Genomic DNA, 126,566 nt, shown 5'->3' on the forward strand with positions numbered 1-126,566 from the left:
GGCAGCCAACAGGATCAGCAATCTCTGGCTGGATCTGCCAGCGTCAGCAAATCCATACGTTCCACCATTGCCGCCGGCCAGAACAACATGTCTGCCAATGAGCTGTACAACAAGTACCTAACCGTCTATCCTGAGGTAGTCGACGTGGTTGGCGGTGCCAGTAGAGCGGAGAGCGGCACCATTAGCGGTCTCGATAGCAGCAGCAGATGCCAGCAGATGTCAAGCACTTCGGGAGCCGGAACCAGCAGTGGCACAACGGCAGGTGCAACGCGTACGGGTCATTTGTCACGCAAGTGTTCGGAGGTGTTCAGTAGACGGCATCGACGCCGACTGGAGCGGCAGAGCAGCCTGGATGCGGGCGGTGCTGCGGACTCGACATTTAACGCCAAACTCATGCGCAATCAGTCGGATACCATTGCCACAACGACAACGGCGACGACGGCGGCGCCAAGCTTTCTGCACACGAAGGCGGTACGGCCGCAGGCCAATGCTCGCCAGCATTTCATAGCCAGCGCTCAGGCGGGCGCCGGTTCGACTGCAGCCAGTGAAACTGCCACCACCTCCTCCTCAGCTGTCATTGTTATGGCCCAGCCAAATACACGTTCCTCACGCCTGCAACGTCATCGCAGTTCCGAAACGCACGACGAGCGAGTGATGCAGATGTGCCGCGCCGGCCTCCTTCAGTGCATGCAACAGCAGCACCATCAGCATCATCATCTCCAGCAGCAGCCGCATGGCCAGCATCAAAATGCCAGCAGCATTGGCAGCGGCGTCAACGATGTGGAGGACATGGAACTGGGCATGGGCCTCAACCGCAGCGCTGCCAATGATGCCTGCAATCGTGCACTGCAATCCTGGATACTCGGTAAGTAAACCTTCTTAATTCCCCCTGGAATCAATTATTATATTGAAATGATTCCTTTCCAGATTCCTCATCGGATGTGTATCTGGAGGATGACAGTTATACCAAATCAGATTTGGGCATTGAGCAGCAGGCACCGTTTCGAGCCCAGCATCACCATCACCACCATCATCACCAGCTGCATCACAATCATCTGCATCCTCATTTGGGTGGCGCAATTGTACGCAAGGATCCCAACAGCACAATGTCCGCACTGCAGCTGTGCGCCTCCACCAGCTCCTGTACGGGTCGCGCCGAATCCGGCCCGGCAACCGAGACGACCAGCGGCTGCCCAGGCAGCAGTCGCAACGGCACCACTGCCGCCATGAAGCGACGACGACATTCCAATGCGACCAGCTATCACAAGCACAGCAACGGCCAAGGCGTCTCCAAGTCAACGCTGCTGTCCAGCGGTCAACATGGTAGTGGTGGTAATGGTGGTGGTGGTGCTGGTGCTGCTAGCGGTGGCGGTGGTGTTCGTCGCATCAAAAGCGCCGCTCTCGAGGTGCTCTGCCCGCAGCCGTCTGTATCCAATCTAAGCCCGCATCCGAACAGCGTTGAGGCCATCAGCGGACAGCAACAGATGCGCAATCCGCTGCCGCCGCCCAGCAAAAGTCTTGTGCGGAATCAGCATCTGAATCTGTATTCGCCACGAATGGTCGATCAGAACTACACGGAGAGCTCTGCTGGCGGTGGTGGTGGTGGTGGCAGCAGCTGCAGCAGCGTCATTTTTGGCAGCTCAAGCGTCTGCGGCTCCACAACGGCGCTAATCGAGCCGCCAGTCTATCCTATTGTGGAGCATCTCGATGAGAAGAACAGCGAACAGGAGTCGGCCAGCTGCAGCGTACAGCTGGATGACACCGATCAGATCAATGGCAATCAAAACGTGGACGACGATGATGAACTGGACGATGTGCCGCTGCGAAGGCGAACTCGTGCTCTGGGCTGCAGTCAGACTCACCACAGCGCCGAATCGGATGTGGGCGGCATTTTGGCCGATGATGATGACGATGTCTTTAAGGATTTCGATGATAACCTCGAGCACATACTCAGCGAACTGCAGCAGACGCATAGCCAATTGGACGATGTACTCAAAAGCCGTGAGATGAGCATGAGCACAGCCGCTGCACCAGGTACTGCTGCTATTGCTGCTGCAGCAGCTGTCGCAGTAGCTGCCTCCGATGATGAGGAGACGGACAACAATACGGGCTCACGTTCGCCGCTGCTCAGCAATCGACAGCAGCAGCAGCAGAGCGCTCGCGAACTGGCTGCGGAGCAGGCGCTGCGCGAGGAACTGTCACAGCCAGCGCTGCAGCAACAGTTGCTACTCCATCATCAACAGCAGCAGCCAGCGGTGGCAGCGGCGGCGGCGGTGGCAGCTCAGAGTCGTAGTCAGTTGATACGGAGCGAGGCGGATTCGGGTTGTCCATCCAGTGATTGTGAGCAAATAAGTGCCAGTTCCAAGGATCAGCTGCTGGCCGGCATGGATCAACAGCCGGCCAACCAATCGCAACAGCCGGACGATGAGGAACAGCCGAGCACATCGCGCATGGCAGCCCGCAGTCTCGGCGCCATACCCAAAGTGGTTAAGTATCGCGAGGTGGACGAACTGCGTCGGCGGCGTCTTGCTGCCGACAGCAACAGCAGCACTCAATTGGACAGCAGTAACAATGAGCTGGCGCTGGTCAAACGGCAGCCGCAAACCAAGCTCGCCATGCTGCCTGCGTCCGCCTCGCGCAACTCATCCTCCTCAAATTCGACGCACAGCATCAGCCTGACCGAGAGCCTCACCGCGGACATACACAAGATGCTCTGGTTGATGCATGGCGGTGCCGTTGATGAGCGCGGTCGACCCATCGCTGGCATACTGCCGGATGGCACGCCGGTGCCGGCCAATCCCAGCATTGTGCCGCCGAACATGTCCAGTGCGCATTTCCAGTTCTATCAGGACGCCATACAGGCGCTGCAGGGCAGCTATCCCGCCAGCAGTTCCGTGGAGCACATGACGCACATCGAGCGCGCCCTCGCTCGCGACAAACTGCACCTGGACGCCAAACTGGTGTGTGAGCAGTTGGCTAATGCAGCGGCTGCTGCCGAGGCGGCTGCCACACAATCGCACCAGGGTGTGCCGCAACCACCACTACCGCCAGCAGCCGCCGCCTCGCTGGGCATGCTCATGAGCAGCTCGGCGCGCGGCGGTGTCGGCAACCCAACTGCAACAGCAACTGCGGCCAGTGGAGCATCAGGCGGTGTATCAGCCGTATCGGGAGCTGGCCAACGATCGCTTCATGGCATGTTCAATGTGCTGCGCAGCGAATTGCAGGCGACCCGCAATGATGTGCTGCAACAGCAGCTGAATGATGCGGCGGCTGCAACGGCTAGCGGCACGGTTGCCATCAATGCCGATGCCGCCGTTTCGGCGGCCATTGCAGCGGCAGCGGCAAGCCGACAGCAGCAGCAGCAACACCAGCTCAGCCAGCCAATGCTCAATGTGGATGGACACTTTGCGCCTTATTGCGACTATTGGCGACCCGCATGCCTGCTGGCCGCCGAGAAGAAGGTGGCGCCAAAGAGTTTCTACAAGTATCGATTCAAATGGTGCGGCCACGAGCATGAGTACAAAATAGCCATGGATCGTCTGGAGCTGTTGGCGCTCTTTGATCGGGACCTGCACTGGCTGCATGTGTTGCTGGCGAGTGTGCTTTGCACACTGGTTGCCATATTGGGCGCGGCGATACTCCAACACAATCACTACAAGGATCTCTGTGTGCTGCTCTTCTGTGCGGTCATTGCGGGTGCCCAATACTCGCTGGTGAAGAGCGTTCAGCCGGATGCCGCCTCGCCGGTGCATGGCTTTAACAAAACGGTGGCATATTCCCGTGCCATCTATTTTTGTCTGTGCGGTGGCCTGCTGCTGCTGCTGAAGCGTCTCGATGCGGATTATGCGGAACAGCCGCCGGCTGAGTTGGTTTTCTTTGGCATGCACTATTCACCGGCGCACGTGGTATCGCTGCTGTTGCAGTCGCTGTATGTCCTCCTCCTCTGTTTTCCCATCATCTTCTCGGTGGGCCTCTGCCCGCAGATCAACACGTTTCTCATGTACCTGCTCGAGCAGCTCGATATGCATCTCTTTGGCGGCAATGCAGCCAGCAGTCTCTTGGGTAAGTTTGTCATTTTGCTTCTCCTCGATGCAAAGCCAACAGTTCCAACAGGCTACTGATGTCATTGGTAATACTCTCCACCTATTTGCAGGCTCATTTCTTTGCCTGGTGCGATCGGTGCTGGCCGTGCTGCTGCTGTATGGTCCGCTGTATGCGGCGCTGGACGAGCATCGGGGCACTCAGTATATACTCTTCTCAATATTCTGCGCAATGCTGATACCCCTGGGCTACCATCTGTCGCGCTCCGCTAGCGATTTCAGTCACCTATGGCGCCTAATCAAAACCTGCATTGTGAGCACCTATCGCGACGACGAGGACGAACCTAATCATGCGCACAGGTGCCACAAGGGTCACACACACCGGCATAGCCAAGTGGGACAGGGGCATGGCCAGGGACAGGGCCAGGGTCAGGGACAACAGCAGTTGAGCCGCAGCAAGAGGCAATCGTCGGAGCAGACGTCGACAGCGCAACCAACGCCGGTGACAAGCAGGACACGTCAGCAAGATCTGGTGTTGAGTTCAACGGCCAACAGCAATGAGCACATAGAACTTAGCTCTCTAGAAAAACTGGCCATAAGCGAGGAACAAAAGCCGCCGCAGCAGCATCACAACCACAACCACCATCACCATCACCATCAAGATATCCAGCAAACTGAGGAGGAGCCAGATGAGGAACCGGAAGCGGAGCAAGAAACACAGCTGGAATATCAGCTCGTTCACAATAAGCACAGCAAATCGAAGGCATCCTCGCTGGGCAGCAGTCAAACGCTGGGCAAGACCCTAAGCAGCAGCAAACGTGCGATTACCGCCTCCAGTTCCTTTGCCTCCATTGGCGGCGAAGCTGGCGAGGATGAACCGCACGCAGAGCTCTCCAGCAGTGAGCTGGCCAAGGTGACGACCAGTCAGGTGAACGTATTCGAGGCAAGTGCAAATGAATCAAAGACTGCGCCCGAGCTGTTAGCCGGCGTCCATGATGTTCAGGATGATAAAATCTCCAGTTCGTCAACCACAAATCCTGGCGATGTGTCTACGCTGACCGCTGGCGCCGGCACCGCCACAACGGACGTGGATGCCGCACCCACTGATGCCGAACCGGATGCGGACAATCGAACCGCAACACACTTGGACAACGCAAACGGCGAACCGGACAACGAGTTGCCCGATCCGCTGCCGCGCAAGCTGCAGGCGACTGTGACGACACGTCTGAAAAACGATCTCGTTGTGATGACACTGCTCGCTGTCAGCGTCCTGGTCCTGCACTGCAGCACCGTCTTTACGGTCCTGCAACCGGATCTGAATGTGGTGCTATATGTGTTCATCGGCACCCTCGGCCTGCTGCTCCACTATGCGGTGCCCCAGATGAGAAAGCACATGCCCTGGCTCTGTTTCGCCCGACCGCTGCTGCGCCAAAAGGAATTTGGCCAATTCGAGGTGCTGAATGCGCCCCAAATAATGTGGTTCGAGAAGTTCTACATCTATTTGAGTTTGCTCGAGCGGAATGTGCTCTTCCCGTTGCTGGCCATCTCATCGCTGACCGCTGACTCGCAGCTGATTGCTGATAAGTTTGGAGTGCCTTGGGGCACTCTCATCGTCGCCGTCTGTGCGCTCAAATGTGAGTCTCTCCTTGCATATATATATGTATCACTCTCCTCTCTCTCTCGCTCTCTGTCTGTGTATCTCTCTTGCTCCTCTATTTGATGAGGTTATACGGAATATAGGAAAGTGTTTTCGACTCCTTCTGTGCGGCATATTTAAGATCCGCTTTACTTATTGATTAGGTTCTCCTCCTCCTCGTCTCTGCAGCTTCTGCTGAATGAATTGTGGGGTGCTTTGAGCCTCTTGGCATAAATACCCACTAACCAGTGTCCGGTTATTGCACGAATAATGTGCGACTATTTAAATTGGGCCAGGTTTGGCATGCTATTCGACCACAGTTGGCATTTAGCCATTTGTCATTTTGACCTGGTCCTATTCTTTTCCCTGATTTTTCTCCTCCGATAGGAGGGGCAAAAGAGACTCCGCCAATCCGATTTCCGACCTTTGAACCATCTGTATAGAAGGCCACGGTTGCTGGTGCGGACCGAGCGTTCCCTGAGTCCATTCCTCCCTCAGAGGGAAGAGAGAGAGAGTGTACTAAAGAGTGTATTAAGTTGTACTACTGGCACACAGTAGTCCGCTTTTGTGGGAATCATTGCAATTCCCACTAGAATCGAGGCATGGCCCACGTTCTGAGTGACTCATACTGCGGATTCTCTCAGTCTTATCGCCGAGGGTGTTGCCTGTTGCTTGTTCAACGTCTCGGCTTATTGATTACTTTCAACTTAAGTCTGCTGATTGTTGCTTCTAAGAATAATTATCATGTTTCTTTCCCATTTTCCCACTTTCTATAGTTGTGCGCAATGCGTATTCGGATCCAACGAATCAATATCTGATCATTATATTTACCGTCCTTCTGTTTCGCGTTGACTTCGCAATGGCAACGGAGAGCTTCATCATTGACTATTTCTTCGTATCGCTCGCATTCCGCAAATGCTGCGACTTTCTGCTTAAGGTAAGCATTTCCAAAACTGATGCGCAACTAATCATTGCTAATTGTTTGGCCTTTCTCCAATTCCAAATTCCAGTTGCAGTTCATTGTGACGTACATTGCACCGTGGCAGATCACTTGGGGCTCTGCGTTCCATGCATTTGCCCAGCCCTTCAGTGTGCCGCACTCGGCGATGCTGTTCCTGCAGGCGGGCATCTCGGCTCTGCTATCGACGCCACTCAATCCATTCCTGGGTAGCGCCATCTTTCTCACCTCGTACGTGCGACCGGTGAAGTTTTGGGAACGGGACTACAACACGCGTCGCATCGATCACTCGAATACGCGTCTCAGCTCACAGCTGGAACGCGACCTGGGCGCCGACGACAACAATCTGAATAGCATATTCTATGAGCATCTGACGCGCTCCCTGCAACATTCGTTGTGCGGCGATTTACTCATGGGTCGTTGGGGCAATGTCAACCAGGGCGACTGCTTCGGTAAGTTTGCAGCTTTAGAACACACACCTTTCCCAACGAACTAATGTAACTAATGTTCGCTCTGGTTTCGATTTAGTGCTCGCCTCGGATGATCTGAATTGCCTGGTGCACATCATTGAGTTGGGCAACGGGCTGTGCACGTTCCAGATGCGCGGCTTGGAGTTTCGAGGCACCTACTGCCAGCAACGTGAGGTGGAGGCCATCACCGAGGATGTGGAGGACAATGATGGCTGCTGTTGCTGTGATCCCGGCCATTTGCCGCGACTGCTCAGCGCCAATGCAATGTTCTCGACACGCTGGCTGGCATGGCAGGTGGTTGCCGCCCAATACGTCATCGAGGGCTACTCCATATCCGATAATCTGGCCAGCGCCACCCTGCAGGTTTTCGAGTACCGCAAAGTGCTCATCACATACTATATAAAGGTAGAGCATTTCATCCAACATTTAATGCAAGCTTTTCACACAACTGCTTCTCGCCCATTTCACCCATAGAGCATCATATATTATGTGGTCAAGAATCCAAAGCTGGAGCAGTGGCTAGCCTCGGGACCCATACAGGAGGCACTGCAGCATACGCTGAACCGTCAATTTGTTGATCTCGATCCCATATTTAATTTCAATCTGGATGAGGATTTCGATTTTCGTGCCGTTGGCATAACACGATCCAGCTTCTGCTACGTGTACCTCAAGTGGATCAACTATTGTGTGGACAAGCGCAAGGATGGGCAAAGCGCCAAGGAGCCACCGCCACCAGCGACAGCAGCAGCAGCAGCAGCTTCAGCAACAGGCACAACAGGAGCAACAGCGACACCCGCCACATCCAATTCGGCTGCAGTGCCCACTGCGGTCAACTCAACCACAACAGGAGCGGCAAGCAATGGCCATAGCATTGTCGGTGCAGCAGCAGCCATCGGTGGCAGCAGCAGCACCACGACCACCCCAGCTGCCGCGCAGACCAGCAGCACGAACACGACTACGGCGAATAATACGCCAGCTCACAATGACTCGAAGAGCACACCAAATCTGTCGTCGCATGGCGGCAGCAGCGCCCCGCAATCCAAGTCGCAATCGCAGCAACAGCTGCGCAGTGTGCGGCCCCAGAAGAGCGCCACGATGAGCGGCAGTGGCTGCGTCGGCACGGTGCCAGGTGTCGGTGGCGTTCAGGACGGTGGCAGCAGTGTGCTGGGCGGCGTCGATCAGCTGAGCAGCTCGCACAGCTTTGCCAACATATCGCGTCAGACGTCGGAGAGTGCACCCGGTCTGGGCAACTATGTGACCTACATGGATCAGAATGTCTTTGTCAAGCTGTCCAAGCCGGTGCCGGGCAAAGCGCTGCGCAAAGAGGACTCGCCACGGACGCAGCCCACAGTTAATCAGCAGGAGGGCAATCCGGGCAACAACATGTTGCCGCCAACGCTGCCGACGTCACTGCAAAATGCTCAGCGACCGGCGCTCAAGCTGAAAGTGGCAAGCGTTGCCAAGGATGCGCCGCTGGTGTCGCTGTGCCTGGCGCTGGGTCTGCTCGCGCGTCGCTCGCTGGCCACCGCCTCGCATAGTTCGCTGACGGGCGTGGAGTACTTCCTCCATGGCCTGCATGCGCTGTTTAAGGGCGATTTTCGGATAACGTCGCCGCGCGATGAGTGGGTCTTTGCGGACATGGAGCTGCTGCATTCGGTGGTGGCGCCAGCTGTTAAAATGGCACTCAAATTGCAACAGGATCACATTACGAATCCGGATGAGTTTCTCGATCCGCACGCTCTCTATGAGGCGATCGATAGCTGCTCCAAGGAGCTGGTCATCTCCCATGAGGCGGATCCCGTTTGGCGCAGCGCCGTCTTACGCGGTGCGCCCAATTTGCTTGCGCTGCGCCACGTCATGGAGGATGGCTCCGATGAGTATCGCATCATAAGGCTGACGAAGCGTTTCCTCAGCTTTCGCGTCATCAAACTGAATCGGGAATGCGTGCGCGGTCTGTGGGCCGGCCAGCAGCAGGAGCTCATCTATCTGCGCAATCGCAATCCGGAGCGGGGCAGCATACAGAATGCCAAGCAGGCGCTGCGCAACATCATCAATTCCAGCTGCGATCAGCCGATTGGTTATCCCATTTATGTTTCACCGTTGACCACATCGTATGCGGACACCAATTCCCAGTTGTGTCAGGTCATTGGCGGCGCCATTACTCTGGACACGATTCGGCAGACGGTGCTCGATTGGTGGCATCGCATACGAGAGCGTTGCCGCCAGGGCTGCAGTTCCGGCTCCGCCATGGAGGCATCCATACAGCTGGGCACCTGCAATTTTGGCAGCGGCGGCAGCGTCATTGGCACCGCCACTGGATCCACAGCTGGTACGGCACCCGGTGCCGGCACAGTTGTCTCTGCCGGCATTACTGGCGCCGGTGCGGGCAGTGCGCCGGGCACCGCCAGCAGCACTGGCGGCGAATCAACGGATCTGGCGCCAGTGTTCATCTCGGCGCCGCTCTACAACACGCTCACCGTCAACAGCTACTACGGCGTTCGGTCCGCCAATGTGCCGGGTATGAGCGGCATGGCGGGCAGCCTGGGTGGCAGCTATGTCAGCGATACACTGGCGGTGGTGCGCGGTGGTTTGGCCGTAATGCCCGTTAAGCCCACCTCGACAACACTCATCGCCGGCCTCTTGAATCGCGAACGGGATCAGGAGGCCGCTTCGGGCTCCACGTTGCGCGCCAGCAGCAGTGGGCAGCGTGCCAGAAGCGGTGGTCAGTTACAGGCCAGCGCCAGACGGGCCACGTTGCCCATTGCCAGCGGTGGCGTCGAATCGCTGCCCTCCAAGGATCCAATCAATGCACGCCCCGAACTGGCCGAGAACGAACCAAGTCCACGCTCCAACAAGCTGTCCTCCTCATCGGGTAGCCTGGGTGTCGGAATGGGCGTTGGCACCATTATAACCACGCCCGGTGACTATCCCCGCAAGACCAAAGGACCCATCTGTCTCATGGCCAACGAGACGGCGCCGGGCAGCACATCTGGTGCACTACTCACAACGGTCGCATCGACGTCAACAACAGTAGCAGTTGGAACGCCACGCAAACCACGCATTGACATCTACAGGAAGGTGATCATTGTGGATGATTCTGGGGTACGTTCGTTGAATCCTTAAATCTCTGATTAAGTCTGAAAGAGACTAATGACTTGCAAATCGCTTACAGATCTATGACTGTCTGGACATCATCGATGCTGTCATGTGGCCAACGGAACATATGCGCGCCAATGGCGGTCGGCTGAGCTGGAAGGATTGGGAGCCGACCGCCGGCATGGTTGGGCATGTGATGCACGTATGGATACCCAATCACAAGGATTTGCTCTTTCGCTCCCACGTCAATCACTGCGTCTATCTCATCGAGATTGGCGAGCACTATGTGCCCGTCGAGGAGCCCGGTTTGCGTGAGTATAATCAAATAATGACCAGCAGCAACGAGGAGCTGGCCAATTCGCGACGCAGCTCGATGCAGCGCGACTACGAGTACAGCATGCAGCTAAAACTGGCCAGAGTCACGCCCATTATGGGCGGGCCCAGTGGCAGCAAAGCGCACAGGCCGAAAATGCGAGCCGTGAGCAGCAGCAGCTCCGAGGATGACGATGTGGCATCGAATATGGCTGCTAATCCCAATGCCAATGCCGTTGCGGACGCTGCAGTGGTACGGCATCCGGGTGCTGTGCCACCCGGCATCGATCTGATGAGCTTCAACACGCTGCTCAGCATGTGGAAACTGATTGCGGACAAGAAGAAGCAGGTGAACAATATCGACACGTCGGAATCGTTTGCCACGTTCGATTATACGGGTGAGATGCCACCAGAGCTGTTCCTGCAGCTGCAGGAGAATATGGTGCAGCTGGCGCTGCTCGAGGAGCAGCACGGGGATGAGCTGCGCAAGCAACGGCACAAAATGGAGCAGGTGACGCCACCCTGCGAGCCCATCACGCCGCCCTGCACAGTCGAGAAGCTATCGCCAGTGGCAAGTGGTGCGAACACACCGACACCCGCACCCAGAGACAAGCCACAAGCGACAAGAGCAACTTCGCCGCTGGCCACAGACGTGGGGGAGCTGCAGACGCAACCTGTGCCGCTGGCCGAGAAGGATGACGCGGAAGGAGCGAAGGAGCAGCAACAGAATACAGAAACAACGAAACCGCCTGAAATCGAAGAAGAAGAAGAAAACGACGACGAAGATGAAGACAAAGAGGAGCAGCAACAGGACAAAAGTTCACATGATGACAATGAAAGCGATGAGAATGGGACAACAGTTTAAAGCTGTTTATATCATATATATACATATATATATATATATATATATAACCATGATATATTATAGCCCAGCGTTAGAACCCAACTAAAACGAATTCGGATCTAAGAAAACCGCAACAAACAACAAACCACAAACCACAAACAACAACAAAATACTTCCAAGTAATCAATGCAGTGTTTTTAAAACGACTGCGTCTAGTTTGTACAGCAAAATGGATTATTGTAAATACTAAAGAAATGTATTTGTATAACTAAACATGCATACAATATGCCACACATATATACATATATAATACCGATTATGGCTAGCTGTAGATTTGTTATATTGTCGCGTGTGTATATAGAAACCGAGAAATCAGTAAAGAAAAGAAGATCATGAAACGGTTGGATTAGCTTTTTCACTAAAATCGTAGTATAGTTGAAAACCTATAATAAAATATATATATACACTCATATATATTTACATATATGTAGTATAGTTACTAACTTAGCTATGCTTGCTATATACATAATATACATTCATATAAATATATCGGCAACAAAAATTTACAACAAATTATAATTTTTCGTTAGTATTACAAATTGATAGATGTATATCATTTTATATATGTATATATATATACATATAGATATATAGGCATATGCATATATAAAACTTGTAAAAGATATAATGTTAAATCTAAAATAGAAAACTCAAAACCAAAATGCTTTTCATTACTTTTACGTAAATATTATACCTGCACCTAGACTCGGACTCGGAATTGGAGTTTGCCCTTGTCTTGGGTCATATTGTTTTAATCCCTATTCTTCTATAGCTACCTTTTATTGCTTTCCTAGCCAATATACAACAACAAAACAACAATTGATAAGAACTAACAAAGAATTTATATAAATTAATTAAAAACCACAACAAAAACAAAGCGAAACACAAAACATACCAAAATTTTATTGTTAATATTAATATATAAAGCAACAACAAAAAAAGAAAACCTATCACTAAATAAATAAATATATATATATATATATATATATATATATGCTATATACATTAATGTTCAAGTATTTAACTACAAACTAAGTTGGCAAATTAAAAACAAAAAATTCAACAACAAAACTACAATTTGTAATTTTAAGTAAATGTAAATTTAAATCAATTACAAAATTAATTAAGTGAAAGTCAAGAAAAATTGCTGACGACTACAATGTTAATGTTGATGAATGATAAATGTGTATATAATATATATATATAGACTTATATATTCAAATATATATTGATATATATATTGATATACTGACATTTTAAGGATGAGATAATGTTGATGAAATTGTAAAGCTCTCACGTTGCCTTAATACATTAGACTGATTTTTTCTACACACTCACACACACAAAACACACACACACACACATTCATACTTAAATATACAAAAACACAAACACACACACACACACACACAAACATACAGACACACACATAAATATTATATAGATATATGAATGTGTACTTGTATATATATTATTATTATATGAACATATACATGAGTACACACGTATATCGCTAGACATATGCATGAAGAGATATACAACTATATTGTACACGAAATCAAGAAAAACTGAACGAAAGAAAAGAAAAGAAAAAAAACACGTTAAAATCCCTAAAAACAATTCTGATTATGTATAATAATAATGGTTGCGAGTATTTACATAGCTAAAGGAATATATCATAGAAAAGAAAATCAAAAAAGATCAATAAATGAATACCCTGTAATATATGTATGAACAAGGTGCGATGTGCATGCGCTATAAATTAAAACAAAACAAAACACTAGAAAAATGCCCAAATAACTTTTCCAAATACACAAACTAAGCATATTGTAAAAACTAAACAGAAATACAGTTAAAAACAAAAAAATATTTATATATATATATCACAAGAGAAAAATGAAAAATGAAAAAAAAAAACAAGAAAAAGAACAGCACCCGAACAAAAAAAATGTTGCCAGCAATTGAATGTTTCTCCCTTCCTACCCAATGCATGTATAGTTAATTCCATATTCATTCAGCTGTATCTGAAACTCGTTGATCCATCGATTATCGAACGCAACGCAAACGAAACAAATACCTTTAAATGTTACAATACAGGCAAACAAATTGATTGTTAATGATATATGATATGATATGATGACGATGATTGATGATTGATGACGGTCTGTGTATGTGTAAAGGCACGCAATGCATAATCAGTTACAGACATACGTACATCCATACATACATCCATACATATACATACATACATATAACGAAGAAAAACAAAACAAAAAAATCAAAACATATATTGTATTGGAACAACTATCGAAACTTAGCTGTTAACAACATTTTAATTCCTCCCACTCGATTAATGTTTTTCTTTCTTCTGAAATTCTTTTTAGTTCCATTTAAACAAATTGAATACTTTATATATATATATAAAGTATATATGTATATACTACAAATAACATTTAAAATATAAATAAAAAATGAAACTTGTTATACAAATGCCAAGAATTGTTCATTTAATTGATAGTTCTTTTTATAACTGAACTTTTATAAATAGTGAAACCAATTTGATAGCCGTCCTTATTGAGGAGTAGATCTTCATTCAAGGATTATGGGTCTCATCCCTTGAATAAATATCACTTGCAGAGCAGAACCAATAGTTTTCAAACAATCCAAATTTGGCTTAAAACATTTAATTACATTTGACGACTTTCCAAGTCACGTGGCAGGGATAATTGACTGCTACGCTAAGGCAACTGGGTCTGGTTTATTAGGTGGCCAAATGGGTGTCAGTTCGCTAAGTGCCACATCGTACAGCAGATTCTGATACTCCTCGAGCAGAACTAAAATATGAAGAATATTCGGATTAATAATTATTCTATTTGTATTTATATATGTAATATATGCTTACAATTGGGATCCGTCTTCCACTGATCGAATAGGGATTGCCGCGTGTGAATCTGTTTGGTGGTCAGCGCCCACTTAAAGCGCTGCACCTTGTCATTGAGACTGGACCAGCTCTTGATCAGTGAGCCTGGCGTCGACTTCAGTTTGGGCTTGAAAGCAGCCAGTGGCGGACAAACGATCCCATCGAGCAGGAACATGCCAAAGTAGCTGCAATGGACGTCAAATGTATTAATGGATGGAGTTGTGTGCGGTTTCGTAAATGAACTCACCAGCAGGCCTTATCATTGAGCGGCATCTCCACCTCGCCAAGGGGCAGCTGCCAGCCAGCCTTGCCGAATGTGGCATCCACATAGCAATAGATTTGGCCCTTTATCGCATCGTAACGTGGCGCTGGATCGTCAAGCACCTGACGTATGTTGCACAGCATTGGCACATAGAGCAGCAGCCACTCGGGCTCGATGGCGGTGATGCCGCGTATGAACATCTTGTTGCTGTCGCCATGCATCAGCTCGTAGGCCTCCTGGTAGACGATCCAATCGGGCGACATTTGCCTCAGCACCGAGGTGGCATGTAGAAACGCTGGCTGCTCCATGTCTGCACAATTGTAGGCGTACTTTAGACGTCGCCGCTCCTCCTTATCGGTAATCTCGTCGAGCGGCACCTTGCGCGCCACCCGATCACCCATACCAGCTAGCAGTATCTGCCGGAGGAATCGGGCCTGTGCATTGCTGGGCGGCTTAAGTTGCGGATCGACGCATAGCTCCACGTCGCTGACATTCAGATTGATCTCGTTGGTTAGCTGGACGCGCAACTTGCGCACCTCATTGATGGCCTTGGGACGCAGCCCGTACGCCTCACAGAACTCGGCCAGATTGCCCCGGGTGCCGGCATATTCAGCTGCACCGACGGCACGAAGCAACACCATGGGATCACCAAGCAGCCTGTAGTTGCCACCGGCCGCCCAGCTCATGTTCCTCTGATGAAATTTACTGGAATGGGATGGCACATCGTCATCCCTCTGCACGCCCGTATCGATGAGCAGCTCCTGCACAGAGAGCGCCGCGACCAGGCACACAGTGTACGGCAGCAACTGTTGCTGATTGGACAGCGCCAGCATTTTGCCAAAACGTGGCGAGACAGGAAAATGGGAGATGACGTGACCCAGCTGGGTGACAGCTGGCGGCAGATCCGTTGTGACGCCGCTACTTATCGGCTTCAGGGCGCCCAGCACAGCCAATCTATGCTCGGCGGCCTGCAGCTGCAGCTGATCGGGTGGCGATGGAAAGGGAAAGTGCACCACACGATCAATGCCCATGCAACGCATCTGAAGCATCAAATCATCGACAGGCTTCTGCTGTATGTCCGGCTGATTAAAGTCGGCAAAGAGGTCGTTGTAAACGGCGCTGGAGTATAGGCGATAACAATGGCCCGCACTGATGCGTCCGGCACGACCCGTACGCTGATCGGCTGAAGCCTTGGATGTGTAGGTGACGACAAAGGCACTGACACCGGTCAGCTTGTCGTAGAGACGCGTCTTCTGTCTGCCGCTGTCGACAACGTACTTGATATGTGGTATGGTTAGCGATGTTTCTGCTACATTGGTGGACACAACGCACAGACGACACCCCTCGGGCACTGGCTGAAAGATGCGCTGCTGCTTCTCCGACGAGAGTAGCGAGTAGAGCGGCAGCACCCACAACGGTTGTTTGGTTGACGCAGTATCAGTCAGTTCGTTTAAGTGATCATCCTCCAGCAGATCATGCTCCTCCGGATCGGAGTCATCATCGGCAACTTCATGCATATCCGCCTCGGTATCATCGCCGGGCAACTTGTAGTCATCCAAATTGATTTTCGGCAACGAGATTTGATTGAGAAACTTTTTCTTGGACTTGCGCATATTGCGTATGGTGCGTTTGAGATCAAACTCCTTTTCTGGCTCTAGCTCCTCCTGCTGCTTGTGATCTTGCTGCTCCTTCTGCTCCTTCTGCTGCACCGTGTAGGGAAATGCGCGTCGTAGCTTGCGTACCAGTTGATTAACCTCCTGCTGTCCGGTCACAAAGATCAAAATGCCGCCCTCGGGCAGCTTGGCATGAATCTTGAGCGTCTTGCGATACGCCTCGGCCACATAGTCATCCGGTGTGCGCTTCTGAAAGTGTATGGTCACCGGATATTGTCGCGCTTCCACTTTGATCAATGGCGGCGGCACCTTAAAAAGTCGCGTATTCTCTGTAAAATCGCTGACGCGCAGCGTGGCGGACATGATGATCAGCTTCAGTGGATTGGAGCGCTTGTGGCGGAGTGGGACAATGCGCGACAACAAGCCCACCAATATATCCGTGTACACGCTACGCTCATGCGCCTCATCCAACACAATAACCGAATACTTGCTGAGCAGAAAATCAGTTTCAATCTCCTTGAGAAGGACGCCGTCGGTCATGAATTTAATGCGCGTCGCTGGCGTCACATTGCCCTCGAAGCGTATCAAATAGGACACCTCGCTGCTAGGCAGGTTCATCTCATGCGCCACACGCTTGGACATCGCTATGGCGGCCACGCGGCGCGGCTCCGTAATGCCAATCATCTTGTGCTGGGCATAGCCAGCCTCGTAGAGGAACTGTGGCACCTGTGTGGTTTTGCCGGAGCCCGTCTCACCGGCAACAATCACAATCGGATGCTCATTGATCAGCTCCATCACCTGCTGCTCTTCAGCGAGGATGGGCAGACGTAAACGCGCCGCCTGCACCTCATCCGTGCGATGCACGGGCACATAGACTGTCTGATGTGGTATAACTGGTGCCGTTGTTGCTGGAGATGTCTTTGGCTTTGGCTGAGGTTTCGGCTTGTCTGGCTGCTGCTGTTGTTCAATGGCCACCGCTTCAGGTTCAGATTTAGCTGGCGTTTCTGGTGCAGTTGGGCTGCTGTCGCTATCACTTTCACTGTCGCTCTCATCCGTGGAGTCGTCGGCATTTATTATATTTGGATTTTTGCGTTTGGCATCCAGCGCCTCCTGCTCTTCGATGAGCAATTTGCGCTTGCCAGCACCCTTGATGCCATTGACACGCCTGCCCTGCTTTTGGTGCTGTTCGACCAGCTGCTGTGATTGTCGCGCCTGCTTTTTCGCCAGCACTTCGTCAAGGGTCTGCAAACGCTTTAATCCCACTGTTTGCGCCTGGCTGATCGATGTGTATTGCAGCAGTTCGGCTGCGGGTATTTGCACTGCAGCCAAATCCGCCAGGAGTTGTGCGCGCTACAAACAGACATTTGTGTTAAGATGGGTGACGACGAAGGGATTACCCCACAAGCATTACTTACGCCCTCCTTCTTCTTCTTCTTGTCGACAATGGACTGCAAATGTTTACGCTGCTTCTTGGAGAGAATCTTGACATTCTGTCGCTTCTCGATTTGGATTTTGGTGGAGCGCTTCTGTGAAGGTAGGACGAGCGCGTTGGCCTCATCGTAACCAGTGGGAATGCCACTCCAGCTGTCTCCGACAACATCTTCAGTTATGATTTTGATCTGTTGTTGACGACATTGAAATAATGGTGTAACAGGTGTATACAGGCGATAATACTCTTAAACTATACTAACTCACATTCTTTACAGCCGAATTGTCGACAATGGTTTGTGGATTTTGCCGCGCCTTGGCATTATATACTTTTTTGCCCATGATTATTTTGAGGTAAACATTTGTTGCTGCTGTCTCTACTAATTCAACACACGTGTAGCCTGATCGGATGTGCTATCGATTGTGCTATGGATTCTGCTATCTATTGTGCTATCGATTGTGCTATCGAAAAATTAATTGAAATAGTGGGAAAAACAGCATCGCAGCTGTCGTTATCGTTAGTAGTCGCAATATCGATAGATTGGAATTGTCATCGCTAACTAAAAACAAGCACCGGCAAAATAACACAATTAATGGACATTTCCGTAATCGTAATCAATACATAAATATAGGTTGAAAGATAATCGTTGTGGATATGGCGCACACGCAATCCGCAGGTAATTATGAGTTGTCCGAATAAGTAGAAACAAATATAAACTTATGCATTACCGAACAACAGCAAAGCGCGCCAAGCTGGAGACGAAACACAAGCACTTATTGGAGGACGATGGTGAGAATAGCGAATAAACCTATATATATATACATAGAAGATATTTATGTTTACATGTATATTTTTGTATATATGCAGAGACGCCGTCCGTGTTCAATCCGAAGTATCGTGTCTGCCCGTATCTGGACACGATCAATCGCAATCTGCTCGACTTTGATTTTGAGAAATTGTGCTCGATTTCATTGACACGGATAAACGTTTACGCCTGTCTCGTCTGCGGCAAATATTTCCAGGGGCGTGGCAACAATACGCACGCCTACACACACTCGGTGGGCGAGGCGCATCATGTGTTCCTCAATTTGCATACGCTGCGCTTCTACTGCCTGCCGGACAACTATGAGATCATCGATTCGTCGCTGGACGACATCAAGTATGTGCTCAATCCGACATTTTTGCGCAACGAGATCAGCAAACTGGACCAGGTGCAGCCGAAGCATTCGCGCACAGTTGACGGCATCCTCTATCTGCCCGGAGTCGTAGGTCTGAACAACATCAAGGCGAACGACTATTGCAATGTGGTCCTCCATGCGTTGTCGCATGTCAGCCCGCTTCGCGATTACTTTCTCCGGGAGCAGAGCTATGCGACTATCAAGCGGCCGCCGGGTGATTCAATGTTTACGCTAGTGCAGCGTTTCGGCGAACTGATGCGCAAAATGTGGAATCCGCGCAATTTTAAGGCACACGTTTCACCGCACGAGATGCTGCAGGCGGTAGTGCTGTGGTCAAGCAAACGTTTCCAAATCACCGAACAGGGCGATCCCATTGATTTTCTATCCTGGTTCCTCAACACACTGCATCGCGCCCTCAAGGGCAATAAGCAGCCAAATTCATCGATATTGTATAAAATATTCTTGGGCGAAATGAAGATCTATACGCGTAAAATTCCGCCCGTTGAGCTGGACGATACAGCCAAGCAGCAGCTGCTCGGGACGGATGAGTACAAGGATCAGGTGGAGCAGACGAATTTTATTTATTTAACCTGTGATTTGCCGCCACCGCCACTTTTTACGGATGAGTTCCGGGAGAATATAATACCGCAGGTGAATCTGTATCAGCTGCTGGGCAAATTCAATGGCAGCGCCGAAAAGGAATACAAAACGTATAAGGATAATTTTATGAAGCGCTTCGAGATCACACGACTGCCACAATTTATAATCCTGTATATCAAGCGCTTCACAAAGAACACATTCTTTCTCGAAAAGAATCCAACAATTGTCAACTTTCCCATCAAGTAAGTGGACGTAAATTAACTTCATATTTCTGTCCATTAATTGTGTTTCCATTTGCAGAAATGTGGACTTTGGCGACATTTTGGGCATGAAGCAGCGGGATAAGGGGATCAAGGATACCAAATACAATCTGGTTGCGAACATTGTGCACGATGGTGATCCCAAGAAGGGCACATATCGCGTTCACATACTCCACAAGGCCAACGGGCAGTGGTATGAGATGCAGGATCTGCATGTCACCGAAATACTACCACAGATGATCACACTCACTGAATCCTACATTCAAATCTATGAGCGCTGTCCGGAGCCCTAGCATTAATTATACATCTATCTATATATATATACATATATGTATATGTATATCCAATTTGTATACAAATTGTAATATTAAAACAACTACCAGCTATATGTGTGTGGGCGTGTGGGTGTGTGTGAAATCAGCTGTATTTGTATTTTTTGTCATGGGGCCAAATTCCCAATCCCAGTTTCCACGAAGCGCATGCGTTGTGGCCCAGATGTTGTCTCAGCCATTGTCGCTCAAAAATCGATGTGAAAGTGTTTCTTTGTTGTTTGTTGATTAGTCAAATCGGGGCACAGCCACTAATCGCACGTCATGGCGGAGCATAACATGAGCTACGAGCAGGAATGCCAGAGAGCCGAACTGCTGGGACAAGAGCCGCCGGATCAGGCGGAATTTGAGCGACAACGCAGCGCACGCATCGAACAGCAAATGGCTGAAATGGAAGTCGCCGAGGCAACCGTAAGTCGATTTTCATCTTCATCATTTATTGCCTGCCAAGTTGATGCTGCATCAGCAGTTTTCATCAAGGATTGGGCAAAATGGAACATTGGCGATTGAGCCACAAACATCTTTGTTGCTTTCGTTGTTTTTGTAAATAATCGAACCGAGTCACTTTGCCAAGAGAGTTGTTACCAAGTATTTACAAGATAATTATGTGATGATTACAGATGCTGGAGGAGCAGGAGGAATCACTGCGTGGCGCTGGCGGCAAGCTGGACGAGCTAAATAGCATATTGAACAGTACGCAGCAGCGCTTAAATCGCTTCAAGCAGACCGCATGCGGCAGCCTCTCCAATCTATTTGCTCGTGGCGGCAGCATTAGTGGCGCCAGTGATGTACCTAACAACGGAGGTGGCGGCAGCGGCGGGGAGGAACCAACTAGGCAGCAACCCGTAGAACGGCAACCAAAGCCACAGCCGCTGGGACCGCCAACTGCCGCAGAAGTGGCGGCCGCCAAGGCAGCCAAGAGTCTGAGAATGGATACGCAGCTGGACAAGCTGGATGCGCTGATTAACAAGGCGGATAACGCGCAGTTGGCGATGGGCGAGCAGACAAAGCAGATGCGTCGCATGGCCAAGTAAAAATCATACTTAATAAAATAATAATAATCTTTATTCGTTCTGCTCCAAGGCACATAAATGTGAACACGTGCGTTGCCCTGAGTCACATAAATAAACGTTAAACATAAGTCGAAATTTTCAATCACAAAAGTTGCAAAGTTCGTCTTTGCGTTAAGTTCATAATATATATAATGAATAGATGTGATTATGTATATATGTATGTCTTACACTTAATACTTGTTGCTAAATATTAACCAAGTTAAAATCATAAAATCAAATAAAATAAAATCATCAAAAAATAAAATATAAAATTAGCATATTCCATATAAAACACAAAAACAAACATTTCTCGAATCATCAAACAAATAAAAAAAAACAATTATTCAGATTGTGATGGATCTGGCCGATCAGTTGGCTCCAGCGCCTGACTGCTGGGCTGGTGTTACTTCTGGTGCGGCCAGCGCTTGGCGAGATTCTTCTCATAGACCATAATCGGTGCGGATTTGTGCAGCAACATCGACCCCAGCTCGCTATCTGAGTGCTCATCATCGCTTTCATTATCCGCATCCTCTTCATCCAAGCTGGCAACCAGACCCGCATCAGTCTCATACTCTCCTAGCTTTGGTTGTGGCATTGGCTTTGAAGAAAAAAAAAACAACAAATCAAAATGAAATTCAGACAAATGTAAATCCAGCTGGGCTGGAAATAATGGCGTACCTTCATTGAACACGGCTGGTGCTGCTGCTGGCGATGCAGCAGCTCCTGTTCGTCGCTCTCGTAGAAGAAGTAGGTGAACTGCAGCTTCTCCTCGAAGTTATTGTACCGCAAGCGTTTGGGTATTAGGGACATATTGTCATCGAAACGCTTCAGCAGCTCCGCGTATAGGTACGGCGATATGGACAGCTTGGGTACGTATTGTTGCTGCTGCTCCTGTTGCTGCATCCATTGCTCCAGCCACTGTCGATCAAAGTGACAGCTGCCGTAGTCACGAAAGTATAGCTTGCAAGCGCGATGGAAGCAGCCCTTATCTAAATACTCATCATTTGGAATGCGGCGCAGTATGGCCAACTGTGTTTCGCGCACTTGGATGAGCATATAGTGATCATGGCCATCCGGCATTGTGGTGGTAAGTATAGCGCGTTTGCCATGTGGACTGAATTGTGTCCCTGCAAGCGGCCACAGACTGCTTAACAGACGGATCATCAAGTGTGTCACGGTCGCATGCTTGAACAGCAGGCGGGTCAACGCACTCGCACGGTCATTCCCATTCGCATTGAGGGATGACAACGGTAGCCAACGCAGTGCATCTGCCCACAGCTTAGCAGCAGCGCCCGATTCAATGCTGGAACCGAGCATCCGCATGCACCGCTTGCAGTACAGATTTCCAGAGATGTTGCTGATGCGATTCTGCACCACACACATGTTGAGCACAATGTAATTGAGGCCATAGTATATTTGGGTGGCTCTGGGCACCAGCACACTGGACGTTGGCTGTTCTTGGCCAGATGTGCCGTGACTGTGGCAGAAGAATTCACTTGCATCGAACAGGCCGCTGGGTAATTCCCTCAGGCGATTGTAATTGCAGCCGGGCGCCAGTTCATACAGACACTTGTTGCAGTGCAGCGTCAAGTGATCCTTCTTCTCCACAAAGCTCAGTTCCAACGGCATCAAGTGTGACACCTTCGGCCCGCTGCCTATCTTAAAGAGCTTGATAAGATCGATTTTGGTGTAATTGAAGCGAAAGGTGATATGACAGCCGCTCGCATTGAAAAGCGACAGCTGCGTAATGTCCATGTCCCAGCTGTCATGTCGCAAGACGAATTCACTGTTGCCGTTCTCCAAGAAAAACATGTCGCCATTATTGATGATAAGGCGTGTATTTTTGCAATTGCGTATGGGCTCATCGAATTGCAGGCATATCTGGCCGCAGCACAGATTTGGACGAAATTCAATTAGCACTGACTTTACCGGCATTTCTGGCGGTGATTCGAGTGTCCGCTAGAAATTATTAAGAAAAAGTGACGCCGAAATTATGTTATGCCGCGCGAATCTGCATCCAACTATCGATGCCCACGAAATATCGATGCTCGATGCTAGTTCAATTCAGCGATAGACAAGGCACTGCACACACCATGTCAACGGCTGTATAGCAGAAATCGATAAGCATTGTTGCACGCCTGTAATTGCCAATTGCCAGCGATAGTTGAACAATCACTAGTGCTAACGACAGGTGGCATCACTTGAGCTGCAGCTGTTTGGGCAACAGAAAAACATTGAGTATGTACATATGTACACAGGTATTTTTAGCGCAGAAGCAATTTAAATTTTGCTCAAGTATAAATGGTAATGTAGATGTCTAAGTCTTAATTGAATGGTCCACTAAGGCTAGGCACAAAGAAATTTGGTTTATTTTCTTATTTTTCCTTTAATAAAATTACTATTGGAGTACAATTAGCATCTGTGAATAATGATAAACGCATCTTATATCATCTGCTTGCAAAGTTTATTTTCAAAAATATTTCTAAGCCAAATGTTATGAAATTACCAGTGCCAGCATCATATTAAATATATACTGCGTTTCTTAAATTGAATTTAATTTAGAACGACATTCATGCTCGTAATATAACGATATGTATTGCAAAGTAAATTTTTCGTTAACAGTGCTCATCATGCGTTTAAATTTATTATTTTATTGGAAATAGTTCCTTAACTAAGACTATAAAAAAAAACAGTTAGCTTATTTTTTGGATTCAAATAATAGTGCTACGTGCTTTCTTTCTATCGAAATTTTTTTGATATGTTTAATCGGAGTAGAGATTGTACCCGCTACCGTGAGTGCCAGAGCTGGAAAAATATCGATGGAAACATCGATGAATTTATGGTTTTTTAAGTTGATTTCAAGCATCGAAGTTTTTTTCAAACATCGATCGTGTTTGCAACTCTACCAAGTATTGGCGCCAATAAGGAAGAGCGTCGCTGAAGCGTTGGATATTAATGAATTGTGATGTATTTGGATTTTGTATTAGAGAATCGTCACAAAACAACAATGTGGCAATCGTCGACCATGCAGACGGAACGAGAATGGAAAACAACACATTCCGCGACCATCGCTCATTATTTTAAATCGATAAGGCTCGATACAAATCGTTTATAAAAGTTAGTCGATATCTCGATGTTTTTTACATCACTAGTACGAACGCAAACGCGATTTTTGTGATGGATAAAAACAAAGTCCCGTACAGATTCATGAAAACTGTGTAAAAATGCAGCAATTGCATACTGAAATTAAACTAAATTCTGCATTGGTTAATAACTAGCAAATTTGAGTTCATTAGCTGTGTGACAAAGCAAAAATATTTCGAAACGGGGGAAAAAAAGGTTTTTTCAACGTTTTCTTTAACGCATTTCGTGCACACACATACACATTTGACCACACATACAGACATTGATATATGTATATCAATATATTGATGTTGTGCTGTTGTCGCTTCTGTGTATGAGTGTATGTGTGTGTGTGTGCGGGAGCGGTGCATTAGTGTATTTATGTATGTATCTAAGTATGTGTGTGCGTGCGTGCGTTCAGTATTTCCCGTCTGCCTGAACGGGCCAGTGCGACAAAGAAAGAAAGAGTGCGAGCTCGCGCGCAGGTTTCGCGACAGGGTATAAAGAAGGATGAAAGGAGCTGGCAGAGATGAGCAAAAAGCGTAAAAGTGAAAAATAATTAAAGGTTGCTTAAGGGACGCGCGCACGGCGCGACAACGGCTGCGACGACTTTAGCAGCAGCACCAGTAAAAACTACAGAGCAGCTGGTCCTGCTGCAGCTAAAACAGCAACAAAGCCACATACACATACACATTGCTACTTATGTATGTATGTATGATGTGTGTATGTGTATATACATAAAACTGTGTGACCAACAACAATTGGCCATTTTGGCGTTCTCTATTTTGGCAGTCACACACATCCACACAAACACACATACAAATACACAACACTAACTTACGCACACACATACACAATCGCAGTCACTGCTCCCCCAGTGTCTCTCTCTCTCACACTCTCTCGCTGCTGCTGCTGCTGTGGGAGGTACAAATTCACATAGCCGTGAAAAATAGCATGAAACACAACAACGACAGTAAACAATAGGCAGCATCAACGCAACGCAACGCGTTCAGTGTTCGCTTGCCTGTGTGTGCTTATTCTTCTTGCTAGTCCTCTTCGTGTCTTCGACTAAAGTTTCTTTCTTTTTTTTAAATATATATTTGGTTGGCATATTTGGGCATTCCACCGCACCCCACCGCAGCCCATCTCAGCTCAGCTTCATCCCGCCTCGATAACAGTCGCGCTCAGTCATCGGTCAGTTAAAAAGCTCGTGCGTATTGCAAGTAAATTACAATTACAGATGTGTCTTCGGCGTGACACGTTCTGAGCGCTCACAAAAACACACACAAAAAATGAATTAGAAAGAAGAAAACAGAAAGCAGAAACAAGGCGATTTTCGTGTTCATCAAACAAATTGAATCGGAATTCAGTTTACAAATAAAAAAACACAAATTGCTTTTGGAATAATTATTAAACTGTGTTTTTATAATGAGTGTGTAAAATTCGTGCAGTGTTGTGAGTCGAATTTTAAATTGCACGCACCCAAAACAGAGTTCAACAGCAGAAAAAATAAGGAATCAAAGCATTTGTCGTCTACATATATATATATATATATTTATATATACATATGTATATACGTACCTGTAAATAAATAGTTTTGAAATCAATTTAAACAGCACTTGACAACTGAAAAGAAAACAGTAACAAAAATAACAACAACAACAAGAAAAGAACACAAAGAATCCGCTCATCATTTCGCCTTTTACACGAAAACCTGAGCGTCCCAAGAAGTAAATTGCACTTTATCAACAACTGAGAGAGAGGAAAAAAACAAAACAGAAAGTCAAAAAAAAAAAAAAAGAAACGAAAACAAAAACATACAAAATATCCATCCAAAAAGGAACAGCCACAAAATCAACTGTGAAATCAAAATTGACAAAAAGCTCGCGAGACTTTTAAGAGCTCGGCTTCAACCTGGCGAATCGCAACGGCAGCAATAACAACAACAATAGAGCCGATGCCGCTGCTGGCGGCGCAGCCTCTGCCGCTGTAGCCGCCGCCGCTGGCCGTAACAACAACAACAACAATAATAATAATGCAGCTGCCGCCGGTGGTGGAGCAGGAGCAGGAGCTGCTGCAGGCGCTGGCGCCGATGCAAATGCTGCTGCTGCCGCCGGTGGCGGCAACGAGTGGATACCCGAGGAAATGGATCGCTTCAGTTTCGACGACTCCATACGATTCGAGGAGGATTCACTGTGTAGCTGGAGCTCCGAGGCGGAATCGTTGTGCAACAATTGGCGCGGCTGGAAGAAGCCATCGAATTGCTCCATAACAATGGGCCCAGGCAACAATGGTATTGGCCTCAATCCAGGCACTGGCGGCCCCGTTGCCCACGCAACCGGCAGCAGTGGAGGAGGCGCCACATACGGCAGTGCATCATTGGGTTACGGCGGTGCACCCAGCGGAACTGGCAGCAGCAATGGCGTTGCCAACAACTCCTCGGCCACAGTTACAGCCGGCGTTCATTGCGGCCGATATTTCGGTGAGTATATTTTTAATGATGCCTCTTCATTTTTGGAATGATTTACTAAAATGGCTCATACACCAATCCGATCCTATCATATCCAAGTCCTATATTCGAATTGAATTTGAAGTATCTAGCTCTTATAGTCTCTGAGATCTGCGTGTTCATACAGACGGACGGACATGGCTATATCGCCTCGACTGTTGACCCTGATCAAGAATATATAGACTTTATGGGGTCGAAGTTGCTTCCTTCTGCCTGTTACATACATTTGCACAAAACCATTATACCCTTTTTACCCACTTTTAATGTGTTCAGGGTATAATTAGCTAAGATCGAATTACTTTTACAAAAATCAAAGAGCGTTATGGAACTCTGCTGGCCTCAAATAAATACCATACGTAACGACATGAATTGGGTTGAGAATTAAAAAGAGTGTCCTACTCTGATCTTTTGTTCTTGTCTGGAACTATGCAAAACTGAAGATTTAAGTGTTCTGTGCTTATTGCAACCTAATCAGTTAGAAGCATTAATTCTTTGATGCATGTCCCAAATTCATTCGCATGTGTGTGTGTGTGTGTGTGTGTACTATAAATGTATGTAATTGTATATTGTACGTATGTAGATGTATATGCATATGCGAAATTGGCTTAAAGTGGCAGCTACAACAACAATAACAACAATTTCTGCCTGCGTCTCTCCTGTTTATCGCTAAAGTCAAAATCACGACTTTTGCGGCTTGCATTTTGCTGCTGCCTTTGTCCATTTGGGTCCGTTACCTTCCACCTCGCCTTTACCTTCTCATTCTGTCTGTGTCCCTCTGTGTTGTTTTTGAATACCCTCGTTTTATATATCTATCTATATATATATATATAAATGGTTGTGTGTGTGTTGAGTCTCGTTCCTCACATTTTTTTGTGTTCTACGTTCGCGTCCTGTGCTGTGCGCCGCCGCACCATATCAACATATAATCTCAGCAGCGCTGCGACTGCGCTGCATTTACTTTTCATTGCTCTTTGTTTTGTTGCTTTTGTTGCTGTTGCTGACTGTGTGTGTGTGTGTGTGTGTGCATGCATTGGTACGCTAGTTTTTTGTTGTTATTATTTTTATTTTTTTTGTTATTGGGGGCCACGCATCTTACTAGGTGAGCGAGCACAGCCAGCTGCATTTTGTGTATTGTATGTGTGCGTGTAACAGACACACATACATGCATATGTACATCATGTGGTTATAAACCTGTGTTGTTTGTGGACTGTGTCTGAGTTTAAAAAAAAGAAGAAAAACAAAACAACGCTTAAAAAAAGAAGAAAAAAACACGTCAATGTGATGTCGCTTTTGCAATTTGCTTGTGCTGTCGTTTGTGTCAAGGAACCTTTCAAGGATAATTCCCAAATAAGTGTGTGTAATTGTTTACATACACACACACATACATACTTATGTACATCGGTGGCAGCACCTGCTTTGCCCCAGGAGGAACGACTTAAAATACCCTTAGGGTAATGTAAACAACTATTATTGACAATATATGTTTGTGCGTATGTGTGTTTGGCGTTGCCACATGCTAAATTAAATAAATATCCCAATACGACATTTAATTGATGGCTGACAAGTGACCGCAGCGAATTACACATCACACATTACAGATTACACATACGCATAACGTTTGAACTAACTTATTTGTCCATTATATATATATGCAATTTGTGAGCATATCGGTTTCCATGCACATCCGGAAATACGAGCAAGCCACGAGAAACACACTTTTTCCAAGCTGCGGAATTTTGACCTCGTATTTATTTTTGTTTGTTTTGATAACCTGAACTCTGTCCTCGAAGCAATTTCATTTAAAGTGGCAACGCTAGCAACGACAACAACAACAATGCGACATTCGATTTGCAACAGAAGAGAGGGAGGGAAATGCGTGCAGTTGTTTTTTTTTTTGCTATTGCTCCTGCCTGCCTGCCTGCTACTGGTTGCAGAGTCAGCGAATGGTTAGCGCGAATACAAAGTGAAATAGGCATGAATAATAACTCTTGACGCTTGCGAAAAATGACTTTGGATAAAATGGTGCCAGAGTGTCTGAAATTAAGCGACAGCGAACAAGCCAACGAAGGAAAAAAAGCGTATGAACGAAAACAAACAAGCGATGCGCTGGCCGTATTTATGTATGTGTGTGTGTGTGTGTGTGTATTGACAGCCGACAAAAACTTACAAATCGATATCGAAAGAAGTACCACATTAGCAAACAGTCTTATTGATAGTGAAAGACAGCGAAACAGGTTTCCTTAAAAACTTAAATTCAGCTGTTTATATATATATATATGTATGTATATATGTGTGCATATATGCACATATGCACTGTGTAGGCGAACTTGAACTTTGTTTTCTTGTCGGCTGTGCGCGCGACCAACTTCGTTGTTGTTGTCAATGCTGCGTCAGTTGGTCGTTGGTCGTTGGTCGTGTTGAAGGCAAAAAGAAACAAAAATAAACTGAATAAACTCATCATTGTTTCTGCCTCTTTGTTTTACGCTCTAAAGCGGATGGACACGACCTTTATATTTTTGTATGTTTGTATGTTTGTATGTATGTATGTATGTATGTATGTATGTATATGTAGCTGTAATGTTGTTATTGCTTATGTTGATGTTGATGTGTTGCCTTTTTATCCATTTGTTTATTTGCATGTCAATTTGTTGGGTTTTGTTGTTTTGTTGTTTTGTTTATTTACAAGTCAATTGCGGTGCACGTTGATCCATAAATATGCATGTATTTGTGGTATGCAACAAACATTGAAATGAGCTCTTCAAACATCTCGAACAACTGAACTCGACTCGTGTTTACCTCTGCAGCGTCTGCTGCAACTCGGTGTTTCTTCATGTAATTTGGTTGTTGTTTAGATTATCCCTAACACAATGAAGGGAATATATTTATTTAAGGGAGTGTATCTATGCTGTAAGGTTGCCATATCAATTAAATAATCAGTTTGCCCATCGACTAGAATGTTCTTCCTTTTGTGTGCAGTGCTACTGCTAGGAATTTACTTACCATTTTTTAATATTCAACAACAAAATACCTCAATTTGCAGAGGTATCGTCGCTTGCCGAGCTCGCCGCGCGATGTGTCGCCTCGTATATACCATTCGAGCTGGTCGAACACGTTTATCCGCCCGTGCCGGAGCAGCTGCAGTTGCGCATCGCATTCTGGAGTTTCCCGGACAATGAGGATGACATACGGTTGTATTCGTGCTTGTCCAACAGCTCGGCGGATGAGTTCAATCGCGGCGACCAATTATTTCGCATGCGCGCCGTAAAGGATCCACTGCAGATTGGTAAGTGCAATACGATTACATATCTCTCTGTATATATTTAATGCAATTTATTGAATTCAACCAGGTTTTCATCTGTCTGCAAGCGTTGTTAGCCAAACGCCGCGCACATTTTTTAATGTCGCCGTCACATTCGATCGCCGCCGGATTTCGTCCTGCAACTGCACCTGTAGCTCATCCGCTTACTGGTGCTCCCATGTGGTTGCCGTCTGCTTGCATCGCATTCATTGTGTACGTACTCCTCCTCCAATTTGCAAATGCATTAATCAATGCATTACGTTTCTATCTTGCAATAACAATCCTCGCATCTTTTATTTCTTTGCTAATCTGTGTGATGTTTAGCCGCTGGAGGTCTGCCTTCGCGCACCCGTCTCCGAGTCGCTAACGCGCCTGCAGCGCGATCAGCTACAAAAGTTTGCCCAGTATCTGATCAGTGAGCTACCGCAGCAGATATTGCCAACAGCTCAGCGACTGCTGGATGAACTGCTCAGTGCCCAGCCGACGGCAATAAATACCGTCTGTGGGGCACCCGATCCGACGGCGGGGGCGTCGATAAATGACCAGACCAGCTGGTATCTGGACGAGAAAACGCTCCACAATAATATCAAGCGCATACTCATCAAATTTATTCTGCCGGCGCCGATTGTTTTCAGGTAAGAGGAGTCCCCTTTTTACTTGTTATCCAACAATTATTAGTTGGAACATTATCCATGAATATTACCTGTGATCTGTGATGTGTTATCGTTTTTAATATATATATTATATCTCGCATTTCACAGCGATGTCAACTATCTGACTAATTCGGCGCCACCTGCGGCAGCTGAATGGACATCGTTGTTGCGTCCACTGCGCGGTCGCGAACCAGAAGGCATGTGGAATCTGTTGTCCATTGTGCGTGAGATGTATCGACGATGCGATCGGAATGCGGTCCGGCTGCTCGAGATCATAACGGAGGAGTGCATGGCCTGCGATCAGATGCTGATCTGGTGGTTTCAAACCAAGCTGGCACTCATGATGGGCTCCCATGGCCACAGCGGTGGCAAGCACTCCAATACACATTCAAACTCGACGGCGCTGCAGCATGCGTGCAGTTCGTTGTGCGACGAGATTGTGGCACTGTGGCGTCTGGCCGCACTGAATCCGGGGTTGGCACCCGATGAGCGCGACATGCTGCACGCTCAGTTTACGGCTTGGCATCTAAAGATTCTGGATCGTGTGGTCAAGAGTCGTATGATGCCATCGTCGTACACAAACAAACATCAGCAGAATTCACGATCCGAAACGGAGCTGTTCATTGGCTTCAAGCCGGCAATTGAGGCGTGTTATTTGGACTGGGAGGATTACCCAATACCGGGCGTAACTTACACACATGACACAAATCCCATTTACTATTCGCCCTTCACGTGTTTCAAGCATACGGACCCCAAGGGCGAATCGTGCAGCGTGACGGGTGTCACCAGCCAGCTAAACGCCACCCAGGCACTGATAAGCAACAACAAGCACTACAACTACTTTAGTACATCCAACGATCATGGCCTGCATGCGAGCGCCTTCAAGCAGCGTCCGGAACGAAGTGGATATCGCGACCGTTTCGATGCTGGCGGTGCCGAGTTCTTTGGCTCACCCAACGAGTCATCGTCCTTAAATGCTGTCCTGTTGCTGGCCAGTGTTAATGCCGGCTGTGGCATGGGCGTTGACCGTGACGCCGCAATTGCATTGGCCGCCAATCCGACGCAACAGCAGCAGCAGCCCCAGCAGCAACAACAGCAGCATCAACAGCAGCAGCAGCAGATGCTGCCCCGAGCTGTCGTTACACCCAAAGTAAATGCAGGAACAACAGCATCAGGAAAAGTGGCATCTGTTGCTGCATCCGGTGCCGGTGGCGATGGCAATCGGTCTAGCGCCAGCAGCGAGGGCTTCTGCGAGAATGAAGACTTTGGCGGCGACAACAGCAGCAGTCACAACTATTGCACCGAACGCGGTCCGGTGGCTGGCCAGAATCAGAAATCGCTGACCGAATCCGATTCGCAAAGCAGTCTGGATGCTGTCTCAGCTGTTTCGCAACAGAGCAAGGATATGCCAATAGCAGCATTAGGAGCAGCAGGAGCAGCAGCTGTTGCTGTTGTTGTGCCTGGCACACCGGACTATAGGCAACAGGCGTGCTCCACATCAGACACCTCATCCGCATCGTCGGCTTCGTCGTCTGCGTCTACAGCCTCCGGCAGCAGCAATAGTTCCAGCTCATCAATGCTGAAAACCGCTCCCAATGCACAGCAGCAACAGCAACTTCAGCAGCAGCAGCAGGTGTCACGTCGCCTGTCCAAGGATGAGTCTTTTAGCAGCAGCAGCGATGAGTTTGCCCAGGTCGCAGCAACTTTTGCAGCAACAACAGCTGCAGCTGCAGCAGCAGCAGCACAAGCAACAGGAGCAACTGGCAGTGACTCGACGCCTGGGCCAAGCACTTCAGCAGCAGCCCGGGCCGCACTGGCAGCAACAGTAGCCAACAGCAACAGCAGCACTCCAGTCATGGACCAGGCACAAACATCTGCAGCACCACCAGCTGTGCCAGCAACTGCAGCAGCAGTGTCAGCAGCAGCGACTGCAACATCCACTTCAACAGCAGCAACAGTTGTCGGTGCCGCGAACAGCAGCCAGAACAACACGGGTGGACAACGTGCCGCATTAACTGGCGATAAGCCGCATATATTTTCAAATGTGCGGCCCTCGGAGGATGCCTGGGACATACTGTTGGCTCGCGCGGAGGGTCTGCACGCCCATGGACATGGCCGGGAGGCATGCATCCTGGCTGTGCGTCTGGCCGAACAGATGCTTGCCAATCCGCCCAATTTGCTAATGGAATTGCCGCCGGCGCCAAAGCGCAAAGGTAAAAAGCAGAACGTCAATCCCATCTCGCATCAGTTGACAGTGGTTGCCTCATCAACGCTCTCCAAGTGCGCATTCCTCTGCACTGTGCTCTACGAGAGTTGGGAACACTATCACCTTGGGTTTCGCATCTGTCTGTTTGCGTTGGAGATGCCGCGTCCGCCGGCGAGCACCAAGCCACTCGAGGTGAAATTGGCCAACCAGGAGGCGGACATACTGGCGCTGTTGAAACGTCTGCCAGTGTGCTCCGCCGAGTTGCAGGTGATCCGCGAACGTGCCGAACAGCTGCGCAACGGCACAATCAAGACGCGTGGCGAGGCTCTGCTTCCGATCAATTTGGCATCGTTCATATTCGATGCACTGGTGACGCCAGCCTCAAAGATGGCAACGGCCAATGCCATGCCTGATCTGGCTGGTGGCATGGTGCGCCGTCAAAATACGGCGACAATCTATAAGCAGCACAACGAGGAGAATATGGGCTTTGAGGCAGCAGTCGCAGCATTGGGCCTGAAGGCGAACGTCTCGGAAGCGGAGCATCCGCTGTTGTGCGAAGGCACACGTCGGCAACGGGGCGACTTGGCACTGGCGCTACTCTCACACTACAAGGATGAGCCGCGCAAGATAGCCAAGATAATGGAGAAGCTGCTGGATCGGGATATACACACGCTGCTCAAGTCGCCACTGTTGCCCGCCTACTACTCCAGCCATCCGCCGGTGCGTACGCCCAGCAGCCAACAGCCAATGCGACGCGATGAGCATGACTATGCAGCAAATAGTGGTGCTGGTAATGGTGGCGGTGGTAATGGTGGTGGTGGTGGTGGTGGTGTTGCTGGAATCATCAATCTATGTGAACAACTGATGCCCAACGATTATGGCAGCGTTGGTGGCAACAGTCGGCCGCATAGCTCGACCAGTGCCGAGCTGGAGCTAAGCATGTGTGCCCTGAGCATGGCCAGCAGCAGCAATCAATCGTGCAGCAGCAGCAATAACAATGGACAAGCCCAAAATCTAGTGGCGGCACAGCCGGGCGGCAGTTCCAGCAGCAGCAGCAGCAACAACAATGCTAATAATTCAGTTGCAGCAACAGCTGGCAGCGGTGCAGCAACAACGGCCAGCAATAATAATAACAATGGCAGCAGTAACAGCAACACTACCGGCGGCAACAATAACAATAACAGCAACAATAGCAACAACAACAATAATAATGGCAGCAGCAGCAGCAGCAGTCGCAGCAAGGAGAGCCGCTATAAAGGCAAACGCGCTTATCCGTCGATACCCAATCAGCCATCGGAGGCAAGCGCCCATTTCATGTTCGAGCTGGCCAAAAATGTGCTGACGAAAGCGGGTGGCAACAGCTCCACATCGCTGTTCACACAGGCCAGCACCAGCCAGAATCATCATGGTTCGCATCGGGCTCTGCATATGTGCGCCTTTCAGCTGGGCCTCTATGCGCTCGGACTGCACAATTGTGTCAGTCCCAATTGGTTGTCGCGCACCTACTCTTCGCACGTCTCCTGGATACTCGGCCAGGCGATGGAGATTGGGGCGCCAGCGATTAGTTTTCTAATCGATACGTGGGAGGCGCATCTGACGCCGCCCGAAGCGGCTGGCATGGCGGATCGTGCTTCCCGTGGCTGGGACAGCAATATGGTCTATCCGGCTGCAGAGCTGGCCCTATCCGTGCTGCCACATGCAGCGGCCCTAAATCCCAATGAGATACAGCGCGCCATACTGCAGTGCAAGGAGCAGAGCGATCTAATGCTAGAGCGTGCCTGTCTCACGGTCGAAACGGCCGCCAAGGGTGGTGGCGTCTATCCGGAGGTGCTCTTCCAGGTGGCACGCTACTGGTACGAGCTCTACACGCGCAACTCGCCCAACAGCAGCGGTGCGGATCATGAGCAGCATGACGACCAGATGGAGCATTCGGCGGTTAGTTTAAGTGCGCTCATCGAGTCTCAGCAGCAGCATGAATTGCAACAGCAACAGCAGCAGCAGCAGCAACAACAGCAGCAGCAGCAACAACAGCAGCAGCAGCAGCAGCAGCAACAACAACAGCAGCAACAACAGCAGCAACAACAGCAGCAACATCAGCAACAACAGCAGCAGCAGCAGCAGCTGCTTATGAACGCTGCTGCTGGTGGAGGAGGTCCGTTGGCGGGTCCGCCTGTGGTCAGTTCGGCGCCGCAGCCATTCCAGCCGGGTGTCGCCACATTGGCACCCATTGGTCTCGCGCCTTATGGGCCGTATACCTTCTGCCAGAGCATTTATGCACATCATCATAATCTCGGCTATCCGCCTGGCCAGATGCAGATGTATATATCAGCTGGTCCACCGCCACCGCCGCAGCCGCTTTACGCTGGCTACTCGCAACAGCAACCGCCACCGCCGTCCACACAACAGCAACACGTGCAACAGCAGCAGCAGCAGCAACAACAACAACAACAACAACAACAGCAGCAGCAACAGCAACAACAACAACAGTCGCTGGCACCACCCACAGCTGTGGTGCATGCAGCATCGGTGGGTCATCAGGCGCCGCCAGCGTTTCAGGCACCGCCTCCGGGCGCCTTTCAGCCGCTGCCACCGCAGGCATATCAGACACTGCAGCCGGGCCCGCCTGGTCCGCCCATGGGTCAAATGGCGCCAGCCTATTATGGACCACCGCCGCCACCGCCACCGAATGGTGGTGTGGGCGTACCGCTGCGTCAACATCCCGCTCAGCATCCAGCACAACATCCAGCCCAGCATGCCGTGTATCCGTTTATGCAGCAACAACCACCCCCACCGCCGCCACAGCATCAGCAGCCGCCATCGCAGCCGCCGGTGCGCCAGCGCCAGCCGCATCAGTTCACGTAAGTTTCTGATTAACTGACGATGTCGGATCGATCAAATAATTGACTTTGTTACATGTTCTTATCATCCTCTCTCCCTCTCTCTCTTTCTATCTCTCTCTAGATCGACTCAGCTGCGTTATTTGTTGGCTGCGTACAATGTTGGGATGCTGGCCATGGAGACGTTAGCGCGGCGCGTTCACGACGATCGACCGCAGGCAAAGTACGCCCGGAATCCGCCGTATGGCGAGGATGTGAAATGGCTGTTGCGTATTAGCAAGAGGCTGGGCACACAGTATCTGCATCAGTTTTGCATTTGTGCGGTCAATTCGATTGTGAGTCCGTTTGTGCTGCATGATGTGGCCATCGAATCGGCCCATTATCTGGGCAGGAACAATCATCAGCTGGTCATGCAGCATCTGCGGTCGGCCCTAACGCCCTTGGTGCAGAAGTGCCAGCAAATGTGAGTTGTGATGCGATATATATTCTTGTTGTGTTGGCCACTGATTAACTGATGACTGATGATTTTGTGTTTTGCAGGTACATTCAGTGCATACACCAGAAGCTATATCATCTGACTCAGAGCGATTATGAGGAATTTGCGAGCATTGTGGTTGCAGCACGAGCTGCCTTTCAAATCACACCCGAAGGCAGTGCACAATTCAAGGATTGGCTGCAGTCCATCAAGCGGTCAGTTTGCTATCGCATTCCATATGCATTAAGTTCGTTTCTCTGATCCTTCACTGAGAATATCAAGTCAAGGCTAGGACCAAAGTGGTTGACATGTGCCATATAATATAACAAGAACTACATACAAATATGCTGATGTATCTGAATTAATTATATAATATATGGACTTGTCAACAATACTTTTTATATTACTAGCATTTTGTTGCTGTTCTGTTGCTGTTCTTAAGCCAGTGTTGCAATCTCAGCAATATGTTTTAATTTGTTGTTTGGTATTTTAATTTTTTGCAGCTCGAAGTCGTGCAAAAAGGAGCTGTGGACACAGATCAATGCGGCACTACAAAGCAATTCCAAATGACAAAGACTTGACTCCTGCAATATGATGACGGCGACGACAACGGCGGCAACAATTGCAGGCGTCGCCACAGTTGGCGCCAGCAGCGAAAAATCTTCGCCGCCGCCGCCAGCAGCAGCGCTGGTTAAATCAAGGACACTGGGCACAACGTCCACGATGCCTGGCAATGTCAATAACAACATCATCAGCAGCGTCACAATCAGCAATAATTCCAGCCACAACAGCAACGGCAATCGCGGCCTCAGCAACATCAGCAGCAGCAACCACAGCATCAAGAGCATCAACAGCAACAATGCTAGCAATGTTAATAGCAACAACGATCCGACATCTGCACAGGCACAGGCACATCATCATCATCACCATCATCATCATCGACATCATCATTTGCTGGAGACGCCCACAAGCAATGCAGCAGTTGTCGCTGCCGTCGCTGCAGCTACAGCCGCCGCAGCAGCAGCAACAACAACAACAGCTGCAGCTGCAGCAACAACAATAGCAATGCCATTACCATCCACTGGCCAAGATTGCGATCGCTCATTTCGTCCCAGTCACCTGGTGACGCACGCTGTGGAACAGCAGCGACCATCGCTGTCGACGGCTCAACAGCGTTCAGTGGTTGCGACGCCGCCGATGGCAACATCAGCGATTCACCAGCCATTGCCGGCACATGCTTATCAGACGCTGCCGCCCACTGCTGGATATTATCAGGCTGCAGCGCGACAATTGCCGCATTCTGCGCATGCGCAGTCTCATTCGCATCAGCATCAACATCAGCATCAACATCAACATTCACATCCGCATACGCATCAGCATCAGCATTCGCACGTGCATCCGCATGCGGCATACCACCAGCTGCAACCGCTGAGCCATTACCATCAGCAGCTTTAACAACGTATCGCTGATGCTGCCCGTGGCTGCTTTGCGCCTGGCTCGTTTCATGCTCAGGCTGGAAGAGCAACAACAACAACAGCAACTAAAACAGCGCCAGCAGCAGCAGCACCAGCACCAGCAGCAACAACGACAACATCAAGCAGATTGTGCTGTAGCTTTGCCGATGCTGCCTTTGGGGGCTGCTGCCTTATTGGCTGTGCAACTGCATCGACAAAGACGGCGACGTCTTTGCACCTTTGAGGTGGGGCATCTATTGCTTTTGCTGCTGTTCGTATTGGCCCTGGGCATTGGTATGGCATTCTGGCTGCTGTTGCAGTCGACACCTCAGTCGTTGTCGCTGTCGCTGTCGCCTTCGCCATCGTTGGCCATGCAGCAGGACGCAAATGCAGTGCGATCTCAGCGCTACGCCACGCATTCTCTTGACACCCACACACACCACCGCACTTAGTTCATGTTATAGTTTATCTGTTGCACTATATACATACATATACATATATACACACACACACACACATATATATATATATATGTATAATTTCTTTTATTAACTAATTATTATTTTTGATTTAAATCTATAGCGAAAAAAAGCCAACAACAACAGCAATGACTACTTCATTTGATGTGTGTGCATTTTTAGACTGAGATTTCTGCCAACACCACAAGTAAACACTTAACACACACAGTCACACACACACACACACACACACACATACACACACACAGACACACACACACAGACACACACACACAGACACACACAGTAATCAGCAAAACTCACTTCAAAATGTGTTCAGTTAAACTAACGTTATTTTAGACACCTACTTATCAAATAGTTATACAAATATGCATATATATTATATAGCTATATACATATGTATATATACATATATAAATAATATATATATATATATTTTTTTTTTCATATGTCTATTATTTGTATTTAACTACTTATAAAAATTGCACGCGTTTTTCCCCTCTTAGGTTTATATTTTTCTTATAATTTAAGGCAGATATTTATATATATTCTCTTATATATATAAACATATTCAAATGTAGCTAAGCAATTTTTAGGATTTTCAAATTTCTTCAATAAGTTAGACACTCACCGATCAATTTAAAGCGTAACGAAAGGAAAAAACAAAGCAAGGAGCAGAACCCTAAAAACAACATATTGTGGTCTGGTCTGGTCTGGTATATATATATATATATATCTATATATATATATATATATATATATATATGTATATTCATCACAAGCGATTTGTTGAGAAAATGATTATGATTTCAAGTGAACAAGATTCTAATATTGCCAAGCTTTGAGCATCATTTGACAAGCAGGAATGAATGAACTCCTGTACGAAGGCGCCCTTTCTTTATTGCTTAACTTAGCTTATCAAATTGTATGTTTACCATGAACTTTTTCAAATATTTCGCAATAGACAAAAAGAAATCACATTTCAAGCAAGAACACAGGCCACATTCAAGCAATTCAAAATTCATACATAAGTTTACATCAATTGTAATTATTTTGCTATTTTAATTAAACACACACACACACACAAGCGAACCAAGCCAGATGAAGGAGCCCGCTGAGAGAAATCTTGGGCTTTACGCAGAATTATGTTTATGTTTGTTAGAAAAAGAGTTTACACAAAAATACACACACACACACAAATATAAGAACGACATAACACATACATCCTTGTATTTGATATATATATATATATATATGTATATATATATATATATTTACACACAGTTATACTTGTAAAAAGAACGAAGTGCGACAAAAATTAGCAATTGTTTATTTTTGATTGAGTTTTATTTAGTATGCTTTATCTTACACATAAATCATTATACCTTAATGCAAAAATTATTTTTTAATTTATACATATATATTTTCTTGCAAAAGAAAGAAAAATGCAAAAAAAAAAAAACGGAAAACAATTTTTTTATATTTCATACAAAACAAATCAAATGCAGTTTTGAATAAATATGGTTTTTTGGATTTATTTCAAAACGCAGCTAAAAAAAAAAAAACAAAAAAAAAAAAACGAAAGAAACCGAGAAAAAACGCAAGACACAAAAACTTACAAGTTTGTTTTATTTAGTTTGCCAATTTATTTATATTTTATTATATGTTTCAAGGTTTTAAGCTTAGAGTTTTCTTTGCTTACAGCGTGGCAGCCTCCATTATAATTTGATAATTTTATTATTATTACGTATACGTTTGAGCTGGTTGAAGAGCTTGCTGAGATCGCAGACTGCGGCGGAAGAGTAACAGTGAGTGACATGATCTCTGCATAGATAGATATGTACATATTAATCTGGTGATCGATGGCTGTAGATTGGGCCAAAGCAGATACAGATACAGATACAGATACAGATACAGAAATACATGGATACATACATACATGCATACATACAAACATACTTCGAAGCTTACAATAAGTGCGACATAAAATATATAATGTGAAACTGCCACTTTCTGTTAGTAGCTATTAAAGCAAGCATGTTATACACACATACACACATACATACATACATACATACGTATATATATGTATGTATTTGTAAATGTAGTTATGTACATTGGGTAGATTGGTACATGTGTAAATGTGTACATATTTAAGCCCAGGCCATGCCATGCGAACTGCGAGCTGGTTGCACCACGATCAGGAGCCAGTAGTTAGCTGTGGAGCAGCTGCCACTCACTGTGCTCCTGTGGATGTGCCACAGAACGCATTTAGGCAACGTTGACACGATACACTGTAAATATGAAATATGAAATATGAATATGAATATGAATATGAATATGAATGAAACAAGTCGCTCGGCGCATTTTACGTTATTCTTATATAAATATTGTAACTCTTTTTGTGTTTTTATATACATACATAAGTGCATGTGTACCACTTATTTATGATGTCAACAAATACATATGAATCTATATATGTATGTAGAAACACACATGAAATCGAAATTCTGCAAGCAATCGCGTAAGTTGTACATTTTTAGTGGACAGTTTTATACAATCGAAAACCGAAGCAAATCGAAAATAGAACTTTACATGCAGCTCGAAAACACTGTAAAAACAAAACAAAACAAAAAACAAAGCAAAACAAAAGAAACCAAAAAAAAGTTAGCAAAACCCGTTTTTAAATTAGAATGCAATGAACCATTTGTATCTATATACAAACTTACAATACAGTACATACATATTATGGAATAGATATATTATATATATATATATATACATAAATAAATATTTATAGAGCTACATATATACATACGTACATATATATATATATATATATATATATATATATATATATATATATATATATATATATATTTGTGTATATATGCATATAGTTGACTTTTTTCCATGAAAAAAATAACAAAAGCAGAGGAGAGCATCCTTGTGTGAGAAGAATAAGGAACTGTAACAACGCTTGTTCAGCATTACACATACGTATATATACAAATACTTATATTATATATTACTAAATATTTGTACATTACTTACATACATATATGCATACATACCCACATTCCCACATACCTACATACATCCAGTGCACCACAGGCCAGAGCATAGTTAAATCAATTACTTACACAGGCACGATTACTTTCACATACATACAAACAACATCTGTCTCTGACTATTACGATCTTACAATCGCATGTCTTCTTCTTCTATCTCCAGCGATTCTTCCACAAGCCAAGGGAACAAATTTCTCTCAAAATATTACCTTCGCTGAACAACTGTCGATTTGATGAGAGCTTGTTTCTTGTATTTGAGTTTCCATAGCATACTTTTAAGCGCCTGGGCATTTCACACATTCCATTTGAGTGCACACTTTAGTGTGGGAAAGATTTCTTAAATGCATTTAAAAAAAAGCGTGAAGAACACAACTTTAAAGTAAAAAATGCTGCCATATAAACCCGCCTGCCGATCGGCGTCTCAAACCACCAACGAAAGGTTGAAAAGCAATCATCTGTTAATTGACAAATTATTATTATATTTTTGCAAACTGGTTTAGTTATAGTTTATTATTCTTTCTGTTTTATCCTCCATCTGCTGTTAATCTCAATATGTATTACGAATTTTATATCCAAACTTCAAATATTACATAAATATAGCAAACGTTTTTTTGGTGACAATCTCATATAAAACTTGACTTGACTTGTGTTATAAAAATATGCAGTTGTGAAATTGTATATAACATTCTGCTATTTGTTCTTTATTAATGGTTTGTTGCGGATAAATCTAGGGAACATGTCAATGTGAGCGTAACCATTTAGCTTAAGTTCATTTTGTTCATACAAACATATATATATATATATATGTGCATGTTCAGCAGACATCGATTATATGCAACCATTACAATTGAGGGAAAAGTATCAAATAGAATCAAACTCACTTCCAGACTAACTAAACTGCGCGCACACTCTTGAACTTCCTTATCAAATTACAAATAAATATAATCGAAAATCATTTCTTTTAGAGGAGTGAGCCTTTGCATTTACCAAAACTTAAGGTACATATTTGTAATAAAATATTCCATTCGCTATGCTATAAGCTAAATTCAAAATTTAAGCTATTTATTAATGATTTTTGCTTAACTTTTATTTAGAGTCGCGAAGTTGTTGTTGATTTTAATATTGTTTTTGTTTGTTGTTTAGATTCTTTGGGAATCTTCATTTCTCTTAACTCTTCTGTAAGTTCAAGAAAGGGCCTCACACACACACACCCAAACCCACAAACACACACACACACATATACTGCAATATTGTTAAGTTACATGGGCAGCCACGTCAACCTTAAATAACTAAATGCAAATTTGAATAGAAGCAAATTGAATAAGCATAAACTTAAAAACATAAAAGCTAAACAATATATAAATACATATTTAGCTCTTTACAAGTGTATGTGGACAGTCTCCAGGCAGTTGCTCCCAAAGAGCGATCGCTTTTGAGTCAGACCCAGGCTCATCTACAGTTATGTACTTACATACATACGCGTATGTATGCCTTATATATGGATACATATATATATATATATATATATATAAATATATAAATATATTACTTGGGGCGCTTGCACACAGATCGAACGATATGCCAACATAACAATATACATATATAAAGAAATATATATCCATTCATACATACACATGTAAATTTGATATGGCAAATGTGTTCATTTCCGTTTCGCTCTGTCTGCTTGGCGGCCCCATAGTTATAGTTAAGTCGAAATAAAACATTACCTCATACTTTAAATACTTATGATAACAGTTAAACGTAGAACTCCAAACGTATAGTACGAGTATAGGCATCATACATATACATGCATACATATATATATATGTATATATATATATATATACATACACACACACATATATATATGTATATATATATATATATATGTATATATATATATAGATTTTTTTTGGTAGCAATCGTCAACGGAATAGACGGTTTGAATTAAGTTAAACATTTTAAACGAATTGTTTGTTGTGAAGCGAGAAATGAAAGAAATGTATCTCAAGTTGAGCAAATCAGTTGCCGAAGTTGAATGCCCCTCCATGCGAAAAGTGAAGCATTGAAATAACTAAAAAGATGAAAATGAAACAGAAAAAAGGAAAATTAAAAATTAAAAATCGAAAATTGAAAATTGAAAAAGAAGAACGTCTGTCCAACGATCGGCATATAACTCAAGTATCCCCAACATCTGGAGCTCATCTCTCAGCAACTTGTGTGCAGAGGCATTGGCAACTTTATATATATTATATATATACAAAAATAAGAATCTATATATAAATATATACAACTAAATATTATTTAGATTTTTTGTTTAAGTTACTCATTGCTATTTGTACATTTGCGCACTGTAAAAAACAAAAAAAAAAAAAAAAAATAAGAAATAAGAAACAAAAAATACAAATAACAACAGCTTGCTAAATGAAGTTATGAAAACCGCGCAAAAATAACAAATAATTCATATATGTATACTTATATACATATATGTATATATATATATATATAAATATATACATGTATATATATATACATATATATATATATATCCTTATGTATATATTTAGAATGAAGCGACGTTATTTATACATATATATGGAAATATGCGAAGAAGAAACTATTATATACAAAAAATGTACATATGCATGTGCATATATAAATATACATATGTATATACTTATATGTATATGCATATTATATACAATACTTATTTACATTGCATATTTAAGCGTTTTATTCGAAAAGAAAAAAGGAAGACGAAATGGAAATGGAAATTAAACGAAAACCGAATAAAACCCAACGTAGAAGTGAGGTAAACGCTAAGGAAAGTGTTCTTTTTAACTAAACAACAACCAAAAAAAAAATCAATAAAAAAAACCAAAAAAAAAAACATAAAAAAAACAATATTTATACACAGAACAAGTATATGCATTGGGCATGTTGAAAGTTAATACAAATATATTATTAACAATAAATATGCGCATTAAGCATTTTTTTTACACCGCTGTAAATGTCAAGCAAATCGTAGAAAAATACCCACAATTTTAAACTAATTCATTTCATTACAACTTCATTTGATTCTATCGTTGTGTTAATGTTTTATTTCTTTATTTTCGGTGTGCCTTTTCCATTATTCCTGCCCTGCACTTTCTTTCCACAAAACGAACAAAGCTTTAAGATTTCAATCCAAATAACACACACGTACTGACACTCACACACACACGCACACACACACACTCACACTCACACAGACACAGACTCTTTCTACTCTTTTTTTACACTGCTACAAGAATTGCTACAATTTTTTACAGCTTTTTGTAAAACATAAGAAACACAAGAACTCTGCCAAAAAAAAAAATGCTAAAATCTATATAAAAAAATATATATATATACCAAAAACTTAACACACAATTCTTTTTTGAAAATAACAACAAATTGTAAACAAAACTTTAACGAAACCCATATTAAATATGACTAACTAAATATACATACAAAATTTAAAAAGAAAGAATTGATAACGCAAAGGAAAAAAATACATCACAGAAATGCTTATTTTATATATTTAAACATACAACAATAAACAAAATGACCATTAAAAGTTAATAAATAATATACATAATATAAAAACCAATTATCAGATATAAACATTATATATATGATTTTTAATCGTGTTAAAATACCAACAACAACAAAACACAACCAAAAAGAACACACACCCAAAATTGAGCAGACGAGACAATTTTTCAAATTTTAATAGTTTTCAATGGAGGCGGCTGAGAGAGCTAGAAATGCGCATTATTATTAACTAATTTAATATACAATATATACAATATGTATATATATATATACATATATATGTATATACATATATATATATATATATTTATATATATATATATATATATATCAACTATATTACAGAAACAAATGAAACGGAAACTTAATACACACAGTAAAAAAAGAAAACCAACAAAAAAGAACAAGCGAAATACATTTTAAAACAATGAAATGAAAAAAAAAAACAACAACAAAAAAAAACTCGAATAAAAAGAAAGAAAAACCAAAAAAAAACATATATTCAACAGTTGTTTTAATGATATTTGTGCTGATTTGTGGTAAGTAGTCTTAACTGAACATTTTGCTTACTCCGAATACAGAATGTATATTTTGAGGCTTAAAAAATTGCAAATCGGGATTTTTGTCCCTTTCCAATCCATTTCCGGTTTCACAATCCTGGGAAACATCGTTCATTTTCTGTCCTGATAAACTCCAGACTGAAAGGATATGCCTACAATACAATAATATATAGAAGAGTATATGGAAATATCTGGATTTTTATTGGTAAGCTCAACAAACTCAAACAAAGCACTTAAATTAAGTTTCTAATTATTTGTATTATGTGTGAACATTATTTTGGATCACTGCTATTGATGATAGAAACACATTTGTATATTAAATAGTTGGTTATACATCTAAAACAGGCAACAACAATTTGATTGTTTTTCTCTTGGCTTTTATCTATTATATTATTGTACTTATTGTTTAAGGTAAAGTGTACTTTGTACTTGGTGTGGTGAAACTGAAAGATGATTTTCAAAACAATTCATTGAAACGCAGGAAAATGTGAAGAATAAAACCTTTTCTTTTTGTATACGACGCATACAGTAAAAAATGGTTGTAAATGTATGTATTCATGTATATATGTATATATTTGGGTTTTCTGTAAAAAAAATACACACACACACACACAAATATAAAAAAATTATAATATTTGGTGTGCATAATTTCTACATTTCTAGATACTAGAAGTAGAGCTAATCAAATATATATTGCTTAATAGCTGGCTAAAAACTGAAGCCAGCTGGTAAATAAAAAAAAAAAAAAAACAAAAAAAAATATATGAATTAACTTAGGTAAATTTAAATATTTAAATGTTGTGCGTTTGTGTTTGTGTGTGGGTGTGGGTGTTAACTAAAAACTAGGACATGCCCAGTGTTAGGGATGCCGCGGGATGCCGCACTCAGACAGACTTGATGAGGCGATCCTGCCGCTCGAACATTTTCGTCTTGTTCGCCAACGTTTCGGCTGCGGTGGCACCGTTTGTGGCAAGGCTCGATGATGTCGCCACCGTTGCTGCTGCCTGCAATTGATCCTGCATGAGGCTGGTGAGGCACTCGCGAAACGCTAGCAAAAACTCATCGGCATTCTCATGGCTAAAGCACATGGGCGGCTTTAGCTTGATGACATTGTCGTTGGGCCCATCGCTGGAGACGAGCACCTTGTGCATCTGCTTCATCCGATTGACCACCCATCGGGCTGACTTGGTATCGGGGGTACGTGACTCGCGATCGACAACGAGCTCAATGCCCACAAACAGGCCCATGCCGCGCACATCGCCAACGGAATCGAACTCCTGCTTCAGCTGGCTGCACTCACTCATCAGATAATCGCCCAGCTGTTGGGCATTCTGCTGCAGACCCTCCTCGTCGATGACGCGCATCACTGCATTGGCAATGGCACAGGACACCGGATTGCCGCCATACGTATTGAAATAGGCAACGCCCGTGTCACAGAAGGCTTGTGCGATTTCCGGTGTGGTCACCACAGCGCCCACCGGATGACCATTGCCCATTGGCTTGGCCACGGCCACTATGTCCGGTACAACGTGCTGCGTCTCGAATGCCCAATAGTGACTGCCAACACGTCCAAATCCCACCTGCACCTCATCGGCAATGCAGAGGCCGCCAGTGCTGTGAACTGCATCGTAGGCAGCCTGGAAGTAGCCAGCGGGTGGCAAGATCTGACCGCCGCAGCTCTGCAGGCTCTCCGCGATGAAGGCAGCGATGCCGTGTCCCTTTGCCAGTTGACGCTGGCAGATGTCCGCAATGGGCTGGGCGTAGAGGGCGCCAAGATCGGCATTCGGATACAACTTATCGGTAAACTGGCCGCCATAGATGTCCGGGCAGGGTGCGACGTGGACATAGTCGGGCTTCTGCTCGCCACCGGGCTGATTGAACTTGTACGGCGAGATCTCCATCACGGCCTGCAGATGACCGTGATAAGCGCTGCAAATGAAAAGATTCAAGAAACATTAACTCCAAACCAACTCGAAACTCGCATCGATCAATCGCACTGAGTGTGACTTACTGGTCGAGTGTGATGACATCCTTGCGCTTGGTGTAGTTGCGAGCGAGGCGCAGGGCCAAATCGTTGGCCTCTGAGCCGGAGTTGACAAAGAAGCAAACAGAGAGCGGTGCCGGCATCTTGCTGGTCAGCGTCCGGGCGCACTGCACCAGCTCATCGTGCAGGAATCGATTGTTCGTCGAGATGGTCGCCATCTGCAGAGCACCAGCTCGCACCACCTCCGGATGGCAGTGGCCAACTGTAAGTTGTAAGAATATCATTTCATTTAACTATGGTCAAATATATGCGAATCCTTAAGCAAAATACAGATAAAACAAATAAAACGCAATAAAAAGAATTTGTTTCTTATGTTTCAAATGAATTATTTTCCCACTTCTGCCAAAATGTCAATTGCGATTTTCCTCTAAGTTCATTTCTGTCTTTGCTAATTAATATTATTTTATTTATTTCTTTAAATAAATTTATTGCTTTGATTTTGTTTGTTGTTTGGGGATTATCGAGTTGTAGTTCTACTATATACGATATACAAACATATATATTTGTTGTTTTGTCCTACATTTATGTTAATCACTAAGTCAGCAAGATATTTCTATTATGTCTGTTTGAATGTCTGCAATTAAGGCCGTTGCAACTGGTTATTCACTTGCTGTTACCCAACTTGTCTTCAGTTTGTCTGCGCACTGGTTTGGTTTAATCAGCGCGCGTGGAAATCCCCGGCAGCACACAACACACACACATATCTATCTACATGGACATATGTCTGTGTGCGAGTGGAAGTCAACGGGCAGTCCAAGACGGATTGAAGGGGACAACGGGGCGACGGACATCGCGTGTGCTTCACGTGATTCTCGAGGCGGCCAGCTAAAACTGGTGAAGTTGAAGTCGAGTCGAGGCCATCGCAGCGAGTGCTGACCAAACACGATTAACTGGGGGCTGTAATCAGTCGACGTCATCATACCCGCAATCCGGTACCCGCAATCCGGCCCGGGGCCTGAATATCTTGGACCAGGGCCTGTTCGTCGATCTCGACTTGAGCAGATGATGCGCAAAACATTTGATAAGCCAAAAGGAAAATGCTTTCGACTTCATAGCAGATTGTAAACAATCATTTGAATAATATTTCGTCATTGATATAATTAATTATTTTGAAAAGCACAACATTATCGCAAAGTGTATTTTTTAACGAAATTACCAAATACGAAAGATGAATCAATTAATTAGTTGGCTGGAGTCGATAATGCTGATAATGATTAATATTAGTGCTTGAATTTACTTGCAAGAGCCATTCGCTAATTATTCAACATATTTATCATCTACTTTAGATATCTATGATTTAAGTATAAATGTGAAAAATCAACAATTTATCAACAAATATATATGTATTTTTTTTTAAATATTTTAAATAGATTAAAGGAAAAAAGCTGTGGTTTGTAATAATTTGCCAAGTGCTGTTTTAATTTTACGCAACGTAATATTAAGAATTATCTATGATTTTTCTTTAGCCGCTTTTGACCGCATTTTCTAGTATGCCAAGAGACTCACACACACACACACACACACACACATATTTTGTTTATATATGTGTGTGTGCTTAAAGTGATTTTCACATTATCTTGCACAGAATTTTCCACTCGCAACGGACGCCACAGCTGATTGCTCAGCTCAGTTTGTTAGGCTCGAACAAATATTGATTGTGGACGGTTGGGCACACACAGACAGACGGACAGACAGACAGACAGACAGACGGACAGACGGATTGACAGCCAGCTGGCCGGACAATCAGGCATAGTGCGTTATAGTTGCAGTTGCAGTTGCAGTTGCATTCACTGTTGCTGTTGCTGGTGCTGTTATTGTTGTTATCTCAAGTAGATTTCCACTCGGCACGAGACGTTCACATGTTGCCTGAACAGCCCAGTTTCAGGGCAGCGATCCGTCGCCACTCAGTTCCACACATACATACATACATACATGTGCACCAGTTGATAAGCCAGCCCAACCACTGCGAGCAGTTACAGTCATTGTAGAAAAGTAGCACGAGATCACACAACAGCGTAACGATTGAAGTTTCCTAATCAACAATAACAAGTTCTTGCCAGTTGTTGTTGTCAGCACGTTTTTGAAAAAAATAGTTTTATTATTGTTTTTCTTTTTTCATTGACACTTGTTGTTGTTGAGTGATATAGCAGCAAAGACGCATTGGAATCGAAATCACGTTTACGACTTGTGCACAGAAATAGCCTTCGTATGATGATTGTATTTGCCAAAGCACTTTGAAGATAACAATAATGCCAAAGGAGTTTTGAGTATTGCGATCGTTTCGGATTGATAATTGATGATTGATATACTCAATAGACGCAATTATAATGGAAATTGAAATTGAACTCAAAAGCTATAGAAGCGATCAATTTATTATTAGCAAGTTGATTAAGGCACGAGTTTAGTTTACTCGATTCAGTCACTGATTAAAAACAATAATAATAATAATACTAATAATAATAATACGCATTTACAGCATGCTATTTAAAAACATATTGTTTTTGTATTATCACTGTTCAAAATGGTTCAAGGCAATGTGTTTAGCCTGACAAAATTATCTATAAATAATTAGCGTCATCTTTGCAATCGACCTTATCGCATTACATTGGGTAGAACGAATTACGTATGTGAATACATTGGTTATTTTTAAGTCGGCAGCAGGAGCAGCATTTGTGGCGCTTATCGGCATGGCAACGTTATGCTTTTTATTTGCGAGCACCCACAGCACCAGCAATTAGTGAAATTGATAAAAACGAAAGTTGCGCACAGCTGTTAAGCTTTAACAGTGCGGATGTGGCACTTACGTAACGTAACCGTAACAGTTACAGTAACAGTAACAGCTACGTTGTGACCACAGCAAATTGAGATGAAATGTTCCCCTTTTCAAATAGGAACTATCAAATCTGGGATAAGAGTGCGCCAATTTCGACAATTTCAGTTATTTAATTCGCAAATTGAGCTCACGTCAGTCATAGTTGAATGTTGTTATTATTATTATTAGTATTTTTTTTTAGTGTAAAACCGAAATAAAGCGGGCAGCATCTGAATATTCGTTGACCGGCCCCATTCCGGCCCCAAGCGACGAATCAGAAGCAGCGATAAGGTTGACTTAATATTCTTGCGTCATTCGTACGGCATCAGATCCAGCCACACAAAGCCCCTCAATCGGGGCCTGAACATGCCGCCCGCTAATGCTCGGCGATCGGCTGTCGGTCAGACATAAACTTGAACTTGCCAGCAGCAGCTGCTGCTGCTGCTGCTAATGAGGGAATGGATGGGAACCAGCACTTACTTTGCCAGCACGCACTAACCAATGCGACTAATGTTTGCTCTGGTTGCTGTTGCTGCTGCTGCTGCTGCTGTTAGATTCACATAAATTTCAAATCGCAATTTGGCGATTGTCACGTTGACCTGAGGTCGGCCATTGCCGTATTTCTTATACGTCGTTTATATATTTATATTCATATGCGATTTATAGCTAACGTTTGCCAATTTGTTTTAGTTGTGATGGGATAGTCCTGGAATTGTTGAGATAGTTAGTTAAGTTAGTTCACTTACCATGTGCCACGTTGTTAATGCAGTCCAGATAGCGTGTGCCCTCCTCATCGAACATATATTGACCCTTTCCGCGAACGATCTTCAACGGATCGGAGCGATAGAAGAGTTGACAGGCTTGACTGACCATATTTGACGATATTTGATCATTTTGGTGCAAATTGGTTGTTTAAGTGCATTGCAAAGATAAGTGAAAATTGTTGTTTTGGTTGTTGTTGTGTTTGTACAAAATTCAATTATAAATAGCCTTAGCATTGGCTAACAATGCTGATTGGAGGTGAACTCATCTACTTATACCCATAAATATTCTATATACATATATAAATGTTAAGCGATTGCCACTCGACTTGTTTGATATGCCTTCACCCATTCGCCGATTCGACTATTCCGATTAATACAGTCGGGGCCTGTGCCAAAGTACGAAAAATCGTCATCTATTGTTCGCCCACTGATAATCATAGGTGTTAACGAAAGCCATCTAGCTAAACTGCGGATAATAATCATTTTATTTGGTCTTTGTTTAGGCTTATTGTTTTTGTTTAACAGCCAATCAAATTGCCGGTCTGATGCCAATCTAAATATATATATATATATATAAATATATGTATATATTAAATATTGTCAAAGACGCGAGCTGTTTAGAAAATCGATAAAGACCAAAAATAAATGCGGCTACTTTCGGCCAATTGTGCGGCGGGCAACAGCCAAAAAACTGTTTTGTTAGCATTTCCCAGTTGGCACGCGGCACAGAAACGCACACACAGACACATATACAAACACAAAGACTGCAGCAACGAATACGACAAGAACATTACGTTGATGACTGTGTCGTGATGGGGATGCCGCTTGTTGACCTTGACAGCGAAAGCGCCTGACGGAAGGTCATCTAACATGCACATAACATAAGTGCGAACAGGGCATTTAACATAACGTAAACGCAAGGCTGTATTTGGATGTGTGTGTGTGTGTATGTAATTGTTTAGTGTTAAAATTGCACTTAGTTAACACCTATCTTCTAAAGTTCTTAAGTAATTTATTAATAATTGATTTGTACTAACCCGATGTGTTTGTTACGCAGCTTGATTGTGTCCGATTTGGACAGCTGCTGGCTGGCCACCGATTGTATTTGTTCACTTGCGAAAGGCATTTTTTTAAATTTTGAGAAAGGATTCAAGGTTTTTATTTAAATATTCAGGTTTATTTATTTATTTTTTTTTAAAGCGCGCACACTTTTTAAGTTGAACTGTTGCGGCAAGGAGTGCAAGTCAACTAACGTTAAAGGCTCTGAATTTGTGACTGTGAATGTGACTGTTAAGCTGACGCGGCAGGCACGGTACGCCTTAAATGTCTTTGAATGCTTAGAAATTGTCGCCGAATGACAAATTCAATGTGAGAGTAGAGCTATTTTATAATAGAGGCCGTCGCGACGGCGGCCACCACCAGCCCTCTATAGCCAGTCAGCCAGCCATACATATGTAAATAAACAAATATGTGTGTGTTGCTGTTGCTATTGTTGTTGTTGTTGTTGCCTATTGCCTTTTGGTACTGCTGCTGTTGCTGCTGCTGTTTGATGCTACAGCTACAGACGCTGTTAGTGGTCGACGAGCGCTCTGTTACGTTACTGTTAAGCGACGCGTCATATATGTGTGCATGTGTGTGTTGTGTAATGTATCGTCAGTGACTATTACACGTGACTATAACACACTGTTGATGTCGCTCTCTCTTTCTATGCTGCTAACCGGATTGTATGTGTGTGTGCTGTTGTGATAACAGCCAGTGGTGAGCATAGCGCAATGAATGCAATACAACAGCAACAATTTCAATGGAAACAACAACAGCTAAGCTGCGCATTAGCCAACCGGCAACGTCGCTGCTGCTAGAGATGCAATCGTGAGGCACGATCTACGCCTTTTGGAGGATATCTTTTTCGTGAATGCGACAGTTTCGTAAATTTTGTTCTTAGCAACAACAGTAACAAGCCTTGTCTAATAAATAATATTACGTTTTTTCTTTATATCATTTTTAGGCGGCACGCATTCATCTCGGACACCATCAAGTATATATATTCTTAATCACCATCAAATGATTTCCAATTCGATGGAAAAGCCGAAAACATCCGGGGAAATGTGACAATTCAAGGTAATAATGCCATGGTGCCATGGGTTGAATGATCAGTTCATTTAAGAGGTGCTTAAGTATATCTCATAAGTCGAGGCTTATGGAATACATATTAATATAATAATCAAATGCGGCACACTGCTTAGAAAATCCTAGATTTTAAAGCATACTTTTAGGATGCAATATACAATCTAAATAACTTCTTTGAATCCATAGCATAGTCTTAGGACGCAGAATAAAATCTGTGATGCGTGCCAATGTCAGAACATGAAATGATAAAAAGAACTGACACTTTCCTTTGATAACAATATGACTATATACATGGACGCCACTGCATTATGAAGAATTAAAGAAGACGGTTGTTTGAATTGTGCTTTGATACTGATTGATTATAATTACGATTACAATTGCTTGGCGCTGCCCCTAAATTACTAAAGTACATGTTAAATAAATAGACAAAGCAAAAATATAATTAATACAAAATACAAAAATTAACTACAACGTTAAACAGGTGCACATAGATTAGGATTAGATTGATCACTTATGGTACAAGTCGTGCATGCACATCATCACTTGGGTAATCTCCCCCGTAGCGTTCGGCTGCGGCGGCATCATCGTCAGGCCCTGATACCAGGATGATCGGCGTTCCCCAATTTCTCCGTTCGCCGACCAGCGACTGTATTTCGCTCGACTGTTGACAGATAAAACGATAAACGTTAATAATTGAATAAAAGCAGTTTGAAATTGATTTAAAAAGGTGTTGAAAGTGTTATCGACCATCTAAAATGAACTTAATCTGTCCAGCGTATATATATATATTTATGCTGGAGAGATCAAGTTAATTTTACCTTGCACCGATTTTCAAATTGATTTCTATTTCTGTTTGTCCATTTCATTAGGGAACCTTCTCTTACGGGGTATAATGCGAGCTGATCGTACTTACTCCTCTGTTTTCGAGCGGAACCTCTGCAGTAAAGTCGCCGCCGCTTTTCGCTTGCCTGCGACGCAGTAATGTTTGCAGGATATTGGATATCCCAAATTGATTCGTTCCCCCTTCGTCGGGTGTGAAGTATCCGGCTGTGCTGGTCGTGCTGATCCCCGGGCTGTTGTTGTCTTCGCTGTGGTGGTCGATCTCTGCGATCGATTTGCCGTCCAGCATTGCCAGCGGATTCTGGAAATGCATAGTAACGTTGAGATCGCGATGACCGCGCTGCCGATGCTGATAGTACATGTACCCAAAGCCGGCGGCAACCACGCCAATCACACAGAGCATGGCCAGCAGCCAAATGGTACCAGCTCCGCTGCTGTTGTCCACCGATAGTTGATCGCTGCCGCCGGGGTGTAGCGTGCTCAGGTCGAGCACATTGGTGGTGCCGAGCGGACAGGGTTGCGATTCGAGAACGACAACATTGCCGCACATGCACTCGTACCCATAATCGGCCAGGACGCACATGCCAGAGCAGCGGGCGTGCTGGCAGGGATTGGTTGCAGCTCTCGGCTGACGCGACAAGCCGGCAACAACAATATCCTGCGCATTGAGCACATTCAAATTGATGGCCTTGCAGCTCCGGTGGCCATACAGCTGGCAGCGCACTGTCTCCTTGGCTCCCAAATTCACAATGTATGCATGGTTCTCATAGATGCTTAGTCCGGTTGGACGCAGCAGCGCATTGCTCTTCTGGATGAGGACAATCGGATAGCGTTGCTTGCCAGTGCCACGTGTCTTGTAGCTAATCATCTCCAGCGTGCGACTGTGCAGATCCACAAAGTAGAGCTGCTGCTGGTGCGGATCCGTTGCGATGGCTGTCACATAGCTGCGCTGTTTGCGCAACAGCAACTCCCGCCGGCTGCCATCGAGTCGCCCCATATGGATCTGGGTGGTCGGCTGGCCGAAGCTCTCGGTGCGTATGGCCGCATAGAACAGTCGCCCCATATGCGCATCCACAGCCAATGCCTTCAGGCTGAAGCGTGGCGTCATCTGGAATATGATGCCGCACATCTTGGCCTCAAAACTACAGACACTGATCTGTTGCGGCGCTGCACTGCCGCTAATCACATAAACATTGCCCGTCATCCACTCGACAGCCATTTTGGTGGGGGAGCGCAGAGCGAGAGCCGCGATGCGACTGTGATCATCCATGTCCCGGCGATAGATGGCATTCTGCTCCTCGCTGCTAAAGTAGCCCAGCTGCCGTTGCATGTCCACATCGAAGCCAGTGATGCGTGAATCATTCACTGACCAGGCCACGGACAGCATCACCGGCTGTTCGCTCAGATTTCGCACCTGGTTGTAGCTACTGAAGAGCAGTGTGGCGCCACCATGAATGCTCTTACAGCTGCTGCGATCCTGACGAAGCATAAAATCGGCATGACACTGGCACTGGTAGCTGCCCGGCATATTCTCGCACAGTTGTGCACATGGCTGTGCAGCACCACCGCTCGCCACACACTCATCGATGTCCACGCAGCTGCGATGATCACCATCCAGCCGATAGCCCTCGTTGCAGGTGCACACAGCACCGGCGGGCGTCGCCTGGCAATTGTGCTGGCAGAGCTGTTTGCGACACGCGCTCGCACACTGCGGTCCCTCATCGTTGCCATTGGTGCAGTCGGTGAAGCCGTTGCACACCCGCGACATGTCCACGCACTCGCCATCGTGACAGTCGAAGAGATGCGGCTTGCAAGCACGCCTGCCACTTGCCGGATCACCAGCCGCTGAGGGGCTGTAGCCGAGCTGTGTCTCATTGTGTTTGTCGCAGTGTTCCTCGTCGCTGCCGTCGGCACAGTCGCGCTCCTTGTCGCAACGGAACTCGAGGCGTATGCATTGCTTGCTGCTGTCGCCGCACTGGAACTCATAGATGCTGCACATCTCGCCGCAGTCGGCCTCGTCCTCGCCGCGCGGACACTCAGCGCTGCCATTGCAGCGCACCGCCAAATCCAAGCACATCTGCAGATTGCTGGCGCACTGATATCGCGGCAAGTCGACGGTGCCGCAGCTAATATTGACTGCGGCAGTGCCAGTGGGGCTGTTGCCACAGTTGAGCTCGTCGGAAAGATCGCCGCAATCGTTGTGACCGTCGCAGACGAAACGCTCGTCGAGGCACTGGCCGAGCAGGCAGCGATGCATCTTCTCTGGACACTGTCGCTGGTTGCATTTGTTGTGCTCATCGGAGGCATCGCTGCAATCGATGCGGCCATCGCACTCCCAGCTGCTGGCAATGCACGATCCGCTGCTGCACTGGAACATGCCACGTTCGCAGCTCGCCGCCGACTTGCAGCGCAACTCATCCGAATTGTCGCCACAATCGTTGGTGCCGTCACACACCAGACTGTAATCCACACACTTGCCATTGTCGCAAGCGTGCTGATGGGTGTGGCACAGCTTCGTCTTATCTGGTTAATAAAATGAATTCAGTTCAGTTCAATTAAGTTCAACTTTAAGGTGGACCTACCGAAATGGGAGCAGTGCAGCTCATCGGAGTAATCCTGGCAGTCCTTATGTCCGTCGCAGCGCTTGCTCTTCTCCAGGCACTGCTGACCGTCGTGGCAGGTGAACTCGGCCATGCCGCACTTGACTTTGGTGTTGGACTTGTGCGGATCGCCGCAGTCCGACTCGTCGGAGCTGTCCGCACAGTCCTGATGCCCATTGCAGCGATGCGCCATGGTCAGGCACTCGCCCGAGGATCGGCAACGGAACTCACAGTCCAAGGCTTCGGTGCAGCTGCGATTGTTGGCATCGCGATAGACATAGCCGGCTGGGCAGAGGCAGGCGCTGCCAAACTGTCCAGCACTTACGCACACATGGGAGCAGCCGCCATTGGCATGCTGGCAGGGATGCGACGAAGGCGAAGTCGCAGACGACACTCGCACAGTGCCCGCCAGCGGTATGCGAACGGGCAGCGTGCTGTGGATGGAAAATGCGGCAGCAGCCGGAACAACAGCATCCGGACTCAAATGGGGATTCGTTTCGATCTCGATGCGCTTGTTGGCACCCATGTTGCTCTTGTGCGTCCAGTAGATGGCTGCTGAGCCCAGTTCGCTCCAGAACACATCCTGATTGACCAGGGCCAGGGCATAGGGTCGCCGAAACTTGCCGCGAAACAATTGCGCGTGCGTCTGCCGATAGTTGCTGAAGCTAATCCGGTTCGTATCGCTGTCCGACCAGTACAACGTTTGCGTCTCGTGGTCGACAACAAACCGGATATCATCGTCGCCCAAATCATCCTCGAAGACGTGCGTCTGGCTGCCGGCTCCGCTCAATGCAAGCCGATCGATGTGCGTGTGCCGGCGTGCCTTGAGTGCGACAAACATGAAACCGTCTGCTGGCATCACACTCAGTCCAATGGGTATCTCATCGCCGGCAAAGAAGTGCACAAGCGCCCGATGGCCGGTGCGCAGCGAGAGCAGCTCGATGACACTCCGCTCCATGTCCGCCCAATACAGATTGTGGGCTAGATGATCGAAGGCCAGTCCACTCACATTGCCCAGATTGCGATAGATCAAGGCGGTCAGCCGCGGCTCGCTCTCCTGCGGCGTATACTCAAACAGTGCCCGCTGCAGATTGTCGGCGATGAACAATGTGCCGTTGACGCTGTTGTAGACCAGGTCGCTGATGTGGCAGTGCAGGTGGTGTGTCGCACTCACTACATGCCGGCCGAAGGACGTGTGCTCGATCTCGAGCAGCACTTGGCGCAGACCGATGTACAAGCGTTGCTTCTTTTCAGTTTGTCGGCAGCGTCGTCCATCCGGCGACAGCTGCATACCATCCGGACAGGCGCACGTGTGGCCGCCCGACTCCGGTTCAGCTAGCAGGCAGAGATGCGAACAGTGCGCCGAATCGCACGAATGCGCCACTTGCGGATGCTTGGCCGGATGATAGACGTGGATGGCGTAAATGGTGCGATCTCGCGCCAGGATGCGATGCTGCTTGCCGGAGTACTTATGGCAGGCGTGCACACTCTTCGTGCCCCAATCCGACCAGTACAGCTGATCCTCGAACACGGCCAGGCCATACGGATGCTTCAGTATGCCATCGAGGACAGTACGACGAGAGCTGCCATCGGGTCGCACGCTTTGCACACTGCCCAGCTTGGCGTCCACCCAGTAGATTCGCTCCTCGTGCATGTCGAGCGCAATGCCATTGGGCCAGTGAATTTTGTCGCTGACCAGCGGCCGGGATCGACTGCCGTCCATCGAAGCACGTGCTATCATCGGCTTATCGCCCCAATCTGTCCAGAACATTTGGCCACGCTGTGGCCACAGTGCCAGGCCGCGCGGCTGATGCACATCGTGGGTGACAAGCACCACACAGCTCATGCCATCGTTCGAGCAAACCGCAATGTGTCGCATTATATTATCGGAAAAGTAAATGTTATGCGTCAGCCAATCGACGGCCAAATCCTCGGGTGCATCCAGTCCCGAGGTGAGTAAGATTTCCGCCATCGAACCATCGGAACGGGCTCGGACAATGCTCTCCGCCTCGTTCTGTATGTTCGTCCAGTAGATGTGCTCTTCGTCGTACGCAACACCAATGACCTTGGTCAGATTGGTCGCCACAGTGAATATGTGATTGCGCTCCTGCGGCTGCTGCTTCAGATGCATTCCCATCACAGCCACCTGGGTGGTGTAAAGCAGCAGTGCTTGCTGTCTCTCGCCGGATACACTGTTGGTGGCGTGGCAGGTGTGATTGTTGCTGGTATCCAGCACGTAGCCGGCGTCGCAGGTGCAGCGATAGCCGCCGGATGTGTTTTCGCATCGCTGACTGCACAAATCATCACGCTCTTCGCACTCATTGATATCCTCGCACTTCTCCTTGAACTTGAGCAGGCGAAATCCCTCGGGGCACAAGCATTCCGCACCGCTCGTCGGCATCATGTGGCAGGTGGCGCCTGGCGGACATTGTTTCGCGCCGCAATCGGGCTTCGATTTGCAGGCCTCGCTCTCATCGCTGCCGTCCGAGCAGTGGGCTTGACCATCGCAGACCTGGGCCAGTGGCAGGCAGCTGCCACGATTGCGGCACATAAACTTTCCCATCGACGGCAGGCAGAAGTTCTCTGCCAAGTCAAAGTGGATATCGATGTAATTATTTATTTATTATTTCTATCAAATTATTACTTATTTTTGAACTTACCACAGTTGCGCTCATCGCTGCCATCGCCGCAATCATCGACGCCGTCGCAGACCCACTGCTTGCGTTGCAGGCAGCGTCCGTTGGCGCAAAGGTGGCCGGTGGTGCAGGTGGTGGCTGACTGCTTGCAGCCGGCTGTCTCGTCGGAGCCATCGGCACAGTCCGTCTTGCCGTCGCACATAAAGTCGAGAGGTATGCAGCTATGATCCTGGCACATGTACTCGTACTGGCTGCAGTTCCGCCTGCCCAAGCTGACCAGGCGGCGCGGACAGTGGAGCTCATCGTCGCCGCCGAGGCAATTGTCGACGCCGTTGCATATTAGTTCCGCTGCCAGGCAGGCTCCGTGTGGCTGAGCACACGGGAACCAATGCGGCTGCCGACACAGCTTGTAGTCTGCACAGAGAGAGAGATAAAGATAGAGAGAGAGATAGAGAGGTAGAGAGAGAGAGATAGAGAGGTAGAGAGAGAGATAGAGAGGTAGAGAGAGAGATAGAGAGGTAGAGAGAGAGATAGAGAGGTAGAGAGAGAGATAGAGAGGTAGATAGAGAGAAAGAGAGGTAGATAGAGAGAAAGAGAGATAGAGAGGTAGATAGAAAGAAAGAGAGAAAGACATAGAGAGAGATGGAGAGAAAATAGAGAGAGAGATGGAGAGAAAATAGAGAGAGAGATGGAGAGAAAAGAGAGAGAGATGGAGAGAAAAGAGAGAGAGATGGAGAGAAAAGAGAGAGATGGAGAGAAAAGAGAGAGAGTAATTTGGAGGTTAGATACTGATTAATTGAGGTTAGGTGTGTTTTTTTTTTGGCACTTGCCGCATTCCAATTCATCCGAGTTGTCTGTGCAATCTCTACGTCCGTCGCACATCTTCGCCTGTAAGATGCATACTCCGTTCCTGCACTGGAATTGATCTGCATGGCACCGCGTGTCCGCTGATCCCGTCGTGGCGGCAGCAGTCGCACAGCAAACGAGCAGCAGCATTGCAAACGAGCACAGAGGCCAGCAGTAAGATTGCCGTCGGGCGATGCTGCTCGCCCTCCTCCACTGGCTCCGTCCGCATGGCACATGGCACTCTTTTGTTCGTCGCACATGATTCCCCAGAAGAGTTGTGGCCCTGTAAAAGATTGACAAAATAAAAAAAAATCAACCACCACGTGTACATTTGAGGTTATGGTGCACAGATTAAGCTGGAGTGCAACTCACATTTGATTTGTGCTTGAAGATCGGCGACTTATGGTATTTCAATCAACGTGCACTTTTTCATACGTTAAATATTAAACAAAACACAGAATAAACGAAACGTTCCACACTAATAAACGAAACGAAAACACGCAAATCGATCTCGAGAGTTGAGTAGCGAAAAGCGAACTGAACGAAGTCCAATTGCATCGCAATTCAATTGGCCATTCGCAATTTCGACATTCGGTCAGAAGCCGTTATACTAAGTGTGACCGATTTCCGTCATCGATAAAATACCCGAAATGATGCGAATATTAGCACTAAGCAGACAACAGACGGCTGTTCGAACAAACAATTTCGTAAGTCGAGACAATGATATCCCTTTTAAGATTTCTGCTAGACAATGTCGTTAGAAATCGGACCTAAAAATTAAAATTTTAGCTTAACAAATATGAAAGTAGATTTTTTCGCATGAATTCTTAATATATGCAAGTCTATAACAGGGTATCATTGTCTCGAAATGCGAAATTGTTTGTTCAAACAGCCGTCTGCGTACTGTGACACGATCCCGTTGGAACCCATCTTTGTATGTATGCGTGTATGTGTACCCATCGAATAAATGCTGTATGTCTAGACAATTTGACCTTGTTTTACATTTGCCTATACAATGTCGTTAGAAAACAGATTGTAGTAATTTTTTTCCATTATAGTGTTGCTGTAAGCGAATTTATTTTCCTTAGTTGATCAATCGTTATAATTATTTATTTGTCAACCTGTTGAAGCATATTATCGATGTGTCTTTGAAATATGACAGTGCCTTCGTCACTGGGCACATCCATAATGCTGTCCAGCAGCTGCCAGGTAATCAACGGCTGAATCAAATTCTGCTTGCACACCGCTCCCCTCACTTTCAGATCGAAGCTGGTGCTCTTCCAGTGACGCCTCAAGGGCGGAACGTTGATGCGATAGGCGACCTCCTCATTGTCATCGAGAGTGTTCACCTCCACATATTCCGCATCAACGTCAGGCGTTGGCATATGCTGTTTGGCGCTGTAGTTTTGCAGCCACTTCTTATTGAGTTTGGATAGCATCACATGCTCCTTTTTAGTGAGACTGTTTTCTCGAAGATTCGACAAGGTATCCTTGATTACATCCGTAAAGAAAGTGTGCGATTCACGAATCCAGCTTTTGTGAATTGTCTGCTCAACAGTCTTGCGTGGAACATTGCTTTGCGTTTATAAATTCTGCAATGTGTGTCTGCAAATGTGCATGGGCAGGATCAGTGTGCCCATCTCAGAGAATTGGGCAGGCCAACAGGTTAACTGGCAACTCTATAACTTCAAAGTTGCCACATGGATGGATGGTTAACATTTGAAATGTTTCGGCAACGCATTTAGCAAAAGAGCAAAACAATATATTTATGTACCCTTTGTGTATATTCAACACAACACATGGGCCGCAGTGTGCTCAAGTCACAATTAATAACGGTTAGATTTATGAGTGGCGACTCATATAAGACCAAAGCCTTAAAGCGGCGACCGCCAAATGTCATAAAACAGCAACAACAACAAGGGCACTTAACACAAAACAATAACCCGAGCTAGATTTAAGAAATATAAATTGTATAATTAAAGAGACGATGTACCCTCCAAAAAATTACTTAGCGACGTTTCACATGTCTCATCAACACGGAAACAGTGAGTTAGAGAGAGATAGAGAGAGGGAGATAGACGGAGAAAGAGAAAGAGGTGGGTGAGGGCGTGACTGGGTCATAAAGCAAAAAACAAAGATAAAAACAACAGTAACCACAAAACAGAAACTACCAAAATGCATTTGGTGTTCGTCACAATTAGTGAGTCGTGGAATCGTGGGATCCGCAAAAAAAAAAATGAAATAAAAATCTAAAAAAAAACCAACATCCAAACATGTCGTTGAACATCTTCTAAGCGGTTCAGGTTCAGTTTCAGTTTCAGTTTCATTTTTTTTTGGCTTGAGTAATGAGCATTGTCCATCGACATGTTCGTCGCAGCGCGAGGTTGAGGCGTTAAAATTAGTTGTAAAATGTGTCCGCATAATATTTGTATGTATTCCATTTAAAAAACAGTTAAAAAATGTTGTTTAGAAAAGTATAAAATGCCCCGCCGATGCCGAAATGATCAACAGTCATTCGACAGCATCGACCCAGTGAATAACTCATCTTTCACACTCAACACAAAGACCCTACAATCCTAAATATGGCAAGTATTTCAGATATAAACAACATCCAATTAAATATTGTTAGTAAGTTGCACTGAATGCTTGATATTAAGATGATTTTAATTTTCTTTTTTATTTGTATTATTTGGCTTTTTACACTTGAACAATTTAAAGAGCCTTAAAGAGCAGATCCGACGGACATAAAATAAGAAATAATAATAAAATATATGATAGGAATCGAAATGTGACATCATAATTAAAAGTATAATTCGAAAGCAGTGCAGTTAACCTTAACTTCAAAGTTTCTCAAACATTTCAATATGCATATATACCAAGTCTTACCAAATCTTACCCATCTATTTTCTTTTTTTATTTAGCACACTAGTACCGCTATCGCTTTGATCGCCTCTCTGGCATTTTGTGCTGCGGACGTCTCTCATTTGTCGCTCTCCCGTAACTATTTGCCACCGCAGAGCGGTGCAGGCGGTGCTGGCGGTGTTGGCGGTGCTGGCGGCTACTCGTATCCATCCACATATACGGGCAGCGGGGGCTACTCCAACGGGGGCTACTCAAATGGGGGCTACGGCAACGCTGGCTACTATTCAGGCTCTGGCCTTGGTTCCAGCTACTCCGGCCCATTGGTTGGCTCCGGCTACAACAACTATGCCTCCGGGCCGCAGTACAACAGCTATGCCACGCCGTCTAGCACCTATCTGCCAGCACAGAGGGGCTTTGGCAGCTCTGGCTTCGGCAGCCCTGGCTACAGTGGCCTGGACACCAAATATGCTGCCAATGGCGGTTATGTTTATTAGGATGACTACATCGCCAACAATGCCTGGACCACAATCAATTAAATAAACAATGCAACGATTGCTTACACAACACATATACATATACACACATCCATAACACACACACTATTTTTTTTTTGTTGTATATACATATTTAGAATTGCCATTTTGTTGTAACCTGTATTAATAAAGAGCTTCAATCATATATTTTGTTGATATTCACAATAATTCATCATGAGCTGATAAGTTTTCGACACGCAGAAAAAAGATCTACCTGAAATTTAGATTCAGTATTTGTTTTTAAAATTATTTCAAAATATAAAATATCATTTACTGTAAAAATTTGAAAGGCTTACCCTGAATCGACAATCCAAAATATATGTTTTATTTTTTATTTTTAGAAACGACTTTACGGATTCTTGGAAGATATTCTCTCCGAAATTAACACATGGTAATGAAATTAGCTCTCTCGACTGATATACGAGGTGTGTTCAAAAAGTATCGCGAATTTTGTGTTTTTTCAGATATTATTTATTTATTTATGAATATCTATTTTGTCCCCTTCAAAGTAATCCCCATGAGATATTATACACGTTTTTTCCAATCTTCGAAGCACTTCAAAAAATCATTTTTTTTTATCTTGTTCAGCTCCTCCTTCGATCCCGTCTTTATCTCGTCAAGCGTAGCGTAACGTCGTCCTTTCATGGGCCTCTTCAGTTTAGGGAACAAGAAAAAGTCACAGGGGCCAGATCTGGGGAATACGGTGGCTGCGGCATCATTAGTGTGTTGTTTTTGGCCAAAAAGTCGCGCACAAGCAACGATGTGTGAGCAGGCGCGTTATCGTGGTGCAAAAGCCAATTTTTGTTCTTCCACAAATCCGGGCGTTTCTGGCGGATTGCTTCGCGCAAATTGCGCATAACTTGCAGGTAATATTCCTTATTGACCGTTCTACCCTGTGGCAAGAACTCATGATGCACCACGCCCCTGCAATCGAAGAAAACTGTCAGCAAAACTTTCACATTCGACCGAACTTGGCGCGCTTTTTTCGGTCTTGGTTCGTGCGGCAGCTTCCATTGAGATGATTGAGCTTTGTTTTCACCGTCGTAACCATAAACCCACGATTCGTCACCAGTTATGACCCTCTGGAGCAAATTTGGGTCGTCGCGGACAGAGTCCAACATCTCATTAGCAATGTTCATGCGATGCTGTTTTTGGTCGCAATTGAGCAATTTTGGTACGAATTTCGCGGCGACCCGTCTCATGCCCAAATCATTGATAAAAATCGAATGGCATGAGCTAATCGATATGTCTAGCTCCTCAGCAACTTCTCTAACGGTGATTCGACGATTGGCCAATACCATTTTCTCCACTCCATTAATTTTTTCGTCTGTTGTTGAAGTGCTCGGGCGTCCGGCACGCTCTTCGTCGTTCACATCTTCTCGGCCTTCTGAGAACATTTTGTACCACCGATAAACGTTGCTTCGGTCCAAGGTAGCTTCTCCGTATGCCACAATCAACATTCGGAATGCATCCGCGCACTTAATTTCGTTTTTCACACAAAATTTGATACAGGTTCTTTGATCCATTTTTTTGAATAGGTAAAAATCGAAGACGATCCAAAACACGTGCAAGCAAAGCAGCTGTCAACAATTAAGTGAACATTCAAAATGGCCGAGCTTGTCGGCATAAGTGAGAGACATGAGTACCAACATAACGCTAAAAAAAAATCGAAATTCGAATATACGTAACCCGCGAAAATTCAAAATTCGCGATACTTTTTGAACACACCTCTTATTACAATTTACCCGTTTACAAATTGTTTGAAATGTATATGTGAAATTTTAAGATAAAAATGTTTAAGCAACAAGAAAGCTAATATATGAATTCTATGGTACACACCTAGAAAAACCACCGTGAGAATTAAACATAATTTTTCTAAATTTTTGAAAATCCACCTTGAAATTAAGAAGCGCTAATCCTCATTTTTTTCTGAGTGTATAAATAATATTCCGTATAATCCTCAGCTTTGCCAAATAACATTTGCAAAGCAACATTTGGCATTGACAAACAAGAAAAAAACTAGGCAGAGGCAACAGGTCTAACACAGATCAAATGTCTTTCAGTCACCCATACATAATTAGTTTTTATGACAATGCGGAGAAGACCACATCATATCGGATTGCGCCACCTTAGCCAGCAGAATATGCAGCAATTGAGGGAGAAATATCTTCAGCGCGAAAGACATAGAAACTTTCAAGCCGACGAATCTTCTTGAAATCGTTCAAAAATCAGGGCTGCTGGAGGAAGGGGACACAATAGATCAAACTAGATTACAGAACACAAAAAGGCTTTTATTAGTTCTTAGCTGATTTGGAAGAATAATATAAAAATGCTGACATGTTATCTTTATCAAGTGCACATTAAAAACTTTATTTTTTTCATACAATAAGGTGAAAAATGTTAAAAAAAAAAATATTTATATGAAATATTAAACCTTTTGCCCATTTTGATTGCATAGAGTAGAGATCAGTTTAATACTTATGACGGTAAGCATATCCACCATTGGAGGCATACCGAGTTCCACCTGTTGAGCTACTGTGGCCCGAAGTGAATCCCCCGAAGGCCTGCTGGGATCCTCCAAAGCTGTGGCCAACACTACGCCCCGAAGAGCCACCAAATCCAAGTCCACGAGAGGAGGCATAACGAGCTGGGGATGAATAACTAGTGTGGGAGACAGCAGGACCGGAATAACTTCTGTGTGAGACGGCAGGAGCTGAGTAGCTGCTGTGGGAGACGGCTGGAGCGGAGAAACTGCTGTGGGAGACGGCTGGAGCAGAGAAGCTGCTGTGGGAGACGGCTGGAGCGGAGAAACTGCTATGGGAGGCGGCTGGCGCCAGGTACTGCCGGGAAGGAGCTGCCACAGAAGCCGCAGATGAGTAGCTGCCATGGGATCTTGCTGGAGCAGAGTAGCTGCTGTGGGAGACGGCTGGGGCGGAAAAACTGCTGTGAGAGACGGCTGGAGCTGAGAAACTGCTGTGGGAGACGGCTGGAGCGGAGAAGCTGCTGTGGGAGACGGCTGGAGCGGAGAAACTGCTATGGGAAGCGGCTGGTGCCAGGTATTGCCGAGAAGGAGCTGCCACAGAAGCCGAAGATGAGTAGCTGCCATGAGATCTCGCTGGAGCGGAGAAGCTGCTGTGGGAGACGGCTGGAGCGGAGAAGCTGCTATGTGAGACGGCTGGAGCAGAGTACGTGCTGTGGGAGACGGCTGGAGCAGAGTAGCTGCTCTGGAAGGCACCTCCGGTCGAGTGGCTGCTGAGGGATGTGGTTGGAGCCAGATACTGGCTTGATGGTGCCGAGTAACTAGCTGCCGGGGCAAAGGAGCCGATACCTCCGCTGGAGCCGGCAGCGGAGCTGTAGCTGCTGTATGCATTGGATTTGGGCGGTAAGTAGGTGTTGCTCAAAGGACTGGCAACGCCTAGGGCGGCCAGGGCCAGCAGAGCGGAACAAATGGCGAATGAATGCTGAAAATAAGATTTAAGATTAGCGATTAATGATTAGTTATTTGTGATTTGAAGCTAGATAGTTTAACGGTGGTCGAGTGCGACTTACCATGTCGAGTTGGAGTTGGAGGTGGAGTTGCTTAGATGCTTACCAAGCGGTTACTGATGCCACTGTAGTTGCGAGGCAACACTTTTATAGCGGCCCCAAACAAAAGAACAGCGAGTACAAATCTTTTTTTTCATATGGAATCCAAACAGTTCAAGAACGTAACTCAATCCAATATCTAAACTAGTCAGCCGAAACTTAAGTCCAACACGATTAAAGATTTCGCACAACGTGCCACTTTTAATGCATATTAAATAATAATATTTTCTGGTGAGAATTCCAGTCTACCATTTAGCCAAGGGGCTGTGAAGAGGTGCCAAAATGCCTCGTCAACTGCGGAAGTTTGTGTTTTAGCCAATTACTTTTTAATTTCACGCTTGTTGGGTTGGTGCATATATATTCTATGGTTGGAGTAAAATCGTGTTTTTTGTTTTATTCATTTACCGTACATTTTGTGTCATATTTAAAACATAAAACTATAAAAATAGCTACACATACGTACATGAGCGATTCATAATTCCATGTTCATATCAATGCAAATTCTATCAGGCCGCCAGTTTTGTTGCACAGTGTAAGCGTAGAATTACGCGATTGTAGAGGATGCCGTGGAATTTAATAGATTGTTTATTTTTAGCTATGTCCATTTCGGAAGTCAACGGGCCAAACAAACACAAATATAAATGCAAATACCACGAAAGTGTAATTAATGATCCGATTTTTATTCTTTTTATTTTGTTCTTCATTAGTTGAATTGTTTTTTTCTTCGTTTTTCTTGGTTATTGACAGCTTGAAGCGAACGCGAGTTCAGTAAGCCAAAAGCACTTCGGATCCGATGAGATGGGTTTTGACAGAGTAGCATCGACTAGTGAAGCTGCGGGCCCACGAAACCTGACACATTACCTGGGCTATAATGTTTGTGGCGAGCTAATAGCTACGATTACTCATATTGGACATTAATTATAATAAGTACACCAAATGGTGTGCCAGTGATTTTTTTTTGTTCAAAACAAACTAAGAAAAAACAGAAACAGGAACATAAGAAACAACGAAGCTTAGTTTATGGGCGCCAACTTGAATAATGCTCGCAGCTTTGCAGATCGTTATCTCAATTCCGACATTTCAGTTGGTCGTCAAAGGCCCATGTGAACTGAAGTAACGATTCCGATACGAAACGGCGGCTGCTTGACGAAAAGTGAAGTTGATCAACAACTACAGAGAATATAGTTTACCAATCTTATCAAATTGGTTCTTTTTTTTATTAGTTTCTCTTGTCCAAGCTTTGATTTTTTTTTATTTATTTTTTTAAAACATCGAAATCCCGAATGTAGCATAAGAACACAAAGCAGTTGAAACTTGGAAGTTGTGCTAAAATTAATTGGAAAGCCAATGAAAATAGTAACCGTAACAAAAATGTATTAAGTTCTATGCAAATTTAGAACTCTAAATAAGTGTGCATTCTGGCTGCTCATGTCTCTGTTCATTAATTACTACTCTGGTTTAAAAAAAATCTTAATTGCTTATTATGCTATAATTTTTGATGATTTTTTTCTAATTTATTTAAACCTATTAATTCATTAACTCGATCTCGAACAAGAAATAACAGGTTAGTTAAGTGCAATCGTGAAAGAATAAATAAATAAAAAATCTTAAAACAAATCAACATTTTTTAATCAGATGTTTGTTAGAAATAACTGCAGGTTAAATCACCATAAGCTACTTTCACTATCTTAACTAAGGAAAAAAAAACGAAAACAACTTTTGAATGCAGGTTTTGATGATATAAGCAATTAAAGAATAAATATAAATAATATAATTAAGCATTTATTCAAAGTTTTGAATACAGCCCGAATTTCAAGGCATTTTGCAAACCTAATTCATCTTCTCACTCATGACAACCAATTAACAAATTTTTACGATCACAATAGATTATTTTTCAAAAATTTTCAGTCAATTTGTTGTCATTATCTATATTAATTGCAGCTAAGTAAGAATACGGTAGTCAAAACACACACGCGACTAGGAAATAAATAGCTTGAGCTGCTTGAGATCTATGAATATCTATGATCTTCATTGTTTGTAATTGTTTACTTAATATTTGTGGTACTAAATTAATGTCGCCGATTCGTGCACAGAGCATATAGCTCAATTTGATACATTCAATTAATGGCATAACTAACACAAATGAGCGAAAAGCTGATTATATCTATATTATATATGTATACATATACATACATGTATATATATGTATGTCACTACTAGTATTATACCTAACATGAAAATACACGCACCATCCGAGATATATTTATACACATACATATCCACATATATTGTATAAAACCTGAAACGACAAATTAAATTGGCAAAAATGGTTTATTTATTGTGTTGCGTAATTTTTTAAACCTTTTTTTTTTTTGTTGTTTTGCTGTATTTTTGTCTTCTTTGTATTCCTTTGCTGTTGCTGGAATGAGAGCGGTCCGAAAGTATTTATCCTACATTTGTGTATATGTGTGTGTAAATCGTGTATACTATTGAATATGTATATAATATATATACGCATAATTTTATTTTTTTGTATTAGTGCGAAATTGAAATCGGGTTAATGGTAATGGGACTTGAAAACTTGTTATGCCCGAATAACGGGCGACTTGCTCTGATCACTGCAAGAAGAAGGAAGAGGCAGTGAGAAGCGCATAGAAGGGCTTGCATTGAGAGAACGGTACTGCAGTCGGTGTGTGCGGTGCATTGCCCTGCTGCATCAGGATATAAGTTAGTATAAGAATGCTGCTGTCTGTCAGAACCAGACTCAGTGCATTGCCTGCATTCCACTGGTTGCGTTGTACCGTCAACAGCCTCGTTTCGCATCTCGCATCTCGCATTTCGTATCTCGTATCTTGTTCTTGTATCTTGAATCTCTTGCATCTGTTATAAAAGTTATGCAGCTTGTTTCATGGTGCTTGTTTTCGTTGGTCGGCAGTTTGCTGCTGGCTCACATATTGGCAATGCCACAAATGGTGAGCACAACGAAGCCAAAGCTGATTATGAGCAACGCTGAGACGGAGCCACACCCATCGATGGTGTATCACCTCATCACGGATAATCGGCCCTTAGCGATGGGGCACAACTACTACATCAAGCCCGGCCAATTGGTGGGCTCATTCAGTTTGGAATCGGGCACACTGAATGTGAAGCACGAAGATACCATGCGACCCATCAGCAGCAAGTTGAACATTCTGTTTGTGGCGACTCCCAACGAGGTGGAGGATACGTCGTCCATTCAAAACGAGCTTAATGAGTAGCGGATTTTGATTCCCTCACACACGATTTTTGTATACAGTCTTAAGTATATTTCGTTTTACAATAAATTACTGCCATTATCATTCACTTCAGATGACAAATATATGAAATATGTTTTACCAGAAAAGTTCTCAATTGTGCGAGATTATAGTTTGATCAGATCCATTTATAATACTCCCGTACCAATATAAGATCATCGAAGGCAGTATACAATAAATATGTATGCTTTTTAGTAAAACTTTTATAGGAACCATCGGTCTGTGTTTGTATATGTATATAAAAATATATATATATTCTTCCTTCATTTTGCCACAAAACTTGTTTGGTTAATTAGATATTTGTTTGTGGTTAAGTTGTTTGGAAATAAATAGATGTGGATTTTGGTGGATTAAGACATGTTTTTATTCTTCTTTGTCAAGCGTTAAAGTAAATGTTTAAAAAAAATTGAACAAAAAAAAAAAAGAAAAATTTGCATTGCATTGGTTTCGATTGATCAAATGGAATTAGTAGACGTATCCGCCGTTGGAACCGTAGGTCGTGTCAACTCCGGAGTTGCTCACCACTGGAGCACTGTAGCTGGCGGCAGCAACGGGAGCGGTGTAGGTAGAAACAGCAGCAGGAGCAACATAAGAGGTGCTCTGGTAGGAGGCAGCTGGGGCGACATACGACGAGCTGGTGTCGTAGGTGGCAGCTGGAGCCGAATATGTCTTGGTCGCAAACGAGGTCGCGGGAGCAGCATAAGTGGCGCTCTGGTAAGAGGCAGCTGGGGCAACATACGAATCGTCACTGGTGAAGCCGCTGGTAGCTGGAGCAGAGTACGTCTTGGTGGCAAACGAGGTAGCGGGAGCAGTATAGGTCTCGTGGTGGACGGAGGCAGCTGGGGCAACATAGGATGATCCACTGGTGAAGCTGGTAGCTGGAGCAGAATACGTCTTGGCGGCAAACGAGGTAGCGGGAGCAGTATAGGTCTCGTGATGGACGGAGGCTGCTGGGGCAACATAGGATGATCCACTGGTGAAGCTGGTAGCTGGAGCAGAATACGTCTTGGTGGCAAACGAGGTAGCGGGAGCAGTATAGGTTTCGTGTTGGACGGAGGCAGCTGGGGCAACATAGGATGATCCACTGGTGAAGCTGGTAGCTGGAGCAGAATACGTCTTGGTGGCAAACGAGGTAGCGGGAGCAGTATAGGTTTCGTGTTGGACGGAGGCAGCTGGGGCAACATAGGATGATCCACTGGTGAAGCTGGTAGCTGGAGCAGAATACGTCTTGGTGGCAAACGAGGTAGCGGGAGCAGTATAGGTTTCGTGGTGGACGGAGGCAGCTGGGGCAATATAGGACGAACCACTGGTGAAGCTGCTGGTAGCTGGGGCGGTGTAGCTGTGCACTACAGGTGCCTGGTAGCTGGCGGCGCCAACATGGTGGTTACTAGGTGGCAGATAGGTGTTGGACAGGTGGCTCACATCGGCGGCGGCCAGAGCCACAAGGGCGCACGAAACGATGGCGAAGAATTGCTAAAAGAGAGTAGTAGGTGAGTGTTGAGCGATTTGATTTACAGGATGCAAAGAGTGCACTCAAATCAAATCGAGCGGTTTTCCAATTGGAATCGGTGCTCACCATAGTGGACTGCGTGTTGCTGCGTTGACAAAGGTGGTCAAAGAACTAATTTGTTGCTAGCAGATCCTAACATATTTATAGTCGACAGCCTCAACGGATCTTGATACAAATGTCAAAGAGAACAAGAACTTATGGACGCTCATAAAATATCGTTCATTATAAGCTTTCTATGAATAAATAAATAAAATTTACGAAAAAGAAGCGAAAACCAACCAACATCTAAAAATACAAATGCAAACAATAACTAATAAAATCAAAGTTCAGAACAAGCTTAAGCCTGTATGGAGATCTTTAGTGACGTTCGCTTCTGATGATTGGTCGCTCGTTTGCGTTGATTAGCCACAGTACTCTACGAATTGGAAGTGAAACATGTTTTGGCCGCAGACGGACCACATACAGCTGGGCCATTTAATAGGCGAGTCATAAAGCACGTTATTGGAAACTCCATTCATAACGACAGACGTCGCGAATCGCGAATCTCAGATCTTGGATCGCGATTGCCAACGGGTTGAGTTCCATGCCCTGCAATCACTCAAAATGGACAATCAATCAAGACGAAAGCAACAGTGGAGCAAAGTTCCCTTGCGGCAAATGTTGAAAAACACTGCGGGATTTTTCAGACAGTTTGAAAAGACTGGCATTAATTAATCAACAGCAGCAGGTAGCTGCTGATGAGTAATTCTGAATTACAGTTTCAATAAAAACCAATTTCATTCCGAGAAATCAACAAAACAAAAAAAAAAACAGAAATAAAGTGCAATAATTTATCAGTCATAATTGATTGCATTTTAATAACAAATACCCGAATGAACCCAGACCCAGGACTTCTATTTTTAGGTTTTTCCAAAAACTCACATCCGAAATGAATTGTTGTAGTTGTTTTCTTACTTTCTCATAACATTGCTGGATCTAAAAACTAAAATTATTAGCATTACAAGTACTACTGAATTCGTTTTATTTATTTATGAAAAAAAAGCAGCTAAAGAGCTGGTTAACAAAACTAGGGCTATAATTTGGCTAGATGAAACAATCAATAAATGCAGATGCGAGTTCGGGCGTCTCTGGGGCTACCCGTTCAAACGCATCTAAGCCGTCTTCTAGTAGACATAGCCACCGTTGCTGGCATAGTTGGTGCCAATTTCCGAGATGGCCGGATTGTTGCTGATCACAGTGGTGGTTGCTGGAGCCGAGGGAGCTTGCACTACACCTCTTGTATTTTGCACATAGGACACCTGCTGCTGCTGCTGTTGGTGCTGCTGGATAAATGAGGGGGTGTGGCTATAAGTGGGCGTAAACTGGGTAAAGGGTGCAGCGACTGGTGCATTAATATGAACTGCACTGGGTGGGCGTGGCACAAGCGATTGCTGCAACTGTTGCACCGGAGCGGCAACCTGAATCTGAGCTTGAGTTCTGGTATAGCTCTGCTGTACTGGAGCGCCAATTGGAGCTGGTGCCTGATAGTTGTATCCAGTGTGCTGTGTCTGTTGGATGGCTGGAGAGAAATGGGTCTGCTGCACCACGGGAGCGGGTGCGGAGTAGGTCTGTTGCACCACTGGAGCAGGTGCCGCAGAATAAGCTTGCTGAACTACTGGTGCAGCAGCTTGAATAAAATGGCTCTCCTGTGCGCGAGCATAGCCTTGTTGCACAACTGGAGCAGAGTAGGTTGACTGGACCACTGGAGCTGGAGCAGAGTAAGTTAGCTGAGCCACTGGAGCTGGTGCAGAGTAAAACTGCTGAGCTACCCGTGGTGGAGCGGAATAGGTTTGTGGTACCACCGATTCAGGCGCAGAGTAAGTTTGTTGAACTATTGGAGCTGGAGCAGAGTACGTCTGCTGGACCACAGCAGCTGGAGCAGAATATGTCTGTTGAGCCACTGGAGCTGGAGCAGAATATGTTTGCTGTACAACCGGCTCAGGTGCAGAGTAGGTTTGTTGAACCACTGGAGCTGGAGCAGAATAGGTTTGCTGTACAACTGGCTCAGGTGCAGAGTAGGTTTGTTGAACCACTGGAGCTGGAGCAGAATAGGTTTGCTGTACAACCGGCTCAGGTGCAGAGTAGGTTTGTTGAACAACTGGAGCTGGAGCAGAGTGTGTCTGCTGAAGCACTGGAACTGGAGCGGAGTATGTTTGCTGTACCACCGGAGTTGGAGCAGAGTAGGTTTGCTGTACCACCGGAGCTGGAGCAGAGTATGTCTGTTGGACCCCAGCAGCTGGAGCAGAATATATCTGTTGAGCCACTGGAGCTGGAGCAGAATAGGTTTGCTGTACAACCGGCTCAGGTGCAGAGTAGGTTTGTTGAACAACTGGAGCTGGAGCAGAGTGTGTCTGCTGAAGCACTGGAACTGGAGCGGAGTATGTTTGCTGTACCACCGGAGTTGGAGCAGAGTAGGTTTGCTGTACCACCGGAGTTGGGGCAGAGAATGTTTGTTGAGCCACTGGAGCGACAACTGGTACATTGTGAGGTTGCTGCACTCCAGCAGCTGGCCCCTGAACCGCAATGGACGTCACTGGCGAGGCCGCTGGCACAAAGAGTTGAGTGGGAATCGCTTGTCCCCCATAGTTGTTGTTGACGGGCACCTCTGCGGCGGCTATGGATTGGCTGATGGCGGCCGTAGCCGGAGCCGGAGCAGCGGATGTCTGATACTGCTGATTGATGGCACCAAGCTGGCCATCACTTTGAATTGAGAAGCTGCCCAACGAGACGGATGGTTGGATGGATTCAATCTGAGCAATGGGCCGCTGCTGCTGCTGCGTAAAACTCTGGAAGCCCTGTTGCACGGGCAGAACTTGGCTGAATATATCCTTGACAGGTGCAGGTGGCAGATAACCATTAGATTCCGGACGGCCCTCAGCTAGGCCAAAGATGGCAACAGCAACAACAACGGAAATAATCACAATGCGTTTCTGACACGGAAACAAAAACAAATACAAAAAATAGATTGGTAAATCGACAGCGCAGAGCAAATGCAAAATGCAAAATGTAAAATGTAAAATTGATGATTGTGACACGTGGGTGCATCGCTTACCATCTTGCGTGGAGTGACAGCTGTGCGTGCTACACCGAACGAACGAAACCGTTAAACTGATGTCGGCCGGAGAGGTCCGATGGGCATTTATAGTTGAAAGCCAATGCGCTGAAGACGATGGTCAGATGATGGAGGCCTCAACATTGTCAACGTTTGTCTTTTGCGATGCCATAATTGGTTCAGCGTCACTACTGCTATATGTGAATATGTAAATGTCAAAAAATGTTGCTGTTAACAATAAAAGCGTGCAATTTGGCTGCTGCTTTTGGGCTGATTAATAAATGCCCAAAAAGACAAACAAAAACCAAACCAAACCAAAACAATGCCCCCAGCTCAACACGCAATGCCAAATCTCAAGTTCAAATACCAAGTCTCCCATCTAGTAGCCGACAACTTGGGGGTGTTGCACAAATTTGCTTTCTTTTCGCTTGACTGCCAGAAAATAAAAAGCAAAATACAACAAAAAAAAGAATACTTGCAAATTTCCCAGAGCCACACTCAAGATTTTGCCCACAGTGGCTAAATGTGTCATGTATACAATGGACATTTGCATTTTGGCCAACTTTGCATGCTCGCTGTTTGTCTTGGTTTGCCTTGTTTGCGGTAACGCCAATTGACGCCTTTCTGTAATGCTTAAAGTGCGTGCGTTGACTTCACACAAAGATTACGAAATCGAATTGCAGCGAACCAAGCTCCAAGAGCCCCCAGAGACAGTTGGCATTGAATCATTGAGCATCATTGGTGACACAACAACGAAGCCCAAGTTGCATGCCACAATTGGGTGTCAACGCTGGCTTCGATGGTACAACTTTGATATTTTCAGCAGTTATAATCGAGGTTCTGATTTTGAGCACTGACGAATACAGAAATTTTCAAATGGGTTTCTCACAACAAATTAGCAATGCATAGAATAAATAATAATAAACATAAAATCACAAATAAATATGTCAACTTGTTTATTCGCTACATATGCAAAGATAAATGTGAAAACATAGTTTTTTACTGCACATTATAAATATTCAGACGTCAAATTGACTCAATTGGGCGTAGCCCATTATTCAATATACATATGTATATGTATATGTTTATTCAGTTGAAGTATAAACATACGTAAAATACGCATATGGTGTGGGACACGTTTTGTGGGTGTGTTCAAATTTGTTAAGAGAATTACGCTTATTATTATGATAATGAAGACCAGGGGCAGCCAGTTAGTCAGCCAGATCGAATCCGATAATGAGTTATTTGAAAAAAAAATCAGTTTGACAATGCAACCAAAATGTTTGCACCTATTGTTTTTTACACGCTTCGATCGACTGTCAAGACCACATCGATGAAATGATGAAAACATACAAAACAAGATATAGCGCTATCTGAGGAACGCCGAAGATGACATACCCGCTCACATCAGATAGCTATACGGCTACTACTGGTTTGTATTGTTTGCAGACAAATAAACAATATATATATATATATATATATGTATATGTTAGGGCGCCGGAGAGGTCGCCTTGAATGCGTTAGAAATTTCATGACAATCATGTCAAGTTGAGTGTTGCATTAAGTACGTTTGACTAATTGGCAATACGAAGAGCCTTAACAAGCTGAATTACAAAGAAGAGCAATTTGAATGGCTTGGAATGATACTATGCATCATATTACATACATACATACAACACAAACACAAACCTATTGACAAGCCACTGAATAAAGTTGTTGAATAAAGTTGTATAAATCAATTAATTAGCAGATGCATTAATACAAAAGAAATTATTAAAGCAGTTAACACTTAAGTGTTCACTGTTCAAAAAGATACCCTGCATTTAGATACAGTAAGAAGAGCCTTATATGACATTGGAACACATTCGTTTTTTCAGTTACTGTAAATTGGAAATGTATCTAACACCAATCTATAATTTTCACTGTCTCCATCAAACCATTGTTTATTTTATGTGATACTAAAGGTAATTCAATTAACTCTCCAGAAAAAAATAAGCTTCTATGTGTAGCGGTCCCATAGGTAAAAAGAACAATAAAAAACAAAACACAAGAAAAAGTTATTAATTTCATTTTAAACACATATTTGGAAATATTTCGATTTTAACAAATATTTTTCTTATAACACTTGTTTCTCCTGTGCCTGTTAACTGAATATTACACATTTTTGGAGTTATACTTGATAGATGTTTATATAGCAAGTCTTATCAAGATATATTTTATGGGGTCGGGATCGTCTCGTTTGCAAGCTTGAAGACATATTCATAATACCCTCTACAAGGGAATAACCACTAAAAATACAACAATAGCATTTGTTATGTTTAGTTTTATGCTGTATGCCTAGTGGTATTATATTATTAATGTTTGGGCGCTAATACATATATATGTATATAGCCAACGATAAATATATACAAGTATCTACGTCCGCGATGCCGCCATCATCCTGTTTCACAAATTCACACTATTTTATGACCCCTTTTTTAAAACTATTTAATAGATACAATACAAACATAAAATGTAATAAAAATTTACGAATTGAAGAATAATAACAATAGTATTAAATTAAAAAAAAAAACAACCCATAGAAATGAACAACAAAACAGTCTCAAACAATCGTTAAAATAGTTTGGGATTTGGCCGTTGTCAAATGACTTTGCATATACGTAACATAAAAGCAAACTAGTTAAAAACTGTTGGATTTGTCACGTCAATATACGAACACGCATTTGTGTAGGCGTTTCACGGAAGAGTTGGTAAGTTTTCCAAAAAAAGAAACAAAATAAATAAATAAATAGAGCAGGTTTTTAAGCCCAACCCAAATTATTGGTATCTTGAGACTAATGAGATCCATTGCAAAAGAAGGAAAACCTTTGTTCATGAATTATGTAACGCATTGTCGAAGTACAACCATAAAGTAGTAATGCTTAGTTTATTAAGATGCGTTGTACCAAGAGACGGTCTATGTAATTGGATCAATCAAATAATTTAGACGGCCCAATCTTGAATCAAAGAAAATATCATAAAATATCATCAAATTGCATGAAGATTTATAACTGTATGCAAATATACCATGGAATCCAACGAAAGAAAAACGAGGTTTATTAATATATTAAACGTTGAATTTAATCACTTCTGTCTTTAATCTCTAATAGCAAATTGTCTAATTTTCACATTTTTAATACAAACACGTGCAGCTGTCCATTAACACTGATTTGAATACAAAAGTGATCAAGTTATCAACTTTGCTAAATGTGTAATAGCTTTGTAATCAAAATAAGTTAAGCTTAGCTCAAACATCATTTCTATTTATTTTTTATTGTTCCAATACGATTACCATAAGCAAAAAGCAATATTTCGTATTGGCTTGTGATTTACGGTCGTTAAAAACAAAACACAAACACAATCACAAAGTGATGAAGTTGTTTAGATAATCAAATATAAACAAAAAAGCGTGTTTAATAATTTATCCTTAGCTTTACGATAGCTATAAAATCACTGTAACTTATTTAGTACGCTTATTGATGTAACCGCCATTGGACGAATAGATGGTATCCTTTATCTGCGACTTGGCCACTGACTTGGCCGTTGACTTGGCCACTGACTTGACCAGTGACTTGGCCGAGCTGCTCTTTGGTTTCTCATTCGGTGCCAACTGCGGCTCGTCGGCGAATGGCTGCGGATAAAAGTGCTGTCCCGGTATGCCGAAGCTGGGCGAGAAGGGTTGACCCACATTAACCTGGTTCTGAAAGCCATATGTAGGCTGTTGCGGGCTACCGAAACCAGCTGGCATTCCAAACATCCCGCCGAGATTCTGCTGGAAGGCCAGTTGCATCGCCGCCCCGGGCAAGCCCTGTGTGGTTAAATAGTCTGGCATGAATGGAAATTGTCCAGCCTGTGGTGCAACGGGAAATGAGCCGGGTGGGGGTCCAACTGGGAACGAGCCAGGTTGGGGTCCAGTTGGGAAGGGACTGCCGGGAAATTGACCGCCTTGTTGTCCAGCTGGGAAGGGGCTGCCCTGAGGTCCACCTGGTAATGGGCCGCCCTGTTGTCCAGCTGGGAATGGGCCGCTCTGAGGTCCACCTGGGAATGGGCCGCCCTGAGGTCCACCTGGGAATGGGCCGATCTGTTGTCCAGCACCAGGAAATTGTCCAGCTTGTGATCCAACTGGGAAGGGTGCACCCTGGGGTCCAGCCGTGAACTGTCCACCTTGCGGCCCAATAGCAAAACCGCCAGCCTGTGGTCCAACTGGAAACTGTGCACCTTGTGGAGCACCTCCAACCGGGAAAGGCCCACCGGCTAGCTGCGCTTGATAGCCAGGCGACACTTGACCCGCACCCAATCCAAAGCCCTGCGCACCACCACCGCTGCCAAATCCGAAAAAGGGCGGGTAAATGGGCAGCGGAAAGTTGGGCGGCGTCATGGGCGCTGGTGGCAGATTACTTCCTGGAGGTATGGCGTAACCCGGGGGTAGCACCAGACCCGCCATCGGAGAGTAAACACCATCATTGGACTGTATCGTCTCCGTCTGAGGTTCCTCGTCCGCCAATATCTGATTACTGCTCGGCTTATCGTTGTCTGGCGGCAAATAGTTATTGGACAGCTGGTTGACGTCTGCGTTAATTTGTTGCAGGATCAGGACTAAGAGGAGGAGCAGCAGGGGCCCGTCGACCCATTTCCTTGTTAGCATCTTTCGGATTGGCATTACGGGTGGCACGCTGTCGTTAAGCGTTTAGGTTCAACCTCGAGCGGGCAGAGTGGAGTGTGGACTGTGCGGCGTTGGCAGTGGAAGTGGCCACTTATAAGACGATGCCACAGTTCGCCAGTTATATTGTCATCTAGCAATACTTACATAAATATGTATTTCATATCCGTATCTTTTCACTTTCGATTGCTTTGCATCATAATGGGGCGCGTCCGGAGATCCGTTGAGACGTCAAAACTGAACTATAAAAATTAATTAGGCAGGCAGGCAGACGGGCAAATTTATTAAACTGTCTCATGTTATCGAATGCCCAGTGATTTTGCATATAAGGTCTATTCAAAAGCATTTCTCTCAACTGGTTTGATTTGGTATTTAATAGTCCAGTTCCAGTTTTGGCATGGAGGAAAATAAACTCCAGTGATCACTATCTATGACATAATAATCAAATAGAGACATTCCAATAAGAAGAGACGTCATATTTTAATTATACGTTCTCGTATACCCTGCACAGATCAAGCTTATATCAATTTGTCGACAACTGCCCCAGTTCTGTGAATATCAACCAAAATCTCTAAATTTAAAGCAATCAGAGCCACAATTAATCTATATTATAACTTGATATATTATTGATGAACTGTATGGATTAAGTAAATAACACTCAAGTTATAGCCTGTGAATAAAAATATGTGAGCTCTATAAAGGGAAGTTTGGCAATATTTCGTAGTCGAGCTCACTCGACGACAGCATTCTTATTTGTTTCATTTTAAAATTGGTTCTTAGCTGAAACCAGAATTTATATATATTTGTATAATAGGCTCATATATTTGTTATGTCACTAAATATGTTACTTTGTTAAATAAGATTTTGAAATTCATAAATTACTATGATTCTAGTGTAGCTAATCGATTCGATACAAAATAATTCGAAGTATTAATTATTTAATTAATTGACTGTTGTGACTGATAGTTTCTGATTGTTTCGGAACTGCTGTTTTAATCTTTGTATATTGAAATATTTATTGCGCTTTGATAACTTTAAAATATAATCTCCAAGTCTGAGAATTCTGGCAATCGGCATAACCATATCACTTTACATTTAGTTAACAAGTAGTAGTAGTATATAGTTGATTTTAGTCTTTGTTACAAATAGAGCTTTTCTTCCTGGTTTTTAAGTATCAGTCGTATTTGAAAACAAAGTAACAAACTTAACATGTTAAATTTGAAAGCTATATTATTATAAAGGCAATTTATAAAAAAGAATACATTTTCATAGACATGGCGAAAAAGTTTTTGTTTTGTAAAATTGAAAACGCAACTTACCACTAAGGGTATCCGTTAGTCGTTTACCTATGACTGAAACCGAAATCGTTCCGTTCAAGCGAGCTTTGCTAGGAACAAATCAAAGCTGTGCAAAACAGAAAGCGTTCGTTGAGCTTTTAAGCCTCGGAGCTTAAAAGCGATGCAATATTTTATGTTAGCTTTGACTCCGTCATAAAAAGCACGGGGAGAGCTTTTGCCCACTCGAATGTGTGAATTGGCCCCAAATGTCATTCGCTCAATTCAACCAACCACATTCATTCATACTTGTGAATGTTTGTATGTAAATATAGTGCTAAAATTCGTACTAATTTTTAAATCTGGTTATACAATAATATGTGATATTAAAATGTTTGAAACGAGTTTTTTTTTGTCTTGGGTTTTATTTAATTATTATTTACACAAAGGGGGGTTGAAAAAAAAAAACAAATCATATAATAAATATTGTAAAAAACATGTCAGATGTCAATCACAATTATGTTGATTCGATTTGGTGAACAGTTTGCAGCATCTTACTTCTTCTTGTAGACATAGCCGCCGTTGGAGCCATACTGGGTACCAACATCACCACCGGAGTAGCTGGATCCAGTGCTGTAGCTCTGCTGGTAAGCTGGTGCGGAGTAGGTCTGTTGGAAAGCTGGAGCAGAGTAGCTCTGCTGGACAGCTGGGGCAGAGTAGCTCACAGCTGGGGCAGAGTAGACCTGCTGGACAGCTGGAGCGGAATAGGTCTGCTGCACGGGTGGCAAGTACTCGCTGGTGGGTGCACTGTAGCCGCCGGACGAGTATCCTCCACCGCCGCCGGAGTATGAGCCAATACCAGACGAGATTCCACCACCAAAGCCGGAGCCAAGACCGGACGAGTATCCACCACCGCCGCCGGAGTATGAGCCAATACCGGACGAGATTCCACCACCAAAGCCGGAGCCAAGACCGGACGAGTATCCTCCACCGCCGCCGGAGTATGAGCCAATACCGGACGAGATTCCACCACCAATGCCGGAGCCAAGACCAGACGAGTATCCTCCACCGCCGGACGAGTATGAGCCACCGCCTGACGAGTATGAGCCACCACCGGACGAGTATGAGCCACCACCAGACGAGTAGCCAACCGAGGGTGCGGCGTAGGAGACAGCTGGAGCGGAATAGGTCTGCTGCACGACCGGCGCACTGTATGTCTGCTGCACGGGTGGCAGGTACTCGTTGCTGGGGGCAGCATAGCTCTGGCTAGGTGGCAAATAGCTGGTCAGGTGGCTAACATCGGCCGCCACGCAGGCGCACAAAGCGAACACAATGAGGAATTTCTGCAATATGAACGAAACACTATTATTACACACGGAACAACACGGTACAACTAATTATAGCAGTAAAACACTTTGCACAGTTACAAAAAAATATTTAAAAAAAAAACATTAAAAATAATAATTGTGAACAGTTGAAACAGTTGATGGTCCAAGGGTGTGGTTGTACTAACCATGTTTGTATTGATAGCTACGACTACGACTGTACTGGACGAGCTAGACGCTGAAACTGATGCTGATCCCTAAAGCTTGCCGGCAATTTATAGCGAAAAAAATCACTCAACTTGCAGCATATTTCGAGAAGAAGCAGCTAGCAGTTCGTAGCGGTTTCGTCTGCAGCTTCCATTTAAAATACACAACGGGCAAAGAGATGAAGACAAAAAAAAAAAGAAAAAAGCCGAGGTAAGTGAATACAGAGATGTCAGAAAAAAAGAGACAAAAAAAAAAAATCACACACGTAAACAAGTTTTACGCATTTACAAAAAAGTTTTCCGCAACCAATTTTGGTTCAACTGTTGGACAACTTTGTGGGGGGCAGTGCGACAGTCATCATCCCAAAATCTAACCGGCTAATAAATATTTAAATACTTGTCTTTCAGCTAATTTTCATACGAATCATCAGCTTACATGACGTTCGACACAGAAAAGGCAAGTGAGCGAAAGAGAGCGAGAGAGTGGCAAGAGAGATGGGGCTAAAGGCTGCGCACGAGCAATTTGATTTGAAGGTCATGGGTTTTATGGGTCTGTGCGGACTGGGTTGTAGGTATCGAGCTGCGAAGCCACAAATTTGCAATCAATTTAAGTTATTAATTGAAGTTGGAGAAGAAAATAAATGGGTTATAAGCTCGACACAGGTAGACCACGGCCAGTTTATATTGGAAGGCCTTGGCCAGCGGCAAGCGATCAAATTGGCCCTCATCCCGCTTGGCCAAGAATGCAGTCGGTATGAGTCAGTGTGTGTAAGTGTGTGAGTGTGACTGTGGCCCAGTCCCGCTGTGTTGCATTACGAGGCACTTTCTAAAAATAAAAGAAGACAATCGGCCTTGAGAACTCACCCAACACACTCACAGCACACATAGAGGTTGCGAGAGTTTTACATAATCACATCGCTGTGGAAGCGCAGTGCGGGAGTCACAGATCAACTTTTACTTTGGCCAGCTTGTCAAAAGGTTCATGAACTCCAATATGCTTGCTTAACTAAGAAACAGGCTACAATACTAATATTTTAATTATTTTAATTACCCCCAAACAAAGCTGACGTTGAGAAAAGGATACTGAGTGATTCGTGGGCTGTAATTATGCTACGAGTCTCAATGGAAATTGTGCAACATTGTTGCGGGATTGGATAAGTTTGACCTAGCTAGAGTAGAATTGAATATGGAATACTCAATAACATAATCGTTAAAAAGCAATAACTTAAGAAAACCTTTTTTTTTTCTGACTGAACAGTCAATAGCCTCTCAGTCTCAATAGCATGTTAGAATTAACATGTATCAGCATTAAATTAACTTAGCGCGTCTTGCATAATCAATTCATCTCAAATTACCAATTTATTGTTTATTAAGATAATAGATTTGATATTTGATTTTCAAAATACACATTATGTATACGGATTTTAACGGATTTGAACTAGTTTTATTATTAGCATAGTGATATAGTTTACTAACATTCATTAAAAATACACATTAAACTAAATTTGGGTTATTTTTGTTTTAATGAAAGTGTGGTTGCGTAAATCTTTTATTCAAACGTATTTGCTTCCTTTATCCAAATATGTGATGTTGATTATTTTTTAGGATATTTTCGACAATAGAAGAATGTCAAAAACAAAATATAAAAAAACCAAACAAAACAAAAAACGAGTTATAGAAATATAAAAATAAATATAGTTATTTTGGCAAGATTATCCCATAATCGGCACAATAGAATATGTTTGTTACATCTTGCTAATGAATATTGATGCCCGTCGGAATATCTTTAGTTTGAGCGGAATATTAGTTTGACATTTGAAGTTAATGATGCTATAATTTCAAATGTCAAACTAATAAACAAACTCAAGATGCTATTTGAAAACACTTTCAAATGCTTTAGTTCGCTATGAAAGTACAAATGCTGCAAAACTGTAAAACTCTACAAAACAATTGAATATTGAAGGTGGGAATGTATTTTTTATTTTTTTTTGTTCACAATGCAAAAGTTTAGTAAACATAGCCGCCATTGGATCCGTATTGGGTGCCATGGCTAGAGCTGGCGCCGGAGCTGGAGGACGAGGAGGAGAAGGAGGAGGATGAGGCTCTCAAGGAGGCGCCGCTTGAGTATTTGGCCTGCAGATGAGCTGGTGTAATCGTGTCGCCTCCAATTGCAACGGGAACATGAGTTTCAGGGTTAAACTCCTCAATGCCATTCGATGTGGGCTCCTGGTAAAGGTGCGCTGGTGTAATGGTATTGGCACCAATCACAACTGGCGTATGCTCTTGGATTGAGGTGGCGTGAGCAATTCGATGCTCCTCGGGAATATACTGCTCCGGTGTCTGAGTATCCGCGCCCAGGTTAAACGACTCGGATACAGTTTCCGCATGATCTGCCTGGGGAATCAAATGGGCAGGTTGATAGCTGCTGGAATCGCTACCAGGAGCGACCCGAGTAGCGGCAGCAGATGTCGGCAAAGCAGCCGCGGCCTGCGAATGGATGTAGTTGTAGTGGGCAATGCGGTCAGCCTCAGGAATGAACTTCTCCGGTGTGTAGGTGTCAGCTCCAATGTTGAACGATTCCTGCACATCCACAGTCTCTTCATTAACGGCCTTCAGATGCTGGGGAATCAAATGCTCTGGCTGATAGCTGCTTGAATCGCCACCAGGAACGGCCTGAGCAGTCTTCAAATGTTGGGGAATCAGATGCTCTGGCTGATAGCTGCTTGAATCGCCACCAGGAACGGCCTGAGCAGTCTTCAAATGTTGGGGAATCAGATGCTCTGGCTGATAGCTGCTTGAATCGCCACCAGGAACGGCCTGAGCAGTCCTCAAATGCTCTGGCTGATGGCTGTTGGAATCGCCACCACGAATGACTTGAGCAGTCCTCAAATGCTGGGGAATCAGATGCTCTGGCTGATAGCTGCTGGAATCGCCACCAGGAACGGCCTGAGCAGTCTTCAAATGTTGGGGAATCAAATGCTCTGGCTGATAGCTGCTTGAATCGCCACCAGGAACGGCCTGAGCAGTCTTCAAATGTTGGGGAATCAGATGCTCTGGCTGATAGCTGCTTGAATCGCCACCAGGAACGGCCTGAGCAGTCCTCAAATGCTCTGGCTGATGGCTGTTGGAATCGCCACCACGAATGACTTGAGCAGTCCTCAAATGCTGGGGAATCAGATGCTCTGGCTGATAGCTGCTGGAATCGCCACCAGGAACGGCCTGAGCAGTCTTCAAATGTTGGGGAATCAAATGCTCTGGCTGATAGCTGCTTGAATCGCCACCAGGAACGGCCTGAGCAGTCTTCAAATGTTGGGGAATCAGATGCTCTGGCTGATAGCTGCTTGAATCGCCACCAGGAACGGCCTGAGCAGTCCTCAAATGCTCTGGCTGATGGCTGTTGGAATCGCCACCACGAATGACTTGAGCAGTCCTCAAATGCTGGGGAATCAGATGCTCTGGCTGATAGCTGCTGGAATCGCCACCAGGAACGGCCTGAGCAGTCTTCAAATGTTGGGGAATCAAATGCTCTGGCTGATAGCTGCTGGAATCGCCACCAGGAAGAGAGGCCGAGGCCGAGGAGGAGCCGAAAGATACGGATGGGACATCATAGTTATATCCCGAGGCTCCATGTTGCAGGTGACTAACATCAGCTGCGACCAGGCCGATTAGAGCCAATGTGATTACACAGAAATTCTGCGGATATATAAAAAAAATCAAAAAAAAATATTAAAAAAAACACACACACTTTAATATTAGGCGAAGGGCTGGAACTATATAAGGGAACTTCTTCTTCGAACTGACCATGTCTGTTCCTGTTGTTGATCTGTTGTTGGCGGCACTGTGGTTTCAAGTATTTATACAAAAACTTTCGAAAGAACACTAGGCTGTACCTCTATGCTAATTGGTGGCTTATCTATTTTTCTATGTTTTGTTTTAAATTTATTCAAACGCCTAAACCCAATAACAATTCCTGAGAGGTTTGTTTCATGGTCCGACGACTGCGCCAAAAAATCAAGTATCAAATTAAACACGCAAACCGAACTCTATCCAAAACTTTAAAATTAAACTCTCGAACTGAACGACCTCCACTAATAACGGGAAATTACGGCATCTTTTTTATATACTAATTAGTTAAGATCGCAAATTAGCGCAAAAAAATTTTTATTAATTTTTTTATTTACATATATTTATATATTTTGTAAGTTGTTGTTGGAGTGCTATAAGCGTCTTGCTGGAAACCTGTTTCCATATCTTCAATAAAGTCGAAGAACCGAATCTATATCTGTCTACTCAAAAAGCAATAATTGTCTTTAAAAGCCACATTAAAGATTTTTAAATAACTTTCAATCAATAATACTTCACAAAGCCGAATAATCAATTAAGTTGTTTACTTTTTCACAATTGTATACCCATTGAGATGCTATCAAATTGTAGCGAATAGTAGCAACTCCAACGCTTTAATGTTATTATTGAACAATCAGGCATGTTAATGTTTTGAGTGCCATCGGTTCGTGTGCCTGATCTTTTGTTTGTTTATCTCAAAGATTGACTTGAGATATCAACACCTAATTCATTATATAACCCTGTGCACATTCAAGCATCGATACAAACATATGAGACGAAGTTTACTTAAAGCTCGAATTAATTATCTACCTAATAGAAATACGTAAATTAAAATAAATAAATAAAATATACATTTTTCCTTCACGGCCCGTAATCAGAAGAGATTGCCTCTAGTTTCCATGGTAGTCCTGTATTCCTAACGAATTGCGCCCGAAACTTTTTGGACAGATATTAAATTTATCTATTCTCCTTTAATTCTAGATTTGTTTTCTGACTGGAAATTTGTAGCATTCATATGTATATATTTGTTTGTATTTGCTTCTTCTGAGCCCACTTGGCCCAGTCCCATCAGTTGATGTTTATAAACCTTACCCTTATGCTTAAAATAAGAATAAAATTCTATGCGTTGATCAGGGTGTAAATAAGTCAATTGCTGGCTACATCGATTTATGTTTTCTTCAATTTAATTTGATACATTGGCATTATAGAGATTTTGTTGTCTAGTTAGATTGGAATTACATAGATTTTTATATTCGGAATAAATTTCCAAAATTGTTGACTTTAGGAAAGTGTGATGTGTATATAGCGAAGATAGTAAGCTGAAAAATAAGTTGCACATAAAATATTCCATATATATGTATGCCACTTTATATATTATATATGTAAACACACAGGCAGCCAATGTACATGACCTTCTGTGAAATATTGCTATTTATTGCTATTTATTTAGCAATTTGCATCATTTATTTTGCGTGCAATTCATACATGGCACTTTTGAAATTGATATGAATATGTGCAATGCAAATGAGACTTGTAGTCACATATATCATTGGGGTCTTCTTTTCGGCTGAAAATAAAGAAATCAATAGTGTTGATTGTATTTGTATGCGATTATTATTTGTTTTGTTTTTGTTCACATATTTCTTTCTTAGCGCCAAATTAATAAGATTAGTTTATTTTTGACATTGCTTGAATATTGATTATATTCTTGATTATAGAAAACACTAACTTGTTTTCGGACCGTGGTTTAAGTGCCGTGTTACACAAATATGCAAATCGTATTGTTCAATCTTGTTATAAGCTCAATATAATATATATTTATATAAATATATATACAAATATATTTGTATTTATTTACAGACGCTTAACAAAGAGTCTCATTCAGCCACCTTTGTCTGACTCACGATTCTATCGCAAAAGTCCAGTTTTTCATTATAGTTGGTGGTTAATTATGAAACCTGATTTGATATAGCATCACAGACACCCAAACGGGTTCTTCCAATTTATATATTCTTGTTTCCATTTGTGTGAAATATACAATTGGGGTTTTTGAATATATTATGCAATTTTATTTGTTTTTTTTTATTATTCGATTTGTTATGGTAAATAATGTTCCTTCGCATTGGATGTCTTTTGAATTTGTAGATTTGCTAAACTAGCTGATGTTCATATTGTTCAATATGTTCACAGATGTAGTCTGAATACGTAAATACTTATGCTCTAAACAATTTTTCACAATGAATTAAAAATAATAATAATAATACCTATAAATATTTGCACTGAGCTAATAGTGAGCATAAAAAGAAACATAAAAATTCGCCACTTCTGTTTGTCACTCAATTTGCATAGTTAAGCAACTTGTTGTCATGATGAATGGATGCTTTTAAAACACATTATTTTATGAGTAACTTATGGTTTATAAATTAAAGCAGCAGTCATATGTCATCATCATCACATATTTCATTTCGTTGCATTAGTCGAAACTTAGCAGCTCACAAATATGGGTGGTTCAGCGCTTGTTTTAACCTGTTCTGCGGAGGAGTTCTATGTAAATCATTAGCATTGACACTCACAAATATAATAAATATTAAATCTTTTATCTATTATATTATAGCTAACAAACCAAAATAATATCTAAAAAGTGTTATGCAACTTTTTTACTTACATATAATTTATACGCTAAATTTGACTTAATTGGGTTTAGCATAGTTTTATTTTCAGTTTGATTGATTCAGTCTTAAGGTTGATAAATGATATAACAGTTAGTGGTACAAACAAGATTATTTAATGATCGTCATGTCATAGATAAGTCTTTTTCTTTATCTTTCATCATCAACAGTTCGCATTGGTTTGTGGAGCAGTCAACGGCAGGTGGGGGGAATCTCAGCTACACACAGCCAACAGCCAACAGCCACAGCTAAGGTAACCGGTAGCCGGCTTCAATGCTGTCTCTTGGCCAAATTTTCTCATTTTGGCCTGTCTTGTTTGTCTTTGACAAACACTGTCAAGCGCTGAGAAGGTCAAAGCTAACCGATGCTCAACGTGCACATAAACCAATTACGGAACAGCGACACATTAGTTGAACGCCGGCAATGAATAGTTGAACACAATTATTTTTCGAGGCTGACTTCATAAACTGCAAAGGGCATTCAGTTTTAAGTTCTAACTGATATGCACTTGGCTAAAATGGGATTTGTGGCCTCCCTCACATAAACATTGCAAACATTTCGATGAAGTGCAAATACAAATCACACGAATCTGTCAATAATTATTATAAAATGTCAGCGCTTCCACATGAATCAGTGAGCGTTTGCCCACACAAGATATGATTGCCCAATTATGTGCAGTCGAGTTTGTCGCTAAAACAGTCTTGTTTTCTATGCAAACATCAAATACCAAACAAGGAGTGAGTTATGTCTTTAAAATCGCAAAAATGTCGCAAAAAGAGGCGCGTTGTTTAACTTTTCGAGTGCGCTATTGCAATAAGCTTGCAGTAGCAAATATTGCAGCCAAGTGTGCAACTATCATGTAAACATGAAGAGCTCACCTCGCTTCCCCTGCCTTCCCTTGCCATACCTAGCCCTGAAGCGGCGACCTCTCAATATAAGTGGAATCGTAGCGGTGCTTTTGCTACTGGCCAGTTAGTTGCCGGTTTTCAACGATTAATTCAATGGGCAAACATTGAAACCGAAAGTTGGTCGTCAGCTTGCAGCCAATGAAGGGGCGCTGCTGTTTTATTTTATTTTATTTAATTAATTAACGCCGAGAGCATCTGGGGTATCTATGCGCATCTCAATCGGTGTGTAGCTGTTTGTATCTGCATCTGTTAATGCGTCAAAAACGATGCCGCCGAAGTATTTAAACCAATTGACGCCTTAAATCGTTGAATGATATTCGCCACTAATGATATCTGTCTGCTCCAAGGTTCAACAAATTGATTTCATTTGAAACCAAACTATAAGCAAACTCTTTGCCAACATTTATTTACGAAGTATAAAGTGTTATTATCATGAATGAGATGAACGTGCCTGCAAATCAAGAGCATTTTGTGGAGAAGGAAATCTTTGGCGCACTTTAATACAATATGATTTCCTTTCCTGTCTTTTAACACCCTCCAAAAAGAGATTTGCAGTTGTTACTAATTAAGTTAGCGGCCTTGGCAATATATATTTATGCCGGGTCATGGCTGCAACATATTAATTTAAGGATAGATCCACAACTGAAAAACGTGCCTGGGCAAATCAAAGACAAAAGAGAATTGGCTTAAATTCAATTTTTGCAATTGCCCCATGTTTATGCATAAATGTGAAAGGCGAAGCTGCAAATAACAACTTAATATGATTTGTGACCTACACGTCATTGCCGATTGTTAATTATGTAATGTTTTTTGTGAAGCCATTGGTTTATACGCTTTTCTTCATTTTCACTGGAACTGAACAGAGTATCTAGCAGTCGACCGCCAGCATTGCATCTTCTTCTTTTGATGTTATGGACAAAATTGACAGATATAGAGATCTGGCTCAATGCTTTTGGACATCTACCAAATCAAGCATAATAAATATTCTTATATTATTTTGTGCATTTGTTTTGCATAGCAAAATAAATTATTTTTATGCCATTCAGTAATATATTACGGCAACCAGCTATATTTGTAGCAAATGACTTCAATCGGAATGCCTTAAGTTGGATTCTGACGATATTCGAACGAATTAACGTAAATATATATATAATTGAAGACTTGGTTCTAAACATTTGCATAATAATGCCATCGAAATACAGTTGGCTGCCATATCGCTGACATCTTCAATAAATTAAGTGCATGGCGAGAGAAGGGAGGCGCTTTGGTTCCCCTCGAAACCAGTTTTGAATATCGTGGCATTTGCTGCCAATGAATGAACGCAACTTTGAGTTTACCAGAGTAAAATGTTTTTTTTTTTTTTGTTTACCGGCTCACAGCGTAATTTGCTAGCAATTACAGAATCAAGTTCCACATCAGGTTTCACATAGTTGCCATTACTCTTACTGTATGCGAGCTTGTGTGTGTGTGTGTGTGTGTGTGCAAAAGACACTTGTTAACTGCGGTGGCATTCAGATAAATTAATTGACAAACTCTGATTGGCATTATTAGCCACATCTCAAGTTGTTCTGCAAACGAGATGCCATCAATTTGTCAAATGATTTTATTATCATCGACAGAAGTGTACCTATTTGTTTCAGCGTGAGAAGATCATCTTCTTTGTTTAGAAATTCTATTTCTTTCTATTCTTATACATTTATCTAAAATTCATGTGTATAACTGTAATACCTTTTAGGGGGGAACCCCTCGATACTGCCTGGGGGCCACCAAATTTCCAAACACATCATTTGCATATATTTCGACAAATACGCATACTTATTTGAATGATTAATTGATTTAATGACTCAATTTTATAAACAGAAATATTGAGTATTTCAACGCTCTTGCTCAGTCACTCAAGCTTTGAATTATATTTATATATAGGGTTAAGGCTACTTCAATTTTAGTTTAAGTAGTACACGATATATCGAACCTTGTGTTTAACATTACTTATGTTATCAACTCTCCAAAATAGCCAACTGTTGCATATAGTATGACATGCCGAGCCCCTGCCAGGCTAGGCTGATAAGCCTGCAAATACTTCAACAACTTGTTGATTTGCACCCATTTAGCAAGTTCCACTTCTGGATCGGCATCATGCATCCAATTCCGGTGTTTGTGAAATGGAATGGAAATAGTCAGATTATTGGCATTTTGCAACTTGTCATACATCCGCATAATACGATGCTCAGACTTTGCCAGGTCGCCCGTAAATGGGTGGCCTCTGCTCCTGGTTTGAGCAGAATGCAAATGTTTAGCTTAACTTATGATAATCAGATATTAGCCATAAACGAATACGATTAATTCATGTTATTTGCATATCAAAACTTAACGCGTTCTGAATCAGTCTTATTTATGAATTCTAGATGCCTTCGTTAAACATTTCGACCTATTGTCATATATTTAGATGACCATTTTGGACTGCAGTTCGATAGAGTTGATCTTTGTGATTCTAACGCATCGTCAGAAGTCTATCAAAAATCCGGAAATGGACCATCGAATGAATATTTTTTCAAAAATAACAAAAAGGGGTAAGACAGTAAAAATTATAAAGATCGAATAATCGCAATTAACATGGACATTTTACTAGGACTGTCTGGGTAGTAGTTATTAGCCTGCCGATACAGAAATATCAATGAAAAGGATAAATGTTTATCAAACAATAGAAACAAATTGTTTGAGAAATACAAAATTACTTATTGATTTTCTATTCGGCTATGTGCTGTACGTGTTTATTGATATTAGTTTAGCTAAAGGTTGGCTAACACACGTTGGCAATATGGTCGAATATTCGCCAATATAAACAACAGTCGACGTGGCAACTTGCGTGTCAACACAACACCAGCCAATTTGAATGACAAGCTGCTGGCCACGCTCTCACCAGGAAATATAGATTTAGCAAATTTTAAGCTAAAAATGAAAATATCACAAGATTCTGCTAATTGAGCTGCTTAATTAGCATTATTAGACTGTGTGAACCCCTATTGTCAGCTTGGCCCTAGGTAGGAATGTTGCCACCAGATGTTGGCCTTATTATTTTAATTATCAGCATGCTAGGTTTGGCAGGCCCGTGGATTTGCGATAGCGTTAAGCCTGTAAGTATGCAATTGCTTATAAATCACATGGATGTTCAACAGCCTGCTTATGCGTACTTCCATCGACTCGATCGATCGGTAATGAGTATGAGTAGTATATATAAAAATCACTTAATAATAAGCTTATGGCTGGGATAGCATTTAGTTTATTTGTACAGTTTATATTTGTATATATAATATATATAATATTTCACTATGCATAGTAGAAACAGGCTAATAAGCTAATTGCAATGATCTGCTAAGATGTTGTTGTTGCAATTGCAATTCTTGTTGTCTTAATGATTCAGCCTTTTGCTCTGCTGTTTCTTTGTGCTACGGAATTCCCGACAAGCACTTGCAGCAATAGCTTCTCTGTCTATATTTTAGCCACTTTAATTAGCCCAAGTGGCAGGCAGTCGTAAAAGCTGCAAAAGGCGTTGCCTACTTTCAGGCGGCCATTAAAAATTAAATGTATATCAAAGAAATAACTGTCGGGCAGGGACAGCACCGGAAAAGAGCGACAGCAGGCAGCAGGCGCAGGAAGTGGCACAGGAACAGGAACAGGAACAGGTCCAGGATTAAGTAAATGACACTAAAATATTACGTGCACATATGCCAAGACAAATGATGAGCAACAGCAGCAAAAGCACCCGAAGCCACAAGGGCAGACGGTGGGCGTGTCTGGCTTGGTGAAGAGCGAGGGATGGAGAGATGGGGAGAGTGGTCTAAAGAGGCTGAGTGTCCTGGCAGCCAAGCCAAGCAATCAAGCAAAATGAGGTGCATTTTTCAGCAGTTGTCGGTTTTGGCATCAAATAATTCCCAAAAAATAATCACAAGGCGACAGAATGTTGCACATAATGCGGCTGCTTAGACAGGCAGTGGCAGACAGCGGGCGGTGGTTGGATCTGGTACGATGCTGCCTTGAGGCAGATGCAAGACGTGCCATGGCGGACTGATGGGTCCTGGCAAGGATGTTTGCCTCGGCTCGTGTTAATTATTTTTGCTAAAATATCAACAGCAACAACAATAACAACGATAACAACAGCAGCGAAATTTGACAAAATTTGATGTGCGCCCCAAAAAACTGAAATGAAAAATCGCAATTTCCTGCGCTCCGATAACCGCCGGCTACATATATATATATTTGTACATATATATATATATATATATATATATACATAAGATAAATATACTACATAGATGCATTTTTGTGTGTAGATATTAAGGATTTATAACAATAGACAAACGGACGACAGACTCAGGCGGCTTAATGAGTGACGGCTGGTCATATTAGATCCGATGCATGAACTCCTCCCCATCCCTCATCCTCCCTCCCCGCACCATACTCTCTACTACCTACACATCCGTGTGTGTGTGTGTGTGTGTGTTTGAGAGAGTTATGGTGCATTAAGCTCAGCTGCAGCAATGGGGTGGGCATTCATTTTGCTTTTCTTCTTTTTGTTTTCTTTGTTTTTTATATATATATAATTTTTTATTTTTTTTTTGGTTTAGGGGATTTTTTTGGTTGTGTCTCTTTTTTCTTCTTCTTCTACTTGGCATTTGCATTATTCATGTGCTGCATGGCGCTGTAGTTTTATTTTAAAGCCCAAGCGTTCATAAAAACTCAACTGGCAAGTGCATTGCCAGGGCGATGGGTGTTTGGGCAGGGCATCTAATGCCCTATGCTGCAAGGGAGTGCGATGAATAATCGATGAAGCAGGTATATATATATATATATATATATATAGTTTGATCTTTTACTTTATTAAATAAGTACGTTTTGGGCGTAAAGTCATTTCTATACTATGAAGTTTTTTACAAAGTCTCAATGCTTAATTGCTATATTAATCTTGTGGCTTGGCCATGATCGATAAGGCATTTGAATGGCTTTGAAACTTCTGTCAGATGAAGAGAATTTGAGATTCGGTGTTTCAGTTTTAAGTGATTTTTCATTTCTTGTTGCATTTTACGTGCTACCCGCGCTTTTGATGGCTTTTTCGTGCCGTCGTGTGTTGATGCTGATGACAGCGTCGTCTGCCATAATGAAGTTGTCGTTCAGTCCAATGACTGCGATGACGCAGTGGTGATGATGATGGCAGTGATAATGATGATGATGAGGCGGGCAGCTAGCGCTCGTTAAGTTGCCTTTAAGTCAAGTTGTTTGACAATCTGCCCAACAACAACAACAACAACAACAACAACAGCAGCAACAACAGCAGCAACAACAAAAGAAAAGAGTGTTATAAATTGCATTTAGTGTCGGTCCAAGCCATTGGTGATTTGTTATGGCTGCCAGAGCCAGAGAGAGAAACAGAGAGAGAGAGAGAGAGAGAGAGAGAGGGAGAGAGAGAGAGAGAGAGAGGAATAGAGAAAGGAAGGGAAGGGAAGGGAAGGGAAGGGAAGAAAGCCAAAAGTCAGGCCTTAGCGTCTCCACTCACATTGATGAAATGACCCTGTGTCAACAATGTCCAAGCAGAAAGTTGAGGCGGCTGAGGCGGGGTGCTCATATGTAAATTGCAGATAAATGCGTTACCAAATGCCAACTGCCAACTGGCAACTGGCAACTGGCAACAGGCTCGAGCGAACCGAATTGTTTACAAATTTCATACAAAATGCTCAATGCTGGCCATGGGCCAAGATGTGCATATGCTAAAATAACGCGCCAGTCATAAACTAAAGACTTTGTTTACAAATTAAATGCAACATGCAACAAGCGACAACAACAATAATAGCAGCAGTAACAGCTACAGCTACAGCAACGGAGACATCGACATCTTCATCCAGGCCGACTATATAGACCCCAGACTAAAAAGCTTCCAGCTTCGAGAGATATGCGCACAGATACACGAGACTGAGATCGGAGCCTCAGTCTGAGCTTGCATATGAATGCGAGTTGGCCACATGGACAGCGGGCCAGCGGGCCAGCCTGCTTGGATATGCACCCGAACCTATACACTTGGCAGTGAATGAGAATGTGAATGTGAATGTGAATGTAGCTCGCTCCTGGCGCTTGGGTGTGATGTCTATGCGAATGCAGTTGTTGTCTGTTGTTGTTGGTGTTGTTGTTGTTGTCTGTTGTTGTTGCTGTTGCTGTTGCTGTTGTTGCCCCATGTACTTTATGCCCACGGTATGCAAAACAGGGCAGGCCCACTCTACGCCCCGCACTGCACGCTCCATGCTCCACTCTATATGCTATATGGTATACGCTATACTCTGTGTACAGCAACAGCTACATGTGTTTTACATGAATTTTAAATGATATGTTAAATAAAATGCGCAGCTAAACAGCCGACGGGCCCGTCGACGACGACGCCGACGACGACGACGAATGCGTGGACAACACGCAGCGAACCAGGCCAAAGGCAGCGCGGTGCGGGCCCAGATGAAAGCGCCGGAGCTGGCGAGAGCAGTATGGTCAAACAGTGGTTCGAAAATTGGCTAAGATTTAAGGTCAAATTAAGCAACTGTATAAGCGATCGGAAAGATCAGTTAAATATTAGCCTGGATAAACTGAGCCTAGCTAGTGGCGAGGCTTCGACTTGCTTCAACAAAAAGTTAGTTTTGTTGGTAAGATCATAGATTACAGAACACTAGCTAAAGTTATACACTTTTTTTCTTATACATTTGTTAACGTTTTGCTATTGTATTGAAAATCGATCTATATTTTCAAGAATTCCTTCAAATTGCATTCTGTTGGACGGGATACAGAGTAAAACACATATGGACCATCAATATATTTCGCTAAATATATTTCCTTATATGTGTCGCACTTGATATTTTTATAATCACTAAATTGTTTTCAATTGGAAAGATATGCGAGCTTCATGCTATATATGTATATAGATTTGATTGGATATCTGCATGGGTTGGGGACAGTGTGCGTCGCATCTAAAACTATGCAAAGTTTATGCGAGTCTAAAATATTTGCGCTGCACATGCGCATGCAATGCTAGCTCAATTGTTCGGATATATTTATATCTTAAATGGAGGCAAAACGGGTCGCTGCCGCGGCTGCTGCGGCTGCTGCACCCGCTAGCAGCTAGCTGCAAAATCAGCAGCGGCAGCAGTCAGTGCCCCAGTCACATTTGTAGTTGTGGAGCTGAGGCTGGGAGATGCAGTTGCAAGTAGAGGGAGAGTCGGAAGGAGTCTGCTGCTAAACCGTTTGCCGGCTGCTGCCTGATGTTATCAATTCAAAGTCAAATGGGGGGGACAACAAAACAAATCGGCGCTGCATCTATAATGAGCCCAAGCCGGTGCTATGGCCCAGACCCAGACCCAGACTCGGACCCAGTCTCAAGCTCAGCTCAGGCTCAGGCCCAGGCTCAGCTATAGCTGGCCCGAATCTGAATTGTTGGCCATATGGCTTTCGGGCCTGGGCCATGTTTTCTTTTGCCTTTTCTTTTTCATTTTAAGTTGAGCATGTGCTCATTGAGTTGTTGTTGTTATTGTTCTTGTTGTTATATTTGCACGATGTCTGACTAGGGACACCCACCCAATGAATGCACGCACACACACACACACACACACACACACACACCTATATACATACATACACACGCAGCGTTGTGCGTTGCCCCAAGGGAATCGCTGTTCAAGTCCAAGCTGGAGTCCGAATTGGAGTCGCATTATTTCAAGTGGTTTCAGCGCTGATCAATTGACTTCTTTGCTCTCTCTTTCCCTCTGTTCCTCTCTCTCTCTTTCGCTCTCTATCTTACCCACTTCCCCCCTGTTTGTTTGATTACAAAATTGTGGATTGCCGCACAATTGAATCACCCAGACCCATAAATGTCTTTATTATAGGCCAAGTGCTTTGGCCAATTTGTTGTCAGAATTGAGCTCTAGTTGTCTGCGCTTCTTCTTCTTTATTTTTGAACTTACCAATCAAACCTTTGCTAAAATTAAGATACACACAGAATAAAATTCGCCCTGAATCGTACATAAAGAAAAGTTTTTAAGAAATATTTTCTATCATTAAGAAATATATTTCGAATTTATTATTTTATTATTTTATATTATCTAATATAATTGTATATATGAATTGCTCAGATACTAATGTTTAACAACAACAATAATATATGTTATTAATACAATTGCGAAATTAAATTAATTAAAATTAATACCAAGTAATTTAGACATTATTTTTCTTTACATTAGGTTCTAACTAAAAGACTTGATTCGCTTCTTATCTAATTAAAATGGAAGTATTTGCATTCTCAACGATTATAGTTTTCCATTTTGAAGATTGGGCAACATTCAAGCGATGTTCCCCATGCAGTCACTTTAATTGGCTTTCGGTTGACCCAATTCACTAATGGAAATGGATGGATAAATTCGTTGAATTTTTCAAGATTGCAGCAATAACTGTGCCAAAGTGCAAAACGCGAAACACCCACAAAAACACCCAATTTCAGACACCTACAACAACAACAACAGCAACAAGAACAACAATAGCAACAACAGCCACAACAATGGCAAAGTTGGCCACTAAATTGCAGATGCAGCAAGCTGCTGGCAACAATTTCTTTAAACACAGAGCCCGGTCAACAAACTGGCAGCAGCAGCAGCAGTAATAGAAAAGGATTCAACTCCATTGAACACCCGAATTTGTAATTTTCGAGTTAGGCTTCGTTTTGGCCAGCCCAGAAATGGTGGGCGAGCAAATTATAGCCTTGCACTCCGCAGACAGCTACAAGCTAACCAAAATATCAAAGTTTTGGAGCCATCGTCGTCGGCGTCTGTTTAGCACTTAACACGTCAACAGACGACGGTCGTCGTCAGTTATTTTTATTTTCTTATTTCTGTTTTTTTTGGCTAGTTCCCATCGAGCCAAAACGAGAAATGTAATGGAATCAATGTTGCGGTATTTTCCTTTTACTGACATGATTACCTGTCTGCGATTGTGTGTGTGTGTGTGTGTGTATATATGTCCATATAGATAGATAGAGAGATGCATCGGTGGATGGATAGATAGATACGTAAGATAAGATTGCACATGATTGTGCCCGTTGCAGGCACTTGCTTGCCATGCCTGCTTATCGATTATTATCTATTTTGGCAGAAATCGATCGTGATCGATTTAGGGCTGCTGATGCAGTTGCTCTGTTGTTGCCACAACGACTGCACGCTGCACTATTGCACAAAAGGTTAAGTGGCGAAACAATGCCTCGAAAAATGTTGTTCGACTTGCCACGTTGCCAGCAGCAGCATGCGTGCTGTGCAAGATGAACTCTTTTCTTCACATTCAATCACATCAGCAGAGTTGCTAATGTGGCAGCCAACATCAGCAACAATTTCATGCATCCAACCATTTTATCGATTTTACAACTATCAATACATTTTCTATTTTTTCTTCAGATTCTTTAAATACCATGAAGTGCAACTATTAATAAAACATGTTTTTGTTATTTAGACAAGTGACATAAAGTTGGCTTTGTGAAAGCTTCGACTAGATTATTGGTTTGACACATCAAGTAGCACAACAATTCGTAAGGAATTGGGAATTATATTTTTCAGATTAACAGATCAGAACGAATTGAGATAGAAACAACAAAATATATATATTCAAAATGCCAGTCGATGACAAGTCCTTCATGGAGGAGCAACCCGGCAAGATGTTCGATCGTTGTCTGGCCAATGGGATTATAAAGGGTGGTGGCGGGCTCATCATTGGAACTGTCATATCTCTGTTGTTCCTACGCCGACGTGTCTGGCCAATGTTGATCGGGACTGGATTTGGTATTGGGGTTGCCTATAACGCATGCGAAAAGGATTTGAAATCGATTAAGTAGAGGCCAAGGAGTATATCAAAATTAGACACATACATGCATAGCTATACCTACATATATCTATTTACATATATATGTATTTACATTTAGTGTATTTGTATTTATATGGTAACAGTGCAAGTGTGCATATCATGGAGACGACCAAGTTGTATGTTGTACTAGCTGTTGCTTGTTTGACTGCCAATTAAAATTCAATAAAAATACATGCAATTCCAATGAAAATGATGCACACGTTATCACAAAATGGGAAATCTTCAAATCGGGGCATGACTAGAAGCAATCAGTACGAGTTCCATGTAAAACAGTATCAGCCAAGATCCACACAAAAAAAGAGAAGAAAAGAGAAGAGAAGAGAGCCAGAGCCAGAGCGAGAGAGTCAGCGAGCGGGCGAGTTAAAAATCTTTAGTTCGGGTCAGCAGCAGAGTCAAGTGCAGCAAAGACGCCTTCGACATTGCCATCGCCTTCGAGGAGCTCACGTTTTGCAATCCGCAATCCACAGTCCGCGGAAGCCGCCTCATGTTGCATGCAACAACTTGGTGCCGAGGCTCGTTTGCCCGTCACATAATCTGCTCCAAATCAAAATTGCTTATTAAACGTGGAGCTGTGGATAGGCTGCAGTTCTTGGCCTACAGCCTCACGGCTCTCTCCCTGTCTCACTCTCTCTCTCTCTCTCTCTCTCTCTGTCTCTCTCTCTATCTCTCTCTGCCTCTTTCTTGGTACTGTCCCTCTTTCTGTCGCTGTGTGTATGCGTTGTGGGCGCCCGCAGCCAGCATTGCAGCTGGCCATGCACTTGGGGATCTGGGCATTGGACTGTGGACTTGCGTAGCGCCCAAAACGAATCTGTCGCCGCATCGCCAGTTTACAGTGTGCCTTGGAAAATTGCTGCCGAATTCTGTTTCAGCAGCGAGTTGGATCACGATTGCCTGAATTTAGCGGGACTCAATAAGCTCAAACATCTTGATATGGATGCGGCGCTACAGGCGCATTGATCGACGATGACGACGACGACGACGACGACGACGAAGACGAGGACGACGACGACGACGTGCAAAGCTGCCAATGAAGCGATACAAGCTGGAGGCTCTCCTCCCCCCACCCCCCCCCCACTGCCTTTCTCTCTCTCTCTCTCTCTCTCTCCCCATCCATCTCTGTCTTTGGTGGTAGCTGGTCTCCTTTTTCTACTTTTGCCCTCTGAACCCTGATTGCATTTTGTATACCTTATAATTGCTGGCCATGGTTAAGCGCTATCTTTGCGCACTCGCTGCCTGTCCAGAGCCTTGGTCACTCACTCAGTTAGTTGATGGCAAATTGGAGATTGTCAGGCTCTGCTCTGCTTCCATTCGACGCGCTGGCTTTTTTTCTTTTCATTTTTGGTTATCATATAATCAACGATGCCTGGTGTTTCAATTCGATTCAAGTGAGGAGGGAAACTCTTTCCAGGAAATCGCAAACAGCCTGCGAACAGAACTTGTCGCATTAGCACCACGTTGTGTAGCTGAAATTAATGCGGTTCCTGATTGCCTTCATGCTCTGAATAACGACGAATACTCGCACTGATGGCCCTCTGCCTCCAAGCAGCTTTAAGATGTGTGAAATCAGCACAAAGATTACTGATCTCTGATGTGCAATATGTATGTGCGAATGTATAAAAATTTACCTTAATCATGCAACGGATAGATAAATTATCTAGGCATTTTAGGAATCAGCCAATCGTAGTTGGCTGTTTTGTTTTCAATATAAAAGTGACAACGAAGAATATCTTAATTCGTATATTATTCAACATATTCAATTCAATAACAGAAGAAGAATCGTCGAAAGTTGGTTTCATATTTCAGGGTGGTCCATATATAACTTCTCAAGACATCAAGTGGAATGTATTCCATTCGCTTGCTTTCTCTTTAAAGTTTGTTTTTGCTTGTACGAAATTGGATTTGAATACTGGGTATATTCGATGATGATATTGGTTTCGATACGCCATAAGCGTATATTTAAAATACTTCATTAACATTTTCGAATAATCTAGGATATGATCAGGTAGTTGACATAAAGCTTTTATTGTATTTGTCATAGGAGGAGTGATAAATAAAATCAATGAATGCAGTTGTAGTATTTTGCCGCTGAACTTTCTAAATTAATGCTGACTAGACTATCAATTGCCAATTTTGTTTTATTTATTTTTGTTAATTTTTTTTAGCTCTGGCAGTCGTAGCTCCAATTACTAGTTACTAGTTACGACGACAACATGTGTTTGATTTTGATGGGTTGTTCGTTGCTCGTTGCTCGCCGATTTGCAGTCGCTCCATGCCACACTGCAAACGATCTTGACAAAAAAGCGCAAGCAGCTACAACAACAGCAACAACAACTGAAAAATGGAAAGGTTCCCAAGAAAATTTAGATCAATTTTCCTAATTTACTTGAGCGCAGCGATTGCGTGTCGTGGCGTGAAAAACGGCACTTGAAAATTCCTACAGCGCTCTGAAGGAATCGGAGTCGCAACTTGCGAGGTGGGGAAACAACAACAACAGCAAAGACTACAAAAAAAGGAGAAAAATAAGGAAGAAAGAAGGAAAGAAAAAAAATAAATCACGACTCAAGTTTCGAAAGCGCGAAACTGTTACCAAAGCACTTAAACTTAAATTGGCCAGCGACGACGACTAAGGTAACATAGTAAACTTAGCCACAGATCCACAAAACTCCAACAACCAAACCAAACCAAACCGCACCAAAGCTGTAGCTGTAGCTGTAGCTGTAGCTGAGGCAAAAGGCTAAATTAGAAATAGTGTAGATAGATACGCCAATAGAATTTATAGCGGCTGCGCGTAGCCTGCGTCGTCATGATCATGCGGCTAAAGCCACCACCAACACCACCAACACCACCAGCACCTCCGACCACCACCACCTCCATGCTAACCTGGGCAGGTTAATTTTGGGCACGACGCGGCGGCCCAATGATGACGATGATGATGGCAACGCACGAAGCGACTGCCTTGGTCATGTACAACGTGCACGTTGGTTGGCCTTAACGCTGCTTAAGTTTAATGGAACCAATTGAAGATATTTTGTGGGCAAGTGATAAAGTTGTATGCCCAGTTGGTGGGTGCCTTGCCGGCTCCTGCGACGTTCGATCTACAGCTCTACAGCTCTACAGCTCTACAGTTCTACAGCTCCACAGTGGGTGCTAGCAGGAAGCGGTCTGCATTTTTCATCAACAGCTTGTGCATCAGCTGAGTCAGCGCGATGCTTTCACGAACCCCATTAAATGATGCGTAAGCGTTTGCCATGATGGTGGCTGGCTGGCTGGCTGGCAGAGAGAGCTGATGGCAGGCTAGGAGGTAGCTAGCACAGATCACACGATCTTGATAGACAAAAGGAGCACACAGTGGAGGCACACGTGAAAATTATTAAGTTTCCAAATCGGTTGGGTTAACTCTTTGCTCCCAACTCAAAACCCAACCTAGACAACAGAAATGTGTTGTGTTGTGCGTAAATTGCGGAAGAATTTTGTTAGTCAACCCACACAGACAAACAGACAAAAATAGCAAACAAATTGTCGATGGATAGTTGGACATGAAGATCAGCTGTTGAATTGAGCTCTGAAGGTGTCAGAAGCCCCAACTTTCTACACATTGTAAGCTTTGTCGATTACCCAATCGAGTAAATGAATTAACAGCATTTTCTATTATGCAAAATTTACTTTATTAATTCAAGTCACCATTTGCAACAGTTGCAAACTTTTCTTCATTAATTGAGCTGCCTAATTTGGTTATGAAGAGTGATTCCAGTTACCAGTACTTCATTTGTTAGCCTTAGCACTTTACATATTAAGCGAGCATTTATTTTTGTTGCAATATTAAAATAATATTCTTATGTAATATTATTTTTGCAAAAAATGCTATTTATAATTCTTATTTAACTGAAATACAGAACTAAAAGCGAGCGAAGCTCTATTAAAAATGTTTTCAAATGCAAATCGGCTTACGTAATGGTTAATTATTGATTATTGCCACAATGATGTGAAATATCGTCTTCTCGTTCATTTTTAGTTAATGAACTCAACTTATTTTTGAAAGCTTCTTTTTTTTTTAACGAATTTGAGCCAAAAGATTGGCCGACATCGATACATACAACCATACATACAAACATATGTGTGTATGTGGCAGCTTGCAAAATGCTTGACCTTACGCAAAAGCCATTTTGTTAACTTGTGACGTCAATGTGCGCCACGTCGCTGTTGCTGTCGACGTCGACAGCGCTGACGCTTCCGCTGCTGTCGCCAATCAATCAAACGGACGTTGACGTCTTCGTTGTTGTTGTTGTTGCTGCTGTTGTTGCTGTTGTTGCGGCTTTTATTTATTTTGGCTCATTTTTACGCTTTATGCACTGCGCACTGTGCCGCAATTTGCTGCCTCCCCCTTTTATAGTTGCTTTTTGCTTTCACTGTCTACACTCTTCGTCTTCGTCTTCTCTTCCCCATCTTCTTCGTCTTCGTCTTCGTCTTCGTCTTGGCCGTCTGCGGCTTCTTGCTGCTGCCGCTTGTTGCTTGTTGCTTATTTCTTGCGCTGTGGCCATTAAATTTGATACCCACTTATTTGGCCAATAAAATTAACCTACCTCAACTTGTTTGAGTCCATTTCAAGTACGAGGGCCAACTTGGGTTCGGTTCGGCTTAATGTTTGCCGTCATTTAACTGGCCCTCATCTGTGTGTGTGTGTGTGTGTGTGTGTAGAGCTCTGGGTTGGTCTGTCTCGTTTTGGATGCGCCTAATGAGCAATGAGTTGCCGCTACAAATAACCACGAAGACATTTTTGTGCCGGTGAACGTCTTTGAATTTTGGCCGAAATAGTGTGAAACAAATTGCGTAGCTGAGCAAAACAATAACCAATTACAATCAATGACCAAAAACCAATTGTTAATAGCTATGCTAATATGATGATTTATTTTCAATTATTACCATTTAGGAATAATCGGCACTTTGTTCCGGACAAATCTTTTGGGTATCCCTTGAAAGCATGCAAATTGAACCTTCTCGTCTGGGACCATGTCTTTTGTCGGACTGCAATTTTATTACGGTAGATGAGTGTTCCGATACTCATGTTGACGAAATATGACTTCAAAATCCGGATATCAAAAAACCATTTAAAATGGGTTAAAAGGGTATAAAGGTTTTGTGCAAATGTATTTAACAGGCAGAAGGAAGCATCTCCGACCCCATAAAGTATATATATTCTCGATCATAGTCAACAGCCGAGTCGACATAGCCATGTCCGTCTGTCCGTCCGTCTGTCTGCCTGTATGAACAAGCGAATCTCAGAGACTTTTAGACTGTGCCTGCCATAAGAAAAGACTGCAATTGCAGACCTGCTCAGATTTGGGTGCAACACTTTTTATAGGGAAATTTGCCAATAAAACTACTGGGTTCAGGGTATATCGTAGTCGAGCTCACTCGACTACAGCATTCTTACTTGTTGTTGTTAATACTTTGATGCTCAAGCAGAGACAACTACGCTCAACATTCAGTGGTATCTCTTCTTAAGCGGCAAATGCCATTGTCACGGCTCTCTCGATCGATCTCTTTCTTTCTCTCTTTCTCTCTTTCTCTCTCTCTCTCTGCTTATTTCTCTCTCTCATACATATAACCCCTTGAAGTAGGTGCGGCCTTATTGTCACACGGCTCCAGCTTAAATCGGTGGATTATAAAAGATGCGACAATTTAGACGTCGTCGCTGTCGTGGTTGCGCCTTGTCGACGTCACTCCAGCTGGTGCCGCGGACCATGGCTGCTCCTGCTGGGGCACAACGCACCAATTAAAGAGCTGGAGTCGCTTTCGGCCTGACTGCGCCTGCCCCAATTTGGGGCACCGATGCGACGGCTGTCCATTCACATTCACAATCACACAATCGCGTTCACATTCAGTCGATTGTGCGAGTGTCCATTGTCACTTGTTGCAATAAATTGAAATTGACCAAAAGCGTGCGGTGCCACTTGGCTCGCACCCTTCCCTCTTCCCTTTCCCCTGATCCCATTACCAAGGCTATGCCCCTTATCCGTCTTCTTCACTCGATCATTACTCATTGCGGCATGTGTATCTTGTTGCAAGTGCTTTTGGACTCGTCTTGCGATTGGATTGACAATAAATGTCAACACTTTGCGGCCGCTAATTTATTTGTGTGCATGATGCGTGCCCCATCGCTGGCGGCCAGCATTTCATTTCGCGATTCGGTTTGAGCTTGGGTTTGGGAATATGAATGGAAATGGCATTAAGCATGACAATTAAATCAAAGCAGAATAAAGAAATTGATTTTAAGCATGATTTCGATAAAAATATGAAGATTTCATTGAAGAAGAAGCTGAGTGAAACAAAGTTCAACCAGACAAAAGCTGAAGCAAGAAGAGAAGTTGAATCAGGAATCAGTATAGATCAGCTGGAGAATGGAGAGAGAGAGAGAGAGAGAGAGAGAGAGAGAAGAGGAGCTAGAACAAAAAGCTGAAGCAAGAAAAATAGCTGAAGAGTGAAAAACTGAAGGATTCACGCAGGCTGAACGTGGAGATCGGGCTAAGATTTACAGAGGAAAATAGATGTGATCATTCAATCTCCTCTTCTGTCACAAATGTAACTACAAAGGTGTATTTGTTTCTTAGATACTCTATTCCCTTCTTTGACATTGCAATTGTTTTATAATTGCCGGCAACCTCTTTTGCGCTCTCTCTCAGTTGCCGCTTGCCAGTTGCCACTTGCCACTTGCCACTTGCCCAAAATGAGGTTGTAGGTAACTTTGTTGCCCAGCTCCCAGCTTGGAAGTCAGCGAAGCGCGGCAGTAGCAGCAGCAGCAACAGCAACTAAAGTGTTGGCCTCTACAGACAAGCCGCCGTCCTCATCCTCGTGGTCGGGTCGGTCGGTCCTCGTTGCTGGGAGACACGCGGCAGCCGCTGATGGCCGAAACCAAATGTAGCCAGCGTCCAGTGGCCAGGCAATTAAAATTTTGCGGCGACTAAAGGCAGCCGCTGCTTAACAGAACCGACGCGATAGCCCCCGGCCTCCGGCCAGTAGCCCCTGGGCTGAGTCACCCCGCCCACTGCTCTCTGGTCTGCTCCCTATTTTGCCTAAATAAGTCAAGTGTTACGATGGCAACGGCGACGGCGTTGCGGCCAAATGGGCGTATGAAATGCAATTAAATTAAATTTGCAGTTGCAAGTGTTCGTGGGGCAGGCAACGGAGGATGAACTGTAAACGCTGTTAATGGGAAGGGGAACATCAAGTGAAAAGGGGAGTGTGAATGGCCGGGAGGCGATAGCTACGAGCGACGAGGCCAACCATCAACTTGTCATAATGAGCAGTGTCAATTTTGCATAATTAACATTTAAATGAAATGGTTATCAGCAGACCTAAAACATATCGGGAGATGTCTGGGGGAATGTGGGGGTTGGGGGATTAGGTGGTTGCTGTGATTAAGAGCCGATCTGTCAATCGGGGGCAGAATGAGGCGTCAGTGCGTGAAATTAACGAAATAATAAAAAGCAGGAAAACCTAGACAAATGTTATGCACTTCGACCTGTTACTCTATTCATATTCATTTTAAGCGAATGCAAGACTCTTTGACTGGTTCGTACACAGACACACATACTACAAATATAAATATTGCCAAGGCAACACATTCTGCTAAGATGTCACAGAATCGTCCAGAGTCCTCTACTGACCAAACCTACTTTGTTAAGGTGACTTCCTAAACTAGAATGCCCCCATTCAAGGGATTGGTAAGTCTTGTAAGACTTAAGGCTATTCTCTCCCATGGCTGTTACTGACTTAAAACATTTTTGATTATACAGACATTTGACCTGCTTTGTCTCTTTGTCCAGTTCAAGTTCGTTTATCAGTTGCCGCTGAATTGTGTTCTTTTCTATGCAACAATATGGTTCTGGTCCTATTAGTGGCCCCTCAGCTCCCATTATTGTTTCATTCCTTGCTATATCTGTATGTCTGAACCGGGAGCAATCTGGGAGCCAGCTTGGTCCGTAGCTCAGCAACTACTTTAGACGTTATTAGCGTCTTCCTAACTGCATTAAATGCTGCTGAGCTGCCTGATAGGTTGGCAATATCCTTGATGCCATAGTTTCGTTCTGAATCAAAGTTTGTGCATACAAAATGCATTTATTTATTGCACCATTAGCTGTTTGGTAGGTTCCATTTAAGTGTCATTTCGATGTTCGAATGCCAATTATGCCTGACAGTGCGCCTACACACACACACACACACACACACACACATACGTGCATATTTATGTGGGGTGTATTGCTTACCTAACTGTGCATCTTATATAATTTTGATATATTTACGAACTTTCTGCCTCATACACTCTCTCCCTCTCTCTCTCTCTGCCTCTGCCCCTCTTTTGACCGGTGGCACACTGTGCTTGTGTTGCCTGCCAAGCAGCCTATCGATAACAGTTGATAAAGCCGAGGACTCTGTGCCCAGCAGCCACCCACTGATGTGCTCTGCTGTGTTATGTTGTTTAAAAGGTTTTTCATGTTGTAGCGATAAAATGGCTAAAATTGAGTAACTGCAATACACACACACACACACACGCACACAGCAAATTCGCTCTCTCACACACACAGCGATTTGGCAATCGATTGAGTGCTGTTGCTGTTGTTGTTGTTGTTGCTGTTGTTGTTGCTGTACTTCCGCCAAGACTCCATATGGAACGCGGCTCCGAGCAGATGATGCCTGGCAGCTGGCGGCTGCTAGTTGATATTGCGGTCTATGCACGTCCCCCAGCCACACCCACACTTGGGAAAACCTATGTGTAAGTCAGAAAACTGCCTATCAAATTAAATTACACAGACAACCAGCTAAATGTGTTCAGACACAGAATTTGCTGAAAGCCTTAGATTTGTCAATTTAAATGAACTTGCTGAATACTTGCTGCTTTTCGCACAAAGAGTATGGCAAAATGTTCTACTTAAATATCATTCTTTTTTTCTGAGTGTAAAAGTGCTCTGAGCCTACACACACACACACACACACACACACACACACACCCACATACGCAAACTCAGTCGCATCAAATCAGCGAAGCTTAAAGCGAGCTTAAGTTCCAAAAAGGCCTAATCCGCACTTTAGCGCGTTTCTTGGCAGCTTTCCGCCCGTCATCTCCAGCCCTGCTGGCAACTGATAGTTAACTGGTGGTGCTGGTGGTTGGTGTTTGGTGCTTGGTGGCTCTGCCAGCGACTTTATTTACAAAAATTATGCAAACTATGCAATTGTTTTAACTTCCAGCGTTTCCTTTGTCGCTGTTTTTGTTGTTTTTGGGCATTTTGTTGTAATAAATTTAACGCCAGGTCGCAGAATAACAGCAGAGCTCAGACCCCAGAACCAGGCAGAGACAGAGACTGAGACTGCCCCAAGGCAATGACTGACTAAGTGACTCACTGGCTGACTGACTGACTCACTGAGCGACCGATTGACTGACTGACTGTGTGGCTGGGTGAGTACAAGAATGAGGGGTTGGATACCCAAAGTGTACGCGCCAAGTGTGTCTACAGCTTATTCAGATCATTTGTTCAATGTCCGTTAAATTTAATCGCAACATTATCTTCACATTTGATACAAATACGTTTTAAGGAATTCGTGTTGTATCTGCAAAGTGGCCGGGTGATATGATCTTTGCAGTGGGTACTTTCATTTCAGACTTGATTAATTGCATTTGCTTGTGGCCCGGAGCTAATTTGCCATTTCACATTTCTTATTATGATCAGCAGCTGCTATTACTTTGAAGAATATTAATAAACTCTTGAAAAGCATACATACACAAGTGTTAAATATGGAACAGAAACCAAACAAACAGAAACCAAACAAACCAACCAAACTTCGTGTAAAGTTTCATTTGAGTTGTGCAATATTTGAGACTGAATTTGACTTCAAGGGGTGAGTGTCACTCACAATTACCATTGTTCTCAGTGTCTAAGTCTGTCTGTGTCTGTGTCTGCTAATGTCAATCAATTTTAAAGTCAATTTGCGAGTTAAAGTCTCGTACGAAACAATGGTTAAATCAAATGCACTCACATCCATCGTGGGATGTGGTAAATGCATTTCGGCTCTGAGTCTTGAGTCTTGGCTTGATTGAATGCTTTAAATACAAATCGAGGCATATTTTAATGCGGCTGTGCGCCACTTGACTCCATTCCACAGGAACTACAAAAGCTATGCTACAATTCATGCATGAAACATGACGCGTTCCTGATACCAGTACAAAGAACCGCAAAAGTCGAACCATATGTTGCCAGGGGGTGACAAGGGGCACAACTTGGCATAGAGTCTTTTCTCATGCACAGCAACATTAGATGTGGTGCCTAGATTCAAACTTCGAATATGTTTTCGATGCAGAAGTGTGTATTGGATTGAAAACTCACTCAGCCAATTCACTCTTCGCTTAGAATTTTCATTTGGTTCAATTTATATGGGTATACGATTTGAGTTGATTGTAATTTGCAATTTGTTATTTGTAATTGCAAAAGTGCTTCTCTCAGTGTATTGGAGCTGTTGACGTTGACTTGTGCATTTTGCACCTCACAGTCTCCGTGTGCGTCTTAGTCTGCGTATCCCCTTGTGGCACACGTCACCGTCACCGTCACCCTTTGTGTCTCAACTCAATATTCTGCACTAACTATTGGGGTTCTCCGTCTGCGGCCTCAAATCAGAGGCACGCAGGTGAAAGCTTTTCTAATGAGCGCGTTTAGGCATTTGGCAAACACCAATTTAGCCATGCAGCAATGCAGCAATGCAACCATGACGTCGACGTCGACTTCGACGTCAACGGCGCCGAGTTGATGGCACACCATGAGCGCAATTATTGCAACTTCAATAAATTTTCAAGTTGATTACGCACTGAGCGAAATTAATCGGTCGCATACGTCATACGCCATGTGTGCGACGGGATGGATTCTTTTCGAGGGGGGCGGGGAGGGTGAGTGGATAATGCGCCTAGCAATTGCAATTAAGTGAAACTTGGACTGTGTGGCACAGGAAATTCTTGGAAATTATTCACACTCATTAACATATTTACACCTAAAAGCGAACGCTGACAAATGTGAAAGAGGCGTGTGGCAACTAGCTCCAGTTTTCCAGTTCCCAATTAAACAAACGATGCACAGTGCCGCATCTGCTGGCATTTAAGCCTTTTTGTCAACTGCCCCCCGGCAGCAGCAGTTCTCGTAATCGCAACCGTACTCATCGTCGTCGTCAAAGCCGTACTCATAGTCGAAGCTGCCTGCCGATTACGATTAATGAGCAGGCACTTAAAATTGTTCTTGGCACGCGCTACGCAAAAAGCGCAAAATGCATTTTTTTCTTTTTCGGGCTGTCCAACTGCGCATCGAGTTTATTAAGTTGTTTCCAGTTGTCCAACACCTGCCCAGTGGCAAGCAGCCAAGCCAAGGCAGGCAGGCAAACTGGCAAACTGGCGTCGATCGCCGCACGCAGCTGATTGGCAATTTGCTGCTGCTGCTGTTGCCGTTGCTGTTGCTGTTGCTGTTGCTGCTCTCAGCTTCGTCTCCCATTTGTCTCAGCCAGCAAATCCGAGTCAATGCACCTGACCAGCTGCCGCTGGCTAAGCTGCTGGCCAATTAAGTTACAGGTCGCGGCTAATATGCAGCAAACAAAAAGCACAGGCCCAAGCACAGGCACAGGCAGAGGCACAAGCAAAAGTAAAAGCCAGAACACACCCAAACAGTAGCTGGCTGGAACAACTTACAACTGGAGGCTCGTGACTCCCGACTCCCGACTCCCGACTCTGTTGTGACGTATTTGGCCATTGACAGCGCCTTAATGGATTAACATTTGTCAGTGTCGTGTTAGGCAGCCACAATGGCCCCTAGCGGCAAATGTTGCTGCCTTAGCCAGCGCTCGAGCCTGAGATTGAGCCTTATTTGCATTCAGTTTGTAGCCAAAAGGGGCTAAATGGCTTGGCTTGTTTGGTCGCTGGCTTATGTGTGTGTGCGTGTGTGTGTGTGTGTGTGCGTGTGTGTGTGTGTGTGTGCGTGTGTGTGTGTGTGTGTGCGTGTGTGTGTCTAAATATTGTCATCAGGAACGCAACTGAACTCGATTAAGTGGCCAGGATTTTTAATGAGCTGCCCTGAAATACAATTGAGTCATTTATAATAATTTGTTCTCTCTTTTAATCATCGTAGCTTAACTATAATCAATAAACTTTAATTGTGTTTGTATCTTCACATTAATGTCGCACTTCGGCCTTTATCTGCCAATCGGGGAATATACTCCCTGGGAGACAGAGAGAAACCTTTCAGAGAACGAAATGATTTAATCGTTTAATTAGCTGCAACAAGAATAAAAAGTGTGTAAATACATTGCAAACTTGTTCATTAGCTGATGCTGATGGGCCTATAGGTAATTATAAATATGTAGGTAATTAATATTTATAACACACGAGCCCACAGAACACTCACTGCACGTGTTGAGATAATTAAACTTTAAGCAATTTTTCTTATTCCCCAATGGCGTACAGCTAATTGCTGGCTAGTTAAGTGGTCAATCACTTGAAACGCATACACTTAGAGAAACTCGCTGCATCTGGAATACAATTTCTATGGTTTTGTTTTCTGAAATAGATATACAAATATAAGAACTAACATGCATAAAACAAGCATTTTCGTATTTATAATAAGTGTCAAACATTTTAGTTTCTTATTTACGAACAAAGAACTTGATTTTCTAGCATAATTGAGAAAATGGAATTTGGATTTCGTTTATTTTTCGATGTGTACCCATTTCAAACTCTTAATAATTCGCGCCTATGCCACGATTAGTTGTGGCAATAATCAACTTTTAAAACGAGCTGTCGGCGCTGCTGCAGCGGCATTTGACAAGTGGACAGCTGGACGACTGGACAACTGGATGGATATGAAGATGGACAGTTAGATAAGGTAGGATTGACGACATACGATGGACTCGAAAATACATAATATCAATTAAACGACCACTGCACAGCCCTCGGGCGCAGTGCTCAGAGAGCTGAGCTGGGCTGAACTGAGCCGAGGGAATACCTCTATGGATGCATATATTCGACGGAGTCGTGGCGCGGAAAAAAAAGCGTTTATAGTGCGTGTAATCAGCTCATAACTTATAAATTTCTTTAAGAGTCAAGGCACACCTTGGCCTGTGTCTGTGTGTGTGTGTGTGTCTGTGTGTGTGTGTTAGTTCGCAGTTTAGCGCTGTGAAAGATGCAACGCAGCGGCGGAAGCTATAAACATCTGTATAATTAAATAAAATAAAATTAAAAATGTTAATGAGCGCCTCGGAGCTCGTCCGAGATGAGGACGGCTCAAAGACCACCTCTGGTTCGGTTCGGTTTGGTTCCGTTTGCCTTGGTTTTTTTTCCTAGTTGTTTTAGTGCCAGCGCAATTTTCTTTTGGGCTCTTGTTGCCACTTGCCACTTGCCACTTGCCACTTGCCACTTGTCAGTTGCCCGTTGCCTGTTGCCACTTGCGGCTTAATAATAGGCGAGTTGGCAGAGCTGGTAAACGCAGTTTTGCGACTCAGCCCCGTAGCTTGTAAACAATTTAGCGTGTCTCTTCATATTATATCATTAAAATTAATATGAGTTTGGCGTGCCGCAAGTTATTGCCCAAGCCACACACACATTTGCTGCCGCAGTCTCCGCAAAGTGCGTCTACTCTCCCAGACAGTGGCCTAAAGGCCAACTGGTCCCGACATTTGGTCACAACTGTCGAGCCCCGGTTTAATGAGACTGTTACCGAGTTAGAGCGAAGCTCTCCAGGTGGAGATGGCCGGATCTGCTAACAGCCAAATGATTAGCTACTGTGCCTGCCTATGCGTCCATCAGCAATCTTTAAGGTATTAGCTCTCATCGTGGATCCACAAGGATCCACAATAATGATGGCAAAATACTTAAGAAATTCGCTAATCAAACCTTACTAACTTCTTTAAATAAACCAATTATTATTATTTTTTGAAGACTTTCCTTATTCAAAAATGTATTAAAAAAGCCTTTTATCCTTTACCAAGTGTCAAAGTTGTATATAAAAAGAGAACGATAATACAATCCAAAATATAATGTATTCAATTCATGAAATCTTCAACGTTTTAAAGTGTCATTGGCAATGCGTCCTTTGGTCTCTCAAACAACTGATGGCTTCAATGGCAAAATGAAAATCAAGTGTGGCGCTTTATGGCTATACAATATCTATAGAATGGCCATGTATTGTATACATATATATACATATACATATATATATATATGTGTGTGTTTGGCTGTGTATATAATCGTTTAGAGTCTGCTTTAAATGCACGTTTTATCCGTGGACTTTGCTGAGCATTCAATCGCTGACACACTTGACTGGCATGGTCCAAAACCAAATAAACTGCTCAGCGACATCTGCACAAACGTCATACAAATACAAATGTAAGCATACACACATATATATATATATATATATATTTGCATATGCATATGTATATGTATATATGTCCATATAGATAGGTAGAGCATTGCGTATACGAGGCGTTGTACGGGCGAGCATTTGTATCCGGCGAATATCTATCAATGTGCTTTCGGCTATTCATCAACGAAAATGTCTAAATTATTCAAATGGAAATGTGAAACGTCGCCGTTACCATTCTCAAACTTCCTGCATCTCCAGCTCTTACTACAGCACTGATTCGCATTTTCCTTGATGTTGTTGCTGCTGTTGTTGTTGCGTCTACGTGTTTGGCCCCGAAATGTGGACATGGCTATGGCTGCATTGATGAAGCGGCAGCAGACCGACAAACCGTTAGACATATTACCTACACTTGTGGGCTGTTACGTGGCAGTGGTGGCTGTGGTGGCAAGCAGGCAGAGGGGCAAAGGATTGGCTCAACAATGGTCCTGTGCCTGCTGCTGCTTGCCCAAGTCAAATGGGTTTTGCGTCATGAGTGTGCGCTTTGTTTGTATATAATGTTTTGTTGGATTTATGTCTACCAAACGCTTTATATAAATATGTATGCAGACAGCTCGAGTAGCCACTGAAGCTAGACACAGGAGGCCACAACACACAAACGAGGATAGCTCAGTAAGTAAGTTGTCCAATATCGCAACAAACTTAATATCAGTTCACAATAATTCCAACTTTTAGTAGTTGCATTTGATGTGTGATCATCAAGACGAAAGCTCATTAAATCTGATAGTCGCAAAGGTTAAGCGATCATTTTGTAATATTTCTGTGATTTCTATTTTATATGAGTAAAATTGATAATGCTACTCTCGCATTGCCACACATGCAAAAGTATTTCTCATTTCCATGCAATTCACATTCGCACTGTGAAAAGGTTTTTGTAATTTTGAATTTTAGTTGCTGCTGCTGGCGAGGGAAAGGAACCAGCCCGTCCCGTTGCTGAGCTGGGAGCGAGGGTCAAAAAAGAGTTCCAATCGAAAATTCAATTTACTTGTCTGAGCTGCTGCTCGATTGTCGATTGTCGATTGCTCGATGTGAGCCCTGTGTTCTTTTGGTAACGTGTATTGACCCAGCTTGGCGTTAATTTACTGTTATGACGTCAGCACAAAATACATACAAGTTGCAGCAACAGCAGCAGCAACAGCAGCAGCAGCAACAACAAGGTGTCAAAAGGTTGCTTCGTTGCGTGTTTGCTGTTTGTTGTTGTTGCTGTTGTTGTTGTAATTGTTGCACACGGTGCAGCGCCTTCTTTAATGTTTGTCAAAACCAAAATAGGCGTGTCAGCTGGCGGCGCCGGCGTTGTCTTCGATGTTGCAATGTCGCGATGTCGCCCAAAGAAAAAGAAAAATGGTCCACGTTTCATGGCCTTTTTGTGCATGTCAATGATGGTGTTGTTGCTGCTGTTGTTGCTGCTGTTGTTGCTGGGGCAACGAGCAGGATAAAATCCGCTGTTTACATTCTCTAATTTCGCTTGTTCATTGTCCAGCGAAGCGTTCGGCGAACATCCCCACACATGCAGGGCGAACAAAGCATTTGGTCAGTTAACCGCGACCCCCAACCTGCAGCAGAGTCCCACACCCGCCTGCTGTCCCTTGCCACTCTCTCATTTAGCCGCTATTGATGCGAGTTGGCTCGGAAATTAAGCCGAGTAGCAGTTGCTCAGAAGAACTCACCTCATGCTACACAGACACACACACACACACACACACACACAATCACACACAGCCATTGCCTTCTTTAACCAAACATCTTCTCTTTGCTTTTCATTTGGCTGCTGCTGCTGCTGCTGCACCTCCTGCTTCAGCTCCTATTCCTGCTGTTGCTGCTGCTGCTGCTGCTGCTGCTCCTGTGAGGCAAGAGATTTCAAAGTAATGTTACATCAAGTGGAAAGCACTTGCACACACTGTGAGCCTCACTGGCTGCACTGGCCTGGCCATAGACGAGGCATAGTAGAGGCATCCCATGTACGAGCTTGCCCCGAGCTTGCCCGAGTACCCCCTCTTCCCTCGAATTCGACCATAACCCTTCTTCTGGCTACACTGCACCCATGCAGCAAGCATGCTGGCAATTCGCTTTGTTCTTCTGCTCAGTCAGCACTTTGCAAGGCAGGCGAAACATTTTTTTTGTCACTGTGTGCATTACGATTTTACAACGAAGCACAAATGCACTTGCCCAAAATCCCAATCCGAATCCGAATAAAATATACAAAAAATAACAGGTGTCAACAATAATACAGTTTCAATTCATGACAATGCTTCGAGCCTAACAAAGATCCAGAGATGAGTATAAAGATAAGTTGTGAATGCGATTTCTTGATAGCAGATAAAGTCTTCAAAATAATCTATATATTTATATAAATTTATATATATAAATATATTTATGTATGTATGTATATTAAACTTGTATAACATTATTAGTATGTGTATCAACTTTAAGTCATGGGTATATTTTTATCATCCTCATCATACATATAAATATATATAGATATATATATGCTACAAATGCTGTCGCATAGCTGAGCTACATCTTAGCACTGATAATATTATAAGAAACTATAAAAAAGAGAGAACAAAACAACAACAAAAGAAAAAAAACCGAGTAATAGAAGGAAACCAAAAACAAACACTGTGCAACAAAAGCCGTTGAAATGTAGTAGAAAATTTCATTTCTGTCGACAAGCGAATTTTTCAATGTGTCGTCGTCGTTGTTGTTAGTTTCAGTAATAAAACAGCAGCAACAGCAACAGCAACAATAACAACAGCAGCAACAACAACAACATCTTGGCCTGTACAAAGAGTCTTGTCTAATTCGCACAAATGGCAAATGTAAACGAATTTCCTATGTTCATTAACCAATGCTGGGATGCTGACGTCGGCGCCGGCGTCGCCGTTGACGTTGACGTTGACAGCACAGCCTGCACTTGTCTTTGTGTCAGTCGCTGTACGTTCTGTTGCCTTGTTGCAAACATTCTCAGCCGTTGCCGTTGACGTTGCTTGCAACATGATACTATTTTTATTAGCCTGACACTGCGAATCACTTGTGTGCACACTCTTTTCAGTTGCTAGCTGCATAGACAAAAAAAATAACAACAACAACAAGCAACATCCATTGAGTCTGTCCACATCCAGTATCAAGTACACTCACAAAATCCCTGTTCCAAACTTTAGTACAACCAAGATAGAATTTCTAACGTTTTCTGCCCAACACCCATAAGTTTCTCGAAACACAACCAACAATATTGAACTGGCTTTACATTTCAGATTAATTTTTCACCTATTTTATGGTATATCTAAAATACTTACAAATAATTTCGTAAGGCTGCACAAAACAATAATAATTGTTATTAATATTAAAGCGAATTGTTTGTTCTTGTCGCTGAAGTGTGGGCGTCAAACAAAACTCACACAACATGATAGCCCATAAATAGTTATACTTATTTTAACTGTAGTTGTTGTTCTTGTTGGTGGCGTTGGTCGTGGTGGTTTGTGGCTGGTGGTTGGTGGTGTTGTGGTTGCCATTGCTGTTGGAGCTGGAGCTGGGGTTCCTTGCTGTTGCTGTTGCTGCTGCTGTTGGAACGCTAATTGCCAGCGATAACCTTTCAGACGTTCAAGTGTCAGCAATAACACACAACAAAACAACACACACACACACACACACATATAAATATATATATATATATATATATATATACATACATATATATATAGACAAAACACAGCGTAAGCTATTGCATCCTGCGCACAGTTTGATTTCGCATTTTGTTGAGTTGAATTTAACATTTAAATTTAAATTAGTTTTTCGTGCCATGTTCAACCAGCAAACAGTTGCCACCTTCCAGCAACGACAACTCCAAAAACAACAACAACAACAGCTGCAGCAACAATTGGAATTTGTCAGAGCGTGTGACTTTGACTCTCAACTTGTTGTTTGTATTGTTGTTATTGTTATCGTTATTGTTAATATTGTTGCGGCATTTTGTGGCTGACGTGTGCCAATCAAAGTGCAGCTAAGTTGGAGCCAAATTTGTTAGTCCATTTGGGCGCAAAAAACGAAAAAAAAAAGAAAAGGAAAACTGTCAAAAAGGTTTTGGGCCAAGTGCATGTGGGCTAATAATAAAAAAAGGTAAATAAAGGCGATCGCCGATCGCTTTTGGCTTGTGTGGCAGTTTGGGCCACAGACACAGGTCCACATTGAGCTGCAGGTCGCAGCTGCAGCATAGACAACAACCACAACAACAACAATAACAAGAACAAGAAGAAGAGCAACAACAAGAGTGAGCCCAGGGCAGCAGAGGCCGCAGTCGCTGTCGCTGTTGCTGTTGCTGTTGTTGTTGCAGTTGCAGTTGCAGCTGATCATGCGCTCAACTCACGCAAAATAGTCGTGCACGATTTGGTTCGTGATTTTGTGTAACGAAGCGCCCAAAAAATATCTAGTTGGATAGGCTCCAACTCAAGATATTTGTACCGGCCAGCCGTCTGACGCTGATGACGACGACGACGACGACTATGAAGACGGCGTTGACTCTGAAGACGATCTCATGACCAAAATAACAACGCAATACGCTGGAAATTCATCTTGTCTCGCTGCGCTCCAGTTGGGTCGCTGTTGCCTCAGACTCATGCTCCGACTCAGGCTCCGACTCAGACTCTGGCTCGGACATAACCTCAGCTGCAACTGACGACACTTGCGCATCATTTTGGTGACTGTTTTTCCGCTCTTCCCATTTGCAGCTCTTCAAGAGCAACCCGAAATTGTCAGCGTCTTTGCGACATGTGTCGCTCTGTGAGAATTCTCTATGAGTGCTGCTGTAAGCGAGAAATGCTTTAATAAATCCATTGACATTCTCCAAAAAGGGGCAATGTGACTAGGAGCATTGCAGAAATCGAGTTGGATATTTTAGCCAGTAACTTAAGCTTTTAGTTAAAAATTCGAATAGGCAAGGCAAGAAATTACTCGTGTCCAAGTCGAGGGTTTTCTGCTAAAAAAGTATTTCACAAAATCCACTTTTAGATGACAATTAAGTTGACAACTAATTTAATGCATCAAGATTGCACATATTTAACACACATATTAATGATAAGAAATTCAACAAGAGTACAAATTGTACATTTATTTTATTATTATATTTATTTAGCAATGTTTAAAAATACGAAAAACAAAAACTGAGCGTTCCCAGACTAATGAAGTTCAATATAAGATATGACTGATATTCTCCCATAAATTGAAGTGTAATTTATGCAATCAATTCTTCAGTAGTGAAATTTATAATTATATTCAATGTTTCTAAGCTGCCAAGTGAATTATAAGTGTTTATCTGGCATAGAGCAACTGACAAGTGCATTAAAAGTTCGTCATGTAAATCTATTAGATACATTATTCTTCCTGTTGTTGTTGTTGTTGTTGTCGATGTCGATGTCGTTGTTTTTGTATTTGTATTTGTTGTTATTATTGTTTTGTTTGTCTTACCTTGAAAATCACTGACTATTCCTGCGGCTGCTACGGTGGTCGGTGGTCGCAAGCTGTTCAACTCCACTCCACTCCACTCCACTCCACTCGTGGTTCTGCATCACAGTCTGAGTCTGAGTCTGAGTCTCCGTCTCCGTCTTCGTCTCCGTGTTGAACTCCATCTCCAGTCTTGGTCTTCATCTCCATCTTCGGCTCATGCCGAATGCCTGCCAGTTATTTGCTCCCATTGTTCGCAGTCGTGCTCAATATTGCGTTGCTTTTCCTCAGTCTGTCCCACTGCTTGTCTGAATGTGTGTTCTCCGACCCTGCCCCCCTCTGCCATCTACATAAAAGAGCATCTGGAGCTTCTTTAGCACCCCTGCCACAAACCCCCCTCGAACGCACTCCATGCTGCTGCAGCTTTCGTTTTCGTGGTCCAGCAGACATGTCCTGGTCCTGAGCCCTGCGTTCGCCTCGAGTCTTTTGTCTTATTTGATTTATGAGTTTTATTGTGGCTCTCTCTGTTTCTGCTCCCCGCTGCTGCTCCCCAGTGTGCCCCACTGTCTCCCACGTGCTGCTCGCCACAGTGAGTGTGCTCTGTGAGTGTTTGTTGTGCGGCTTTCAATACCTTTTGGGCGCAAGTAGCGTGCATTGATTTCTGTTCCCCTTGTGGCTCCAACTGCAACTGCAACTGCAACGTCGACGGCGACGGCAACTGAGACTGCGACGACTGTGGCACTGCCAAATTTGGTGGCGCATCGCACACCACAGCGCTGCATGATGCTCACTGCCTTTGCACATAGATCATTTTGATCAGTCCCCATGGCCCTAAAGTCAGAGCCCGCACAGCCAGACAAGTGCGACTTCGACTTCGACTTCGACTTTGACTTTGACTTCGACTTGGATTTGGACCTCGGGTTCGATATGGAGTCGGATCTTGGACTGTGTGGCAAGCGCGTTGCGTGGGCGTGGGAAAAAGGCAGTCAACTAATTAGGTAAAATTCTTGGAATATTAATCAAAGCGTTCAGCATGTGATCAGTAGCCAATCACATACAGACATAAATACTCGTATAACTTGCATGCCAGCAGCGATTCTCATCAACTTGTTATACACGTGCCCAAGGGAAATTTGTTCAGCAAAGTGGAAATGCGGTAATGATGCAGAAAAACAATCATTATATTATAAATATTCCAAAAAATCCATTCTCTTCTAAACCGAAACATTAATAATATTTGAAATGTAAGGAAATTGCCGAAAACCACTTTTAATTGTCTGCAAAACTATTAAAGTTCTTATTTATCTAAGTATTATTTATTATAAGTATTATTTTGTAAGTTTTTTTTTGTACTCAAGGTTTATTTTCTAACGATTCGAAATATATTTATTCAGTATATACATAAAGATGAGGCCTCGCTGAATTGGCAAGTAAGCCAGCTGGAAAATTGAACTGGTCAGTTCTGTAAAGCTTGCTTTAGATGTGACCAGCAGCAACACCTTTCAGAGAACTAACTGCATGCGTCGCCAATTGCCATTCCATCAGGTCAGAAGAGGATCTCGTGGTTAGGCCATGGTCAGATGATGAGGTGGGGAGGGGAGCGAGACACAGTTGCTGCAGTCAAAATAATAAATAATTGAATGACCAAAGTGCTGTGTGTAGAGTGCGTTTGTTTGGTTGTTGTTGTTGTTGGTGTTGTTGGTGTTGTTGTTGCATTTGGTTTGGCTTAGATTGAAATCGGACAAACGGCGCTGCAACAGCGACAGTAACAGCAAACAGCGAACAGCGACTGTTGTGGCTGTTTTGGCTGTTGCCACATGCCCCAAAGTGCATGCAATGCGATTGCAGCTCATCACCAACACCGCTCGCAGCCCTGAGACCCGCCAGTCGCAGCTCGCGCTGCGAATTAAGCTGTTGACACATAACATCATGTCGCACTTGTCTTGTGGCACAAATCTCACCAGCTGAGTGAAACGCGCGCACAACATGAGCCGCAGTCCACAGTCCGTAGTTCAAGTCTTGAGCGGACCCCAGCCCAGGCCTCGAGCTGAATGGCACCATGTTGAGTGAACAGCCAACAACGGGAACGACAACAACAACAACAACAACAACAGCAGCAGCAACAACAACAGCAATAGTAACAACCACAATGGGAACAACGACAGCGGGCATTCGAGAGCAAGTCCAAGTCATACAACGCAAGTCGTAGTCCTGCCTCAGTCCAAGAAGTTGGGGACGCTGGTCAAAGCACAACAAATCTTGCGGCATGTTATCGCTGCCATGACCACGACAACAGCAACGGCAACAGAAACAGCAACAGCAACATAAACACCAACAATAACAACAACAACATCAACAACAACAAACAGCGTTGACTTGAACGACGCGTCGCGTCGCGACGTTGGCAATTTGTGATTGGATTCTGCCGGTAAATGCATTGGAGATGTGTCCAAAACCCAAACTGTTGTTGCTGTGGCACTTGGGTGAAGGGCATTATAACATAACCAAATCAGCTGTGCCCCTCCCAACTTCAGAATACAAAATATTCCGAAGAGAAGAAGATACTATAAAAAATATTTCAAAATTTATATCATAATATAAATTCTTCAAATGAAATGGGAGATATTTATTAAAGCTTAAGATAGTTGAAGTTGTAGGAATAAAGATGTCAGTAAAAGGAGCAATCTTCTTAAAACTATAAATGATTCAAGCATATATTAAATCTGATTATGAAATCTTTCAAGTCTTTCAAATATATTCCTAAAAATACTATTGACTCTTTGGCGTAGTACAAAATCAGCTTACACTCATTTTCGGATCCAAATGAGTACTTCAAATATTTCTTTTAATTTAGTAAATGAGATGCCAGGATCTTTAAAATATAATATATTATTTTATGGTTGGGGAAATGAATTGAGAATTGTTTGCTTTGCCCAAAATGTACGTTGAGAACCTTACTTTTTGCAGCTCTGTCGCTCAGCATTGATGGGCTTCATCAATAGTATGAATGGTGCTGTGCAAGTGGGATGGGTGGTGAGGAGGAAATGCGAACGTTGCATGTGGCACGTTGCGCATTGTACACGTTCGCGTCACTCATACACCATGTGGGCTGGCGCCATTTCAGTCGCCATGTTGTTGGCCGCCATTCGCTCGGCATCATCAATTCCAGCTGACACGTCATCCATCTTGGCAGGAGGGGGGTTTTTGCAGTGGGTACTGTGTGCTTGGGGGGAGGGTGGGTGACGTAGGTGCCTGGTGACCCGAAACGCACAGAGGCCTGCGGCAAAAGTCCTTTAAACGACCTCTGGACGCTGCTGCCTGGCGCCGAAAATCTGCGGCCAGCATTAACAACAACAAGCAGGATGGAGGAGTTCGTGCTGCAAGACTGGCAGGATGGCTGAATGGCAGGCAAGTCGGCAACTGGGGAGCCGTAGTCCGCACAAGATTAGAAAATTCGACGTTGTGCAGCAGGCGAAATTAAAATGGCAACGACGAGGCAGGCAGGACGAGTAAAGGACGCAACGCCATCACGAATGCATGTTGCAAGGGGATGCCAAGCACGGATGAGAGGCTGCCTTCTCTCTCTCCCCCTTTCTGTGTGTGTGTGTGTGTGTGTGTATTTGTGCGGCTGCCTCGCTGCTGGGACTCTCGACGTGCGACGCTGCAGCCATTAAAATACACAGCTGCCGTTTGCCGTTGTTGCCGTTGTTGCCACTGCTGCTGTTACTGCTGCTGCTTGCTTTCGCAATGGCAACGGCAACGGCAACGGCAACGGGGCACGTAAAATGGTCGGCAGTGTGCAGGCGGCGCTGTAACGCACGCAAGGACATTTGAAGGATAAAGTCGCGTGAGAGAGAGCAGCAGTTGCTGCTGCTGCCAATGCAGCAGCTGCGCCAGCAACAAAAACAACATCTGAGCTGAGCTGCCGTTACTTGGCATACGAAATCAACTGGCCCCCAACGAGGGAGCCGCGCGACTAAAGTAGTAGAAAAATTGAGTAGTAAATAAATGATAAACGAAAATAAAATGCAAGGTCTTGCTCCTACGCTCCCACATTTACTATATATGTAGGTGCATATGTATGTGTGCATGTGCATATACTCTGACAGGATTACAAGAATGCTCAAAGGACCAACAATGCCAGGCAGCAGCCAACGGCAACAAAATGACTGTCCCCACGCCAAAAAAAAAAAAAAAAACAACAAAAAAATGAAATAAAAATAAAAATAAAGAGAAGAAAACTCATCCCAAGCCTCCCCTTAACCCCATTCCTCTTTTGAGCCACCTTAACGTTCTCATAGTCGTCGTTGTTCTCCATCGCATTCGTGTGCTGCCTGCAGTTTTTGGAGGCAACTAAATTCACATTTGTTTTGTACATCCTCCTCGCACTCGCCACACCTCAACTTATCACCGAGCCCCACTTGAAGCTATATGGCTTCTCCGGCCAGAGCCAGAGCTCTCGGTAAACATCCACATCCACATCCACCTCCACTTCCAACTCCTACTCAGGATCAGTCCTAGCCCCTGACTTTCGATTGCAGCTGCATTCACTTACAGGGAGTTCTGTTTATTTAGATATGCGTTGCTTTTGGCAACGATTTAGGTTAATTTCAAATCAATTTCATTAACTGCAACATGCAACCTTCTAAAGTTTGCTGTGCAACATTATTTCATTTTGTAAATTCATTTAAATTTATAACTTCGAAGAGTGCAACTCCGAAAACTATTTAAGACAACATAATACACAATAATAATGTGTATATTATTATATTATATTTAGATATACTTAAAATCGAAGAAAATCCGGCAAACTTTTATTTATATTTCTTTGGCTGGCATTGGTATTCTCAAACTGCGTGGGATTCGTTTGTAAGGTAATATTTTTTATTTATATATTTCACAATGAAAGTAAATTTTTGAATCGACTTTAATGTAGTAAAAAATATGCATTCAAATGTTGTAATTAAGTTAAAGTTAAATTAAAGACAACGTTTTGTACAATGACTTTAATTTTGTATTCATTATTTCGTATAAGAAACTGTAATTTTATAAACATTATCTCGAATCCAATAATTTTCAAGCTAATGTTAATGGTTTCTGACATAGGCTGATGTGGCAATTGTTAAACAGTTTGAGCAGTTGGTTGCAACTGAACTCAATTTGAACCAAGCCGGCTCCGAAATTCTGCGAATTGTCAAAAGACTTGGCAAGTGGCTAATTAAAGCCTGCTCAGCTCAACTGAAGTTGCTGGTCAGGCTGCTGCTGCTGCTGCTGCTTGTGCTGCGGCTGTTGCTGCTGATAATTTAGCTGTGTGATTATGATTTTGTTGCTCATGATGATGTTGGCTGTGCAGCGTTTTTGTGGCAGCCTCTCAAATAAATTAAATTCAATTTTGAGCTCGCTGCGCTCAGCCATTGGGCGCTGATGCCGTTGCGGAGGCCTGCAAAAATTCTTCACAGCCAGCGTTGACCTCTGTCAGTCAGTTGCAACAACAGCAACAACAACGACAACAACAACAACAACTGAGAGAACTGCAACGGTAATCAGTGCCACATAACGCACAGGCCGCAAACTAAAACGCGCAACGCAAAAATCGTGCGTGCCCTTAAGACGCTCATAAAATAGGCAATCGGCGCTGGCCACGGCCACAAAAATGTTTTCTGCTCTATCGGGCCCAAAAAAGTAAAGGAAAAAAAGAAAAGAAAAGCAGAAACCCGAATGCAGCCACAAAGATTGGCTAAGAATGGGTTGGTTAAACGGGTGGCAGCATCAGAAGTGCGGATGGTTGGCTAGAGGGGGGTGGAGGGGGAGGGAGGCTTACTGCTGCTGCACGTAAGGCACGACTTTTTATTATGCTTTACGTTCTTCGCGTTCAGGCCAACGGCGCCCACCCGCCTGCGCTTTTTGTCTCGGCCAAAGAATCTACACAAAATCTGTTTTGGCCATTGCCATTGCCATTGCATTGGAATGCATAACAACAACAGCAGCAACAACAGCAGCAACAACAACAATAACAGCTACAACAATTGTTGCTGTAGCCATAGAGCGTCGAGAGAGAGATAGAAAATAGTGCAACGAATGTCATTCTCATTGCTTGCTTTTCGGTCAACTCAACTCAAGTCAAGTCAAGTCAAGTTTATGGCGCCCGCAACGAAATTGAATTGTGTTCCATCTATAAAGTACCTGGTCCGGGGCCAAATGACCAAGATAAACCGCTCAAAGCATTCACTTCGACAAAAAGGGGCAACAAGTGAACCTAAAAAAGACCTGGAAAATATGCAAATTTCCGAATCAATTGAATTTCAGAAACGAGAATTTCATAAGCATAACTGTGTAAGCAGGTGCTAAGTTTCCCAATGTCTTCTAATTTGGAAAACTAGATTTGTATTTAATGTTGCAACAGCTGTTATTAAATATTTTGCTATAGATATTTAGATAGATATATAGACAGCAAAATCTTCATAAAAGTATTCCAGCTTAAGTAAGTCGCATATGCTTTCATGCTGTTCTAACAAATGCCTTCAATCATTTCCAAATTAAAGTATGCTTTCATCAAATATTTGTTTCTGCATTTATCCAAAGCTCTATTTTTGTTCGATGACAGTCTTTGCACAAAAAGGGTAATCCTCAGTCAAGACGCACTTAGATATTTGAATTGTAAGTCCTGCTGGAGATCTAGCTTGATAATATTGCATGGAAACGACCGTTAATTAACGAAATTGTTAGTCAAAATGGTTGCCAAAGAAGAGGCAAGATAGCTGAGGCAGAGGAGGTGGCAGCTAAGCCGCAGGACAGATATTCAATCATTAGTGAATTGTCAAAAGATGTCGTGGCTGTGCTGCAGAGAATGCAATATCTGCACGTACTATATGCATGTGTCGGTATGTGTGCATATATATATATACATATATATATGGATATGGCAGCATATACTATATATGTGTAGCTATATGTGTGTGTGTGTAGATACCTTTGCGTTGCTCAAAATCTAA

The 126,566-nt window shown here is 43.7% G+C and overlaps 14 protein-coding genes across 17 annotated transcripts in view; 6 read left to right on the top strand and 8 right to left on the bottom strand.

The window, feature by feature from the left end:
• Nucleotides 1-11,817, top strand: part of LOC6569238 (protein pecanex) — a 13,266-nt gene extending 1,449 nt beyond the window's left edge. Inside the window, exons 3-10 of the mRNA XM_001995530.3 lie at nucleotides 1-865; nucleotides 928-4,062; nucleotides 4,154-5,674; nucleotides 6,453-6,613; nucleotides 6,687-7,086; nucleotides 7,163-7,509; nucleotides 7,579-10,206; nucleotides 10,277-11,817. The exon at nucleotides 1-865 is cut by the window's left edge and continues 80 nt beyond it. Coding sequence (XP_001995566.1) covers nucleotides 1-865; nucleotides 928-4,062; nucleotides 4,154-5,674; nucleotides 6,453-6,613; nucleotides 6,687-7,086; nucleotides 7,163-7,509; nucleotides 7,579-10,206; nucleotides 10,277-11,377 — 10,158 coding nt within the window. The 3' untranslated portion in view covers nucleotides 11,378-11,817. The remainder of the gene's footprint in view (nucleotides 866-927; nucleotides 4,063-4,153; nucleotides 5,675-6,452; nucleotides 6,614-6,686; nucleotides 7,087-7,162; nucleotides 7,510-7,578; nucleotides 10,207-10,276) is intronic.
• Nucleotides 11,818-13,888: 2,071 nt separating this feature from the next.
• On the bottom strand, nucleotides 13,889-18,031 carry LOC6569299 (probable ATP-dependent RNA helicase kurz). The gene is made up of 5 exons (XM_001995531.2): nucleotides 17,907-18,031; nucleotides 17,627-17,830; nucleotides 14,584-17,561; nucleotides 14,319-14,521; nucleotides 13,889-14,250 (listed from the first exon to the last, which is right to left on the bottom strand). The coding sequence occupies exons 1-5, from the start codon at nucleotides 17,979-17,981 to the stop codon at nucleotides 14,150-14,152; spliced, it is 3,561 nt and encodes a 1,186-aa protein (XP_001995567.1). The 5' UTR covers nucleotides 17,982-18,031; the 3' UTR covers nucleotides 13,889-14,149.
• Nucleotides 18,032-18,168: 137 nt separating this feature from the next.
• Nucleotides 18,169-20,095, top strand: LOC6569300 (U4/U6.U5 tri-snRNP-associated protein 2). Its single transcript, XM_001995532.2, has 4 exons — nucleotides 18,169-18,316; nucleotides 18,379-18,429; nucleotides 18,508-19,660; nucleotides 19,719-20,095. The coding sequence occupies exons 1-4, from the start codon at nucleotides 18,295-18,297 to the stop codon at nucleotides 19,969-19,971; spliced, it is 1,479 nt and encodes a 492-aa protein (XP_001995568.2). The 5' UTR covers nucleotides 18,169-18,294; the 3' UTR covers nucleotides 19,972-20,095.
• A 102-nt stretch (nucleotides 20,096-20,197) lies between these two features.
• LOC6569301 lies at nucleotides 20,198-21,054 on the top strand. The gene is made up of 2 exons (XM_001995533.2): nucleotides 20,198-20,418; nucleotides 20,628-21,054. Exons 1-2 carry the CDS (start codon nucleotides 20,272-20,274, stop codon nucleotides 21,039-21,041), a joined length of 561 nt encoding a protein of 186 aa, XP_001995569.1. The 5' UTR covers nucleotides 20,198-20,271; the 3' UTR covers nucleotides 21,042-21,054.
• On the bottom strand, nucleotides 21,051-23,062 carry LOC6569302. The gene is made up of 2 exons (XM_001995534.3): nucleotides 21,738-23,062; nucleotides 21,051-21,657 (listed from the first exon to the last, which is right to left on the bottom strand). The coding sequence occupies exons 1-2, from the start codon at nucleotides 22,992-22,994 to the stop codon at nucleotides 21,463-21,465; spliced, it is 1,452 nt and encodes a 483-aa protein (XP_001995570.1). The 5' UTR covers nucleotides 22,995-23,062; the 3' UTR covers nucleotides 21,051-21,462.
• Nucleotides 23,063-25,994: 2,932 nt separating this feature from the next.
• Nucleotides 25,995-36,730, top strand: LOC6569304 (zinc finger SWIM domain-containing protein 8 homolog). The gene is made up of 9 exons (XM_043215938.1): nucleotides 25,995-26,664; nucleotides 29,732-29,974; nucleotides 30,039-30,202; nucleotides 30,314-30,624; nucleotides 30,751-33,905; nucleotides 33,957-35,706; nucleotides 35,810-36,148; nucleotides 36,226-36,375; nucleotides 36,664-36,730. Exons 1-9 carry the CDS (start codon nucleotides 26,328-26,330, stop codon nucleotides 36,728-36,730), a joined length of 6,516 nt encoding a protein of 2,171 aa, XP_043071873.1. The 5' UTR covers nucleotides 25,995-26,327.
• An 8,748-nt stretch (nucleotides 36,731-45,478) lies between these two features.
• On the bottom strand, nucleotides 45,479-52,337 carry LOC6569305 (alanine--glyoxylate aminotransferase 2-like). The gene is made up of 4 exons (XM_001995537.2): nucleotides 51,958-52,337; nucleotides 50,903-51,021; nucleotides 47,312-47,546; nucleotides 45,479-47,229 (listed from the first exon to the last, which is right to left on the bottom strand). Exons 1-4 carry the CDS (start codon nucleotides 52,044-52,046, stop codon nucleotides 46,185-46,187), a joined length of 1,488 nt encoding a protein of 495 aa, XP_001995573.1. The 5' UTR covers nucleotides 52,047-52,337; the 3' UTR covers nucleotides 45,479-46,184.
• Nucleotides 52,338-53,385: 1,048 nt separating this feature from the next.
• Nucleotides 53,386-60,459, bottom strand: LOC6569306 (putative vitellogenin receptor). Of its 2 annotated transcripts, XM_032741443.2 has the most exons (7): nucleotides 60,342-60,459; nucleotides 59,954-60,252; nucleotides 59,148-59,537; nucleotides 56,470-59,070; nucleotides 54,253-56,410; nucleotides 53,961-54,188; nucleotides 53,386-53,708 (listed from the first exon to the last, which is right to left on the bottom strand). In XM_032741443.2, coding segments are annotated over exons 1-7 (5,832 nt in total). In that variant the 5' UTR covers nucleotides 60,344-60,459; the 3' UTR covers nucleotides 53,386-53,554. The 2 variants fall into 2 exon arrangements, with proteins under 2 accessions (XP_032597334.1, XP_001995574.2); XM_001995538.3 differs by having other exon boundaries at nucleotides 53,961-56,410; nucleotides 60,342-60,458.
• A 632-nt stretch (nucleotides 60,460-61,091) lies between these two features.
• LOC6569350 (glycine-rich cell wall structural protein 2) lies at nucleotides 61,092-63,408 on the top strand. Of its 2 annotated transcripts, none has more exons than XM_032741446.2 (2): nucleotides 61,092-61,178; nucleotides 62,891-63,408. In XM_032741446.2, exons 1-2 carry the CDS (start codon nucleotides 61,125-61,127, stop codon nucleotides 63,323-63,325), a joined length of 489 nt encoding a protein of 162 aa, XP_032597337.1. In that variant the 5' UTR covers nucleotides 61,092-61,124; the 3' UTR covers nucleotides 63,326-63,408. The 2 variants fall into 2 exon arrangements, with proteins under 2 accessions (XP_032597337.1, XP_032597338.1); XM_032741447.2 differs by lacking the exon at nucleotides 61,092-61,178 and adding an exon at nucleotides 62,448-62,554.
• A 2,398-nt stretch (nucleotides 63,409-65,806) lies between these two features.
• On the bottom strand, nucleotides 65,807-75,375 carry LOC6569354 (calphotin). The gene is made up of 4 exons (XM_032741420.2): nucleotides 75,319-75,375; nucleotides 72,925-74,721; nucleotides 70,717-71,715; nucleotides 65,807-66,825 (listed from the first exon to the last, which is right to left on the bottom strand). Exons 1-4 carry the CDS (start codon nucleotides 75,373-75,375, stop codon nucleotides 65,836-65,838), a joined length of 3,843 nt encoding a protein of 1,280 aa, XP_032597311.1. The 3' UTR covers nucleotides 65,807-65,835.
• Nucleotides 75,376-78,342: 2,967 nt separating this feature from the next.
• On the bottom strand, nucleotides 78,343-79,527 carry LOC6569355 (proline-rich protein HaeIII subfamily 1). The gene has a single exon (XM_001995545.1). It carries the CDS (start codon nucleotides 79,525-79,527, stop codon nucleotides 78,343-78,345), a length of 1,185 nt encoding a protein of 394 aa, XP_001995581.1.
• Nucleotides 79,528-81,262: 1,735 nt separating this feature from the next.
• Nucleotides 81,263-82,398, bottom strand: LOC116805975 (loricrin-like). Of its 2 annotated transcripts, XM_032741445.1 has the most exons (3): nucleotides 82,330-82,398; nucleotides 81,850-82,159; nucleotides 81,263-81,771 (listed from the first exon to the last, which is right to left on the bottom strand). In XM_032741445.1, exons 1-3 carry the CDS (start codon nucleotides 82,330-82,332, stop codon nucleotides 81,371-81,373), a joined length of 714 nt encoding a protein of 237 aa, XP_032597336.1. In that variant the 5' UTR covers nucleotides 82,333-82,398; the 3' UTR covers nucleotides 81,263-81,370. The 2 variants fall into 2 exon arrangements, with proteins under 2 accessions (XP_032597336.1, XP_032597335.1); XM_032741444.1 differs by having other exon boundaries at nucleotides 81,263-82,159.
• Nucleotides 82,399-84,354: 1,956 nt separating this feature from the next.
• LOC116805974 lies at nucleotides 84,355-86,151 on the bottom strand. Its single transcript, XM_032741421.1, has 2 exons — nucleotides 86,119-86,151; nucleotides 84,355-86,040 (listed from the first exon to the last, which is right to left on the bottom strand). Exons 1-2 carry the CDS (start codon nucleotides 86,149-86,151, stop codon nucleotides 84,355-84,357), a joined length of 1,719 nt encoding a protein of 572 aa, XP_032597312.1.
• Nucleotides 86,152-99,412: 13,261 nt separating this feature from the next.
• On the top strand, nucleotides 99,413-99,881 carry LOC6569357 (MICOS complex subunit Mic10). The gene has a single exon (XM_001995547.2). It carries the CDS (start codon nucleotides 99,447-99,449, stop codon nucleotides 99,666-99,668), a length of 222 nt encoding a protein of 73 aa, XP_001995583.1. The 5' UTR covers nucleotides 99,413-99,446; the 3' UTR covers nucleotides 99,669-99,881.
• The last annotated feature ends 26,685 nt before the right edge of the window (nucleotides 99,882-126,566 follow it).

This window comes from Drosophila grimshawi, unplaced genomic scaffold (genome assembly GCF_018153295.1).
Source record: "Drosophila grimshawi isolate 15287-2541.00 unplaced genomic scaffold, ASM1815329v1 contig_848, whole genome shotgun sequence".
Classification (NCBI taxonomy): domain Eukaryota; kingdom Metazoa; phylum Arthropoda; class Insecta; order Diptera; family Drosophilidae; genus Drosophila; species Drosophila grimshawi.

Bases quoted from the DNA above. Each gene is read 5' to 3' on its own strand.
- LOC6569299 (XM_001995531.2), bottom strand. From the start codon at position 17,981: ATGGGCAAAAAAGTATATAATGCCAAGGCGCGGCAAAATCCACAAACC. The intron at 17,831-17,906 runs GTGAGTTAGTAT...CGTCAACAACAG, and splicing joins ACAATTCGGCTGTAAAGAAT to ATCAAAATCATAACTGAAGA. The intron at 17,562-17,626 runs GTAAGTAATGCT...GTCTGTTTGTAG, and splicing joins AGAAGAAGAAGAAGGAGGGC to CGCGCACAACTCCTGGCGGA.
- LOC6569300 (XM_001995532.2), top strand. From the start codon at position 18,295: ATGGCGCACACGCAATCCGCAG. The intron at 18,317-18,378 runs GTAATTATGAGT...ACCGAACAACAG, and splicing joins GGCGCACACGCAATCCGCAG to CAAAGCGCGCCAAGCTGGAG. The intron at 19,661-19,718 runs GTAAGTGGACGT...TTCCATTTGCAG, and splicing joins ATTGTCAACTTTCCCATCAA to AAATGTGGACTTTGGCGACA.
- LOC6569301 (XM_001995533.2), top strand. From the start codon at position 20,272: ATGGCGGAGCATAACATGAGCTACGAGCAGGAATGCCAGAGAGCCGAA. The intron at 20,419-20,627 runs GTAAGTCGATTT...TGATGATTACAG, and splicing joins TGGAAGTCGCCGAGGCAACC to ATGCTGGAGGAGCAGGAGGA.
- LOC6569302 (XM_001995534.3), bottom strand. From the start codon at position 22,994: ATGCCGGTAAAGTCAGTGCTAATTGAATTTCGTCCAAATCTGTGCTGC. The intron at 21,658-21,737 runs GTACGCCATTAT...TTTTCTTCAAAG, and splicing joins ACCAGCCGTGTTCAATGAAG to CCAATGCCACAACCAAAGCT.
- LOC6569304 (XM_043215938.1), top strand. From the start codon at position 26,328: ATGGATCGCTTCAGTTTCGACGACTCCATACGATTCGAGGAGGATTCA. The intron at 30,203-30,313 runs GTACGTACTCCT...TGTGATGTTTAG, and splicing joins GCTTGCATCGCATTCATTGT to CCGCTGGAGGTCTGCCTTCG. The intron at 36,376-36,663 runs GTCAGTTTGCTA...AATTTTTTGCAG, and splicing joins TGGCTGCAGTCCATCAAGCG to CTCGAAGTCGTGCAAAAAGG.
- LOC6569305 (XM_001995537.2), bottom strand. From the start codon at position 52,046: ATGCCTTTCGCAAGTGAACAAATACAATCGGTGGCCAGCCAGCAGCTG. The intron at 51,022-51,957 runs GTTAGTACAAAT...AAATATGGTCAG, and splicing joins CTGCGTAACAAACACATCGG to TCAAGCCTGTCAACTCTTCT. The intron at 47,230-47,311 runs GTAAGTCACACT...TTTCATTTGCAG, and splicing joins GATGTCATCACACTCGACCA to CGCTTATCACGGTCATCTGC.
- LOC6569306 (XM_001995538.3), bottom strand. The intron at 59,538-59,953 runs GCAAGTGCCAAA...CTCTCTGTGCAG, and splicing joins CTCGGATGAATTGGAATGCG to ACTACAAGCTGTGTCGGCAG. The intron at 53,709-53,960 runs GTAAGTACGATC...ATCTGTCAACAG, and splicing joins TTCCGCTCGAAAACAGAGGA to TCGAGCGAAATACAGTCGCT.
- LOC6569350 (XM_032741446.2), top strand. From the start codon at position 61,125: ATGACAGTGCCTTCGTCACTGGGCACATCCATAATGCTGTCCAGCAGC. The intron at 61,179-62,890 runs GTAATCAACGGC...TTTTTTATTTAG, and splicing joins TGCTGTCCAGCAGCTGCCAG to CACACTAGTACCGCTATCGC.
- LOC6569354 (XM_032741420.2), bottom strand. From the start codon at position 75,375: ATGACACATTTAGCCACTGTGGGCAAAATCTTGAGTGTGGCTCTGGGA. The intron at 74,722-75,318 runs GTATTCTTTTTT...TTTCCGTGTCAG, and splicing joins TGGCTCTGGGAAATTTGCAA to AAACGCATTGTGATTATTTC. The intron at 66,826-70,716 runs GTCTACTAATTC...TCTTATTTTCAG, and splicing joins ACGGTTCCAACGGCGGATAC to CATTCATTCGCCATTTGTTC.
- LOC6569355 (XM_001995545.1), bottom strand. From the start codon at position 79,527: ATGCTAACAAGGAAATGGGTCGACGGGCCCCTGCTGCTCCTCCTCTTA.
- LOC116805974 (XM_032741421.1), bottom strand. From the start codon at position 86,151: ATGGTCAGTTCGAAGAAGAAGTTCCCTTATATA. The intron at 86,041-86,118 runs GTTCCAGCCCTT...ATATATCCGCAG, and splicing joins AGAAGAAGTTCCCTTATATA to AATTTCTGTGTAATCACATT.
- LOC6569357 (XM_001995547.2), top strand. From the start codon at position 99,447: ATGCCAGTCGATGACAAGTCCTTCATGGAGGAGCAACCCGGCAAGATG.